This window comes from Mugil cephalus, chromosome 19 (assembly GCF_022458985.1).
Source record: "Mugil cephalus isolate CIBA_MC_2020 chromosome 19, CIBA_Mcephalus_1.1, whole genome shotgun sequence".
Taxonomy (NCBI): Eukaryota; Metazoa; Chordata; class Actinopteri; order Mugiliformes; family Mugilidae; genus Mugil; species Mugil cephalus.
In genome coordinates this window covers 6,514,574-6,620,301 of record NC_061788.1, presented here as the reverse complement: position 1 = coordinate 6,620,301, position 105,728 = coordinate 6,514,574, and the positions used below count along the sequence as shown (strand labels likewise).

The following is a 105,728-nucleotide window of genomic DNA, read 5'->3' as shown; positions in this document are numbered from 1 at the left end:
AGTTTTTTAATTATACTATATTACCCTAAGTGCTTAGCACCATTACACACTGGGTAAAAATGATCAATTAATATAAACTCAGCAAAACAGAAGAATCAGTCAAAAGGATGATGCTAGCTGAACTTCTACATCTTGGTACCAGCCTTTGCACGGGAAACTGGGTGCGCATATTTTTGCATTCTCATCGCCGACGCATCTGGAGCGTATTTTTGGCAATGATGTGCCAAACTCACAGGTGCATGCAGGGTGCATCCGTCCGCAAGTCGGACCGCTTTTAATCATACGAAGGAACTTTAGCCGTTAGGGCCACCGGGGACCTGACCGTCATCCCTCACAGTCGCAGACAAACAGCAGAGTGCACATACCTCCAGATGGCTTTGTCGAAAAACAAATCTGAGCGCGAGGAAGTAACTGTCACAAACAGACGCAGAACGGAAACAGTGAAGAGGAAGACGGAAAGCTTTAATGTGCGGTAAATATTCTGTTGAAAACTGAGCTAACCTTACCCGGGGGCACTACCTACAGGTGAACACAGCGGGAGGATAATTCACAAACCCCGCTTCTCTGATTTCGACCGAGATGATTAAGAACGAGATCTGAGAGCAACGCAGCACACAGCGATACGAAGGTCAAGATAAATCTGAGCAAGGAATATTCTATTTTTAAAAAAAAGAGAGAGAGACAGGGAGAAAGAGAGAAGAACACTTGGCATCTAAGTGACAGTAGGGAAAAGAGTTTTGGTTCACCAACAAAGAAGTACTGACATTTGAAAAATGCATGACTCTGTAGAGTAAACACAGTCTCTGGCAGTGACATACTTGTAGTCTAAGTCACCTGAAGACTGAAAGTTTCGCTCGGAAAAGGTGGCACCGCTCAGTCTCGAGATCCTCCACAGAAGAAAGTGACAGCATAAACTGATAAGCAGGCTCCTTCCTGGGAAAGCGATGCACAAACTCTGCATCCATTTAGACTCCCATATATTGAAACTGCAACAACACTAGACTGTCTCTAGTGCTGTTGCAGTTTCAGTGTGATTTTAAGTTTGGGTATACAGTATTATATTTAGCAGCTGTGCCGTGCACTGTGTGACCCCAGATTTCTTGCGAAAGGGATTCAAATTTTCCTTCTTTGCGGCATCTTGCAAATCTAGTGACTTTGTTTATTTCTCAGTTTTTACAGTTTTGAAGAGTACCCCCGCACCCCTCAGCTGCTCTGTTTTTGAACACTCTCTTAGTAAGTGTATTTCCATCCCTTCTGCGGTCCCTGCTCTCTCAAACGCTCCTCTCATAGTCATCGCATTCCCCGCTTTTCGCTTCATGGATGGCGGAGCGGCGTGTCAGCTACTGTCACACGTCTAAACGTTCAAATGAAAGCTTCGGCTCTGTAGTTACTGTACACTGATGGGGAAGGAAAGAAGAGCAACGGATTTCAGAAATAACGGAAACAATAGCCGAGACGTGACCTCAATTTAAATTACACTAATATCAGTGAAATAACTGCTCTTCGTGCTAATGTGACATGAATTTCCGCACCAGATTTTCATTGCCGTCGTTCCAACAGCAGCGTAAACATTTTACTCAAATGTCAAAGCTTTTTGACATTATCTTCTGGGGGATCCCAAATCCCAAATAAATTAATAAATAAATAAACGAAGCAATCCACATTTCTTTCACAGCTTTATATTTGGCTTTCCGTATCGTTAAACTACTCCCCAAAAATATCAAGACTGGAGACATCTTAAGACTGTCAGGACAGGGAACATCAGGGCCTTTGAAACGTCTGATTGATTTGAGAACTTTTTTTTTTTTCCGATGTTGCTAAAGAGATGCAAGGCCTTGGGGAGATCCGCTATAAGCCTCTTTGAGATGTAATGTCTAGCTTTAATGAGATCTGCCAAAAGCACTTTATCGCAAGAAAGAGGCAGAAACGGAGTCAATAAGGTCAATTTGGAAAGTGCAAGAAAGTGAGCCTGTTTAGCATCTCCCTGCAGATCCAGTAACAGGAACTCAGAAGTAGAGTGCAATTATAAGTCCCGCGAAAGGTTATCGACATGTTTTAGGTTTTAGAGAAAAGACAATCTACTACAACGTTTGTACACCTTTTAGGATATGAAGGAACACATTCCACCGATAGCTGCAGTTTAAGTCGTACGCTGCGAATGTTTTGTTTCATCTCGGACACTTTGGCTTCATGGTATGTGCGAAGCTTTGCAGACCTTTTTGCAATTTCTGCACGCTTTCATCTCTGATTCATTTATTCAGTGTAAAAAAAAGGTATATTGTTGCCAGACACCCAAAGAGCATATCAGTGATTTTTCTAGAGGCGAGGACCTGACGGAGGTGTTTTGGTCAGCGTGTCTGAAGCGGAAGCAGAGGATAACAGTGTTTCTTGTGTAACGCGTGTGTCCTGCCAGCAGGCAGCCTCTGGGGCGCCTAAGCGTACCATCTGTGACCAGGTCTGCCATGCCATCATACCCTGTACCACTGCCACCGATGATGAGGACGCGTTGGAGCACATGACTTATGCTTTCGCAGCTAGGGAGCGGCAGAACGGAGCCAACAGGAAGCAGCGTCATTTGTTTTTCCACCTCAACCAAATTCAGTTCATGGTAAACAGAGATGACGAGAAGTAGGGCAGAGCTGGGACATGAGATCCTGTTCGCCGCAGACAACTGAATATCGACATTAAATTACTATCTTTGTGCAAAACGCGAAGGAGAGTTGATTAAACAATCGCGCCGACGAGCTGAAGATCATTTCTGGTTTCTGTCTTTCTCTTCATGGCTCTGTTTCATAAATGTGTGTCCATTTCTTGACACTGTAAACCCACAGCCCAGCGTGTGCAGGTACACACGGTATACCTTGCACACCTGCCAAGTGTTTCATATCCTTCTTCTTAACGCCCCGCTGGGACAATGTTAACAAAACAACTCGATGAAGCAGTCGTCTGAAACTCTGCGAGGCATGCAGCAAAATTAGAAATAAAAATTGCAGCGTTTGACTAAAGATACATGCATGCAACTGACAGTTTCTCATCCACAACTATTGCATTCCTACAGTATTTCCCAGCAGAATGATAGAATTTTATATTATGATGTTGTGCGCATCATCAACCTTCCTACCCTGCTATGAAAAAAACATTTTCCTTCCTTTAAGAGGTAAAAGAAGATGCAGAATTAGAATTAAACCACTTTGCAAAATAGGCTTCAGTCAGGCATAACATTACAACCACCTTCCTAATAGGCTGCATCCTGCTGATGGCTGCTGCCATCAAGGAGTATCGTTGCTTTGGGGTGGGGGTGCCTGGTCTAGTCTAGGTGTCTAGTAACATCCACACAAATGAATGCCAGGTCCAAATGTTTCCCAGCAGAACGCTTCTCCTGTCAGTGGTTTTAATGTTGTGGCTGATCGGTGTGTATAGTGACGTATAGGTAATAGAAAGCTGCCTGGCCCATAACTTTACTGTTCTGATGCAAACTCCCTGCGCTTACAGCACTGTGTTTGGCAACAGTTTTATCCTGTACCTCCAATCACTGCCCGGAAATTATTAATTACCACTCCTACTATAAAAGGAGTATCTCACTTAAGAGCGACACGACCTCCAGGCTTTTGAATTTTAATAAGAGCCGGAAAACATTCAAAAAAAGGGGGGGGGGGGACAAGTCAGTAGTGAAGGGTGTCGGTGCGGGCACATATTCATGATGCTGCCAGAAAGCTCAGGAAATCAGGAAAGCATGTGGACTAAGCTCCCCGCAGCTCTCAGATGGATTGCTGCTGTCCATCACCGCACACTTTGTGACACGTTCCATCAGCTAAACACAAACCATGACAAGGATCTCCTCAGGAATAAGTCGCTGTTTAACTCGGCGCAGTATTCTGAAGCGCCGCACGAAATGGCAGAAAACTCCACTCGCGTTCTCCCTGGTACAGCAGAGGACAATGCTGAATTGAAAAGTTAGCACCTGGGGAACTGTGGGAAAATGTGAAACGTGGAGCTCAGCTTCTCCCTCATAACTGGACGTCCAACCGCAAATCAAGCAACGGGAGGTGGTGGACCCCGGTTGCGTGGGTGACAGAAATCCAAGGACCTGTCTAGCTTGAACTACACCATCCTTTTGGGTGCCGTGAGAGATTTTTTTATTTATTTTTTTTTTCTGGAAAGCCAACAGTCAGTGCAGCTACTTCACAAATCTGGACTGTGTGGGAGAGTGGCCAGATGGCAGAAGACAGCAGCCTGGAGTTTGGAGAAAGGCAGTGAGAGATTCTAAGATTCTAAGTGCGTGACGCAAAAGACTGTGGTCTGATTAAATGAGCACTTAAGACTTGCAAAAGGAAAGTGATATTTTTGGTGGATTTCAGTGCATCTGCTGATCCATTCGTGAAATGACGGGACCGTTCTTTTCAGATGTTACTTTGCGCCATAGCAATGACACTCCTTGATGGATTCTTGTTTATCTGTTCGTCTCAGTTCTCAAACCCCACCCTCCCCATCAATCTCTTTTCTTGTCTTGCTCTTCAACCTTTCAGTACAGGAACCGGAGGACCAGGAAGGATCCGAAGCTTCCTGAGATGTGCCCCCATCCTGAGTCTCAGTTCCTGGGTTCCTCTAGCATCTGTCCACACATCTGTCCACACCCTATTATGTCTTCCCCTCAACCCCATTTTCATCCCAACCCCCTTGACTCCTTATTCCATCTATTTCTCTCACTACCTGTTTACCAAAAAAAACTTATTTACATTAATTAAGGCCTATAGTTTGTTTGTGAAATGAAGGGAAAAGCAGAAAACATAAAAAAAATAATTTCTAAACTTTAATTAGATAGCAAAAAAAACCCAAAAAAAACAAACAACAACTTTGAATTCAGGAGTTGAAGAAGAATTACTCCACAAAGAGTCGAGGTTATGCAATTGCTTTTGCATGTGCGTTGTATTTTTCAGCCCCTCCCCTCATGCGTCAGGGCTTAACAACAACAGTACCTCATTCATTAGTATCCTGAAATAGGGAGGAAACTAGTGGGAAGCATCAATATCCCTATTAAGACTCAACAGAAGTATGAACAGGTGATAACACACGAAAACATTAAGGCGGCTCACGGGCTATTCATTCAGACTGAGGATTATGAAGATGAGGGAGGCCCAGGAACACAAACAGATCCTGGATGTAATCCTAAGCCTGATGTCCTCCTGATTCAGGAGTCCCAGTCAGCAACACAACATGCAGGGAAGGGGGAGTTGAGTTTAGTCGGTAACACAAAAAACAAAATCTCCAAAACAGGAAAAGTATGAATATACTGTATTTCACAAAGCAAATAATCTGTGTGAAGGTCATCTGACCTAACTGCTAACTGCTAATGTCACTATGCAATGCTCACAATGCCTAAAATCTTGATAATATAGTATAATGAGTCACATTTCCTTACGTTCTCACTTACACAGTGCATTCAACAGTGCTTTGAGCTAAACGCTAACGTTAGCATGTCAATATACTTATCGGTGACCTTCCTTTTTTTATGTTCAGCCCCTTAGTTTAGCTTGTTGGCATACTCACAGTTGTAAATCAGCACTGAACAAGAACTAAGGAAGTGATTTTTATATCTGATCATAAATCAAATGAATAATTAAATGTTTTGATTTGCATGGATTAAAAGTCTGTGTTCATCACAGCTGTAAAAGTTTAAAAAGTGTCTGTGGTGCTAAAGGAAAATGAGATGCGCCCTCTGGTTAACTGTAAATGCATTCAAGAAGTGCTGTGCCAATGAGTGGACTAGATGGAGATATTTCATTTTATTCGTTATTACGCAGTCCAACAGAAACCCGACCAGCAGGCTAGCAGTCAGCTACAAGCTAGCAACCAACAAGGAGACACCAACTAACGGCCTAGCCTACCCCGAGAGGTTAGCTTAGCCCTTTTTTACTGCTATTCACCACAAATTTATGCAGCTGGTGCTAAATGAATAGTTAAATGATCACTAAAGTCATTAGGAGCAATCTTCTGGGCACTGTGAATGTCCGTGTGGAACCCTAATGAAAAATATTAGGGATATTTAAGTCTCAGCAAAAGCGACGGACAGAGAGCGAGCCACCGACAAAAAAAAAAAACAAAACAAAACACAAGCTTGGCCTCCATTTGAGCCACACGGAACCAGCACGGACCGTTTTATGAAAATGAGGCAGTCTCCTTTTTATACAGGCTTCCTAATGGGCTACACGCCACCGTTTGAAGTTAATTCAGGTCATTGTTCTACCACAGTGTATTTAATAATGTATAGGTCGTATGGCATTTACAGTCTTTATCGAGCAAATTGCTGTCCTAGTCTCCTTTAAAGGGCTGAAAGACGGCATTTTTGTTGTCTGGCTCTTTTCAGCGCCTTATTTCTGCAGCTGTAGCTGAACGTAAGGGGTTCTTTGCAAGAAACCGGCCGTCACCTGAAATAGTTACTGGCTGCTGAGGTAATCAAGAGAGAGTGCAGGGCAGGACAGAAGGCACCAGACAAAAGGGTCTGGTTGTGAAATGGAAAGGCATCAATGGGGAGAGGAGATAGAAAAGCTGAAAAACTGCGGAGAAATAAAAGGCGAGGTGGTGAGGCAAAGTGACGGCCTGGGGCTGCGAAAGGAGGAGAGCGTGTGTGGTAACCAGAGAGACGGGGGGGAGGGGATGGGCAGATGGGTAAAAAGAGGACAACTAGAGGGGCAAAACTTGCTGGGGAATTTTGAAATTCTCGGTTTGGTTGCTTTTAAGTCCAGCTTTTAAAAGTGACACGTCAAAATAAATTCCTATTAAAAGCAGTTTCAGCAGCTAGCAGGTAGATTTCACAAATACATATTCCGTCACATATTCATGGGCTCTCACCACTTCACTGAGATAAAAGTGGAGGCCAAAGTATGGATTTCCTTCTCATCTGCAACTCTCTGGTAAGACTGAGACGTGAAAGTGACTCATAAATCACAGCGCAACTCGCGGCAACTGGATCCACTCTGAAAACTGTACGGCAGGGATTTCACAAAAGCAGGTGTAGGGGCGCATGTGTTGTACTACTCGCAACACAATATTTGGTATTAATAGTAACAGGCCACAGCTTGAGAGCTGTATCGGTGCTCTTTTTTCGGTCTGCGCGCTGCAATATTAAAATTAGTGCATCCTGAGCTCAATAATGTGTAAAAATAGAACCACATGTTCACCAGCTGGTCCTGGATCGGGACCTGGCAGAGAGCGACGTCTTTTTTCCCCCTCTTTGTTCTTCTCTGCGTCTAAATAAGGGCTAAAAAATTGCTCAGCAAACAAAGCTCTTAAATTGCTACCAGCCATTTTCCTGATATGGAACATAACTACTCATTTAATGGGAGTATCATTATCTTTACTTTGGGATAAGACATAATGCCTGTTTTGGAAATGTCAGTGATAAAGAGAGGAAAAGCATTAAAATAAAAAATGATGTGAAAAAATAAATGTTCCCAGTTTGACTCTGGGTGAAGTTTGTCCTTTAAATGGCAGTTTTGTCCTTGAACCAGCCCATCTTATCTACTGTAACGTGTCAGTGTGTGCTGCCCCCAAGTGGAGCGACTGTGGAACGACAACGAGGGAGTGTCACAGTGATGAAGAGGAACTGAGCACGTTTGCTAAAGTGCTTAACATTTTTTTCTTTTTTCTTTTTAGGTGTTTGCACTTATGCTACTTCATATTGCTACTGCGCTACATCCGAGAACCATGTTTACTGTTCTCCTCTGCGGCCGCTGCAAGATTTTGCCGCTAGTTAATTCACAGACAAAATAATGTGTCAGGTAACCTTTGCCAAGTTCTAAAATCAAACTCTCTTAATGCGCGTTACATTACAAAAACATTAAAGCTTGTTTCAAATCAATATTTTTCCAAGATCAAGTACCAGCTCTACAGCTGCAATCTTTCAAGTTGATTTGATTCCTTTAACCAACGTTTTTTTTGCACTTCAGTAACAGGTAAAGGTTTTTCTTTAATAACTGTAGGTGTATTTGCACAGTGAGACATCGGCTCCACCTTGATGATGATGCTCAGTGGTAAATTATTACTTGAACAATGCATCGGCAGCAATAATATATTAATATAACCAATGTTAAAGTCCTTGAAATGGGGCGGTCGACATGTTTTAGTCCAATATCTCAAACAAATGGAATAATACGTGTGTAATTTAGCTGATTCTGAACGCAACTGTAAAGTTTTGTGAAGTTTGGTTGAATTAAGTGACATGAAGTTATGGACTACAAACTTAAATTAATCAATATATTCATCTGTCATAGACAGAAGCCTTTTACCAGACTGATAATGCATTTATTGCAATATTATAGTGGAAATAAGGGTGAAAGCTACTATGTATTTTTTCCACCGTGCTTTCTATTCATGTTCCAGCACATTCAGTATTTTTCCTAAAAGTAAGACGAACTCCCCCCATATCTTGTATGTAAATGAGTTTGACGGCATTGAAATATGAGAAGAAATGATTATGACATTTTCACTGAACCGTGATAATGAAAGTGGAATACAGATGACGTCTGGAAGCTTTGCATCTTACAGGAAACACAATATAAATAAAAGCCACTAGAGTGAGTTTCAAAACTAAATTGTGTCCAATTAACGGGTCTGTTTACTTCATTTAACTGTCTTCGATCAATCAGACTAAATTAAACGTATACATTTTGTTATATTTTTCTCTGGCATGTACGTCCACAGATGTAGTTACGGCCTGTTTCTGAAAGAAGCCAGTTTAGCGGAGCAGGTAGTTTTGTTTTTGTTTTTGTTTTTTTTTATCAAAAACTACAGATGAAGGCATCAACAAACTAAAATCAAAGGTCAAAGAAAGACATATATTGCGTTTTTTTTTTTGTATTTTTTCGTGTTGTCATCAACTTCAGTGAAGCAAATAATCGGTGTTCTGGGATTTTAGATCAGATAAAGACAATTATTTGGCTCGTGAACAGTACTACGTTCCATTTATAAATGAATAAGTGTGGAGAAGTGAATTTTTTTTTAAATTATTTTTTTATTTGATTAAAACACAGTCGCAGTTAAATTTAAGACGAAGCAGGTTGTAATCTGTGTTTTTTCATGTTCTATCCAAGAGACAAAAACAGAAATGTGAGGGCGGCACTTTGAAGACATCTCATGCCACTGCTCATAACGTTGTAGTACAATCTGTACAAACACTCTGTGTACATGTTTCTGCAGCGGAGACGCCGGCTTTCAGCCACTAATTAAACTCTTTAGCGTTCTGAGATGTGTTGGCAGAGAGTACATGGATCCCTTCAGTCAACCTACTTGTTGTTTGTTTTTTTTTGTTTTTTTGAAGGATAAATTGTGAAAGTAGGTTTAATTAACAGATTAGCAGATGGCATTTGACACTACAAGACAAGCAGGATTTTGAGTCTTCGCAGCCTGTTTGGAAGCAAAGACTGGTTAAATATGACACTTAGCTGTAAACAGTTGATCAGTTTTATTTTTAAATCATTACAAACAATTATTCTCTTAGCATGTAGCTGTTCAAACAATAATTTAAAGGTTTAATTACTATTGTTTTTGCTGCTCAGTTACAGTAAACCACAAATCTGTGTCCATCTCTGTGCAGGCCTCACTGCAGATGTGAGCTGGGTGCCATCTAGTGGTGCTGCGTGTAAATGCAACGTGTAAGTCATACAAACAAATACAGGGACGCCATTGCCGGACACCACAGGACACCCTCAGAAGGTCCGTGTCCATTCTTAGATGAGTCACAACTGTTTTGGAGGCACAAGGGAAACCTACACAATATTAGGAAGGGGGTCATAATGTTATGCCTGGTCGATGTAACCCCACCAAAATGTAGACACTCAAGCCACTTAAAAATCTTTTAATTTCACTTGATAAGATGACAATGTGTCAAAGGAAATTGCATCTATTTTAAGGAAAGACAGAAATAGTGCATACCAAGAAATAATATTGCACAAAATGACATTTGACTGAGGTTTTAAATGTAAAATTTATAATAACTTACTTGTAACAATTATCCAACAGATTACTGTAATTATGTTTTGCAGTAACATGTGCTACATGAGGCTGAGTCATCAGCGTTTATCTAATTTAATTGAACACAATTTTTTTCAAATAATAAAATGGATTTTTAAAATATGGATTGATTTATTCCATATTAGTGTAATGTTTTGATATTTATATGTCCTTCCTTCCTTCCTTCCTTCCTTCCTTCCTCCTTTACTTCCTGCGTTACTGCCTGCGTTACTGCCTGCTTTACTTCCTTACTTCCTCTTTTACTTCCTTCTTTATTTGCGTACTTCCTCCTTTAATTCCTTACTTCCTCTTTTACTTCCTCCTTTACTGCCTTCTTTACTTCATTATTTCCTCTTTACTTCCTGCTTAATTTCATTACTTCCTCCTTAACTTGCTTATTTCCTTATTTACTTCCTTATTTACTTGCTTACTTCCTCCTTTAATTCATTACTTCCTCTTTTACTTCCTCTTTTACTCTTTTACTGCCTTCTTTATTTCCTACCACCCCCCCCCCTTAGTTCATGCTTTATTTCATTACTTCCTCCTTTACTTCCTCCTGTACTTGCGTACTTCCTCCTTTACTGCCTTCTTTACTTCCTCCTTTACTTCCTGCTTTAATTTATTACTCCCTCTTTTATTTCCTTACTTCCTCCTTTACTTCCTGCTTTAATTCATTACTCCCTCTTTTATTTCCTTACTTCCTCCTTTACTTCCTCCTTTACTTGCAGCAATTTGTTACAGTGCAGCTGATGAGCGCTCTATAGCCCACGCTCATGGATCCTGTTTCAGTCAGTGAATTGATTTGTAGCCACCGTCCGTAGACCTCAGAGGGAAATTCCACTGCTGTTTTCTTACCTCTTTCCTTGATTTTACCCACAATTATGTGGTCTAATCGGCAGCCGGTCTTTTCGGGTTTGCCTGTTATCAATCACAAGTCCTCCATAGTTGAACTTTTTGACAAAATACCAAACTGCAGAGGAGGAAGGTCGAGCTTTTTCCCTGAGCCGATGCATAAAGTCGAATTATTTGCTTGAACAATGGCCAACCTTTAATCTGAGCTCACTATAATTGACTCTGCCACGTTTGCAGCTGCTTTCAACAAATCTTTTCCAAAGTCACTGGTGTATAAAGTGAACAGTGGAATAATCAAAACTTATTCTGGCAGTCTGAACTTTCTCTAATACTTCTTTTTTGCTATGTAGGTAAAAACCTGATTTAATTGAGTTGTGCTAAATGTGTTTTTCTATTGATCTCAGGAAGAGTTTGAGTCTAACCTGAGATTTTCTGTTAATGTTAAAGCCCTATTAAAGTGACTGTAGTATCTGTGTGGCACATCCATGTAAATACAGCCAACAACAAAAAAAAAAAGGAGATGATCAAGCTTCATGCAACGAGTTCCACAGATTTGAGAATTAAAAATGTTCAACAGATTCCATTTCTAAGACTGAACATGCTCACATTTACTGCCAATCTCCTATGAGGCTACACTCTGGAAATCTTGCCAGTGTCTGCTGGCGGAGATGTGGGATGTCTGACTGAAAGCTCTTACAAAAAAAAAAGAAAGAAAAATCCAAATTACAAAGATGTACCTCAGTGTTTGTTGTCCAAATGCAGTCTTCAGAAACACATTTTGAGGACTTATGTCCCAGATATGAAGAGTTATTTACCTCATTATATAAATCAAATTAAAAACTTCTTCTCATAATATGTGCATTATTAGCCATTTTACCCAAGCACTCGTCTGTCAAATGAAAAGCTAACATGATAAAATGATAAAAAGTCTGTCTGAAAGCTCGGTTCGTAACATTTATACATCTCGGCCGGGCATTAAGTGATTAACGCAGACTCGCAGGACTCTCCAACAAATGTGTCCACGGTGGAGGAGTTGAATTACACAGCTGTTTGTTCATCAGACTGGGGCTGCTGTTTGATTAATGGTTTTAATTCGTTCTCCGGGGATCTAATTAAAGCGAGCATCGGCAGGTGAACGGCGTAGGTATCAAATAAAAAATGGAAAAAAAAAAAAAAATAGTTTTTGAAGCTGGCTGCTGACATTGAGTTAATGTGAAGCCATTTGCTGGAGAATAGTCAGCGCTGGGTGTTGTAGTTTTTAGTGGACGCGCTGGGGACTATTTTCAGCTACGGGGTAGATCAAAAATTAGCTTAGCTTAATTTCAATTGCTAACCTGAAAATGAAAAAGTTAAAGAATTTCCCACAACACACCTTGTTTCACAATAAGAGCATTATTAAGACATGAATGGTGAATGCCCACTGAAACAGTAGGGACCTCATAATTTGAAATGGATGCAGATCATGTTAAGTATGTATTAACAGCATCTAGCTTTAACTTTGAATAATGCAACCGGGAGCGAGAAATGAAATACAGTAACTTACAGTTGTGAAACATGTAATTAGAGAAAAAAAAAATCTTAAAAAAAAAATCTACTTTAGGTAGATAAAGGTCTTAATTTCATTTGAGTAGAATAATCTTATTTCTATAAATATCAGGATCTTTTTTTAAACGATATTTTATTTTCGCGGACCCGTTGCAATTACACCATGGACCACTAGGTGTCCGCGCACCCCTCGTTGAGAATCACTGCTCTATAACGCTCTTTTAAGATGTTGTACGTGAAGTTTACCAGCCTATTAAATTACTCCATTAACACAGTGTTACCTTAAATCGTAGATATCGTTATACACCGATCGGGGGTAACATTATGACCACCTTCCTAATATTGTGGCTTGCGGCTCCAAAACAGTTGTGACTGTTTACATTTTTTTATTTTTATTTTTTCCATACCATATTGCAATAACACACTTCCCCCAGTTGATGTCAGCCCTCCTTTGTTTTACATTTCTGTGAGTTCTGTATAGTCTTGTGCCTTCTACCGAGTTCAAGCTGATGCTCTTAACCTTTTTTTTACATCCTAAACACTTTGAGATGACAACCTGCTCTGAGCCATCCCTCTGACTGTCAGAGAGGTTCATCCAGGAGTGATCGCTGCTCATCCAAACGGCACAGGTCAGAGCAGACAGCTCGAGGAAACAGAAATAGGTTGAGGTTTTTCATGTTTCTATCTAGGCTATGCCCGTTCCCGACGGGTGTTTGGGGATTGCCTGAGGTAAGACCTGAAAAAGTGAATCAAAAATGGAATAGGTCGTTTAAATAGGGCAGACGTCTATTCTGCGACTCAGGGGGAGAGGCCTGGAGTATTTTCTCAAGCAGCGCTCGGCAGCCACAGTGAGCACGGGTGATGCTCTGTTCACAAGACGTTACAAGATAGAGATGTTCATGGCTGGAACTCAACAGAACACTGTGTTTCACTTCCTATATGGTTTACATACAATGTACAAATGTTCCTCTGTCTCTGCGATTGTTGGCACCGAAAGTAGCTTCACCGAATTTGTAAAACATCCGTTTATGACTCGGGTCTAAACGGAAATAGCTCTCTTGGATGATGGTGATCCCCTAAACTTTCCTGTAGTGGTACCACTAGGGGATTTGGAGGTCAGGTCAACACCTTGTGCTGTTCTTCATGGTTTTGTTTGTTCGTTCTTTTGGTTGTGTCTGATCTGTTTTTAGCTGCATCCTGCTGGGGATGGCTGCTGCCATCAAGGAGTGTCATTCCTGCACATGAATGAGTGACAGGTCCTAAGGTTTCCCAGCATGACACTGAATTGTCACAAGATGGTTTAAATGTTATTTACTTCTCCTCACAGTGGTCATAATGTTATGCCTGATCAGTGCATGTCTGTATTTCTCATTGAAAAACGTTTTCTCACAGTTCAAACACAGTAAACTAATGCCACTGTTAGGGCTGGGAGAAGTTACCGGTTCATGCCAAATACGGGTATTTTTTTCCCGTTATGATATAAAATTTTCAATACACCGACACGTATTTTATTACACAACGTTCGTAACGATGCGCCACGAGACACTGTTCAAGACCGGACCATTTTCAATGTAGCGCTTCTAAACACGCATGGTGTGACACTGAGGCGGGGTGAAGATGGAAAGGTCAGAAAAATTAAGCGGCAGAATGAGAGTTTTCTTTGGGGTGAACAGATGTCCCTGAATTCTGGGGACAGTCTCCGTTTTTGGATGATCTGTCCCCCGGCTAAATTTGTCCCCAATTTTAGATTTTTATGAAGGAGGAAAAAAATGTTGCGCGTAGACTACAATTATTACGGTAGCCGGTTGCAATGTTATTGACATTACAGACATAGTTTAAATGTCAAAATATATATATATATATAAATAAAAAAAAAAAAAAATGGAAAATTTAATTTCCCCATTTCATCTTATTAACTTTTATTTACTACTAGCGTGGGATTATTCTACAATATTTGCTCATCATCACAGTAAAATAGTCCATCCTTAGTCCATCTAGTTCATCTCTCAACCCGTAGAAAATGTTGTGAACATGTGATTAAATGCATGAATATTTTTTATACATTTTTGGTCATGCTGCCCAGCTCTGGACACTAGATTTAAAAGTACGACTCTTGAAGCATCTTTTGTACATAAACACATTTTATTCAGCCTGATATAGGTTACACATGGAAAAAAAAAAAAAAAAAAAAAAAAAAATCAAATTCTAAGAGAACTACTTCCCTTTGTGGAGCTAATGATATGACAGTTTTAAATCAGCTTCTGATCCCCCACTGGACAGCTCTCACCATCAGCTACCGTACGCCACGGGGAAATAAGCGTAATCACATGCTACGACTGACCTGAGGCTTTTAATTATTTATTTTATTTTTATATTTTTTTTTTCTTCCTTTCTTCAAGAATAATACAAAAAGAAAACACGTCCCCTCAGCAGTCATGATGTTTTCTCACTAAATGATATGGAATGTCATCTCGGAAACAGGTAAAAAGAAAAAAAACAAAAAACTCATCTCTGCAACAGCAGAAAACGAGATAAGAAACTCGAGTAAAAAAAAAAAAATTAATAATAATAATAATTACAACTGATTCCCAGAATTCTGTTCCCAGGCTGCTACTGTGTGTGTGTATGTGTATGTGTGTGTGTGTGTGTGTGTGTGAGGCATTAAGAACCAAAAAGTCCGAAGTGTGTTGAACAACAAATGTAGGTCAACCCCCCCCCCCCTCGCTGTGGTTCAGTCTCATAACCATCAAAAAGGCGGATATGAACAGAAACAACCTTGATGCTCAGTAGCACTGAAGGTACATTAAATTTACACCGCTCGCAGATCAGCTTTGGAGTCTTAATATATCAGGACTGACAGTCATAGACACAAAGCAGGGGACTGGTGAGGGGGAGGATCTTAACATTTATCTAGTGTTAGTTGTATTTTTTTGTTTTTTTTAAACTTGTAAATTTCACAAAGTGCAAATTTATTTATATTACATCATAACCAATTTTAAAAATTGCTCATTTTCTATTATATAACAATGAAAAATGGTTAATTTCACTTAACCCACCCCTCCGACAAACCCATAACCGACCCCACTCCCCACCCAGCTATCCATGTCAATATTAAAAGAACAAAAAAAAGAACAGAAAAAAAAAAAAGGAATCACTAAGTACATGCTGTAATGACGCCCACCGAATTGGTTTGAAACTTGACCAAAGCCTCTTGTTTTGGCTCCTCGATCCTCTTACAGTACACTGTTACTGTCAGCGTGCGTTTATAGTTAAAATATATATATTAATCTATCATTAAATAGTATGCCTCTTGCACAGTCTTGCATGCATTGAAGAGCATTTTTGGGGCAAGCTGTACAACAAGGAGAGGCGTGTGGACGGACTTGCTCAGGCTGTGGGCTCCGGGCCGGGTCCAGGCACTCTGTCGCCACCTGTAAACGTTTATTTTTTTATTTTATTTTTTTTAGTGCCCTTTGCTCCTTGCAACCGCGTCAGTCCAAAAAAAAAAAGATGGTTCTCCAGTGTGTTTTTGTCGAGTGAGCGTTTTGTGTGTACGTGAAAACGTATGCGTGTGTGTGTGCGTGTGTTTATGTGTGTGTGTGTGTGTGGTCCTAAACTCAGTTTCCAAAAAAAAAAAAAAGAAATGTGCACATCACTGAAGTTTTGTTCCAAGCTTTCGTTGTCTGTTCCTAGAAAAAAAAAAGAGCAAGAAAAAAAAAAGAGGATTTGTGGCATTGTAAATATACTGAAGGCCTAGTCACATTTAAAGCTGACATAATAACAAGTGGATCGGCTAGTGTGGGTAATCCCTGTGAACGTCTTATTAGGAAATAGGCTTACGAGCTCGCTAATGCTAATGAGCAGTAAGCTAGTTAGCAAACATTGAACAATAACTTTGATTAATTAAATTATAAACAATCAGGGGAAAAAACTGTTTGGGGGACAGTACATTAGCTCTCCAAAAAGCCATGCGTGTGGTACACGGATCAGCCATAACATTATGACCACCTCCCTCACTTCCCATATAAACATTAATAAAACTGCAGAATATTTCCTCTAGCGGAGTCTGCATGCGTATGTTCGTACGTTTACCAGATGTGGCGCAGTGAGTGATGTGTCACACATCTTACCTTGCCTCTGATCTGGTCACTGTATACTCAAACCATAATATGTTGGGGATCAGGCTCGTGTCTCGCACCAGGAAGTACTCTGATATTGGCCTGTTGATGAGAAAAGGGCAGAATATTTAGAAAAACATACCAGACCGGTATTATCCACTTATTCAGGCTAAGGTGTGACACAAGGGGGGGGAGGGGAGCAGAGGAACGAGAGATCTACTTACCACGCTGCTATTTTGGGGAATAATGGTGTCAGCACCTCTTGTGTGAATATGAACCAGACTATGCCAATTATACTACCGGCCACTGCGCCGTAGAAAACCTGGCTCCAGGTGTGATACAACAGGTAGACCCTAGGAAAGAGACAATATTAGGCTTTCTTTACTACAGTCAACTTATTCTGTGTATTCACCTTGTGTTCACGGCTGAAATATATCTATTGTTTTTTTTTAACAGTAAATAGAATAAAGTGATTCATTTTCACCAATTTCTGACATTTTATATACGAAAAAAATTAACATAATGCGGCATAATGTTTAATAACTAGTGTTCACTTTCTTGTCATATACTTGTATATATGTCTTTATACATTACATATATATATATATTTTACATTGATACGTGTTTTCTTATTCTAATTCCTACTTATTCTACGTATTCTTATTGCTTACATTGCTCTTTCTTCTGAACGCTGCTACACTGTTTTCCCTTGGGATCAATAAAGTCATTCTGATTTTAATTCATACCGATGCACCAGTTCCACTTTTTATATATATATTCCACTTGTTAGATTGTAAATTAAACCCCGTTTACTACATTTAAAACTTATGAGTTTTCTCAAAGATGTGAGTCGGACTAACAGAACCATCTCCTCTGATAACTAGAAGGGAAACCACTTTTGTAAAGTGGTAATTGTACATTTTACAATGACAAGTAAGACAAAACTATGTTTTTTAATAATATAATACTGAGGAAAACATAAAAATGGTGCAAGAAGGCAGCTGGATCTATGAATACTCGAGTGCTGTTTCTGCTAAACATAATCTGGAGCAAATAGCTACGTTTTACCACTGAATTTAAAATTTACAAATTATAAAAGCGGGTGGTGGCAGATCATGTCAACTGACACCAATTTGAGGGGCTGAAAATGTAACTTATGTATTTCCTCTCACTAGCAGGTGTTTGTACAGTCCAGAACACAGCCCTGATCCTAATCTCAGATTGCATTATTGTGTTTCGCTGAGCACAGTGAAAAATAGTGGGAAACCACTTAAGAAGAACACGGTGGAGGACGTGGAATACAGCGCATACATCACAACATGCATTTGGTGCCTGTGCAAACCAGCGCCTCATTTCATTCTCCAGTGCAGTTGTTGTGCAGGTCCTTACCTGCTGTATGAGACTGATAAGGCTATGCCCAGCAGGATAATGGACAGTATGTGTCTCCACAGCAGGTCCACACATCGAGCATTGTTCGTTTGATGCATTCTGGGAGAGAAACGAGTCCAAACGGTGACGTCAACATCATGGAAAGGTTAAATACGTGCCAACAAGTCTTATTCGGCTTTAGCTAGCTGCCGTTAATTCACAGCTGTATGTTCCTATAAGCAAACATTGGCCGAATATCAAGAAAACAAGCTCACCTTAAATAAAGGAAAAGAAAGAAGTAAACAACAAAGAACCAGATAAGCTGGGAATGACTTGAGGGCATCCCATAGTCTGTGTGCAGGTTTGTGTGAGCCCCTGCAGAAACACAACAGAGACAGACATGAGCATGTATTCAACATAAAGAGGAACAACTTTTCATTACATTAGAAGCATTTAGTGCAGGGCAGTCACCAGCGTAATGGGTAACACAGATCTCATTACTTAGCTTTACACAAATACTAGTCCGGGGCTCATTTGTAAGTCACTTAGCATTCTTTCCATTAGCAAACAACTTATTTCTGTTTTAACTGTTTGAGTTGTGATCATCTACAATTTAATTTGCTCTTTTTATCAAAAGGAATTGAAAAAGTCAAAGAGAACTGCAATTTGAAACGCAGATATTCAGATTATATGAAATCTATTCTGGAGCTGAAACGTATTTAAGTTATTTTTAAAGTGAAAAAGACTAAAATGTCGTCTTGTTTCCGTTTCTTAAATTAGTACATTTTCTGCTTTTACTGATACCACGTTAATTGTAAGGGGAATGTATTTGTTTTTTGGAGAGCTGGTTGAACAAACCAGACACCACCTAACGCTATTATGACCAGTATCGTCTTCTACTGTTTAGTATAAAAAAAATAAATAAATACAGACATTTAACATTAAGTGTCATAATCAAACATAGGCTAAAGTCTGATATTCAGCGAGGAAAATATTTTGGTTTTTATTTCTGCAAAGCACATGTGACGAGGACAGCATTTTCACCAGGCAAATGTGTACATAATTGATTTATTGTGTTTGTTTTAAGTCCTGAGATACTGTCGCTATTCAAACAACTTTTTTTAAAAAACATTCTATTTTTTACCTGGTTTGCAGCGTTTAAGAATACCAGCGTCTCATCTCAAACACCATCTGACGCGACGCATTCGTATCAGGACGCGTTCTTGAACGCATACTGTTGTCGTGTTTGTGTTTCGGCGTTGCCCAGCCCCGCCAGCTACGCATTAAGACTTCCTTCCTCCACTCACCTGCACATGGGCGCGGCTCTCTGAGAATGTGCTTCAGCAGCCAGTTCACTCCTTCGTTCAGGATGAGCCCACCAAAGAAGGAAATCTGAACATAAATTAAAAAAAAAAAGATTAACACATGAGCTCTTACACGCTTCTGTTCAAGCGCCTGCAAGACAAACCGACCGACTTTAAACCTGCTGCTTTTAACGAAAACACGAGTGCACGCGCAGGACTCACCGTGTGTAGTTCGCGTTTAAACACTATGAGTGTGACAAAACCCACGAGGATTGCTATGGGTAGGAGGCTGATGTAGGCCAGCACTTGTCCCGTCAGATCACCTGAGACACAGAGACACAGTACTGCTGTTAAGACACACAAACACTGTTAAAGTCACTTAGTCCAGAGCAGAGGAGGGAAATAACAATACTTTGTTATTGTACCTAGGTAGATTTTCAGGTATCTGTACTTAACTTGAGTATACACAAATATCTGCACATTCTACTCCTTGCGTTGGTTTTTTTAACCTCCACAGATGACATGACATAAAAGATGTGACACGAGGGACAGGGCTAGAGCACCGGACTAGAGAGGGAAAGTCAAAAGATGAAGAAGACGGGCTGTTAACTGCGTAAAGGTGACGAATGAATCCAGAGTTAGAGAGAGAATTCCCAGCAGCACGGAGGAAGGAAGTGAACCGGGGGGTGTGTTGCCGGTGGCGACGGTTCAGAAGATTTGGAAAAGCGAGACGCCCTCCGCCCCCCCATCCATCCACGGTCCTATCTAAGACACCTGTTCTCAGCTCTGAGAATGATTCACGGCAAAATGTGTTGTGTCTTGTGCCAACGTAAAAATCCACAAGCTTCTGGCGTTCAAGAAAAAAAAAAACAAAAAACAAAGCTGTTAAAAATGATCCAGATGCTCATGCAGGCCCTCTGGTCAGTTCAGTCTACATGATCATGTCATCGCTTTTTTTTTTCTTTTTTTTTTCCATTTTGCAAAATTATCAATGGATGTGTTGTTTCCTTTATGGCCAAAAATTAATCATTTTTACTTTAGTACATTTCAGAGCACGTACTTTCTTACTTTTACTTGAGTAAAAGACTCGAATAAGTACTTTTACTTCTAACAGAGTATTTTTCCTTGTACTTTTACTCAAGTACAGAATGTGAACACTTTTGCCACCTCTGGCCCTGGTGGGAGTGACACTTTCTGGTTTACCTAGCACGGGTGGGTAAGTTACTTTGACTACAAGCAGGGATCTAGTGTAATGAAGCAGCTAAACCGCTGTCAAACTAACAGGACACAACATTTGATCTTGTTAACACAGTCATCCCGGTGCAGCGTGCTTAATGCTAGTTACACTCATCATAATGAGGCCATAGAGCTAGCTACTACGTTAGCCATAGCTACAATGCTACACGGGGAAATACCACAATGCAATACCACGTAAATTCTGTTTTACTCCTCGGAAAGCTTGAATGTTATCAAATAATTCTTACGGAAGACGGCGTTAACCCCCGAGAGGAAACACCAAAACCATTGTTAAGGCAGCTAACAAGCTAGCTAGCCTTCATTGTGGACACTATTACAAACTGCGCATGCGCCATGCGTCTCACAATTTTGCAGTCCGGGTTACATTCCCCGCTGCGCTCGTGTCTTTCGGAGCGGCTCACAATTTGGCAGTATCACCGACGGCCGTGTCCATTCAGTAGCAACAAATACACAAAATGCCCCCGAAACGACAAAGCCGCCGGCGGTCGCGCAAAGCTTCAGCAGCAAAACAAAGTCGTTGACTTCACGTACCTTCGGCGAACTCTACGTGTGTGAGAGATATGGACCGCCATCGAGGTGGTGCCGAGCACTGCTCTTCCAACGCCATCTTACCCGGACACAACCGGGCAGTCCCGGAGAACCGCCCCAGACACGTGTCCGACCAATGGCGGACGGAGCTCCGCGTTCAAACGGGCCCCGGCGGCCGAGGAGCGGTCCAATCCCAGCCGGCCCCCGCAGACTAGATATGCTGCCCATAGAGGAGAATTATTGAATGAAAAAAAATAATATATATATATTTAAAAGTCCAGTCCTCTCCATATTTTAAAGAAGCCAAATGCACTCATTCAAAAAAATATACCTATTTTGTTTTTTATTATGTCGTGTGTTGTAAAATTGTGTAAATATAATGAATAATACAAAATTAAATTAAATTAAATTCGGTCTGCTCTACAAATAACTTACCACATTGGTAATCAATTACTATTTTTTTTTATGTTTTATTTCTTTTTTTCCTTAACAAATTGTACCTTAAATGTACATTTTTTTGCTCACACCATTTTCTATTTTATTTTACTAGATAATCTTCTTCTCGCCTTAAACCACTGCTTATTCTTAGATAATATTTTATTTTATTTTAATCTTATTTCATTTTATCTTTTTTTTTTTTACTGGTGTTTTTTTTATGAGTGTTTCTTTTATGTGCAACCAAGCTAATGTGAAAAAGCAAAAGTCTAAATGATGACTTAGAAATCACAACTAATGCTTTAGAGATCTATTCATTTCTAACAGTAGGTTACTTTATTTTATTTTTATTTATTTTTGTTTTATCAATTAATCTTAGTTTTAAGAACAACCCCACGCTTTACAAGTCTTTCCATTTAAACACACAATAATACAGCGAGGGCATTTATATAACATCTCATGTGAAAAACACTTTTTATAATGAAACAACTGAGTTTTGGAGGAAGAATTATAGATATTGACAGATATTATCAAAACTAGTTGTTGTACACTGTTTCTAAATGCTAAATAGTTGAATCTGTTACCATTTTACAGTGTTGTCTTAAAAAACAAGTATATTTCATTGTTATATCATGATTAAATACTATGGAGGAGCTGCTGTATGTTAATGTGGGGGCACGTTATTGCCTGAAAAATGACTGAAATGACTGAGCAACTATCAAAATAGTTAGTGGTTTCATTTCAACACCTGCTCAAGAGCAATATCTCTACTTATCAAGGAGTTACACGAGTAAAGTCTGATTTTGAAAAATGAAAGTAGGGTAATAATATTAGTAATACATTGACTTTGTACAAATGGTGACACACAGATACCACAAACACAGAGATACAGTAGACACACACAGCAAACACACTCACTGACGCGTTGCAGCTCACACAGGTCAGTCACGTATAACAGGTGCACACAGTAAACAAGAACGAGAACAAGTACAAACTTTCCTGATGTGTTTTTCTCTGCGTGAAGTCACTGCACATTCAGGTTAGTTAAATGTTAAAGACAAGAGAACAAGGGAAGCAGGGAGAAGAGAGATTAATTATTTGTGTGGAGGGAAACATGAAGATGATCTGATGCAGCAATCTTAAAATGACACTATAAGGAACAGTTCAGACCTGCGGTATTCAATTTATGTTGATACTATGAGAAATCTAATATATTTTCGTTTATAAAGAAAGTAATTAATTTAATGAACCGTAAAAGGCTTAAAACAGGCTGATCAATAAGGTGCATAGAGTACGTCCCTTGTTTTACCTTGTAACTTACTGACAATACAGAGTTTAAAGTGAATTTCCACAAGCTAGAATAACTGGGATAAGAGGTAATAAGGTGTTTGAACTAGAATTATAAAGAGTCGTGCGCCCTCCACTGGCCCAACACAGAATCACTACAGAGCTTTTCATTCTGTCTTTATTTCTACCAAATAACCACCTAATTAGCTTTAAACTAAAATCACAAGTAATTAATGATGAAGCAAATCTGACACTTTATGAATCACTGAACTGTTATAAGACGTGATTTTTTTTTTAGCTTTAAGCTAATTGCTAATGTCTGCTTGCTAAGTAAACATTCTAATGAATAGAATATTTACCATGTTCATCATTTTAGTTTAGCTCGTTAGCATGCTGGCTAATTGACACGGATTTTTTTTTTCCTTAAATTTTGTATTGTATTGTGTATTAGACAAATGAAACTTTATTTAAGCTTTATTTGGATTTGACATATTTACAGGAGTCATTGTAATAATTTTGGATTTTGAATTCAACATTTTTTATAGATATTAAATATAATTCTTGTTATATAATATGCTTGAAGAGTGGAATACACTCCTTTGCTGTTTCTGGCAACACTCTCTCTCTACATATATACTTTTTATAGGCTAAATAATAGCACTAATAACACTAATAATAACACTCAGGCGCTGATGCCATGCAAGGTGCACTCCTGCCTTCTGCAGTTGTGCTTTGCGTTACACTTTGGCGTGTGAAAAGGTGAGGGATTAAAACATCTGAGCCACAGATATACGCTCTGTCAGGAACCAACGCTATTGCTTTAAATGAAGTGTCTTTTAGTCTCTATATCAACTGAGATAAAAAAAAGCCCTTGCGTTAGAAATGTTGCTCCCTGGTTGAAAATGAAAAACACAACAGGCCGTCATCAGTTGGGAAAAGGCAAAATAAACGTTTTTTGATTTAATAACAAAAAATACCATTTAATATGGAGAATTAAAGTCGATTTACAGTTTGTGCTGGCATCGTAAATTTAACAGTAGAAAAGACAAAAAGGCATGGAGAGGACACTTAATGTAATGAACAACGGTGACTGTCAGAAAAGAAAACCTTTCCACATTTTGGCCATATGAAATCAATGTAAACCTCTACAATATATCTATCCTAACCTCTTTCAAATCATTCGAAACTTGCTAAATACTTTTTTTCTTCAGCCTAACTTTTAAATGCCTGAACCCCGGGTCTACATGTCGCATGAGGATGCATATCGGAGAATCTACACTGTTAACATGCAAAGAGTCATCTACCGTCACAGAGAAAGCCGACCAATCTGTGAACACAAGACTCGACACGAGCATTTTCCATTACTGCATTTGCCTGCATGATACATACTCTACAATACCAGGACTAAAACAAAGTGAGAACGCATTTCTTTAAAGAAGTTCATTACGGATCAGACCACAAGCAGAGAATATTTTTTTAGAATATTTTAAAGGCGCACACTTAAACAAAACCTAGGATAACGTCTACAATAAACCATTTCCATAATATTGTTTTCTGGGAGAGATAATTTGTCTTTATGCTCTATAGTATCAATAATATGTCATTTCTGTACATGTGAATTCTCAAGCTGATTTATTATCATCAGTGGACATTCCTGCATCTTTTTTTTTTTTTTTGCTAAAGTGCAAAATGCTCGAGAACACAAAGCTGCACGTCGGTCGGAAACGGGGAACGGGATCTTTTTTACGGAAAAGCTCAGTTTGTCGTCCTCGTTCACGTTTGACAGAAACACAAACACAAAAGTGATCCAACAATACTGACCCTTCATACAGCCAGTACAGTTTTTAAAAAAAAAAAAAAACTTTTAAGAGGCATTAGATTATCAGTGCCACACAAAAAAAAAACACACAAGTAACACAACGCTGATCTCTGCTATTCTGTATGATAAATTATTTAAATTAAAACATCCTTTGAGCTGCGAAACACAAGTGATCATTTGGTATAGACACTATACGGTTAATAATAAATAATGTTTTCGCTATATTTCATTTAGATAATTCAGTTTTTGTCAGTCGCCTAGACGTAAACTACAATCTGCATAACACAAATCTGCCTGTACAGAAGTGTGGAGTTACTACGCATGTTAGGATTGCAAAGGAAACCTCGGTTTAACTCTGAGGAAACCAAAGAGAACTCACAATCAGTGCACGCACACAGATTTAACTACAATGACGTGTCCTTAGACGACTACAGTAGATGGCACGGATTCATTTAGAGGCCATGTCAGTTTTTAAACGCGTGTTGGAAAAATAGAAACTAATTTTAGAGACGCACAACAGGTTGTTTTTTATATTTATATATATATATATATATATATGTCTATATATACACCGAGACCGGAGTCGCACACCTTTCGTGCGGTCGCAAAAAGACGTCTTGACTCGTCACAGAAGGAAAAGCACAGATATAAACAAAATAAACGGGTGGCTTAGTAAACCAGGTTAGCGAGTGCATGCGACCCAGGCCCTGGAGCTGGGTGGCTGACCTAAATGGAATGCAACCGGTAAAAAAAAAAAAAAAAAAAAACTACTGAACGGGTCTATTTCTGAGTTTGAATCTAACGGAGCCTCCAGTAACGATATTAGCAACAAACGGGTTTGCTACGTCGAGTCAAGACAAAGGCTTATTAGGTGAAAACTATTCATCTACAGCCAGCTTTACTTTAACGCTACACCAATGAACAATAAACGAGGAAGTTTGATTGTTCCACACCGTTTTGGTGATACTTTTGGTTAAAACTACTCATATACTTTTCTAATCTGTACTATAGCAGGTTTTAGAATTTAGGTGCAAGTATTCGGATTCAAGTAGCTGAACCAGATGAAACATTTGGGAAAAAAAAAAAGGTCCGCAAGTAGCCAATATTGATTTCAAGCTTCTCGTTCCTCCCTGAGACCGCTCAAGTGTACTGAAGATATTTGTTTTCTGTCTTTTATTCCGAGCTGGGAATGATGCCCTGGGTGTTTTCACACTTTGTATTTTTTTTGTTGTGTGTAGTGGGAGTTCTTTTTGTGCCATTTAAGACTGATAATAGTCAACCGGAGGATCAAATCCGAGGTTTAGAGGAAGTAGAATTTTTTTTTGGGTGTGGAGCATCTTAGTCTGCTCAATAAAACCAAACAAACAAAAAAAGAAATAAAAATAGAAAACAAGTGGAGGGACGAAGCCATTTATCTTCAGCCGGCCCAGGTTCTCAGGAATTGTCGTGGTGTTAACAAATCTCTTTCCCTTTTTAGTTTTTTTTTTTTAAATATAAAACATAGAAACACACAATATCACCTCTCACAGCATTTTCTTTTCACGTAATAATGACTAGTGGCGATGACATCCCGCTCTGTTCCCCACAGCTGATGCTGTCTGAAGAGACTGGTGTGCTGATAGTGTAGAAGGTCCAGTCGGGGACGAGTCCCCACAGGTGTGTGATTGCGTTACAGTCCGTTTTTCTCCAACGCAGCAGCAACACGACAGAGGGGAGGAGTCACAGAAGGTCTCCCCTCGTCAGCAGGAGACACCGGTGAAGATACATCCGATTACAATGGTGGTGTCTAATGAACACGGGTGGATAAATGAATAATGCTGGTTCGCAGTGTGTCTCTGGAGCGTGACTGAGTCCAGGTCCGGGTGTGAATCGAGTGTCGAGCTGCGGCTCCTCGCCGTTCCCACATGTGTCGAGCACAGTGAAGCCCTCAGTGAGCGAGCCTAGTTGTCGGAGCTGGTCCCCGAACACCCCTCCGTGTCTCTGGGCAGGGCGCCGTTGAGCTCCTGCACGCTCTCGATGCCCAGGTAACCCAGTAAAATGTCACTCCTGCGGTGCGAGAGTTTCAGGATGTCCTCGGCCAAGCACTGAGCGGAGGTGAAGCGCACCTTGTCGTGATCAAACATATCCTTAAGGTACTGCACGATTTGTTGCTGCGGATGAAATAAACGAGAGGAAGGGTTATGTGGTGACGTTCAGACTTTAACGGGGCACCCCGCTGCTTTCATGGATAAAGGTCATGGTTATGAGCACAATTTCAGGTGCATTTTATAGGTAAAAAGTCAGACAACGCGTCTGCCAACGGTTGGAGACTATAAATTTATAATAACGGCTAAACGAGGCTCCTCATCATCAATAATATGGGACTGGTTCAGAATCATAAGGTGGATGTGGAACAAGCTTGTCCCATATGCAAGGTTTACAGAAAAAAAGATAAAAGCTAAGGACAACAACGCAAGAAATTTATTCCACCACCTGAAGTACAACCACAATCCGGAGTACGACGAGAGACAGCAAATGCGTCATGAGAAAGCAGCCATATCCTCCGGTACATTAGAGCGAAGAGACGTCCCTGATTTCTGGGGACAGCCCAGGTTAATGTCCTTGATTTTAGCGTTTTATGAATGAGGAAAAAAAAATGTTGCGCTTAGACTACAACTATTACGGTAATCGGCTGTGCTGCTATTGACATTACAGACATAACAGTTAAATATGGATAAATATGAATAAATATGTCAGAATAAATGAAACTGTAACTGTCTGTGTTTCTTCGTTTCATCTTGATAACATTTAATTATTTATTTATTTTTTTAATCTCTGAGCTGTAAATGTCCCCGGATTTCATTTATGAAATCTGGTCACCTTACGGTAAATAATAATAATAATTATAAAAAACAACAAAGCCGAAAATTGTCCAACACATTCAGTCAGTTCGTTCCGTATGAGAAGCAAAGCAAGCGATGGAAAGACGGAACTGAAGGGATTTTGTATTTCCACAACTTACTACTTAAACCTGTAGTTCAGCAGTTTATTTGATTATAATAAGTATAAGTATCATCTTAGTCAAAAACAATTGATGATAATTATAATTTTTTTTCACAACAATGGCAAAATTTATTGTGGTAAATCTTTTAGCTCATATTGCCCATCCCCAAGTTGCACTATGGGAAATGTAGTTTTCCTTTTGAAATTTTTTCTTTGTAAACAGAAAATTTAAATTTAATCTTGCATTTTGTAAACTAGTGACAGACCAAGTCATTATGTGGTAAACTACAAAGTTCAAAAGACGTGCGAACGAGGGCTCCTCTTGTTTTACATCTTCATTTAATCATCTTCATTAACAGCAACCATCATCTAATTAGAATTTCCTTTAGCTCAGGAAGGTTTGCAGCTTCTTCGCTTCACAGCTAATAAATAACAGCTTCTTCTGGTTTCCCCCTTTTGAATGATGAACATTTCGCCCTCTAATATGAATCACACACCGAACGGTGGATTCTACGACACAGATCTCATTACACAACCTGATATCTTTTATAAATCTGAAGCCTCAAACTCTGACTTTGACCTCATCAGGATTATTTTCTCTAGAGCACATTATTAAACCGTTTCTTCTGGGCGTAAAAGCACCTTTATGAGATTATTATTATTATATAAGCCTATTAAATGTCTATATTACTCCTGATGAGTGCACTAAATTTCACACAATAAAAATCACATCTCCTCGGTTCTGGGTGCTTCTCACCTTGAAGATTGTGCAAACTTCACTCAGGTGCTGCCTCGGTCCCAAGAAGCCAAAAGCTAAAACTGGGCTCACGTGTTCTGATATGGCGTAGAAGTGGGAGATAAACCCGTCAGGAACCTAGAGAGAGCACCAAGAGAACAATCAGAATCTATTTCATTTACAAGATGAAAACAATAAACGAGCCACTACTCACCATGAGGAGGCGCCGTTTTGCCTTCAGGACAGACCAGCAGGCGGTCGCCAGAGCCTACCAGAAAAAAAAACAGAGCTCTGTTATTAGAGGAATTGTTGGGTGTGTATCGATGGCGTTTGTGTGCTTATTATTGTATCTAACCGTCTCTTTGAAGCTGTCAGAGAGCCAGCGGTTCCTCAACACAGCTACCACAGAGGAGGGGGGGCTCTCCAGGTCCTCAAACGCGTCCATCAAGATGAAGTCCAACACTATGTCGAAAAAGTTCATGCACACAACCTGCACAGATCAAGACATGAGGACAATGATTATATTTTCTATAAAAAAAATATTAACCATTTAAGAGCTGTGGCACTACTTTTTTAAAAAAACAAAAAAACAATATATTTATAATATGCTTTATATTTATATTTATCTGGTGAATGGACATTCGACGAGCCTTGCTATACCACTGATCAACACTTGGGGGCGACAATGAGCAAAGAAAAAAGTCGACCAGCTGGATTCACTTCACATTCGCGTCTTAATATATTCAACTCAAATCCATAAAATCCAAAACACTGACATATCTATGTAGGGTCATGTGTGATTAAGAAAAGCACATAGACAATGTATTTTATTCTTTTTTTTCTCCTCTTTTATTAACTGCACCCAAAAGAAAACATTAACAGAGACTCTGTGACACATCCTGAGCATTTTGTTTAGAAATAAAGACAAAATCAACCTTGTTTACTATATTCCCAGTAGGACATAAGAACATTGAAAACTGTGGACATTTAATAGCACGATCTGAATAACAGCCTTACTCACCCCTCGGCCCTCCAGCTCCATCTTACTGACGGGCCACGTCTCCTCTCTCTGGGTGTAAAGCAGCATGTCCTGGTAGCTCTCTAGGAAGGCTTTAGGACTCTGCATTAAAAGACGAAATAAATAAATAACACACATTGCTACCAGAGGCAGCAGACCTTTGCCATGTTTATCCAATACGGGACGTGTTAATAATTGAACATCCGGGTGAGTGTGGTGTTTTTTTTTACCTTGTTTGCCTTCACCATTAACCCAGCAATCATTTGCTTTCCGGTCTCCATGAAAAACGTGCGGTGAGCTTCATCCAACAACAGGACCTGGGAGGTAAAAAGAAAAGAATGATTGGTTTGTCTGAATTTGACTCACTGTCTCTGGGTGCCAAGGTTGCATATTACAAACAGTACTGTGGATACTACAGGCAGATTTTACAAAGTTTCTACGAGAGTCCCATTACATGTACTGTATGTGATGATTCCAGCAAAAAAAGCTACTCCCAGTAGAAGTGTTTTAAAGTCCAGTGTGAAGGAATTTAGTAGAGAAAACTCAACAATTTGAAATTACAGGCGATAATGCATGAAAACATAAGCTCAGAAATGACATCCTCAGAATAAATAAAGTATATCTGAACAGCTACAGGGTGTAACAGAAGCCAGAACATGAAGCAGATTAATTTTAGAGATGTTTTATTAGAGGCATGTTCAAGGAAGTTCTCCAAAATGTCTGTTTTGGCACATTTGGAGACCATCTGTGTGCACAGCTGTCCCCAGTAACGGGGGGGTTTCTAGGGGTTAATGAGAGGCTTCCGCTCACACAGCACACAACGGTCTACATGTTGGCCGACTATAGATGGTGATAACAGCTGGTGGTGCAGGAGGAAGACAACAGCATCACTGTAAAACTGCTCCAAAACATGTAAAAGGGGTTTCAAACAGGACGGGCGAGCGCCGTGATTGACCTGCGGTTCAGCGGCTGAGCCGCGCGGACTGACCTGGAATGCTTGTCTGACACAGTGGAGCTTGGCGAGGAAGTCTTGGTCGCCGTAACATTCAAGTAATTCAGTCCTGGTGAAAAGAAAAAGATGCATCACATGGTGAAAATTAAATCCCCACACATATTTTTACTTAAGAAAATTTTGAAGTGCTAGCAAACAGTGGCGTCTTGTGTGTGGCCACACGGTAAATATTAGCTCAACGTTCACAGACTCAGCTCTGTTTTTGGGCTCCTGAAGGAAATATGAAGCTTTTTAACTGCTAAATAGTCCACTGTGTTCTCTGGTTCGTCACCAGCGGCCTCCTGTTTAGTGGTGAGACTTTGTCAGAAGCAGACGCCTGCTGGGCAGAGCTGGGTTTCTCTGTAGGTTTGTCCCATAAATGTTTTTTTAAAACACTACTATGAATATTTAAAAGCTTAGCTTGAAGTATTAATTTAGGTAAAGACACTTCACAGTTACCTCAGGGACCTATAGGATACTTTGCCTTCCCGGACCAGAGACAGGGCTTCCTCATAAAGAGCTGCTGGCTTAAGCGACTGATAGACCTCCCCCAGAGACAAGGAATCAAACAGCTGCAAATACAAAACGCACACAACTCAATGCACAGTCCAACAATCTGCAGCCACGGATGCATTTTTAGGTTTTCGATACGTGCATTTAGTTTGTTTACTCGATACGACCGACGGCTATCATGTTTCTGAGCCGCCTCGGCAAACTGAGGAAAGACGCTCACCTCTGCAGCCGAGAAGAAGGAGTCATCGGAGGTAACAGTAGTCGCGTCGTCATCTTGCAGTCTGTGGAAACTCTCCACTTGAGGCAGGATAAGAGTTCCTTCACTTTCTGGAAAGGGGAGAAGCACAACGCTCAGGGCAAAAACAGGTGGATGTCTGTAAACCGCCTTCAGCTCTTCATTTTCTTATGGTGCGTTGCATTTGCACTCAGGAGTCAGAATTTCCAAGTAGGAATTTTCAACCCGAAATCAGATTTTCTACTCAGAAAGTCACAGAATCCTCACTGAGTTACCAAGATGGCCGCCCCGTGTGTAAACAGTAACTAGAAGCTCCTAATATTCTGTTTATTGATACTTCTGATTAGTTTTTATTGCATTAAATCAGTCGTACAGACAGTGTTCTTTGACATGCGTACGTTGAAATGCTGTTACAGAGTAATTTAAGTTTTGCATGTGTTATATAGGAACATGCATGTGTTATATAGGAACATGCATGTGTTATATAGGAACATGCATGTGTTATGTAGGCGACAAACCCATGTCGCGCTAACAACGGCTAAAAACAACAGCCTGGCAAAACCAACACAGTGTGAAACACCAATGTGACAAACTGTCATGAATAGTGTATTTTTTTCTACATTTAAATTAAACAAGTAAAACTTTTGAATATTTTTAAAAGTTTCTGCCTCATGTGGTCTCATAGATTTCATTAATAATTCCAGCAAAGCATTCATCAGTTGGTTCAAGTTATCTTTTCGATTTGTGTAACTTAAATAGCTTAAATTTAATTTAACATTATAGCAATAGTATTAGTTGATATCAAAAAAACTCTAATTTCACTCTGCACTCAAAAAATGTAAATACTGAACACACCAAGTTATACTCAGACAAGGAAAACGCTTTCATGGATGCAGCTATCTAAGTTTTCCGACTTCCGTAACTGGAACGCTGATAACTCGGGTGTGATGCAATTCTCAGCTCCGACTTCCTGCCTCCGAGGTAAATGGAACGCACCATTTAATAGTGACACATCTTTTTACTTTTCAAAAAGGTAACAGACGGTATAAGCTCTTACCGAAGTCTGCCAGCACACTGTCTGATGGGATAGTGCTGCCGAAATCCTCTTGGAGGTGATACGCCCTGTGCAGCAACGTCTCTAACTTCTCAGCAAACACTTTATTACGAGTTTCAACCTGAAACCAAACGGGAAAAAGCATTGAAGTGGCTTTCTTTCAGCGGTACTGAGCCAAGGAAAGCTATGACGAAAGGTGGAATTTCAACATTAAACAACGGTGTAAAATGATTTGGTTTATGATTTGGTTACCATGGGGACGTCTGCACACGCCGCCCCCTGCAGAGCCAGGCTGTTGTTGCTGGAGGTTGAGTGGGTGTGGTGCCGAATATTCAGGGCCTGCTCCCACTTTTGTAGAGCTTCCTCAAACAGCTCCATTCCTATGAAGAAGAAAAAAATACAATGACTTAAAAAAGTGACTAATGGTGCGTAACAGAAACTGGTGTGATGTTTTACTGACTTTTTTAAGTCAAGATTAAGGAAAAGATAGTTGTAGTTGTGAATAACTTCCTTGTTGTTCTGCTAATGCAACCAAAAGAAGAGCTTGAACCACTTAAAGTTAAATAAAGAAATAAACGCTGACCCATTAAATAGAGATTCTCTGCATTAGCATCCTCTACGACCGCTGACTCTTCCGCCACGGGCTCTGTCTCCCAGGGGGTGGAAGCGTTGGCGGACTGATTGGGGGAGCTCGGGACTCGCATCTATACACCAGAAAAACCCATATTAAGGACACACCGGGCGAAAGAATAGTAGTGCAAAACGCAAACGTGAAACAGAAGGAGTATGAAACTAACCGACGCTAGGCTGTGTGACGAACTCGAGTGTTTACTGGGAGCCAGGGAGGAAATTCCACTCATGGTGTCATTGCTCCGAGTGCTGGGACTCATCATCTGTCGGCCATTAAACTGACCTGTCGAAGATTAAACAGAGAAAAAATCTTAGCAAATGCTTCTGAGAGACACGCAACATTTCCAGCGTGAGCTCGCACACGCACCTTTCTTTAACGTTGAGGGTCTTCCTGTCCTTATGAGAGCCTCGGGTATTCCCACCGTCTTCTGGCCATCCTTCCCTTGCGCTGCCTGCTTCCTTTTCCTCCCCCGCCGTTTCAGCTGATGAGCGGTGAGTGCCAGGGCCACGCTGCCCAGCGCCGTGGCGAACAGCACTTTCTTCAGGTTAGGGGTCAGCTTGAGCTGGGAGAATATGGACTGAAAGCAGGAAACACGGCGCGAATATGACTAAACAAGGCTGCGCGAGAGAGTGGCCTACTGTTCAGCGAATCCATGTTTATGCAAAGCGAATTACCTGCCCGAATGTGGAATAGAGAAAGACCGGTATCTCGGCGACGGTCATGGCCAAAGCCTGGGCGATGGACATCCCATCGGCTCGTTTGACTGACATCTCAGGAATCGAAACGCCTCCAAGGCCGCAGTCCTGCGAAAACTCCCTCGCATTCACCCGGAATAAGGTTCCCTCTTCGCTCTGAGATCAGCCAGCTCAGAGCTCGCCGACGGGCCGTCCGCAGTCATCCACTCCTGAACCTCACACTGGTCCGGTGCACCTTTATCACCCTGCAGCAGATAGGAGCTTTGCAAATTAGTCTATGGGCTGCCTCATTTATAGCTGCCTGACAATGATAAGCCTACGATCACCACTACAGTGCCGTTGTTGTTCTTCGCAGGGCTGCATCCTCTCAGACTCAGAGCTAACCTCGCAAAAGTTTCATATTCCGACCTGAGGAAATCAAGCTCGCATTAGCTGTTAAGCACCACAGCAATGTGACATTTTGCCAGCTACTTATGCCTCTGGTATGCAGGCAGGTCACCTGCCTCATCATTACACGTCAGACAGTAGGTGTGGATAGATTGTGAGACAAGAGTCCAACTTATTAGAAGATAAGAACAGAATGCTTTATTGTCATTACAGTGTGAAATGAAACTACGTTACTGTCTCAAACAAAGACATAAATGCAGCGCTCACAGTTGCAAGTGCAGTTAAATATTAACATTTTAGTATAGAATACATTTAAGGATGTGGATTATTGCACTGGGTTTGACAAATTATTGCATGTATTTGTATTTACTTGTGTTATTGCACATAATTATTGCAGTACATAGTTATTTCACATCCAAATATGTATGCTATTTTCATTTTTTTCACTTAGCATGGAGATGGCTCTATTGTAAAATTTATTTCCGAGTGTTTCTTTATGGAAAATAAAACTTTTAAATGTATGTGAACATCATTGGGTGAACTTAAAGCACAATTATGTCCCAGTCAGATGGGACTGAAGAAGCTGCTAGCTGAAAGAGACTCAACAATAAGGTGAACTGAAAGCTAAACAGTTAGCATATCCAGGAAGCTAAGGCCAAATTCAATTCCACCACCATTTATATACATACATATATATTATATACCTTCACTAAACAGCAACTCTTGGCTTTTTTTTATTTCAAACTCTTCGTGTGTAGAGGACAAAATCAGTACTAATAAGAAGGTTACATCCCTCACACACGAGCATGCTAACGCTACCTAGCTGGTTTAGCTCAGCCTGATCTCTAACATTTCACATCCCGGCTTCACCCCGGTTTAAACGGCGCCGGCTCTGACACCTCGCCGCCTTCAGTGGGAGCCCTGTGTCCAGCTCACAAGAGACACAACTAATAAGATAATCCCTACGTAGGTACATACCGTGAGCATCCAAGACGTCAGGGAAGGACATTCCCGTGTCACAGTCAGTGAAAGCTAGTGATGTGTCATGCGCAAAAGACCCGATGCTTGGTAGTGAATCAGAGGAGCCGATTCCCCGCCGTTTTTTTTTAATCGTTCATCTTCGCCTGCGTGAGAACAGGGGGGCAGGGCTTTGCTTTGATGGGCACGTCGTGAGGCCAAGTCACACGTGAGGACACTTTTGGGGTAAAATATTAAGCTATAAACGATACTCAATGAAGAGCCGTTAGGGGAGCGGAGAGAGTCGGCTCTTCGTTTGGAGAACTGGCAAAGAGCCGACTCTCAGAAAAGAGCCGAAACTCCCACCACCAGGAGAAAGCCGCACTTCGCGAGAAGATTGACGTGGCCATCAGCCAATCGAAAGCGGAGTAAAAAAGTTACGTTTTCTCTTAGCTAATCAAATGAAGAAGGCGGGGAGTTAATTTCATTATCCAATCAAATCACAGATGTTCGATTATGGCCCCGCCCCTATTAAAACGGACTAAAATTCTAGAAAGTTAGAAAGTTGGGCTGAACATACGTTTGTATAAAACTTATTAATGTGGTAAAACACATAAACGATAAATAAAGAATAAATAATGAAGAACGAAGCGAACAATATAAGGGCAACTGTTATGCGTTCTTGTTCCTGGACACACAATGACATATTTACAATAATTTAGCAGTCAAACACATATCTGTCAGGCTACCTGTCTCCATTGTAGCATCTTAAGCTCTGCAAGAAAATACTCTCGACATCGGTCTACGTTGACCTTTGGAAATAATACTGTGAAACACGAAAGAGTTACAGGCTTAATTTCCACGGCTTTTGTGTTCGTTGAATTTACGAGCAACACCTGAATGCAGCATCATAGGTCACACGTGCGTCAAGGTAACCATAATAATTACAACAGTGTTTCCGGTAAATGCGCCTATATCTTTCACAATAAATGTCAATGCCTACGCATTTGTGGGCCACCCATTTACTAAGTTAAAATGTGATCGTGGAAAACGTCTAGCATTAAAACTATATTATAACTGTGGATGTAACAAATGAAATTTATCTACAATGTGATCACATTACATTTTGCATTGAGTATGTTGGCTAATAGTACTTTTATTGTGAAATAGTCTGCCCGGAATCCGTGTTCTGTGTAGAAGGACACGGTCCAGCTACATGAAGCAGGTCGTAGAAATCGTTTATGGGCTACTGTGTCAACACAGGGTGTGAAATTACGATTCAACAGATCGTAGAAAGTGCAGTTTTGAGTCGCCCCAGTGCAGCCATGAACTGAACTGGACCTGCAGTGTGTCAGGCGATGAAAACAAAAGTCACACCGAAAAGAAGCGGATCCTGGATTTGAGGGCTCGACCGCGGAGACATATAAACATAAAAGACATGAAACATCTCTGATCATGACTCGACGATGCTCGGGCACGTCTCTCTCGCCGCTTCCGTTCTCTGGATGGGAAAACATGAGAGAGTTCATCTGGAGTAGGGTTTTCCCCAGGGCCTTGATATGAACGATCTGGTAAGTTATTTTAATGCATTGTTATAAGCCAGCACTTTTCCGGATGTGTTCACTGCCCACGCACCTCGTCTATTCCGCTATTTCTGGATCATGCAGATTCTCCGTTGGCTTTGCCTGCTCATCCTGAGCCTTCTTCTGTTGTTTTGGTTTGGACACGTGATCACCCGGGACGGTCCGTCACCTGCTGTGAGGATGACGGGGATCGGGGGTTATGTGAGGATCAACCCCAGCAGGATGGGCCAGGTGAGAGGACCCGGGCTGAGGTCACACCAATAAATCTGGATCCAATCCAAAGACACAGTGTAATATAATGTGACAGCTATTCAGTTTCCTAATCCCCATCCAGCATTTATTTATTTGTTTATTACCTTATGTCAGAGTCACCTTTAGTCTTTAGTTGGTCACGTATGTACGCACAAACACACACACACACACACACACACACACACACACACACACACACACACACACAAACACAAAGACTATGACTCTGGTACGCACATCTAGCAGTATTTTCAGTGAGAAGTATTCGTATGTATATTACTTAAAAATCAAATCGTATCATCCCCTATTGAAGCTAGAAATATTTCATAAAAGTGTCAATGACAAAATTTACGAAAAAGACATTAAAAAAAACATTATATCCAACCTTTCAATGCATCTTTGTGCAAAAACAAATGGGAAATAATGCACTTTTATACGTATCATATCACCATATGGTATTTGCATTTGCAACAGGTTAAAAACAAAACCCAAATTAGGTATTGTAATTAAAAAAATATATATATATAAGCACTGCAAATCTGGCTTCATTGCCATATATTTATAACAGCATACAAGTGCGTACAAATGCATAACAATGCAACATATATAAAAATGTATGTATTCATGTCCATGTCTTCTATCGTGACTTGTCACCAGTTACTGGACACGCACTGCAGCCAGTGTGCCTTGGTCTCCAGCTCCGGTCAGATGCTCGGAGCCGACGCCGGAGAGGAGATCGACAAAGTCGGATGCGTGATCCGGATGAACAACGCTCCCACTCTCGGCTATGAGCGAGACGTCGGGAGCCGCACCACCGTTCGTGTTGTGTCCCACACCAGCGTCCCCCTGCTGGTCAAAAACGAGCGGTATTACTTCCAGCAGTCGTCCGGGACCACGTACGTGTTCTGGGGTCCCGAACGCAACATGAGGCAGGACGGGAAAGGACACATCTTTAATGTCCTAGTGAAAATGGCGAAGAAGTACCCCAGCGTCAAAATATACGTTGTGACCAGAGACAAAGTTCTGCACTGTGACAAAGTGTTTCAGAACGAAACTGGGAAAAACAGGTACAGTACGGGTTTAATGTCCGAAACCCGGTTAATAAAAAGTATTAATTTATTTTTTACATGTAGTTAGGCGAGGAACAAAAGAGAAAACAATAAATTACAACCGTCCATTAACGCACCATAGCTAAATCAATAGGTGAACAGCAAAGCAAAGTTAGCTAACTTCATACTTTAATTAAGCTCACAAACTTAACTTTTAACAAAGTTATTTTTGAAAAATAAATATCATGTATTCAATATTTGGTTCAGTTTTTTTGTGTTTTCTGAAAAAAATGGAGAAAAAAAAACGACTTGGGCCATTATTTTAAGAGGGGGTCAATATGTGAATGTTAAAAGCTATTTTTAATATCGTATATTAAAAAAAGTAATATTTAAGCATTTTCTAAAACCAAGAAAGAAAACATATAATTTTTAGTAAGCACATTGGTATTTTTATTGATTTTAGACTTGATGTAGCCAATTATGCTAACAATACGATGGATGAATAAATTAATGTTTTGTCCATCTCCCTCAGGATGAAAACGGGGGCGTTTCTCAGCACCGGATTCTTCACCATGATCCTGGCAATGGAAATGTGCGACACCATCCATGTTTATGGAATGATCGACGACAACTACTGCAGGTGAGCCATTTCCACTCAAGCTCCATGTCATTTTGTTCTGTTAAAGCCGAAGCCCTAACCCTGTCACCCCTGCTCTTTGCAGTCGAGCCAATCACAGCGTTGCTCCTTACCATTACTACGAGCAAAACCGAATGGACGAGTGCAAGATGTATAGGGTGCACGAGCACACGAAACGCGGCGGCCACCGCTTCATCACGGAGAAGGCCATCTACGCTAAATGGTCGACACATCACAAGATAGAGTTTAAACACCCTTCTTGGAGCCTCTGAACAAATGTACTTTGCATAAGTGTTGCAGAATATTCTGTATTACCGGTCCACAATTTTCATAAGGTTTTAATTAGAAACAAGGTGCATTTACCAGTATTAAACTGCTAATGACTTACAAGTGTCACCCTAAGTATTACTCAATATTTCTGTTACTTTTAGTCATATATCTGACTTATAGAGCAGACAAAAGCACTGAACTAGAAGACACTAAAGCCAGTTGCTACCAAAGCTTTTAATTTCTTTATACCCGTGCCTTTGACCTTAGCTCTTATTCTGCACAACGTTTCGCTTTATGCTGCAATCTGGGCTTTTTAATATAAAGCTACAAAATGCACCTTTATTCCCCGAGACGGGGTTAATTCTTTTCCTTACTGCTCCATCTATCTAATCTAATTGGATTCCTGGAGAACCAGTGCAAACCACACACTGTGGTGAAAGCGAGGTATCCTGAGCAACGAAAGGAGGATTTCGTTGTTACTTTTAATGGATTTGGCTCAATACCAGAAGCACAGAAATGATTTGTTGTTGTGTTTTTTTGTGTTCATAAAGATTTACCCATTACACATTTCTGCCTGTTTACATTTAAAAACATAGGGCTGCCTTTTTATTTCTTTTAGTGGCATAATGCTTCTTTTTGCGACCAATTTCCAAAGACTGCAACAGTATTTGCACTACTGAACGAGTATTTTGCTAAAAAAAAAAAAAAAAAAAGAGTAGTTTGAACTAAAGTGTATTCCTAATGAGGTTTTTAGGAAACGTAACGAGGAAAAACTTGAATGTAAACCTGAGCACTGGTCACTGCTAGAGTGGCAACATGAATAAACCTGCTGTCAGATAAATATTCTGCCTGTGTGTGCGTTTCTGTTTGTACCTTCTTAGACGGTATGACCTATATATGTACAAGATATGTCCTTCTACCATTGTGCATGTTCTTATTTAGTTTTATGTTTTAGTTTGAGTTTATATAGTAATAGTTAATATTACTGTATTTATTTAACTGTATTTATTACTGCATAAACATTTTAATTGAGTTGCGTGTTTCCATAGACGCGGCATTCAGGCGCCACAAATCCACCAGTATCCACCGCTCAGCTGTCACAAGTTTCCAGTGGAACATTGCTGACTACGTAGAAATGTGACAGCAGAGCTAAATTAAAAATATAGAAGTCAAGGAGTTATTCTAAGCTGAGAGGGGCTTTACCAGTGCCAAAGCATTGTGTGAAGATTGTCAAGAGGGCAGTGGATGGCAGCCTGGGGTCACCATCAGAAGATCAATACATCAAGCTAACAGGTACGTAGGGAGGGCACATGGATGTCAAAATCATTTCAGTTCAATTTGATCTCAGGTGGGTCAGACCAGCAGCATAACAGAATAATAATCTATGAGCGTCAATGGCAAGATTGTTTTCCATTTGTTTAAGCAGAAAGAAGAACAAGTTAGGAGAATTTTTACATTTAATAAATTATCATTAAAAAAATCTCAAGAAAAGAAAGTGAATTTTGGGCTGTCCAACTTATAGAGAGCAGTTATTTTCACTGAAAATTTTGCAATCTTCTATGAAATCTTCTCACTTTGCAAGTTCACGCTGAGGACCACGTTTGACCATGTGGCGGGGCGCTTTTTCCATTTCCACCCCGCGGGCCTCATGTTTGACAACTGCGGTTTGCAAAGGTCGTGATCACGCTTTAGAAATTTAAAAAAAAAAAAAAAAAAAAAAAAAGGCTGATTTTGTACGTGGGGAATGATAATCTGATAACCGAGGACGTGCAGTTGACCGGCAGCGGAGCAAGTGAGAGGAGGGAAGTTTGTTTGCGGCTTATCTCGGTGCTGCAGTCGAGGAGGCGAAGGAGGAGGAGGAGGAGGAGGAGGGAGGGTGATGACGTCAGGGAGTGCTGCAGGAAGATGGGGGACGACAGAAATGAGGGAGACATCGTGGGGAGACCGCGGAGAACATGACAAGGTAAACCCGCGGCACCGCGCGTCGACACGGACCCTTGTCAGGTACCGACGACGCCCTCCCTCCCTCCTTCCCTCCCTCCACCGTGAGCGATGGATTGTTTTTAAGAATAAAAGAAGCGTCAGTGGTGGACGCAGGAGGGCGGCTGCGCAATGACGATGCTGGGGGCTCAAAATATTTACAATCCAACTGCCTTTGATCTAACACTGCGCCTGGGAGGGATGATGACGTGCATGCGTTTGAGGGTTTAATTAACATAATAAGGCTTTAAGTAACGGTTGATACTGTGATTAAATGAAGAGGACATGGTTTTATTTGGTGTGTGTGTGTGTGTGTGTGTGTGTGTGTCTACCTCCTGACAGTTATGAGGATGTGCTGGTACTGATCAGAAAGCATGGGGTTCAGGCTCAGTGGCAAGGTAAGACCCTAGAACCTGGAGAAGGGCTTTCTTCTCCTTCATCATCATCATCAGTATTAAACAGTAAACAGTGTCACATCCACATAGGAAGTAGTCACTTCCACTATTTAGCACCAGTTTTGGTGTAACATCACCTTCCTAATATTGTGTGTATTGTGTGTCCGAGCAGAACATTGTATTGTCGCGTGTTATTTGCCTGTCAGTGGTCATAATGTTACGCTTGATCGGTGTGTAAGCACCGTGAAGATCTTAAGCAAATGGGAACACTTGCAGAGCACTCGTGTACACACGTCGCCTTCCTTGGTTGATTGTGCAAACTTCCTGTGCTATTTCAATGCTGTGATGTGTATAGTAACACGTCGCAGAGCAGTTCCTGTCGCCCTATTTATTATATTTATCCAGTTTAAGACAAGACAGTAATATTAACCATAAAATATATTATATAAGTGATACAAATAAGTAGGTTTGAGAAGTGTTGGGTTTCTTTTAGGGGAAAAGAAAACACAAGGTTTATTTCATCTTAACTGGAGCTATAAGGGCTTTTATCTGTCATTCAGGGAGATGGTTAATATGACGACAAAGTGTCCTGAGTACTGGTATTATTCTTACCAGTATTCTTACTTGCTGTAGTGCTGCATATGTCCCCACTGTGGGATCCATTGAGCATCATCTGAATTCATATTGTAAGGAATGATTGTTGTCATTAGTGATTTATTACATGTTTAGCATTTAAAACCTCGCTCGGGGCCTAAGGTGACGTTTTTTGGATCGCTATTAATCAGTTTAAAAGTCACATGTTTTCAAAGATCAGTAGTGAACATTAAAACTATTTTAGACAAATATTTTGAATAATACTTATCAGCTGTAGTTTAATATACTGTTTGATGTGTAGAATCTAAATTGTACTAAAGGATTTTAATTAATGTAAGAAAAAAATAGATACATTCCTGATGAAATGTGAAGTCAAAATCTAAAGTTGCACAAAACTCAACTTCTTTTTTAAGCACAGTACAAATTATGAAAGCATCTCAAATTAGTGTTGAACTACATGCACTTAGCTACTTTCTGTTGTTTCCACTGCAGCATGTTCAGCAGAGCCACAGGATGGTGATATTCGCCGCCATCTTAGTCCTGATGACGCTCCTCATCCTGTACGGCTCCAACAACACCAGCGAGGCCGTCTACGCTCCCTTCCACATGGCTACGAATCACGCCCTCAAGACCACGGACCTGAAGAAGTGGTCCGGGAATGACGGTTATGTCCCGATTCATGGGAACAAGGCAGGTCAAACACACATCCACCTACACACATGTCACAACTGTAACTTTAGCAGAAATACATTTCAGATTTAAATATCATCGACTTAAATATTAGTTTGCATGTGAAATGATTATATTATTAGATTTTTCTGAGGATGAGGATGTTCTGTGAACATTGTGAACTGGACGATATCAAATGGAAGTTGTACACCATAAGAAACTGATATAACACCAAGAGTCAGTAGAACAGCTTATGCAACACTGTCAAATCAGATCAGTAACTTAAAAAATGCAGACACTGTGGAAACACTGGAAAAACTGTTAGATTAATTCAGTATCCATCCGAGCTTGGATCCTTACCACCAAGCGTTGCTTAAAAACCACCCGGACAAACTCATCGTGTTGCTCAACGACACTAATAGTAGACAGCTCTGTGGTGCTTTGGGCTCGCATTCTAACATTCCAATTTACTTTGAATGTTTGGCACTTAGTCAATGACGAAATGTTAGACTTTCGACTTTGTTGTCCTCTTGTTGAAATTCTTCTTCTTCACAGCATCGTCTCTATTCCACAAATAACCAGCACAGTCTGTCATGTACACTGGACACTCTGTGTCCAGTGTACATGACAGACACATATTTGAAGGCCGACTAAACAGCATTAAACATTTAGCCCAGTCCACTCCGACCCATCTAGCGAGGCCTTATGTTAAGGGAAGCAATGGCAGCAGGTATCAGACTTTTCCCAAAGCACCTCAGTGCTCTTTATCTTCACCCTGAGGGGAGTGGGGTGAAGTGTGTGATGTCCTGCTTTGTCACGGTTGCGATGTGCGTGATTTGGTGAGACTGATTATGGTGAAGCTGTGGTGGTTATGCGTGTTAATTTGGCCTTGTTTTTAACAGGCAGCATATTGAAAAAAACAGGTGGAACAGTAGAGGTCTATGGATTGGATGATACGTTTATATAGAAGCAGATAGGGGGCAACTCAGAGTTCTTCCAGTTTGTGGATGGCTGACAGTGTTTTGTGGCTCCTTTTCTGAATGTTCCTATTGGTGGTGATAGATGCAAAGGGATCATCAGAGTTATTATAATTCATACTGAGGGGAACACGAATGGGTTTGCCAGTTTCTTCAGGAATCCAATCATCAGTGTTGGAACACTGTGAACGCGCATGCACAGCGCACACTTCAGTTTGGGTGGTGGGGCCTGAAGTAGCTCGACTAACGTAGTAAAGTAACATACCGGTGGCTAATTCACGTTTCATTCATTCACTGCGTGATAAATCGAGTTGACTACCTGACTAGTGTGAGATTCAGGACTTTACCACTTGAGCAGAAGTTGGAAATAAAAGGTTTGGGACCGGAAAACTTAGTGAACTGCAGCTCGTTAAAAAGACGCTTGATGGGTCTAATTTATTTTTAATCTAAATGGAATTGATAATGTAGTTTAGATATTGTTTGAATTATAGTGGAATTTGTGTAATGTGTAACTAGTGACACGTTTAAGGGTGTGTGTGAGATACACAACTTCACAGAGGTGTTACCTGTGGAGGTGAAATGTCTGTTGTGTGTGGTATACTGTGTTTGGTGACTTTGTATATTGATTGCTGTGTATTGGGTGTATATGGGTGTGCCGCATTCACACCATGAACCATATTATGTTTTTTATGTCTGTCACGTTACAGTTTTGATCTTGAGTATTTGGTATAGTGAGATCTTGAACATCACAGCTATCGATACAACAATATATGTCGTCAGATTGGTATTTTTTAGTTTGTGTGATGGCATTATTCAGCTGCAATTTTGTGTCACCTGCTTGTTGTCGGATGCTGTGGTCCCTTCTCTCACTTGCTACTGTTTTGTTGTTGTGAGGGTATTGTGATATATTATATTATGATATTTCTGCATGAATGCAACAACTGAATGGTTACATTAGAGGAATCTGAACAGACTGAAAAGTAAGGAAAGAGATCATTAGAGACCATCTCTTTTGAAGCTGACATTGGTGTGTATGTTGGTGTGGAGCTCCTTTTAGAATGTATCGTTATAATACGTTCTCTTAAAAAGGCCTCACGTTCCTTTCTCAGAATATGACCCTGCGCTGCCATAACTGTGCCCTGGTGACGAGCTCCAGCCACGTCCTGGGCAGCGGAGCGGGAGAAGAGATTGACGCTGCGGAGTGCGTCATTCGCATGAACGACGCGCCCACGATCGGGTTCGACTCGGATGTCGGGAACCGGACCACTCTGAGAGTGGTGGCCCACTCCAGCGTGTTCAGGGTCGTGCGGAGGCCCAACGAGTTCCTGCAGCGCTCCGACAGCAACCCCGTGATCATCTTCTGGGGACCCCCCAATAAGATTGGGAAAGACGCCAAAGGGACCTTGTACAGACTGATCCAGAGAGTCAGCATGACCTACAGCAACCTGTCTTGTTTCAGCATCACGCCGATCAAGATGCGAAGATTTGATAGTCTGTTTCATAGAGAGACGGGAAGAGATCGGTGAGTGTTTAAGTATCTTTTGTAATGTTGATGAAATCTTAGTGAGTATCAGACCTACACAGATCAGCCACAACATTAAAACCACTGACAGGAGAAGTCAACATTAATAATCTCAATTCAGCGACCTGGCATTCATTAGCCTGGATGTTACTTAGACATGTAGCACCAGTCTAGACCAGACCAGGCACCACCACATAGTAGTGACACTCCATGATGGCAGCAGCCATCCCCAGCACGAAGCAGCCTGGAACAACTTTAGGACCAATAAAAAAAAACTAAAAAACAGTCCAAGGTGTTGAAGTACCCCTGCCCATTCTCTGATGAGACCCAACTGTCTTAGGAGGCACAATAGAGACCTACACAATTAGGAAGGTGGTCATAACGTTATGTCTGATAGGTGTGTATTTAGTAAATGGTGCATTCACAAATTGTGGTTGCCCCCATTTTCATTTGTGTTTTTCTCTTGCACAGGCAAAAATCTCACTCGTGGTTGAGCACAGGCTGGTTCACAATGGTCACAGCCATTGAGATATGTGATAACATCAAAGTGTATGGGATGGTTCCACCCAATTACTGCGGGTGAGTATAATTAAAGGGTCGACTATTTTGTATTTATTTTTTACTTTATAATCGAGAAACTAATGTTTTTTTTAAAAAAAAAAAAAAACATTTTTCCAGAAAGAAAAACGCATCCAAGAAGATGCCGTACCACTACTACAAACCCAGGGGCCCAGATGAATGTCTAACCTACATACAGAACGAGAGCAGCCGCAGAGGAAACCACCATCGCTTTATCACGGAGAAACAGGTGTTTGCGCGCTGGGCGAAGCAGTACAACATCACCTTCACTCATCCCAAATGGTGAACGGACAACCCTCTGCGATCCCAGGCGCCTAAGTGAGGACAGTGGACTGGATTTCCCTTTAATCTCCTCGACAACGCCAGTGAAAAAGCTTGAGGGAAAATAATAATAATATTGGACCAAATGACACAAGGAGAAGCACGGGAACGTTTTCAGGAGCTCCATTGTGAGACGCTTCTAAAATACCGTCCGTCCTCCACATCGACTCGTGGGAGTCGTCCAACTAAGTGTTTTTGTAAATGGAAGATAATTAATTTTCTACATGTTTATAATATTTTTGTTATTATGTATTGACGATGGGTATGCTTCCCGTTGTTGAGGGGTGGATTCCATCCGCAGGCACCTCTAATCTGATCAAAATTAGTGCCCTACAAAATATTATAAATCTTCTCTGTCCATTATACTGAGATCAGATTCCAAACATGTTCCAGCATGAACCAGCAGTTCACTAATACGGTCGATACATTGGGGCCTTATAGGAGCACTGTTGTTGGGTATGGTGTCATTTCATTAAGAGTTCCTTAATGATATCAAAGCAGTATTATTTCCAGCATCTTAGCTCCAAGAATATAAGTACTTTTAGATTAGGAGTTCATCCGTCCATCTCAAATCATTTGATTTCGGTGCTAGAAGTTTATGCAGCTCGAGATCGAATCGCCCACAGAATGCATCGAATTACCAGCAAAACTCCGGTTGAAACGGAGAAAGGTGCGATCCCCTCCATCGTCTCTTTAACGTTATTGTCCTTAGGAGAGGCTCTTATCACTTTGCACAGAAAGTTAGTTTTTAAAGTCAAATAAAATGCACTGTTATTACTTTGAAATACTGTAGGTCTTAAGAAGACAACACATGAATTATACCGAATGTTAGGTTAAATTTCCTGTGACACTAATGGGATACGAGTGTCGAATATTAACATTTTATACGATTTAGATTTTTATAGCACATTCGAGGTCTTTTACACAGTTGGTTGCAGCTTAAATTTATAATTTAATGGCTTTGTTTGAGGATATCGCTGCGCAACCCAACCCCTTCGATGACCATAGAGCAATTTCAATACAACCTTCACATTATAATCATCACATAATTTACTGCAGTAATTAATAATATCATAATAAAAACTCCACTGAAAACTAGAAGCATAGTTGCCCCGCGGAAGCGAAGATGGTTTAAGCGGCAGACTCGAATGTGATTGTATCCCAAAGACAATCTGAACACTGTGAGGTCCTGCAGTCTCCTTCCAGACAAGCAGACGAGGCCCCGTTTTACCGCAGACCCGGTTTGACCTACTTGCTCAGACGTCCAGTGCGATTTATTTGTTCATGCTGTGCTGCTTTCAACAGTGTTTTTCATGAATACTCGTGTACCGTTCATTTAAAAAAAAAATATTTAAACAACATTATATGCTTTGAAAAAAAAAAAAAACAACCTATAGAAGTCAGCATGTGAATAGTATTTGTATTTAAATATGTACAATATGAGTCATTTAGAACAAAGATAATCAAGATAAAAATATGAACACAAATCTGAGACAGTTGGCGTCCATCACTCTCAAACTGATATCACAGCTGTTTTTATAGGATTCAATGGTAAAAAAAAAAAAAAATCCAATTACGGACAATGCATGTCTTCTTGGTAAATACCAGTTGGATGATATGTCTACCAACATCTTTGTGTACTTTACTCCATCACTTATTCTTTCACGAACCATTGGAGACATCTGAGAAGGCGGTTGTGATCTTCTGTCTCAGCCCTGACATGGAGATTAAGATGGCCTCCTGTTGGCAAGAAGGAAACCGTTAAATGGACATTTAACAGCACAGATGGGTTCATTAATCTGTCACAAAATTTGTCTCTCTCTGTCCTCACCTCTGTACGAATGGTCCTGCTGCCCTGTCCAGGGCACGTGTTGAGGTAAAGGTCAAACAAAACACTCGGGTCGCTCACTTCCAGGTTTTGGTCAGCGTCTACGCTGGCTTCCAATCCCTGGAGACCTCCGAAAACTATCAAGAGATGCCTATGAAGAGAAAAATGGTATTTTTATCTCTATGATTTGGTGCCAGCATCATACGAATGTGAGCATGCCAACATCCGATGACAATTCTAGGAAATGACCTTTTTCCCCCTTTTCTAAATTCAGCATGTAAGCATGCTATAAATTCAAGTACGTGAGAAAATAATACATTCACCTAACGACCTCTTCTGAACCTACTTGAATGGTGACAGTGTCGCTTGGTCCATGTCGCCGCCTCTCTCGGACGTGCCAATAGTCAGATCATACCCGTCTTTGTAAGGACTTTCTGTGAAAACTGAACCTGCATTAAACAACAACAAAAGCAGTAGGTATAAAAGTCACACACTGGATTCTTGCACAAAAAAAAACAGCTATCTTGTGTGGATTAAAAAAATTAATAAAAGTGGTATTCAACTCTTTACAGTCGTAGACACTGCTGATTATTTTGAGGTATATTTTTGGGAAGCAGAAACCTACTCAGACAAGATGCCAGGCGGACCGTGTAACCCCAGTAAAGACCTCCTTCCGTCCGGGGCACGTGAGGAGCCACAACAACACCTTTATATAGTTTGCTATCTGCAGATGTTCAAACAGACAAATGGACACAGAGACTGTGAACTGATGTGGTGCATAAGATGAAATAAAGCATTAAAAACAACGGAGTCTGATGGTGAAAACTACCTGGTTTCTGAGTGCTGCTGAGGTGAACTGTGACTCGTAGTCCAGACTGCAGCTGTTTGTCAATGCGAACTTCCTGCGAGACAACACAAGCACGGTTAAGTCTCTCACAAACATGAAAAAATACAGTGATGATAGTGGCACCCCCCAGTGGAGTCATGCTCACCTTTCTCATTCCACAGTTGACTAATGAACCTTTTTCTTGTTTCGTCGGCCTGTCGAGGACGATTCCTTCCCGGTACTCGGATTCTTCATCCATCCTCATGTGATGAGGACTGTCTAAAGGGTTTAGCAAACCTGGCAGGGAATACAATATGTCTGCCTTGTTTTTCTTGTTTGTTTTTGTTTGTTTTTACATCTACATATATATGGTATTGAGATAAAATCAAAAAAAATTGCAAAAAAAAAAGTCTGTGTTTATTTTCACTTATGGTGCAGAAACAACCATTTTTATGACATGTTAGTGTCTGCAGCTTCCATTTCTGCTATGAAATTATTTCAAAGGTGTGCCTTTATAACAAATACAAAATATAAGGAAGATATGCCAAGAGCATGGAAAAAGAGCCCTATCGGTCAGGAAACTGTATCAAACTACATACCAGTTTTTAGAAAATACGAATAAACATAAGTTTAGCACAGTTGTCAATAGCTGGACATGTACCATTTGAGGCAATTATGGTTATTTTAATATAAAATGCTTAATTCTTCTTCAAAATGTATAATTAGTATTCTGACTCATAACTCAGATGTCATGTATCTGCTCAGAAAGAACAGAGAAGGAAGAAACTTTTTATTTTTAAATCTGTTAATCTGTAGCTACAGTGCGATCAAAATATACAAGCAAATGACAGGTTAATTTTAATAATTTGCCACTCATGGGCTAAATGGTTGCCTAAGTTTTGTTCGACTCAGATTCTGAATTGTTTGCTGTAGAAAAATAAATGTCAGAGGAATCTGGATTATTTACCTGCGTACTGTAAATCTTGATGCATTGGGAAGAACCACTTGCGGAGATACCTGAGGAAGAAGATATGAAAATGAGCTCAGTCTGATAAAATGAGGAGGTGATACTAATAATGTTGATCTGATTATTCCTCTACTTACTGTGGACATTCCAGGTATTGAAGTATTCTGGCAAGCTGAATACAAGCGTTTCCCTTCTTTCCAACACCTTTAAAGTCTCCTTCAACGCTCCTGTGGAACAAAGTCAAATATTTTTTTTTTTATTATTGGCTTTCTGATGAATTTGAGTTCAATAATGAGCTGAATCTTAATGATAACTTACTTGACATCTTCCCCTTGTTCGTCAAACACAATAATCTCATCGACGCAGAACACGACACAGGCTCGAGCGATCTGTCCGGCCAGGTATGTGCGAAGTTCAGCGGACTGAGCGTTATCCAGGACAGAGCCTGGCAGGGCCACGCTCACCGTGTATGGTCGACCTAATAGAAACAGATAACCTCATTACAGCACTCTCGTCACACTTATTTACTCTTTCTACACAGCAGATGCTGAGGAAGTTACCCTTTTTGTTCCGGCTTTGCTCAGTTTTTGCTCTCTCTTCAGCCTCTTGCTGTTTCTGCTTCTCCAACTGTTTCAGCAGCTTGGCTTCTTTCCTTTTCTTCTGAGCCTCCTTTACTGTTATTCAGGAAGAATCAAGGACATTGGTAAAACAGACACACACACACACACACACACACACACACACACACACACACACACACAGTATATATAGAAAGACACTATAGGTCTGTTTGGACAAATAATTGTTCTCAAATGGACAAGACTCACAGGAAGCGTCCCAAACTCTTCCCTGATCTTCTCTAATACTATAATTAATTCTCTATGTGGTAGCATTGTAGTATTAATATAAGGAATAACACTACACATGTATATATGACCCAAAATGAAAGTTTCACTATTTGTGAGGATTTTCTGCTTTTCTTTGTCTTATGTGAGAGTAAAACGAATATTTTTGCAATTTGAATTCTGGACGGATATTTATGACACTTTAAAAATATATTTATGGGGTTGTATTTTTAACCACGAGGACCATATAAACAAACAAACACGTGTGCTAAACTGTCATATGTTGTACATAACCTTAAGTACATTTCATAAATTGACAGAAATTCAGACTTAACCCTGTTGACGTTTACTCGCACAAACACACGTTTAAAGAGCTGAACCTTCAGAGAACATAAGTGTAACTAAACAAGCAGCTAAAAGCTGTATGCTAAATGTGGCTAGCGTTAGCCGTCCACTCACGTTCTGCTTTCTTTTTCTTCCAGTCCACGCTGCCTTCGGGCTGCAAAAATAAAAAAAATAAAAATAGTTCATTACGGGTGTCATGAGGAAACATACAATGTTGTTGTAATGTACACAATACAAAAAATAATACCTGTGAGGACATAGTTTTGGGTCTTTTAACTGAAACCCCGGTAGACATTTTTACACGCACCAGCACGTGAAGTTTATTTACTTCCGGGTTGACTTCCGCCTTTTAAAATAAAACGACCAAATGAACCAACACTAGCATTTAACTGAACTGTATGATTATTTACTTATTATTTATTTGACTTATTTTAACTTTAACTTGTTACTATTATTAAGGACACTATTATAAACTATATTTCTGTCAGACTCTTGTTAAACACTTGTATGAAATAAATAAAAAAAAAGAATGTAAACTGATCACTTACATAAATAAATACATATTCTTCCACAGGGGCACTTAACTAATAAAATGGCAAGTTAGTCACGTTTAAATTAAGAATACAATTAAGCATAAAAATGCAAGGACCTTCAGTTTCCAATAAAGCGAAATATATTTAAACCAAATTGGTTCTACATTGTTTTGAATTCTCCAGGGATTAATATACAATTTGAATGTTTCTTTTTGTATTTTTATTTTACGATGCCTGTATTCTTATTTCCACATACAGAGGTTACAGAATACCCTTGGAGGCCATGTAGTTTGCATTGGTGACAGATAAAGTGGCTCATAATCTTAGTTCAGGTTTGCCATGAGCTCATTGATAGAGCATGAGAAAGAGGTAATCAGGGATTAAACGCCAGTGAAGACACAGAACACAGAAGGATAATTTATAGCTATTTATTTAAAGGTTTATTAAACATCTTGCTTACATTGATTCAATATCTCTGCAGTTAAAATGTGACATAAAGCAGAAGTGCACAATTTAATTTAAAAAATCAATAAGAAATTGTCTTTTATTGAGAAAATGTTCCTCAGTAGAGACGGACGCTGTGTTTGTTTGTGCCTTTAAGTACACATCTATAGGGACGTAGCCTGGAGGTATCTGGATGGACGGACAACGTCACACATCTTGGGTAATTTTACTTTCCTTGACTCCACTTTTTCAAAATTTCCTCCGCTGCATCCAGAGTAGAGTCCTCCTGTTAGACAAAGATTACAATGGGTGAGAACATTGAAAAAGAGCAACAGAGTGAATGGTTCATTCCAGTCATTGGGGCTGCATTTACCTTGACAAAGCAGAATCGGATGTATTTGTCAAACTCCCTGCTGTGCTCTGGACTGTAAAATGCAGAGACGGGGATTGTTGCTAAACCCTGTAAAGAAGATATGAAAAGTTGGGAAGGAAAATTGAACACATTCCTCATTTATCCTACATTTATTCCTATATTAATCTTTACCTTCTCTTTAACAAGCCATTTAACAAATTTGAAGTCATGAGGTTCATCCTTGGAGCTCTGGTCACTGAGGTCCACCTCTGTTAAAAAAAAAAAAAAAACTGGATTTAGCCAAATAAAAGAAGACATGAACACAGCTCAGATGATTGTCCGTCACTCACTGATGGAGGAGATGTCTGTGACCATAAAATAGCCTCCTTGTGGCATGATGGGCTGCAAACCGACGCTCTGCAGACATGAAGCCAGCTTCTTCCTCTTGTGGTGTAGCATGGCAGGCAGCTGTTGGAAGTAGCTCTCTGAAGAACCAAACAGCTCGTACTCCCTCTCAAATCCATGAGCTACTGCCTCCTGTTGACAAATATTAAATCTACCGTTGTGATATGCAAAGGTAAAGCAACAAAGAAATGCATCAAATTAAACATGACAGTTCATTTTTATTCCCTTAAATTCTGATTGGCTCATTATATTGTACTTATCTTGTTATACAAGTACAAGGAATTACCTGAGCAGCTGTTGGACAGTCGAAAACAGAATTCTGATGAATGATTTTCATGTGTTTCATAATGTGCCCAGAACTGATCGCCCAGCCAACCTGAAATAAATCAATCAAATAATAAATAACTGAAACTGAAATGAGTTTTTGGTATCAGTTTCTAGTAAAGACACCACAGCCTGTCACCTTCCAGCCAGTAGCACTAAAGGTCTTTCCAGCGCTGCCGATAGTGATGGTTCTTTCCCACATGCCAGGAAGGCTGGCTGTCAATGACACAAACACATTACAATATACTGATGATGCTGCTTTCCGTGTTTTGTGTGTATGTTCTGATGAGCTCTGGCTGTATCTCACCTATCTTCACATGCTTGGCTCCATCGTACGTGAGCCACTCGTACACCTCGTCACTGATGCACAGCAAATCATGCTTGATGCACAGATCAGCTATCATTTGGAGCTCCTCTGTCTTGTAAACCTGTAATGGACAGGGATACGTACTTGGGAGAATGGACTAAAACAGAAAAACAAAATATTACTCCTGACTCTTACCTTGCCTAGTGGGTTGTTGGGAGTGTTGATAACTATGGCTTTTGTGCGTGGAGTGATTTTACTGGCCAGCTCCTCTGCAGAAAGAACCCAGTCTGCACTTGACAGGATGTCGCTGCCCTCCCTCTGACATTAAGAAAAGACAAGACCTAATTACTTCAAACCAAACCAAACTTTATTTATACAGCACTGAGGGACCGAGTGAGGAAACACCGTTCATTAGGAGCCGTCCAGACCGAGAGGTGTCACAGCCCACAGCTACAGAGGACGAGAAACAACACAGTAAAATATGAATAATACTAAAAGGAATGAACAAACAATAAAAACAACATATGACATTTAAAAAAAACTGTAAAATCAGCACACATAAAAGCATAAATAAGTTATAATAAAAAGAGTAAAAGGCGGCTCAGTTAAAAGCTAAATAAAAAGGTTAAAAACAACATTCTGAGGTCTGGCTGTTACGTAATAATAAAATGAGGCCATGAGTTTTTGTTCTAACCTTGGGAACAGTTAAAAGGCCAGTGCTGCAGGACCTCAGGGTTCACGAGGGCTGATAGGGTAGAAGCACCTCAGTGAGATAAGAAAGCCCAAGGCCGTCAAGACACTTGCTAAACTAATAAAAACTGGTGTGAATATGAAAAACACTTTCTGGTTCTCGTCAGCATGTGTGCAGCTGAGTTCTGGAGCAGTTGAAGTTGTGAAATCTTCTTTTTGGGGAGACCAGAAACCAGGGCATTACAACAATCTATACGACTAGACATAAAAGCATACCAGAGAGAGAGACTGTGGACATAAATCTGCATAAACAATAGTAAACTTAATCTCTGGAGACTTTTTTTTATATATAACTGAACAACTCACCGGTCTCAGAGGTACATACACTGCCTTCCCTCCAGTCATTATCACCATGGGCTGGTAGCAGTCAAAGAATGGTTCAACTATTATCACCTGAAAGACGAATCTCTGCTTTATTAAATACCAACAGATGCAATAAGGAACATTCAGAGCTTATATAATTTGAGGTTCTTTGCTCTATTTCAGTTTTTTATGCCCTAAATTACTGATGCACAATTCTTGAATATCTTTAGTACCTCATCGCCTTCGTCAATCATAGACTGAAATGCACAGAAAAGCGCCTGATATGCTCCAACTGTCACAAGGATGTCTTCAAAAGGATCGATTTCATGTCCCACGATCCTGCTGAAGAATTTAGCCAGACTTTTTACAAGAGGAGGATGGCCCTGTGGAAGGAAAACCATAAAACAGAAGATAGTTTAACATTAATACTTGACAAAAACGAGATCTGAATTAAGCATAAGCAACTTTTCTGACATTCACAGAAATATGTGTGTTTCCACTTACGAAAGCTCGGGTGTACTGGTGCATTTGGTGTCCACCACTCACAGCTTTACAGAAAGCATCCTGGATAAACTGAGGAGGAGAGAAGTCAGGAAATCCTTGTCCCAGGTTCACTGCCTTGTAGTCTGCTGCGAGCTGAGTGAACTCAACCCTGTTGATGTGAGACATGTCAGACAATGTAATGATACATATTTTTACCAAAATAGTATATGAGCAAAAATCATGTGACAGTTTATGTTAGTGTTGCACAAGTAAGCCAAAGAGCCATTTAGAAGTACAGTTATGGAAAAAGCATTTAGATCCTTCGATTAAATAAAAGTACAAATAAAACGTTCTGATATCGCAAAAGAAATTTGCAATTTGACGTGTTCAACGTTAAACACATTTGTGATGCGCAGTCTATGGCATTTATTCATTAAAGTATACATTTTCATTATATGTGATAATTTAAATCTAAATATATTTATTAATATTCATATTCATTTATTTGTTTCTGTATAATTTATTATTATATTTATACCCATAACAGCTCTCAAATCCTTAACATTGTCTCTTACCAAACGTTTTTATCGACACCGTCTGTTCTGCGCGCATGAAGTCTTCTGGACATGATTATCTGAAACAAAAAAACACATTTTTAATTACGCCACGCCGCTGTAGATAAGTGATATGTCTTATGTAACTGCACTTACCTTGTGATTGTTGATAACTGAACTCGAATTAAAATAAGCTTAGCAGTCAGATTCCTGATTATTCTCATTAATTCACGATCATGGCCTCAGACTGAATCACGCAGTAGATTTTACGCTTTCACCTCCTCTGGAAAAGTGCCCTATTAACAATTCTCTTGACCTGAAACTACCGAGGCTGCAAATGCTAGAGCACTGGTGAGTTTATGAGTGGACTTCTCGCACCTCCCCTTTAACCCCTGACTGTATATAGGCTACTATGAACAAAGACAACCTTATCTTACCTCTGAAGTGGCTGCAAATTTTATTGCGATTTTACACAATACTCCTGCTGTAACTTTACCTGCAACCTGTGATTTTTATCATTGACAATTTTAACAGTAAACTGAAGTCAGCCCTCGACTCAGTGGCTCCACCTGTAATAAAAACGTAAAAAACCCAAACCTACACCCCCTTGGAGGAATGCAGAGATCAAAAATGTAAAAGTTATTGCACGAGTGCGGAGAGGAATTGGAGGAAATCTAAATTGACAGTCCATCATGAAATACTACGGGAAACACTTAAAACCTACAATAATGTCATCAAATGGCAAGAACCTCCCATTTCACTAAACTCATTTCAGATAGAATGACCATAAATTCCTCTTCCCTACAATCAATCTTCTCACTAACCAATTTTAAAAAGTCCTCTGTGATTCCAACAAATGCTCTATGTGATGACTTTGCAGACAACTTCAGTAAGATAAGATTGATGCCATTAGAACCATTGTTTTATTGCAAAACAACATGGCTTTTAAGAGACCAGAACTGTTACTTTTACCTGGGGAAACACTGGAGCATCTTGTCCTGGTTGATGCTGAAATGCTTGGTGGAGTTTTTTTTCCCCGAGTTAACCCAATAACCTGCATTTTAGATCCTATTCTCACACCGCTTTTAAAAACTTTTTATGGATTCTTTGAGTTTGAACGTTTAAATATTGTAAATTGCTCTCTCCAGAACAATTTGGATCCTGATATTTTCAATAACTACAGACCGGTATCCAACTTAGGCCTACCACTTTTAAGTAAGACTTTAGAAAAAAATGTTTTTTATCTAATTAGTTATTATTATTATTATTTTTACACAGAAAGAACATTTTAGAACGATATTTTATCATTTAGAACTTAAACTACTAACATATAACCTTGTTTCAATACATAGACTAACGCTGTGTCTGTGTCCATACTGTAATATAACACTAATATTTTAATATAACTGAACACAGCTCAACAATATCAAGTCTGTCATTGTTAGCATAACATTGACCTTATGGAAAAAAGTAACGAAAACGACACTTTAATGTCTCCTTCGTGGTGGATTAATATTTCCCAAACTGACACACTTTATTTAAACGTATTAATAATTATTATTTACGTTCTCACGGTAGAGTTTTGGTTGTTAGCCTGGCTAACAAACCGGGGCCTCGGGCTAATTCATTAGCTGGCTAATTTTTAAAACCAGGCTGTAAACATGTTTATTAAGGCTGTAAAGTTGGGCTTTTTAACATGGGATTCTATGGGAATTCATATATATATATCTATGGCATCTCCCCTTTACATTTTGTGTAAGCGGCTTAATAGTTGTATCTCACGGAAACGTCGCCACATTTTGGGAAGCGGTGGTCGGTTGCCTAGCAACCGCAATACAAAACTTAAATCACTGCACCTAGCAAAAATTTTACACACATATACTCTTTGCACAGTAAAAATATAATAATGATGTTAAGTGTTGGCAGACTTGTGTTAGCCTTAGATAGACAGGCTAGCTTAGCATTTTTATGCTATGCTAACTCAGCAAACGAGCTGCTAATAAGGTTCATTTATATTACTGCTACTACTACGACTAATAAAAGTACATTAATAGCAAATTAGAAGATTTCTTTTTGTGTATTTATTCTTATTTGCTCATACAGTGGTTACAGAATACCATTGCAAACCGCAAACCGTGTTGTTAAATTGCCAATGAAGACAAAGACACTGAGGGGTAATTTAGAGCTGTTTATTTAAAGGTTTATCAAAACTATATCTGTAGATAATTGTGACATACAGTAGAGGGGCACAATTTCATTTAAACAATCACTACTAAATTTCCTTCATAAATACTGATAAAATGTTGCTCGATAAAAGCGGACGCTGTGTATCTGGAATAATGTTTCACATCTTGGGTAATTTTACTTTCCTTGACTCCACTTTTTCAAAATTTCCTCCGCTGCATCCAGAGTAGAGTCCTCCTGTTAGACAAAGATTACAATGGGTGAGAACACTGAAAAAGCAGAGTGAATGGTTCATTCCAGTCATTGGGGCTGCATTTACCTTGACAAAGCAGAATCGGATGTATTTGTCAAACTCCCTGCTGTGCTCTGGACTGTAGAAGGCAGAAACGGGGATTGTTGCTAAACCCTGTAAAGAAGATATGAAAAATTAGTAAGGAAAATTGAGCACATTCCTCATTTATCCTACATTTATTCCTATGTTAATCTTTACCTTCTCTTTAACAAGCCATTTAACAAATTTGAAGTCATGAGGTTCATCCTTGGTGCTCTGATCACTGAGGTCCACCTCTGTTAAAAAAAATAAAAAAATAAAAAGGACTTAGCAAAATAAAAGAAGACATGAACACAGCTCAGATGATTGTCCGTCACTCACTGATGGAGGAGATGTCTGTGACCATAAAATAGCCTCCTTGTGGCATGATGGGCTGCAAACCGACGCTCTGCAGACATGAAGCCAGCTTCTTCCTCTTGTGGTGTAGCATGGCAGGCAGCTGTTGGAAGTAGCTCTCTGAAGAACCAAACAGCTCGTACTCCCTCTCAAATCCATGAGCTACTGCCTCCTGTTGACAAATATTGAATCTACCGTTGTGATATGCAAAGGTAAAGCAACAAAGAAATGCATCAAATTAAACAGAGGAGTTCCTTTTTGTTCGCTTAAATTCTGATTTACTCCTTATATTGTACTTAGCTTGTTATACAAGTACAAGGAATTACCTGAGCAGCTGTTGGACAGTGGTAAACAGAATTCTGATGAATAGTTTTCATGTGTTTCACAATATGTCCAGAACTGATCGCCCAGCCAACCTGAAATAAATAAATCAAATAATAAATAAATAAATGAAATGAGTTGTTGGTATCAGTTTATAGTAAAGACATCACAGCCTGTCACCTTCCAGCCAGTAGCACTAAATGTCTTTCCAGCGCTGCCAATAGTGATGGTTCTCTCCCACATGCCAGGAAGGCTGGCTGTCAATGACACAAACATATTACAACATACTGATAATGCTGCTTTCTGTGTTTTGTGTGTATGTTCTGATGAGCTCTGGCTGTATCTCACCTATCTTCACATGCTTGGCTCCATCGTACGTGAGCCACTCGTACACCTCGTCACTGATGCACAGCAAATCATGCTTGATGCACAGATCAGCTATCATTTGGAGCTCCTCTGTCTTGTAAACCTGTAATGGACAGGAATGTATATATGGGACTGAGAATGGACTTAAACAGACAAACAAAATATTAATTCTGACTCTTACCTTGCCTAGTGGGTTGTTGGGAGTGTTGATAACTATGGCTTTTGTGCGTGGAGTGATTTTACCGGCCAGCTCCTCTGCAGAAAGAACCCAGTCTGCACTTGACAGGATGTCGCTGCCCTCCCTCTGACATTAAGAAAAGACAAGACCTAATTACTTCAAACCAAACCAAACTTTATTTATACAGCACTGAGGAACCGTTCCTGACAGATAAGCTCAGATAGATAAGAAAGGCACTTAAAAACTAATAAAAGGACCTTAAAATCAATCCTGAAATGCAGAGTATTATAAGCACCCTTTCTGGTTCTCGTCGGCATGTGTGCAGCTGAGTTCTAGAGCAGCTGAAGTTGTGAAATATTCGTTTTGGGGAGACCAGAAAGCAGGGCATTACAATAATCTATACGACTAGACATTAAAAAATGTTTTAGCACCTCTTTGTGGCCAAAGACAGAAACAGGTGAACTCTGGCTGTGTTCTATACTTCTATGATCTATAAAAAAAAGTCTATAAAGTCTACATAAACAATAGTAAACTTAATCTCTGAAGACTTTTTTTTTAATGTAACTGAACAACTCACCGGTCTCAGAGGTACATACACTGCCTTCCCTCCAGTCATTATCACCATGGGCTGGTAGCAGTCAAAGAATGGTTCAACTATTATCACCTGAAAGACAAATCTCCGCTTTATTAAATACTAACAGATGCAATAAGGAACATTAAGAGCATATATAATTTGAGATTCTTTGCTCTATTCCAGTTTTTTATGCCCTAAATTACTGATGCACAATTCTTGAATATCTTAACGTGGCTGGATGTTGATTTTGGTACCTCATCGCCTTCGTCAATCAGAGCCTGAAATGCACAGAAAAGAGCCTGATATGCTCCAACTGTCACAAGGATGTCTTCAAAAGGGTCGATTTCATGTCCCACGATCCTGCTGAAGAATTTAGCCAGACTTTTTACAAGAGGAGGATGGCCCTGTGGAAGGAAAAAACACAAAACAGAAGATAGCTTAACATTAATACTTGACAAAAATGAGTGAAAAATCTTTACAACAAGATCTGAAATAAGCATAAGAAACTTTCTGACATTCACAGAAACATGTGTGTGTTTCCACTTACGAAAGCTCGGGTGTACTGGTGCATTTGGGGTCCACCACTCACAGCTTTACAGAAAGCATCCTGGATAAACTGAGGAGGAGAGAAGTCAGGAAATCCCTGTCCCAGGTTCACTGCCTTGTAGTCTGCTGCAAGCTGAGTGAACTCAACCCTGTTGATGTGAGACATGTCAGACAATATAATGATACACGTTTTTACCAAAATAGTATATGAGCAAAAACCATGCGATAGTTTATGTTAGTGTTGCACAAGTAGGTACACATAAAGGTCCAGTGATGGAAAAACTATTTAGATCTTTCAATGAAGTAAAAATACAACAACGTATTGAAGTGAAACTGTGAGAGAAGTTTAGTGTGAAAAGAAACTCTACTTGGTGGACCAGTTAGCAACTTATAAAACATCTGAAACGTGACCCACAGTAGATAGAGCTTATAAGAATTGAGAGGTCACAAACCACTGGTTTAATCTTTTAACAATATGTTGTTTCATTTATCCATTTTTAAAACTGTCATCTTAAAATTAACTAAATCTCTGACGTGAATGTAGTGGAGCAAAAAGTAAAATGTTTCTGTCCAAACTGTATTGACGTGGAGGTATAAGGTTGCATAAAATGGACTAAATACCAAGTAAATACAGTACAACTCAGAAATTGTACTTGACTAAATGCATGTAGTTATATTCCACCAGTGCAGACACATAGATTAGGCTGTGTATCATTCTTTTTTTTCCATTTATAACTCCTTATAACGATCCAATGAAGAGATTATTTATCATTTATTTGTGAAGCCAAGACCCTTAAAAAATGACACTGCCAATGGCCAGTCATCAGCAGATTTTGTGTAGACTACTTTCGATTTAATACTCAAATCTAAAATAGGAACTGAAAACAATGGGTCATATGTTTACCCAGATTATGAAACATCCATCTGAGTTTTCTGGCATGACAAAGAAATCACAGTATTTTTAAGGTGAAACATTTATTGTGACATTGCAGAAGAAAGGTCTCTAGCAATTTGATGTGTTCAACGTGAAACGTAAAAATACACATCTGATGCACAGTCTAGGGCATCTATTCAATGTTAAAGTATACATTTTAAGCATATGTGACAATTTAAAAATTAAAACGACTTTTCATCGGGCCTGTGACGCCCCCCTGCTGCACCAATCAGATCAGATTATATTAACAAAACAAACAGAAAACAGGAAGACGGTGTCTGTCCAGTCCCGGCGCAGGCTCTTCAATGCAACATTTCATGACAATGTCAACAGATAAGCACCAAATGTTATTCTGAAATATGATTGCGTTTATGCATTGTATTTATTAATAATTGTTTCAGTATAGTATCATTATATTCATACCCATAACAGTTCTCAAATACTTAATATTGTTTCTTACCAAACGTTTTTATCGACACCGTCTGTTCTGCGCGCATGAAGTCTTCTGGACATGATTATCTAAAATAAAACACACACATTTTAATTACACCGCGGTGCTGCACATATGTGACATTTCTTTTTATGTAACTGCACTTACCTTTTGATTTTTTATAACTTTACTCTGACGAATTAAAATCAGTTTAGCAGTCAGATTCCTGATTATTCCCATTAATTCGCGGACATGGCCTCAGACTGAAGTGCGCAGTAGGTTTTACGCTTTCGCCTCCTCTGGAAAAGTGCCCTATTAACAATTCTCTTGACCTGAAACTACTGAGGCTGCAAATGCTAGAGCAGTGGTTAGTTTATAAGTGGACTTCTCGGACCTCTCCTTTAACCTCCTTGTGTTTTTATTTCTACTTCCTGTGTGGGCGGAGCGAGACATGGCCACGAGAAACAGCGACACTGACGGTTTAACCTCTAAAAACGAAAAAAAAAAAAAAAAAACGAATTAATGACAGACACTACCAGCTTAGAAACTAAATGCAGCACGCCAGGATTATAAAATCATACAATAAATTACTACAATTGTCGTTTGACATTTTGTGTAAGCGGCTTAATAGTGGTTTCTCATGGCAACGGTGACATATTTTGGGAGGCAGTGGTCGGTTGCTTAGCAACCTAAGTACAAAGCTTAGATCACTGCACCTAGCAAAAATAATAATAATAAATAATAATAAAAAAATAAATAAATATTCCGGCACAAACCCCACAAATAAATCAACATGGCATTTTACACACGTATACTCTTTGCTACGGTTGCCTAAAAATATAATAATAATGTTAAGTGTTGGCTTGTGTTAGCCTTAGATAGCTTAGCAAGCTTGGCATTTTTATGCTATGCTAACTCAGCAAACAAGCCGGTAAGAAGCTTCAGCAGCAGTAATAGTAATACTACTACTATGACTAATAAAAGTGCATTAATAGCAAATTAGAAAGTTTCTTTCCGTGCATTTATTCTTATTTGCTCATACAGTGGTTACAGAATACCCTGGTAAACTGTGTTGTTAAATTGCCAACATACTCCTAGTTCAGGTTTTCCAACAGCTGAAGTGATAAAAAGGACATGAGAAAAATTAATGTGTGAATGTTACTGTGAATGTTATGTTACTCCTATTACTTAGTTTTGACTTGCTGTGTATCAGTCCTTCTTTTTGCACAAACAGTTGTTTTTATATTGCAAAAGAAAAGTCTGGAGCAAGAAACACGTCTATGACATTAACTCAACGGTAAAGTGTGCATTTTAATTGCATGTGATCATTTAAATATTAAAACGACATTGCTTTTCAACAAATAAACAAAAATATTAGTTTGAAATATGAATTACATTACGAATTGGCCAGTGGCTCTCATATCCTTAATATCGTCTCTATCAAACGTTTTTGGTGCGCATGAAGTCTTCTGGACATGATTATCTGAAATAATCAGAAAGCACATTTTATTTTCCATTAAAAACTTTAAAATACACACAAACTACTTACTTACTGGGAACAACTGGAGCAGTGCTGCGTTCATAAGAGGCCGAGATGGACAACCCCTCCGTGACGTCACCCATTGGATTCAGGTGGTTGTGAACACGTCGGACAAAGAAGTTCAGTTTAAAATTATACACAACATTTACCCCACTAACATATATCTGTCAAGATTTGTCAATATTGGTGTCAAACGTGTATTTTGTATGACTGAAGAAGAAACAATTAAGCACCTTTTTTAATGTCAATTTTCCAAATTCTTTTTAAGAAACAAAAAAGAAAATTATGTCACCCTACAATTCAATTATCCAATTAATTTGGAAGCCAGGGATGTACTATTATACTATAATAATAATAATAAGCGAAAAATTCAACACTATTATTCTAATAGCGAACTTTCTAAATTCTCTAAAGGGTCGACCTTTCTTTCCTGGGTTTGAAACTGAATTTAGGAACTCCACCAAATGTATAAAAAATAATTGATGAGAAGAAACGTCTGCATACTGTAAACATAATTCAAGAGCTATTTAGAGAAATGTAATCTACATCGCCTGTTTTTCTTTTTTCTTTTCCCTTTTTTTCCCTTTATTAATTCTTAGATGTTATGCTTGTACTGACATACAGTGGGGGAAATAAGTATTTGATCCCCTGCTGAATTTGTAAGTTTGCCCACTTCCATAGAAATGATCAGACTCTGGTTTTTATGGTTGTTTACTGGTTATGGGTATAGACAGAATATCAGTTGAAAATGCATAAAAAACACACAATCTAAAAGTTATAAATTGTTATGTATTTTATTAAGGGAAATAAGTATTTGATCCCCAAGCACAACACAAGTCAGTACTTTGTAGAGAAACCTTTGTTGGCAAGCACAGCGATGAGACGTTTCTTGTAGTTGGTCACCAGGTTTGCACACAGCGCAGGAGGGATTTTGGCCCATTCATCTTTACAGACAGTCTCTAAATCCTTCAAGTTTCTTGGCTGCCTCTTGGAAACTCGGAGCTTCAGCTCCCTCCACAGGTTTTCGATCGGGTTAAGGTCTGGAGACTGACTAGGCCACTCCATGACCTTAATATGCTTCTTCTTGAGCCACTCCTTTGTTGTCCTGGCAGTATGTTTTGGGTCATTGTCATGTTGGAAAACCCACCCACGAGGCATCTTCAGTGTTCTTGCTGAGGAAAGAAGGTTTTTGTCCAAGATGTTACAGTACATGGCTGCATTCATTGGCCCCATAATGCGGTGAAGTTGCCCTGTACCCTTTGCTGAAAAACAGCCCCAAAACATGATGTTTCCACCTCCATGCTTAACCGTGGGTATGGTGTTCTTTGGGTCATACTCACGTTTTTTCATCCTCCAAACACGGCGGGTCGAGTTAATGCCAAATAGCTCAACTATGGTTTCGTCAGACCACAGCACTTTCTCCCAAGCCTTCTCTGAGTCATTTAAATGTTCACTGGCAAACTTAAGGCGGGCCTGTACATGTGCCTTCTTGAGCGGGGGGACCTTGCGGGCACTGCAAGAGTTCAATCCATAACGGCGCAGTGTGTTGCCAACTGTTTTCTTGGTGACGGAGGTCCCAACTGCTTCCAGATCATTAACAAGCTCCTGCCGTGTTGTTTTAGGCTGCTCCCTCACCTTTCTCATCATCATCCTCACTCCATGAGGCGAGATTTTGCGGGGAGCTCCAGACCGAGGACAGTTGATGGTCCTTTTATGGGTCTTCCACTTGCGAATAATGGCACCAATAGTTGTCACCTTCTCACCAAGCCTTTTGCTGATGGTTTTGTAACCTATACCAGCCTTGTGCAGGTCTACAATCTTGTCCCTGACATCTTTTGACAGCTCTTTGGTCTTGCCCGTGCTGTAGAAGTTGGAATGTAAGAAACTGATTCTTAGAGCAGGTGTGCTTTATATACATGACGAGTTAAGATCAGGAGTATTGGTAATTAGTTGACTGAGCACAGCTGTGTGCCACATGCGCACCAGCCAATCTGTAGGAGCCTGAATTCTAAGTGAATTGTTGGGGATCAAATACTTATTTCCCTTAATAAAATACATAACAATTTATGACTTTTAGATTGTGTGTTTTTTATGCATTTTCGACTGATATTCTGTCTATACCCATAACCAGTAAACAACCATAAAAACCAGAGTCTGATCATTTCTATGGAAGTGGGCAAACTTACAAATTCAGCAGGGGATCAAATACTTATTTCCCCCACTGTATGTACTTATTTCTTTTACTTTATATGTCCCATATATATGTAATCAATTATTTTAATTGAGGTGGCAGACTTTGTATCAAGGTTAAATCTGATTGTAATTGAAACTTTTTCAATAAAGTTTATCAAAAAAAAAGAATAGCTCGAATGTGTAGACCTCTGGACAGACGGACGGATAAAATAACTTTGAAACCAGAATACGACGACATTTTATTGACATGAAGACAAAAAAAACATGAACCGACATGTGCACAAGCAGTACACCTTCATATTAATTCTATATGACGTTGCCAGGTAAAAAGATGTGACTTATGTCTCATTATCTCTAAACTGCAGCCTTTTTCAAGTCCTCAGGCAGCACTCTGCCCTTCTTCCGCGCCCTGTCCTTCTTCTTCTCTATCTTGACTTTATTTCGTTTCTGGATGTTCCTTCGCCTCTTGTCTTGCCGTTGCTGCATCTTCCCGACGACGTTCTCGTTGCGTGCGTCCCATCTCTTCTTCTTCTGAGCGTGGCTCTTCTCCTTCTTCTTCAACGAGGTGCGCAGCATGTTCTCATCGTCTTTGATTTTGAGGCCCTCTGCCTTATAAAGCATGTTTGTCCATTTAATCTTGGTTTCCATCTCCTTTGCCTTCGTCTCGTCTTTCTGTCTCAGCTCTTCCAGCTTCTCTTTGCGAGCCTCCACACGTTTGAGCAGCTGCTTATAGTTCTTCCCCGTCAGTGGCGTTAACTGGCCTTTCGTACTCTGTTTCTTCATCTTCTTTCTCTGCATTTTGTCAATGTATCCCTCTTCCACCGTCTCCACCTTGTTGTACACAATAGCGGTTGCAATTCTTTTGCTGGGAACAGGGGCGGGCTGTTGTTCTTCCTGTTTTATCTCTGGTTCTTCGCCACTTTGTTCGGCCTTTTTCTTCATCAGAAATTCTTTTCTCTTCCTTTTCTTGCGCTCCCGCTCGAGCTTTCGCTTTGCTCGCTTCGCTTGGACTGCCTCTGAAAATGAATTCTTTGGAGCCCCCTGGAAAAAAAAACAAAACAAACAAGGTTAATCAAGTGCTGTATTAAGTGGATACAATTTCTTGTTAACAATTTCCTAACAGCAATAAAAGTCAGTCATTCACTTGATAAAATACAACAAATGGAAACAGGAAAGTGAAAATGCACATATTTTGCTATGGGCTCAGGCCAAGAAGTAAAAATTTGGGGGCAAGCAGCAAAAGACAAGTAGAAATGGAGTGAGAGATCAGGGATCAAACACAACATTGGAATCGAAACTTTCGCCAGTGAACTGACAAACTACAACCTGAGTTCATGTGGTGCCCACTCCAACAGACGAGGGCCCTCTGAACAAAGTTTAATGTATTCATGGTGTCATATCAAGTCAAACAATCAAACTGCATACCTGTCCTCTGGATGCTTCGATCTTTTCATGTAGCCTCTTGCGTAATACATCCACTGTTGAGAAGCTGGCATCTACAGTTCCTCCTTTAAGAGATAAAAAAAAAGTAAATAAAATGATCCCCAGTGACACAAATATAATTCTGCAACAGCATGTTGGTATTAGAGGATTACTGAACACTAAAAAAATGCACTTTACCTTTAGGCTTCTGTGTTGTAGAGCCATTTACATTCTCAGTTTTGGACTTGTCTGGTTTTACAGTTGCTGGGTTTTTCTGAGTCGCTGGAGAGGGTGAAGGCTTCTGTTTGGAATTAGGAGCTTTGCTGTCGCTGCCTTCATCTTTAACGTGCTTCTTTTTAGATTTTTTCTTTTTCTTTGGAGGACCAGCGTCGCTTTTGCCCTTGAAGGGAACTACGGACAGGAAAATAACACATTTATTGGATCGCATACATTTAACATTAAGACAAATACTCGCATTTGGACTGTTTTGGTGCGATCTTGTGGGTGGCTCTTCCCTTCAGAAAGTGGTGCAGTTAGCTGTAGACTCATTTTATTATTTTGGAGATGCATATTACTTCAAAAACATCTCTGTTTCAAATAATCTAATTACCTGTCTGAAGGGATAAAAGTACAGTATTTAGAGCAACTAAATCAATCAATAACTGATTTTTGAATTAAATATGAAGCAGTACAGAAATATGTCTTTTATTTCCCATTTATCTTCATAAATATATAATTTACAAAAATAAAAATGGATGACATATTCATATTTTAATGCAGAAAGTGTCAAATGTTTAGTATTAATAATGAGTTAATTATTTTATTGCATTCAACCCGAGAAAACGCTTAAACTATGCAGCGCCACCTTTTGGTGAACTGCGGCAATTATCAGGAAGTTTAATGACACATACTGACTTTTAAATGTTTTTTCTGCAACGTCTAAAACATAAAATGGTGAAATAAATAATACAGCTTCCAAATAGAGTCTACAAAAATTGTGCGGAAACACGTAAATTAGCTAACATTACCAAATGGTCTCTTCTTTGGCTCCTGGTCTCGATGAGAAATGACTCTACTTGCAAGTTTTTGAATGTACGAGTCCTTTGAGGCGAGATCCATGACGACGAGAGGACAAATAGTCCACCTTTAATTCTGTTAAAACTGACACGGAAAGGCAAGAGTTTAAAATATCAACACCCTCCCGTGCACACGTGGGGTACAAGCATTGACCGTATGTAAAAACATGAATGGGCGGAGCATCGCCTAACCGGAAGTAGTAACACATAAACCGGTCCCCTTCCGACCAGAAACATGTAAGTTATGTATCTGTTACGAAGTCATTCTACTAATACTCTTCAACCCGACTTCTATTAGGTCTTTGCTCCAGAATGGCTTCCCTGAAATCGCTGATATCCTACGCCAGCAGAGTGTTTCCGACCCTGCAAAAACAGGTGAGTTTTTTCTGTTACTTACAAAAAGAAAAAGTGATCTGAATGTCATTTTCACCGGCGGTGGTTACACAACTTACAGACATTTGAGTTCGGTTTGTTTCTCTGTAATTGCAGCCTCATGTCATTTGCATCAAGAGGACTTTAATCCTGTCCAGACTACCGATCTTCAAACGTGCAGACGGTACTAAAATGTTTGTCATGATGACACTGCTCTCCGGCTTTTGTTTTCACTTATCAGATCATAAATAAAAAGGTCAACACGCGGAATAACACAGGAAAGCTCAGGAAAATATACATACACCGTTGATTTAGAATTATTAAGGCGTTTTAACACTATTTCCGTAACAGGAGATAAGAATCAAGATATGATATAATATCAAATGACTTTTAAAATTTGTAACACTTTAGGCACTTTAGTAACTTACTGTAGTGAGATAACATATTGTACATGTATGAATACAATTTTAATTATTTATGTTTCAGTTTACATAATTATCAAGCATAAAATGTATGATGTCTGACTACTGTTTGTGAATAATCTTCACACTTGTCATATCTGAGTAAAAACGTATTGGCACACATCAACACAATATTCTTCCATTATTTGTTTTACATGGATATTCCAGCGTGCATTACATCTCTATGTCCGCTGTCCATGTCCAGGCAAGTCCATCAATGCTGGGCGACAGTTTATCTCCACAGCAGCGAAAGAAGAAAAAGGAGAGGACTCCTTCCTCAAGTGGTTCCTGCTGCTCATCCCTGCCACCACCTTTGGCCTGGGCACATGGCAGGTAGAGCTGTTTTAAAATCGCTCTCACGTGTCTTCGGTTTTGTTTTTCTGGCTGTTGGATGGATTTTTAACTGCTTTGATTTCTGTCAAGGTCAAAAGGCGCCAGTGGAAAATGGCTCTGATCAACGACCTGGCGCAACTCACCAACGCAGAACCCATTCCTCTTCCTCTTGAGTGAGTAAATGGTGGATCAAGTAACAGGTCATGTACACACAGACTGTAGGTAACAGTACACTAAAAGCAGGTCACGTATGTGGTACAATTTGTGAGAAACATCCATATCACTTTATCCAAGATATGGATGTTTGTGAGAAACATCCATATCACTTTATACAAGTTTAAAACACACAGAATTTTGAATGAATATGTACAAACACCCAAACATGATCTATGTTAAGTCTAAAAATGAATTGTCTCCTTGGATCATTAGTCCTCTTGAGGTGAATCAGCTGGAGTACAGAAGGGTGAAGGTGCGTGGACGGTACGACCACTCCCAGGAGCTCTACATCTTGCCCCGGTCCCCAGTCGACCCAGAGAAAGAGGCCAGAGAGGCCGGGAGGCTGAGCTCGAGCGGGGAGACCGGCGCTAACGTCATCACCCCGTTCCACTGCACCGACCTCGGGTGGGACGCCGCGTCAAACGCCCCCATCAGCCCCATTGCGCCGTGATCTTAGACTTTATCTAACCAACGTTAATCTGTGTTGTCTCTGAAGCATCACGATCCTGGTGAACAGAGGGTACGTGCCGAAGCAGAAGATACGACCAGAGAGCAGGATGAAGGGGCAGGTTAGTGTTTCAGGCGAGGCGACACACTTTATCAAGGATGTTTTAGTCTAAATGTTGCTTTTAGATCAGTCCAGTGGACATTAAAGAGATGCCACCTTGCCATCGAGCTAAGTCTGAACTAAGAAAATGTCTCAGAGAAGTTTTACTGTGGTATCATAACATTTGAGACATTTAACTGTGTCATATTTTTATGATTACATTTCCACCAATTATCTAGTTGGAGATACCTTAGAGCACATTTTGCTATTAGTCCGAGTTATATCCAGCCTAAAAACTTAACATCACCTTATATTATTGTGAGCACCTGTGCCACATGCATCACTCAATCACACCAATTAACAACTCTTTCCTCTGCAGCCTACCCGGATTTATTTACCCGAGTAAAATACTGCCTTTCTGCAGGTGGAGCATGAGGTGGACTTGGTTGGAGTGGTCAGGCTGACAGAGACTCGTAAACCCTTCGTACCAAACAATGACGTGGAGAGAAACCGCTGGCATTACCGCGACCTGGAGGCCATGTCCCAAGTCACCGGAGCAGAACCCATCTTCATCGATGCCGACTTCAGTAAAGTCTCATTAATTATAGATTACTCAGAAACAAAAATCACTGCAGGTGTTGACTGAAGCGTCTCTTGTCGTGCAGAGAGCACCATTCCAGGTGGACCAATAGGTGGACAGACCAGAGTCACGCTGAGGAATGAGCACATGCAGTACATCATAACCTGGTAGGCGGAGGCTTCGCTTCTGAATTCTTCATCTGTAGAAAATCTTCCATTTGAATGAATTAACTGTTGTTTTTTCCTTAGGTATGGTTTGTGTGCAGCTACATCCTACATGTGGTACGCCAAGTTCATCAAGAAGATGTTGTGATCATTGAAAGGAGTGAACTTGTTACATGTGGATCCTTTGGCATATTGAAAACCTAATATATACTTCATATGTACTGTATCATGCCCAGACTGATTCATATAATCAATGTAAATAGCTTAATACATATGAAAATAAAATTAATTGGCTCCGATTCTTCTGTGCCATAAATTTTGTACTATATGGAGGTTCACATATTCCCTCTTTTCCTCACGTATCAGCTTAAAACCAGTTGAAAGAACATTTGTTTGTGGTAATATTATGTGAAATGGGACTCATTGAAGCTCCAGAGCTTTTTGGAGGAGCCCAGGCACAAAAATGTGTGCATGTCCTGCAACTTGAGTCTAAAAGGATTTACTACACTACAGGTATAACAGTATTTTATTTTACTTCAGTAAAACTCATTTAGATCCAGCTGTCAGTTTTAGACAGAGTCCTCATCAATTAGATGCCTTCCTTCCCTTATCATTAAAAATTCATACAGTACCAATCCCACATAAGGGAAATTTTCTGTATTAGACACATCCTTTCCCTTATACAACAGTGTGTACACTTGGGCTGGTGAACAGCTTGTGGGTCCTTAAGTCCCACGCCGCTTCCTCAACTAACCCCAAAACGACATAACTATTTTATGCTGATCAGTTTGTTCCAATGTGGCGAAATAAAAGTATCTACCTGCTGCGTTTCAGCTGCTTCCCTTTCACCAGCATGCAGGACAAATAAAATGTGATGCATTATTCCAAAATACCATATATTTAGTTTAAAAATAACAACAAAGTGTCTCCTTTTAGGACATACATTTTTTATTCCAAACAAATTAACCAAGCTTGGTTGCCAGTTCCTTGGCCTTTGCCTTCTCCAGCTTAGTGATGCGGGCTGTGGATTTGGGGCCCATGATACCACCTCCCCAGTGACGACGAATCTGGAAAACAAGTTCACACAAAGGGTTAAAAATGAATAAAAATGTAGCGGTTCATTATAAATAAGACACATTTCAATGAGGGCGTAACGGTTCATTCTTACCTCTTCATATCTGTCATTGTAGTTGGTCTTGATGGCTTCCACGAGCTTGGCAAGTGCACCTTTATCCTCACTAGGAGAGCAAACAGACAGGCAACACATTACAAATCAGCATCTAAATGGGTAGCAAAGATTAAAAACAGAAAAGTCTTGGAAGTAAAAAGGCTTGTATGATCTTAAACTGGGCACAACAAAGCTCAGTTCATACTTACGGGTTAATCTGTGTGAAGGCAACTGAAGTGCACGTCTTCCTGTGCACCAGTCTGCCCAGCCTTGCCTTGCCCTTGACAATGCAGTATGGGACACCCATCTTACGGCACAGAGCAGGGAGGAAGACGACGAGCTGCAACATAAGCGGTGGCAAATATTAGTATTCGAGGGATTCATTTCAACTATAGGAAAAACAAATGTTTAAGTTGACAAAGATATGTAATGCGTTAGTGGTCTCTGCTCAGGGTTAAAAAGCTCGTGTGTTTTGATCCACATAGAGGATTCAGGTGAAGAAATTCAGACATCATTGCTAGTGACCACTGTCCACACTGAACTGAACTCAATAAGTCAAAACATCCGACCCATCTTACCTCAATTGGATCCACATCGTGGGCGATGACCACCAGCTGGGCCTTCTTGCTCTCCACCAGAGAGGTGACAGTGTTCACACCTGCACAGAAAGAGAAACAGAACTTTACTTCTGATCTGCTGACACACTGTCCAGAATATGAGTTCATATTTTGGCCAGTGCTCAGGGTTAAAAAGCTCAAAAACATCAGGGTTCAGGTGAAGAAATTCAAGTCATCACTGCATCCAGGCCAAGTAGTAAATGGTTTTGTAAGAGTGCTATCCATCTAGACTTAATAAATTTACTTAATTACATAGCTACTCTCATAATATTTAGTTTGTTCCTTCTCTCTCACCTGCACGGAGGACGGGAGGCCTCTTTGTAGGGGCATCTCCCATCTTAGCAGCCTTCTGCTCAGCGCGAGCCAGCAGCCTCTGCTTCTTCTCCTGCTTGGTCTCTGGCCTGTACTTGTGGGCCAGCTTGAACAGCTGTGTGGCTGTGGAGCAAAGGGACAAGAAAATGATGTTTAGAAATGTGACAACAGAACGGTGCCCACACGACAATGAAAGCAAATGCATCAGTGATCTTGGTGGAAGGGTCAGCATAACTGATCAGATAGCAAATACTCGTTTACATCACTTGCAAAGTAGAAATGGTAGCAAATCCATAAATGCGCAAAACTGAAGCTTATGGGCAAACTTGTAAATCTTACCGGTCTGGCGGTCCAGAGCCTGGGTGAACTGGTTGATTGCAGGGGGAACCTTCAGACGCTTGTACAGGATGGAGCGCTGCCTTTGCAGGCGGATGTAACGGGGCCATTTCACAAAGCGTGTCAAATCACGCTTAGGCTGAATATCCTGGCCTGTGGCAGAAAACAAGTTTTAAGCATCATGACAACAAGAGCACGTTTGTTTTTTTAAAACCCAAAGTGCATCAGCGATCTTGGTGGGAAAATTGTCTTCAGTGATGTTAAGATAGCAAATATTCCTTTACATCATCTGCACCAACATTACGTTCACCCAGAACGTCCCCCCCGAAAGTTACTCACCGATGCCAAAGTTCTTTGGCCTCTTCTCGAACAGGGGGTTCACGACTTTCTTGGCCTCATGTTTCTTGGCCACAGAAGGGGCAGGTGCCACCTTCTTCCCCTTAGCCTTCTTTCCCTTAGGCTGTCAAGAAAAAAAAACAAGGGACAAATTAAGTTATCTTCCATTATATTAAAGCATGCCTCAAAGTGTGAATCTAAAACATCTTAAGCAATTCTTTAAAGCATTACCCAGGTAAAGGATGTACACGGTTAACTTCAAGACTATATTCCAGTTCACAAGCATGCATTGGGATTTAGCATCCATTGCTTAGCATGTAACTTACTCTTGCCCATTATCACGTTATATTTCCTAAAACAGTTTCCAAAGCACATCAGCAGAGAAGTTTGCAACAGTTGCCAAAACTGTAAAAGGCAAAAAATTGATTGAAGCTAATCACAGTGAATGGAGCCAATACCCACGTTGCTAATACTATTTTGAGCTATGCCGCACAGAATATACACAGCTAAAGACATTCAATTAAACGTATACACAAAATATTATAAACGAACTCGCACACCACAAAAAACGCAACGTGGCCTATATTTACACCACTGCTGCCAAACGTGACGTTTCTACCAACCGTGGCAATGCTTGGGCCCATTCACTCAACACAACCGGCTAACTTAGCTAACGCAGATCAAACACCAACGTCCCACTAGAGCCCCTCTACACATTACCATACCATCACATTAAGTATTTCAAGCTTAAATGTAAAACTCAAACAGAAAAAACACAAAAAAAGCGAAGGAGCTCCTGTAATCAAGCGTGTTCACCACAGTTAGCTTTAGCTTCTGCTAGCCACAGCGCTGTTCGTACCGGCTACACTTCTGCCGACTTCATCCAAGTTTTAGCCCAAAATAATGCAACATCAAACCATAATATCGACATTATATCCACACAAAGACGTTAAACAATTGATAGACACATTCTACAAGAAAAGGATAGTGATGTAGACAAGGATGCAAACAGATACAACAGCTTCAATAATTCCCCAGGAGGAGCAGCTATGCACCCACCATGTCGGTTCAGGCAGAAAGGAAGACCGAGGCATTCTGGGTAGCGTAAATACCGCGAGGCTTCCGAGGCGGTGAACGGGGCTTCACTTAAACTGATCCAGAGTCAGATTTCACGGCTCCTCGCGCCCTTCGGCTTCGTAGTTTTAAAAATGCGGACACTGACTCTGGATCTGTGTATAAGTACATTTACGTACCGTCTTAATACGCCTCGTACGTCATTCTCAGTGGTACAGAGGCGATTTGTTTTAACTTCCCATCGGAAAATTGCAACGTAACAAGATAAATTATTATTATCCTCTGGACCATTTAAATATATTAAAACAAGTATATTTATTGTAAATATCTTGTATATATTTATGTTTGTGAAATATCTAGTGTATTATAAAGTGAAAATGTGCTAAAATAGTGTATTTTACTGTAATAACATAATTCTGACATATATTTTTATTTGTCAAGTTTGATTTGTCAGTAGTATTTTATTTAACGATGTTTAAGTTTGGCACCTGTGCCTTTTAATCAAAATTGTGACTTTAATTATTTAATTAAAGATCGTTCGTTCTGCACACGCGCACTTTAAACAACCTGTTGCACAGTACTATGTAACGAATATTGCATTAGTTTAGTAAGATCAAGTAGCTACTGCTTATTATTTATGCACTGCTTAATGCTCACTTTCTGTGTTTTATGTCACCTGATTTATCATCTGCCCATTTCTTGTAGTGTAAATTATGCTATAGTTCCTGTTTATAGTCTTTACTTTTAAAGCATAAACCTATCTGTATAATACGCATTAAATAATATTTAATACTTAATTCAATCATTGTGTATATCTTGCTCAATCACCTGTATATATGGTCTCATCTGTAAATATTGTCCATATGTTATAAAAACAACCTGTACCATACCACTTATATACCACACTATTTATGCTACATGTACTTACTGCTTATTGCACTTTTGGTTAGATGCTAAATTGCATTCCGTTGTTCTTTGCCTGTACATGTGTAATGACAATAAAGTTGAATTTAATCTAATCTTATTTAAAATTGTTTTGGTATAACTGTTTTCTCTTGATGTTTCTGACAAGTGATTGTCATGTTAGTTCAGGGGCTACATACAGTCCAAATTACAGACCGGACCAGTAACATAATAGTATAATAACATAGCATAATAGTAACCTTCAAATAACAACAACTTCATATTTTTCATTTTGTTTAAGTGCAAATAAGTACGAATATATTATGAAAATGTTTACATGTAATGAAGTATCCTGTTACAGAACAATGACTTGGAATTTCTTGAGAAAACAAGTGCAATTACGACGTATCCGTTGTTAAGTTTTGAGTCAGTGTTTATTGACTATACTGGATGTCTTTTGTCCGCAACTATCACTGAAGTACGGCGACACTAAGTGGACAAATTAGGACAGTTTTATCGAAAATGCAGTTAATATAATCCGTGACACTCTCACGAAGCGGGTTTTACGCGGGAGGTATATTAATAATAAGAATAATAAGAAATATTTACTTGTTCAGATATGAGTCGTTACTATTCCTCTGACTCGAGGGACCTATTTCACCGACGCACACTATTACGTCACATCCGTAAACAAGGATGCTATAAGCGTTGAATAAAACATCTAACTAGCTAGCTAGCTTGCTAAACAACAATAAATTCGATAAAGATATATTTTTTAGCACACAAAAAAATCTTTCATATACTGCTGTTATTACATTGGACCGGCTTTTTGAGACGGTGGGCTGGGTTTAGAGGCTGACGTGCCTCCTCCAGTTTGCGTCGTGCCGTGCTGCGCTGCGGGTTGGGGTGAAGGGGGGGATTGTTTGGGGATGGTACACCGGGGGTATTGCGTCGGCTCGTCTCCTCTCTCCTCGGTTTCTCCTGCCGATAGCACACCGTCACCTCACCGCATTCAACATGGATCGCTTACAAGAAGATGAGTAATAACCCCTTGCCATCGCGGGAGCCGCTTCTGTTGGTAAATACATTAAAAACCGCTGCTGCCATCTCTGCAGAAGATTTCTGAGCGTTCGTTGGTAAACATTAGGCCTTTTTACTTTGCAGAGGTGTCAGGTTATTTGCATACATTTGCTGGGTTGTGTGTTAAAGGCAGCCTAAACAGCAGCGCAGACGGCTATTATGCGTGTTAGCTGTTAACCACAGAGTGCGCTTTTAATAACTGTGTGTGCAGATCGTGTTTGATGTTAAGACGACTAGCGAACTAGCTTTAGCTACCACATCCTAGTCTTAAATTACTACAGCTTTGCTTTTGTTTTTCTGTCAAATTAGCAAACGTCCCCCTGAAGAGAGCGAGTAGATATGGCTGAGCAAGACATCTGTCCTCACCTGGACTCAATAGGCGAGGTGACCACCGAGGATCTCCTCCAGAAATCTAAGGTGAGCTTTTATTCCTTTACAGTAAAAGCCTCATGTCAAAGATGCCCTGCATAGGTTATTTGCTGTATGCACCGTGTCCAGCTCCCCACTTAAGGCTGTTATCGGAGCAATGATCAATCCACTTTGTACCACAGGGACGTAGGATGCTCATACCTTGTTTTGCACCTTGATGTGTCTATATATAACTTCTTATTCCATTCTTTTAAACTTTATTCTGTTAATATTATCTGCCTCTGTCTGCAGGGAACATGCCAGTCTTGTGGAGCTGGGGGCCCAAACCTGTGGGCCTGTCTGCAGGTTAGCAGCTTTTAAGTGATCAGAATTATTTTAATATAATTGTAATCATACCTCTGCACTTGTACATCATTTGAGATAAGAGAGCCAGCTGAATCCTTAATAATTAATAATAATTGTGTAATTATGACATTTAGGGACTGATTTTTAGATTTTGAACTACAGCGGCAGAAAAATATGTATTTACAATACAAATGAGAAGATTTAAAAGCTGTATGATCCCATCTCACTTAATATTCTGCTTTGTTAGAGCGACTGTCCTTATGTGGGTTGCGGAGAGTCCTACTCTGATCACAGCACCCTCCATGCACAGGTAAAACACTCTCTCACGCTAAATTCACCCGCAAGACATTTTTTTTTTCTTCTCCTAATTGATGCAACGTTTAATAAACTTGAGAAATAAGTGATTGTGTTGTGTGTCTTCCCGCAGGCTAAGAAGCACAACTTGACAGTGAACCTGACGACGTTCAGGATCTGGTGTTACGTGTGCGAGCGCGAGGTGTTTCTGGAGAGCAGGCCTGCCCTGGTGCCCGTACCAGCCACTCCCCACCACTGCAAAGCCACAGAGCAGGTACGACCTCAGCCCGGCTAACTGAGTCATTTCTCTATATTTTTTTTCCTTGCTTGATCGATTGGAATAAACACACAAACACCGTGCTTAAAAATATCTATGGATCATTTTCATAGGAGGCAGCTCCCCAGCCATTGGGCCACCCACTAAAAGCAGTACCAATTGCTGTGGCGGAAGAAGAGGGTTCAGAATCAGATGAGGATGAACTTAAACCAAGAGGTACACTGCTAACATTTCTCCTGCTAAACAACCGTATGTGGCACCATTAGGTCAAAATGTCTCATCATTAGAAAAATATTTATGAATGAAGCAGCAGTGGTCGTGGTTCACAATTGTCTTGCCTCTTATTGTGCTCTATGTTTGAGTTTATACCTCTGTTTTGTGGTTTTATCACTTCTTCACGGGAACACAAAATGCTTTAAAGGTCTTTTTATTATTATTATTATTTTTTTTTTTTTAGGCTTAACTGGAATGAAAAATATTGGAAACTCCTGCTACATGAATGCCGCTCTCCAGGCCCTGTCCAACTGGTGAGTTCACATCCTGTCGCTGCTTTGAATAGATCTCCAGGGATGTGTTTTTCTTCTCTAACTGTTGTTCTAATGCAACGTTTTTTCCTCTTTCTCTCTCGCCACCAGCCCCCCTCTCACTCAGTTCTTCCTGGACTGCAGCGGACTGGTGCGGACTGACAAGAAGCCTGCCCTGTGTAAGAGCTACCAGAAACTCATCTCAGAGCTCTGGCATAAAAAACGGTAATGAACGCATTAAAAAAGTGACGGAAAACTGCTGAATGGCAGAGCTGCAGCTTTACAGTTCGCTCACAGTGAAATGTCTTTACATGTGCCGTCTCAGGCCCAGCTATGTCGTCCCTACCAGCCTGTCCCACGGCATCAAACTAGTAAACCCCATGTTTCGTGGTTACGCTCAGCAGGTAGGGGCAAGCACCCAGCAGGTAACTACATCTAGCACCACTCAACAGCAGCCTGACATTGTCTTTTTTCCTATTCATTTTGATGCTGTGATTCCCCTCCCATATTCTTTAAAAGTGACTATATGTTTTATGGATAATGAATGGCTTTGTCTAAGCTGCCTACCCCCTTTGTGTGTCTTAAAGAATATGGTCACAATTTTTCAAATCCGTCTTAAAACAACTTGCTAAAGGAAGGGATTGTTATAGCGATTGTGAACAGGGGAGATGAATCCGGCCGGCACAAATGTTTACAGGGTTCTTCTGAGCGCCTCATTGTTTTAAGAGAAACCTGCAAAACTGTGAACCTGTCCTTTAAGACGAATGTTTGAAAACTGTTTCAGAAATACTGGCAACCTCTGTGCACACTGTACCTTAAAAAAAAAACTGCAACTCACAGCGCCCAGTGTAAGGCTGATAACGCTACTGGACACGTGAACTGTTGCAAAACAGTCAAACAAAACCAAAATCAAACCGTACCTCCTGTGTGTTAAGATGCAGAACTTAACAGCAATATGCTACTTGCTAGTGTAGAAAAATGCCTTTAATTTGTTAGTGGCGGTTAATTGCACATGTTGACTGATTACACAAAGTTAGGAGGGGAATGTGGGCGTCTATTTCTGCCTGCCGGAGTTTTCAAAATAAAATAGGTCAGTGATGTTTGGAAAAGTCCTCATTTTCTGAGTGGTGTTGACGCTAGGTTAAATAAAAGAGTGCGCGTTCTAAAACAAAAATCTGGTGTTGACGTATCCCGGAGGATAAATAGAATATTTATTTTTAGGAATTAGAAATCCGGTGTTTACTCGACCCTCTCAGATGTTTAGCAGTTGTATTTATTCAAGGTTTTAAATCAAGCATTCAAGTGTTCATTTTCCCCCCAAAAAATAATGAGTTAGCTTAGCTTGACATGAAGGCAGCTTGGCAGATATACACTTCAGATTTTGTGCAAACTAAGAAAAATGTCTCTAACCCATGGACAGAGCCAAGCTAGCCAGTTCTTACAAAGCTAAGCTGATTAGCTTTCTATTTAGCATGCTGAAATGAGAGTAGGAAAATGAGTGCATTTGTGAAGCTACTTGATTCGACACATCATACCTTTGCTTCAAAATGTACACAGAAACACTGAATAGAAAAATTCCATTCCTCCGTCACCTTGGAGATTCTCCAGTCACTCAACTATTGTTTGGAACCCAGTTGGCAAATGTTTTCAAATCCTGCATGTTTGATTTGTGATTGATATGGACGTGAGTTTTTCTTGGCTCTGAATAATGCACAGGACCATTTCACCTGTATCTCGTTTTGAAACGGTTTGCAGACACCTTTTTGCACGACAGGTCGTTCAATTCGACGAGGAAGTGTGTCCAAGCTTCTGACTGTTCTGTCTGTGTGAGTGCAGCCGTATTCCTGCATCCTCTTGTTGGGGTAACGTGATGCGATTTCTCGCCTGCAGGACACTCAGGAATTCCTGCGCTGCCTGATGGATCAGTTACACGAGGAGCTGAAAGAGCCCCTGACAGAGTGCAGCATGAGCGGGGAGGGAAGCGACGGGGACGAGAGACGAGACGGAGACCGGTCCCCGTCCGAGGACGAGTTCCTGTCCTGTGACTCCGGCTCCAGCAGTGACCGGGGGGAGGGAGGGGGCGTGGGTGACAACGAGCTGCTCCTGCAGGACGAGTGTGACGGGGTCAGGTCGGCGGCGGCGGGAATGGTGGGCGTCGGCGGTGGCGCGGTGATCTCGGAGAAGGAGAGGCTGAAGGAAAGGAGGGTGTCGGGCTCACCGCTCCACGGCGGCTCCCAGGAGATGGACGAGGACGCCGATGTGGACACAGCGGCTGAGGGGGGTGTCCCCGAGAGGGGGGAGGAAGAGGAGTCGGCGCCAGCGCCAAACGCAGAGGTCCAAAGTCAAGAGAACAACCAGATATCTAATGCAGGGCAGGGTCAGGTCCAGAGCAACAACGCTTCAGGTACATAAAGTTTTTTTTTTTTTTCATTTGTCTCTAAACTTTCAATCGTTTGACTCCAACGTGCTGTTTTCTAGAGCCAGACAACGAAGCATCAATGGCTCAACCTCAGTCCACTCCCTGTAGTCCTGTGCGAACTCTTCAGGAGCTGCACCCCAAACTGTCGTCCAGTCCGCCGCGCTCCAGCCCCCTCCGCTCGGCAGGGGGGCCTGTGTACTCCTTCAAAAAAGGTGAGCGAGCATCTGAGGTCCAGTTTGTTAAAAGGCTCCTTCGTTCCCATAGACTCACTGAGAATCAAGACACTGTGGCGGTTTGTAAAGTTACTAATCCAGCAGGTCACTTTTTACCTTTATAGCTCCACGTTGCAGCGTTTTAAGAACTTAAAGGATCGCTAGCTACGTATAGATGCGTTTTATTCTGCTTTGTATTACTGTTCTTGTGTGAGGTTCAAGTGACTCCTACATGTTGTTGAAGTGGACGGCTGGAGTCTTAAGGGTAGATACTAGGAATGAGGAGTTTGTTCCGAAGCATCTTCTGTTTGTTGGCTAGGCTAGCACGGTGGCTCGAGGTGTGACATTATCCTTCTGTCAGGATGAAATACTCTCATCAGCCACATTGTTAGAACCCAAAGCCTCGTATTGTTTGGTTCTCCCTTATTTTCTCCCTTTGACAAAGTTCAGGCGCATCGGGCTTAGAGATCGAACGGTTTGGATTTCAGCATTGGCTGGTAGATACGGAGCCCCGAAAGGGACATGAGGCAAAAATAATTAAGAAGAACTATCTTGCACTGCCTCTAGGGGGTGCACAAGATGAAAGATGTATTTGCACAGGACTTGTTTCATCTTGGACGTCCTGTGATTCAGATATCCCCCCTACGACGTCCGTGCACGGCATGATCTCTGCTGCTTTCCGCCTCAGAGGGCAATTTATACTTTTGACAGCTTCAGTTACTTTATTAAATTATAATGGATTATACAAAATATATTTTTGATACTATTTATCGCGGGGAATAAATCACCAATGACCCGTCAGTATTTAATCCAGCTCCACATTTGCAGACGAACACTCAAAAGCTCGATTTAGTGATTTCATCCGTCTAGACGGTTGAATGAGTCAGAGACGTCTCCACTGCGCTCCCGAACATCAGACCACACTTTGATTTACATCGTGACTTAGTGACAAGAGACAAGAGACAGAAAACAAAAAGGCAAATCAAAATAAAGCCCTCCCATTACCGAGATGCTGATTTTATCACGTTCGTGTTTAATCATGCTCAAATGACCGGAACACACATGCAGTATAACAATCATATAGGGACACAGGCTTCCTGTCCAATAGAGGATGTTGGTAAAGGAGGTTTTGGGTCCTATAGTTTGAGGGAAGCGTCCTCAGTACGTCCCACAGATACTTGATCAGTTTGAGAATGAGTCAATTTGAAGGCTGAGTCAACAGCTTGGACAGTTTTTCGTGTGGAAGGCCGCACATTGTCCTCCTGAGGATGGCTGCTGCCATTAGGGAGTGTCGTTGCTACGGGGTGGAGGGTTCCTGGTCGACAACAATGTTTAGTTGGGTGGTACAAGTCTAAATAACATCTACATGAATCCCAGGACCAGACTCCTCTGCAGAACACTGCATTGCAACACTGCATTAATGTTATTCAGTTTGCCTGTCTGTTGTTTTAATGCTGTGGCTGATCGGTCCATATCATCAACTATGAAGTAGAGTAGTCAATTAATCCGTTAACTTTTCATCTTGTGTACACTTACAGTTTTAAATAAACTGTCAATACTTCAGATTGGATGGATCGTTATCAAATTTGTTTGGGTAATTATTGGATTATGCCTTGGTCCATCTGCTGGTGCAACTAAAGACCCTTCACATTAAAGTAATCATCCTTTGGGTTTATAGGTTTTGTGAATGCTCACTCACAAGACTCATCAACACATCTGAACCAGTTCCCGTGTACATTCATGGAAAATGGGAAAAATTTGAAAAAAAAGCGTGATCTTTTGCTGCAGTGCCTGTTTTTTTCTTTGTTGACCTTCCACAGACTTTTGACAGTGATGTAGATTGTATTCTAATTTTATTCTAATCTTCCATCACACTTCATTCAACATTCATTTGCTTTCTACAACAAGTAAGGGGCCTGTGTTTGACGTTCTTAGTCAGCCGGTCTCTGCCCTCCTCCTTTAAATCGTCCTTGCCGTCTTCCAGCTCAGCTGCTGCTCGGCGCCAGGAAGAAGAAGCAGTCTCACTATCGCAGCGTGATCTCCGACATCTTCGACGGCTCCATCCTCAGCCTGGTCCAGTGTCTGACCTGCGACAGGGTGAGATGCGCTTCACGCGTTCAGACAGCAGGGGAGGCTGCTCGCATATTCATATCATGTTTGGTGTACGCACGTAACACTTCACACAACATTGGGCGCGCTGGTGAAAACGGAACGCAGCGGTCCTGCACTAAATCCACATTCACGATTATTCTAATGTTTGGTTTATTTTGAAACAGCCAACAGAAAAGAGGTATCGGACTGTATCATTAGAGGATGCGTTTTGTGTTTGGATTGGATTAGACACAAAGCAGCTTCTGTTTTTCAGCTGAGTCCACTGACTAAAATGTGATAATAGAAGCATGTGTGCGACACAATGCGATTCAGTAGCGCTACAAACCACAGCCGCCAAAATGAAAACACAGTTGAATCAACAGCTTTTATTACTTTCAACTAGCGCTGAACACCGCAACTGTCGTGAAGCTCTGATTTAGTGCGGGACTGTTGCATTAGAACGCATTTGTTTTCATTGGCGTACCTAATGAACTGGCAAGTGACTTGTGTAATTGTGGAGATTCGGTGTGCCACGTAAAGCAGATCTCTGAATGTCTGACAGGTCTCGACAACAGTGGAAACCTTTCAAGATTTATCGCTGCCTATTCCTGGCAAAGAGGACTTGGCGAAGCTCCACTCGTCGATCCACCAGACTCTACCGGTCAAAACGGGCGTGTGCCCCGACACTTACGGCTCGCAGGGCTGGATCTCCTTCATCATGGACTCCATACGCCGGTCGGTGGACCTCACGCGCGTATTCAGTAGAATGTTTTGGCATCTCATGACGCGTTTCGTGACTGGCATTCACAAATGATAAATGTCAGGTTTTTACGAAGAAAGTAGACGCGTAAAATCTTGAGTCATCGTATCATCATATGTTTTCTGACACTGGCACGTTCTGAGGAAAAGGGAGTTCTTGAGAATAGCATATAATATAATAGCATCGTCATGCCATGTCATGCCAGAGCAAGTCGGCCCACATGTTTAGTTTTACGGGAATTCACAGATTTGATAACTTGATGAACATTATGGAACGGGATCTTTTCCTACTACGAAATTAATGATCTGTTCTCGTATTTAATTCTATCCTCCTGCTGTCGTCGGGAGTTTCCCTCCATTTCCATATCCAAGTAATAGCTGTCTCGTCTCAGGGTGATAAAAACCTGCACCCGTAGGTGCATGGGGCGAGAGTCTCTGAACTGTCAGGGCCATGCCTGATGGGTTGGAGAGATGTGGGGAAACGGGGGCAGGCCCTGATGTGCTTGGCGAAGTGCTTGTAGACATGTTTTTTTTGTGCTCAGCCACCTGATGAGCAAACGGGACCGACGCTGCATTTTTCCAGCGCATCTTCCTTCCGCAGAAGGAACAAATGTGATCTGAGATGACTGCTTTGTTGTGACGGATATTCATTAGAAGTAAAAGCAGCTTTGCTTTAGTCATACTCACTGCATACGTAGTAGACGTTCGCTGGTATTCAACTCAGTCCCGTGATGCAATCTTTCATGATGCAAACCTTTAGTCATATCCATGAAGCCGGTGTAGTGTAGTTTTCAAGTATATGCAAAGACCTGCCCTTAAATGCCGTTCTGGTCAAGGTTCTCCTGTAAACAATGGAGCAAATGATTATGAAGACTATAAAAGGAGCCTTAAGTTGTGTTTTCCTCTCGGTTCCACGGACCTGTAGCATCTTTGAGATTATTGCTTTGGTTTTATGCCTTACACAGTCAAAAATTCACTGCTACGCCCGCTTCACACCTATCTACCATCACCAAACAGCACAGCAAGATAAAGGTTCCTGCAGGAACTGGTGCAGACCAAACTTAATTAATGTTGCTCTGTGAGTGCTGGGCTTTGGAAATAGGCTTCTACTTGCTAACATGCTAACAAGTTCACCATATGAACTTAAAAGCGTTTGATTTGACGTCGATATCCTTTCTGTTTTGTTTGTGAGTGAGACAGCGACACGTAAAACATTTACCATTCCTGCCCCACTGGTCTTATTCTGGTGCAATTATTACGTTATTATTGTTGCCATTCAGACTAATAAAGATTGCATGTGTTTGTATTGTGCCTTTAAACAGGTTTGTAGTCTCTTGTATCCCCAGCTGGTTTTGGGGGCCCATGGTAACACTAGAGGACTGCCTCGCGGCCTTTTTCGCTGCAGATGAACTCAAAGGTAAACATATTTAATGTTTTTTTTGTTTTGTCTTTTTTTACTCTAATGCTGATTTTTATGCGTCACAATTTACATCTACTCTTTCCCCAGGAGACAACATGTACAGCTGTGAGAGATGTAAAAAGTGAGTATGTAGCCTTGAGAAGCAGTTGAGAAATAAACTGAGCGCTGGATATTTCTCAGACGCTGCATTTTCTTTTCCGCAGATTGAGAAATGGAGTCAAGTACTGCAAAGTGCTCAAACTTCCTGAGGTACATTCTTTCACATCTAATCTCACGTTCTGCTGCAGATAAGTTTGGTTTCGCTTGTGTTTGGCTGCTTTAGGTCTCCATAATGTTTCTTTGGTCCTATGTTGCTTAGATCCTTTGCATTCACCTGAAACGTTTCCGGCACGAGGTCATGTATTCATTCAAGATAAGCAGCCACGTGTCCTTCCCGCTGGAGGGCCTCGACATGCGACCCTTCCTGGCTAAAGAGAGTCCATCCCAAGTCACAACTTATGACCTGCTGTCAGTCATTTGTCACCATGGCACGGCAGGAAGTATGATATATATTTAGCTGCATTTCCTCCATCGTTCAGATTCAGATGCTGTTTCCTTTCTGGTTATCATATTGCAGAGATATTAAGCAACATTTAGAGGTTTTATCTGAACTCCTCTTTCCTTTTTAAACTCTTTATCTGTCATTTCACTTTTTGTTATTGCAGGCGGACACTACATAGCCTACTGTCAGAATGTGATCAATGGCCAGTGGTATGAGTTTGACGACCAGTACGTTACCGAGGTCCATGAGACGGTGGTGCAGAATGCGGAGGCCTACGTGTTGTTCTACAGGTGAGCGTACGGTGGAAAGAAACCCTCAATCTAAACCAGCTCCTCGCCGTCGTTACTGACTTGAGTGTTTTCCCGAAATGCTGCAGGAAAAGTAGCGAGGAGTCGGTGAGAGAGAGGCAGAAGGTGGTGGCTCTGGCCAACATGAAGGAGCCCAGCCTGCTGCAGTTTTACATCTCCAGAGAATGGCTGAACAAGTTCAACACCTTCGCAGAACCAGGGCCCATCAGCAATCACACATTTCTTTGTCAGCACGGAGGTGTGTGGTGATTCCGACTTTAAAATTCAAAATCATACCTTAAATCACTGAGAAAAAAAAACAAAACATACGTATGCCTCTTTAAAGTGAGTTTACACGGATCAGCCACAACATTGAAACCACTGACGGGAAACGACAATTCAGCGTTCTTCTGGGTTCTTCCTGTGGATGTTACTTAGACGTGTACCACCCACCTAGATCAGGCCAGGCGCACCCCCACCCCATAGCAATGACACTCCTTACAGCCTCCCCCAGCAGGATGCAGCCTGACACCGACACATACACACAAAATGGTTTAGGAACAACTCAAAAAACATCAAAAACAGCACAAAGCGTTGACACCCACACAAGATGAAGTCTGATGAGTCACGACTGTTTTGGAGCCACAAGGGAAAATATGTTATGCCTGATCGGTGTATATGTAAAGGTTAAGTTACTTGCTACCCCGCTAACTTTTAGGCCATTTGCGTCAAACATATCTTTAAATAACTTCAAAAGTTGCACAACATATTCTATATTTAAAACAAAACACACACAAAAAAAAAACAAGAATGTGCTTTTAAGGAGGAATCAGTTTTTCCAAATGCAAGCAAGTCTCCATAGAGTCATTCAAATGTCAAAAAAAAAGGGTTTGGCCTTTATATTCAGCATTCTTGACGAGTTTATGAAGCTTTCTAAAACTAACCATTAAAGTTATTTATCAGTTTCTGGAGTGCAGCATCACATGATTTAGAGAAGTGGTTCAGCATTTTTGTTTTGTTTTGTTTTTGGCTTGATGCATCCAGCAATCTTCCAAAATACAGGGCATTGCTTAAGGGTGGAAACTGAACTCTGTAGGTTTTTAGCTGCCAAGACACACAATTCTTGTGCTCAACTTCCCTGTAAAACAAAGCACAAGTTATTGTCAGTGTTCCACACTGCTACATAACCTGTGCATTTTTTGAATTTGCATGGTTGTTGCGAGTTTGGCTGCACTTTATGGTAAGCTAATAACTTCATTGTTTAGGAGTACACAAGGAGTGATGGTGTCGATTTTTGTGGGTTGGAGGAGAAATAAAATCTACCACACCCTTCTCCAGTACAGGCCAGCAAATATGTTTTCAATGACATGTTGACATGTTATATTATGTCTCTGCACAGGGATTCCTCCTAATAAATACCACTACATAGATGATCTGGTCGTGATTGTTCCGCAGAACGTGTGGGAGTACCTTTACAACAGGTAAACCTGCAACATGGCTTCTCTTTCTTTCTACAATTCCATCTAGTACACATAAGTTTAAATGGCTCATACTAGTGTGAGTAAATTATGGCGTCTATGTCCTGTAGTACCATAAATGAGCCTTAAAGCTGCAGCAGGACTTCACTGCTGCAGTGCTCCAACATTTGTTTACCAGACTTCCAGTTGCGTGTTATTCGCCACAGATTTATGAGGTGATAAAAAAAACATTTCATTGCTCAACACGCAGTTTTAAATTCACAAATACTTTCACTCTCAAACGATTAAAGCTGGAGTAAACAGGCTTGAGATAAAACTAAACAGCTATAACTGAATTTGCCCTTAAGATCGCACTGAACAAACCTCTAAACTGCACATGTGTATCTCTCTAAAGTTGTATTAACAAAGGAAAGGTTCAGATTGAAAAATCCCCAGACTTAACCTTTTATTTGTGAGCTGACTGACCGACCCTTTCCCTTTAGTTTCGGCGGCGGCCCGGCCGTCAACCACCTGTACATGTGCGCCATCTGTCAGGTGGAGATTGAAGCTCTAGCTAAACGCAGAAAAGTGGAAATAGACACCTTCATCAAGGTAAACCTGTGTTCCGCAAGGGTTCGCCTTTGTGTCTCTATACTTTGTGCTGACATTTTTTCTTTTATTTCTCCTGCAGCTGAACAAAGAGTTCCAGGCTGAGGAGGCTCCGACGGTGATCCTGTGCATCAGCATGCAGTGGTTCAGAGAGTGGGAGAGCTTCGTGAAGGGCAAAGACAACGGTATGTTTGAGGACCAGCAAGGCCTTCTCTGCTGTATCTGAATAACACACTTGATTATATTTTCCATGAATACCTATTAAACATAAGATCTGCGCACTTCCTTTCATAGCTTTTCCTCTGGTTGTGCTGCTTCCAAACGTGTGTTTTCATATAAAAGCTCTTATCCAATCACATTTGAGCAATGGTTTGTTGCTAGGGTCAAAGAAATCTGCCTGGAGGCCTTCAGAATCAGTTCTGCAGGCCCTGCAGCATAAAATAAGTGTTGATCAGACTGTTGCTTTAACCAATCAGATTCTGAGTTGAGGACACTGAGTCTTGCTAGCAGGCGTACGGTGACGTCAGCGTATTCACAGCATTTGATTGGATAGTCAGAGAGTGGCTAGCCAGAGCTAGCAAACTGCATCTGTTGTGAGCTGGACAAGCAAAAATATAGTTATGTTGATTTGATAGCTGTTTTGTCACCACACAAAAAGGCCCGAAGGAGGCAAAGAAATTGATTTGGTTGAGGATTTGCTGTCAAAGCCATTTTAAAGACATCGTTAAGAAAGGTCGGGCAACTCGGAAGCTACAGGAAAGGATTTGTCACCCACTTTCAGGCCACTAACTAGGAGCAGTATCTCTGGCTCACAGGCTCAGAGGAATAAAGCTGGAGAGCACTGTAGGCCTAGGTAGAAAATGTACAGCCTGCCACTGATATAATTTATTGGGTAAATTGGCCTGGAACAGCCTTCAAAAAGAGTCTTATCCCTCTGAATCATTTTAAAGTTATTACACTTACACATGATGATCAATGCATTGGATGGTGCTTGTCATTGTCTGTAGGCGTTTTTGGGTATGTTATCGCTGGTACTGGATTCATGTTACTTTAATCTGTTGTGTTGTGTTGTGTCTTGTCTGTAACTTTTTATGCTGCTGCTGCTGCTGGTGTTTTGGCCAGGTCTCCCTTGAAAATGAGATCATTGATCTCAACTGGACTAACCTGGTAAAATACAATAAACAAATTACTTTTTATTTGTCTTCTCAGAGCCACCTGGGCCCATCGACAACAGTAAAATTGGTGTTATGAAAGGAGGACACATACAGCTCAAGCAAGGTAAACCTAGGCGCTGGTAGAGAACGACGGAAAATAAGAAAATATTACGATATTCATTGTTTTTTTTTTTGTGTGTTTTTTTTTTTTTTTGCCTAAAGGCGCAGACTATGGCCAGATTTCAGAGGAGACGTGGCAGTACTTGTTGGGTATTTATGGCGGAGGCCCCGAGATTGCAGTGAGACAGACCGTAGCCCCGGCCGATCCGGAGAGCCTTCACGGAGAGAGGAAGATCGAGGCAGAGACGAGAGCACTTTGAGATGGAGAGAGGTCTTTTTTTTTTTTTTTTTTACTCAGTGGAACACAATTCCCACTCATTTTATACTGTTCAAACACAATAATCCCTTATAAGAACTCAGATTCCGCTGCTGCTAGCATGACGTTTGGATAATGTGTAAACGTTTCCTGTAAGCTGTGGTCTTTGAACGTGCAACATTCCCAGACAGTTTGCTTACGTCACCCACATGAGCTCATGAACGCGCTCTGGCCAGATGTGACCTAGAGTAGTGGAGGCTAATAAAAGAGCTGTAAAAATGATATGAAGTTTAGGGCCCATTAAACAGTCCCTTGGGTCTCATGTTTTGTTTCTCCAACTTTTACAATCCCCCAGGTCTACTGGTTCCCCTTTCCACTCCTGCCCTCACAGGAAGCTGAGGAATTTGCACCTTGGTGAAGAAGACCCGCCGTGAGCACTTTGTAAATGTAGCAGCGTATTATTCCGAAAGCCATGTCGCGAGAGGAGGAAAGCGGCTCTTTAAGATAACACATAGTTTATTTATTGGATTAACAGTGTAAAAATAAGGCGTCACATCCCTGGAGCTGTGTTTTGGTAGCTGTGGTGTCTCAGTGGCCGCTGTGGTGACTAGGTGTCATGTACTGTAGAAAGTGGCTGCGGCAGGCGGATGCTGAGGTCTAGCGTGAGGATTTTTATTCTACATTGTGGAAGCAGCAACCAAGAGACATTCGCAAACATTCTGTCGTATGCCTTTTTTTTTTTTTTTTTTTACTAGCTGTTACAAAGCAACGAGTTCAGACAAGACGTCAGAGATATGAAATAAATCAAAGTCTTGAAACCTCCAACCTTAAATCCTACAGAGTGAGCCCTCAGGAATGGAAGATTTTGATGGTGCAATGATCAGATTATTGACGTATAAAAACCCTACGGTTCGTTTTGAAACTACAGAACATGCATGCGCCCAATTTCAGGTTCAAAGTGCATGCAGCTGCAAGTATTTTTTTTTTTTTTTGAGATTCCGCTGACAAGAAGATCGCTCAGACAAGAAGTTTATCTGTTTATGTGCTTAAAATGACTGACTTGTCGACTCAGTCCTGTTTTAGTTTGTGCAGGCACTATGAATAAATAGGCGTAAGGGTATGTAGATATATGAATATACAGAAATATACAGAGGAAGAGTTAAGCGGGAGACACAAAAGGAGAATGTTGTTTAAAGAAATATCATAACTGGCTTTTCTGATAGGAGCTTCCATAGTAACTTTGTAATTCTTCTGCAGTGTGACAGTGTAAATGACCTCATATCAGTTTCTGGTAGAGACGCACACAGTTCCAAATAGACCGACAATGCAGTTTTGCTTTGACCATATTTAACTTAGAAGGTTATTTGTCAGCATCGCAAATAAGGTCACTCTCCCACGCTGTTTGAATTAAATGATATATATTTATATACCTTTTTATTTCTGCATCATTTCTTAGCTGTGCATGTTTGGTTTTCAGGACGTCCGAGAAAAAGTCCAAACGTCACCCTCTCTGCGGTGTTTGCTTGATAAAGAAATATGTGTGCAGCTGCAGATTGCATTATTGCTGAAGAGACGTTGTCTAGTTTACGTACAATACGCTCTCTTCGCCAATTAAGACACAGCGTCTTGATTACATTCTGGAGTAAAGTTTGGTTTGCTCTGCCAACAAAGGAAGTGATGAGTCGGAACTTTGCTTCTTAACCACATTTAATCACCATAACATCAGGCTGGTAAACAAGCATGCGAAGGCGTTCACGCAGCTCTTTGAAGCAGCCGGTGGAGCTGCTCGCAGAGTTTTTATTCAGAACATCGATTGCCGTGGCTTTGTTTATCAGTAGAAACGACTTCATATTTTCCTAAATTGTACAGTAAATATTAACTGTTCAGTTTAATAGTACAGGGTAACATTATATCTGGGAGAAATGGCAGTTTTTTTCTTTCTATTTTTTCGTTAACCGTGCACATGGTGGCGAAATTCACATCATCTGATGCAGAGTTGCAAAGTGGCAAAACGTGCCGGTTCCTCAATTCGCATTCCAGTTTAGTTTTTATTTATTTATTTCATTTTTCCTACGCCATACCCGGGAGGCTTTTAATATTTCAACCGTGTTTTGTCCAACGGTGCAGCATGGTCAGATTGTTTCTTCCCAATCCAAGAGGCAGAAGTGATTTTATCTTTTTTTAAATTAATGAAACTTTCACATCCGGTACTGGGGAGGGGCGCTCAGAACAGCGCTTCCTATTTCGCAACCCTCAACGCCAAAGAATGAAGGGGTTCTTACTTCTGCAGTTTGTCCCTTAATTTTTTTTTACAACAGCAATTAGAGATCTGAAAGACAGTCAAGCAAATTTCAAGCTGAAATGTAAAGACTATTGTGATCTAATCTAATCTCAATCTGCAAACCAGTCACAACTGGAGTGCAGTTCCTTCAGCCCCCTACTCCATGTTGTCATTTAAATTCCCAGCGCTCTACACAATAGAAAGGTCTTTTTTTGTTTGTTTTTATTAGCCGTGTACCATTAAATCACCCAGCTGTCGTCTCACGACCCAGTAGAAGTGGTGACATTGAAGACACATAAGGTTGTGCACAGATCAGCCACAACATTAAAACCACCGAGGCCCCTTCCCCTCAACCAAGTAGAAGTTTCCGACTGTGGCTTCATATTTAGACGTGAAAGTATTGAAATTATTCCATTCCAAGCATTTTTTTAAATATACATTGAATGAAATTTACATATGACTGAAATGACTGAAACTTTTAAGAAATATGCCTCTTGAAAACTTCAAATTTTTTTGTGCATGTGTCAAGTCATTTCAGAACGACTGACTTTTAAAAACAGGTCCGTAGAGATTTTTGGGTGTAATTATGAAAATTGCAGTTGGCTCAGCCTTTTTTTTTTTTTTTTGTGATACTGATAGACCGCGTTAAGATGTGCTGAAAATAGGCCTGAGCAAAGGTCCTGGAACACAAACACCTAAAAGGAAAGCAAGAAGACCAAATGGACGGTCAGCTGCAAGTCGGAGTCGTCATAAAATGTTCTTTTTTTCGGGTCGAAAGCCAGAAGACAACTGTGGTTGTTTTTAATTTTCTTCCTTTTCCTCTCAGACACTGAATAGATAATTGCCACTGAACTGGACGATGCCACTCCACTGCAACTGCACCTGAACCAAAACAAATGACAACTAAATTGAATTCACATAATTTTTTTCTTTAAAATGATTAATCCAATTTAATTTGATTTGCCTGTACATGTCAAAATGCCTCGTGAGCTGTTCATCAGCATTAACGAGAAATTTAATATACAGGAGATAATATCAATACTTCGGAGATGCTTTTTCTGGGGGGAGTGAGGGCGGGGCGCAAGTGCAATCTACAGATCTTTGTGCAATGTTTTGCTCTATCATCTTAGAGATACCGAACATTTCGACGAGCCCACAGTAACGACGGGGCGCAGTATTAAGAAATCCCGAGGGGTAATTATTTAATTATCTCTGCCTGTGGGGTTGTTTTGCCCGTGTTATAGCGCGTAACTATGCGTGTGAGGTTTCCATTTCACTGGCAAGCCACGAGGCGTTGCTGTGGTCGGACACTTGAAAGAAAATATGACACCTGACTTCACTGACTCACGTGTTTTCCCTGTATTCTTCAGTGTGTGCGACTCTTGTGGTCATGACAGTGGTGAAGCTTTGGGACTTAATGTAAGTGGTTGATCTCAATTCAGTGGGATGTCTTAATGTGTGTGTAACTGGTGTTAATTATTCATGACTGGTACGATTAAAATTGCCTGGTCCTGGATTTGAACTGGTTGTTTTTGTCTGTTATTTTTTTTTTTTTTTAATATTTGATTTGAACAGTTCTCGGTTCCTTTTGGAGATATATTTTAATCCTTATGGGAACTGTTAAAGGGGAACTCCAATGACCTATTTTCTTGCCACTGGGTAAACTAGTCTGTTGAAGAAACCGATATAGCATTAGGTTATTACCACATCATAAACTATTATAACTTCCTTTATGGCCCGTAATGAGCATGGTCAAATCTGAGAAAATAATCAGAAGTACCTGGAAATCTTTGATTCCAAAAAATAAATGTGACTGTCTCTGCTCGCAACCAAAACAGGCTATAGAACGGAAGTGAAAACACACAGAGTACCTCCTAAGGTCATCTGTCCTTGAAGAAAGTTTCTTGGGTGGGAACCATTGACTGTATATACTATGGGAACACACACCTATTTCTTTCTGCCACTTCAGCCACAGTGCAGTTACTAACTTACCATAAACACTTGGTCCTGTCCATAGGTGCAAAAACATCCTCTAAAGCCCACTACCAAACATATAAACCTTGTATTTACTTCTTGAAAAAGTAAGACCAGTCCATTAACCTGCTGTCAGTCCCTATGCTAAACTAAGCTAAGCTGCACGTGACGTCACAGCTAGCGAAGTCTCCATGGTTACGGCCACCGAGTGGCAAAAAGTGACAGTTGAGCATTGAGATTAGCAGCATTAGTTTGAATCACAGGCTTTAATAGCGTCTAAATTGTTAAAATTAATTAGAAAAAGGTGAAGGTGAGGTGTGATCGATTGTACCCGCAGATTTATAAAAGCAGTCAGAGATATATTTTTACAGATATCTACCAACTGTCAAAGAAAAGGGAAGTAAATGGATCGCTGCATTACGAAGAAACGGCACCGAAATCTGGTGTTGTGGTTCACATTTTGTGTCAGGTAATTTTAATTTATGCTGTGTATATATATATATATATATATATATATATATTTAAGTCATACCTTAAATTACTTCTTAAATTACGTTCTGGAGGGCTGTCAGAAAAGTTTGTCCATGTTGTTGTTTTAGCGTAGTTACGGCCGACAGTAACTATTTATGAGTAGCTAACAATATAAGACAATAAGCGATAAGCAATAAGCTAACGTTACTTCTCAGTAAAGCTCTTAGCATTAGCATCTTTCATTTAGCTACATTTATCACAACTGAAACGAGCTAAAACGAACCGGAACCGAGGCTAATCCGCTTTTTTCCAAATCCATACCAGTTCAAATGGATCATTGTCGAGTCCAATTGTTCTTGATCTGATAATCACATTTTTCCTGGTCTCGCTGTATTTACTGCTACACTTCACCATATGTTAGTCAGTCAGTGGGCGTGGCCCCCAGGCCCCGGGCCACGGTGACGTCATGCATACTCTCTATTCAACATGTTGGCACAAGAGTGGCATCAACCTTCTTTTCCCGCTCTTGGAAAGCCTGTAAGCGAAATTCCCAAAACTATTACCTGTCAATTAATTTGCATTTGATGCATGTTGGGAAATGTAATATCTGGGTCTTTGTGGTGCTCATCCCATATTAGACTGCTGTGCAAAGAAGGCCATATCTCTAAGGGGCCCACGTGTTTGTCATATTTGTCATGTAGTTATTTGATTAGCTTCAATTTAGTTTGTGAAATTGGGATATCTCTGCATCTGGTGCGTTGATTTCGAACTTCTGTGAGCTCCCCAAATCGATGCAGTGCACCACTGAATCCATAGAGTTAAGCAAAAATAATAGATGTGTAAATCAAAGTCCAGATAAATCAGCACAGTACCATTTCATTGAATCATTTCTCGACAGTTTCAGCATCACCACGGTTCATCTGAACTACAAAAATGAATCCGAACAGAATAAGATACGCCGTCTCCATCGCATCGATTTTGTAACTTCTGTCGCCTCCTGAAATAAATTGTTGGAGTTGGAAAGAGAGCAACTCTTAAGAGAGGAGCTGTGATGTCATCTCAAGTCCCATACGTATGCTGAGCTGTACTGAGACCAGACGGGAGGCAGACCGAGAGGGATATACACACCGGGGCTGCTCAGAGGACGCGGTGCACCTCCTCAGCATTTATACAGACAGGAGGAACAGACAGAGGACACTGCATGCAGGTAAGAGCCAAAAACAGCACTGTTTTTAGTTTTTTTTGTTTTTTTAGGATAGGGGCTCACATGTATACACAGGTATAACAAATAGACATGCAGCTGCAGGATATGGCTTCATCACATTAGCACAACACTGACACGTTTCCTGCACTGAGTGTGTGGGAGAGCATAATAAAAACACACACACAACTGCAGCTCTGACAATGTTATTGATTGCTAACACGAAGGTTACATCGATACGAGGTACGCCTTGCAGGATCGCATTTCATGGGACACCAGATACACGTCGATGATGAATAATTAAACATCCCGTAGGAGTAGTTATCCACGCCACTGAATATCAAATCAGCAAATAATAACACTGGAAAACTGCAGACGGGAGAGGAGTGTGAGGCTCAGAGGTTTCCTCTGCTGTGTCACTGGTGTGGGATGGGTGTGGCACGTAGCAGCAGACCCCTCGTCCTCTCCGTCACGATCACATGACGTTGTCACTTGTGGCTTCTCGTGCACCGCCCTCAGCTTTGAAGCGCCGGCGGTGGATCTGACGGGGCAGGTTGAGATCTGCGTTAATCAACTGGGAAAATGACCAATTACGCAAAGAAACGTATGCAGCAATACGAAAGAAAACCGCAGCCTTTTCCCGTTGTTCTGCAGGTGTTTTGAATATGACAAACGATAGCACAGGTCATGCACAGATTCACAACACACACACAGCAGATGCATCAGTGTCTGTGCTTAAATAACTGTTGTGGATATGGTTCATTTATTTTTTCCTGAACTTGATTCCTGCCTGCTTCATCCATTTTTAATACTCCAGATTACAAACACTTGAGCGGTTCCCCCATTTTGCCTCCCCGGTTTCCACTTTTCCTGCTCACGGCGAAGGTACGTATTTATATAGGTTTTACAACCTTTATTTTTTTTTTAACTTGCATCGTCACGGCCCCCTGTCATGGTCTTGTACCAGCCTGCTTCACATGTTTGCGGTGTTAAATCCGCGACGCCCACTCAGACGGCATGGATCTCGCTGCTCCACTGTGTTTAAAGGCTGTGGTTTACTTTACTTAGCAAATAACTTTATCGCAGTTGTGTTTGACAATCTCCTTCATTGGCTTTATCAGTGCTCATTCGCATTAGTCAGACACAGTTTCATTGGTCAGTGTTTTGTCCTGAGCCCAAAAAGTGAACATGGAATCAGTATCTATATATGGTCAACTCTTTACTAATCTCTTTTCTGTCTTTTTCCCCAGGCATACATCAGACAGCCGACAGCTGAATAGGAGGCAGCTCGACAAAGGAAGTTATTCATCTACAAAAAACCGCTGTACGAAGAGGCGCCTGTGGTCATTCTTAAAGTCACGTCAAAGAGTGCTGCAGTTTCTTCTGAGAAAGAAAGAACTCAGATTCTAACCCACTGATTCATCTCCGCTCTTTCTGTGGTGTTTGCAAGTTACCTCTGTAAATATTTACGCGCCGTGTCTGGCCGCCGTCAGAGATGGAGAACACTCTGACATAGGCTGGCCGTGACTCTGCGAGGCTTTTACCTCATGGTTACCAGGACCTATGTGAAGGACTGGGTTTGAGACGACCGCGGCTTTTGTTAAATACATATTTCCAGTCTTCTCTGATTTGGGGCACTTCCCTTTCCACTGCTTGAAAAAAAAAGAAATCAGTTGGGTGAGAGTCAGAGGGATTCATGTTTACTCAGGCAGAGTGACGTTCCTCGGATTTTCCGTAAAAATAGAACAGATAGGCTGAAATAGTCTGTATATTGATATCAGTTCTAAAAAGAAGTTCTCAGACATAAAAAAGAAGGAAATAATAAATAAAGGGCGTATTATAATGTACAAAGCTGAAATAACTGCAGCCATTTGCAAATAATTAAATTATACTTCGATTTTTTTCTCTCTCGGCGTATATTTATATTTATATAGATGTTACTACAACAATCCGATCTGCTCGGGGGAACCGGTGAGTGAGTGACGATGAGCATTTACATCAGCGTCTGAGCCGGTGCGTAGACCTGCATAACCTCGCCCGTTTGCGCACACACCATGGGCTGCGCCATGTGCTCGCAGCTTGTTGACATGTGGACGGTGAGGGCGGGCAGGACCGGCCGCAGGGCCATGGAGCTCGCCACGTACCCGCAGATGCTCCAGGGCGGCTACCACAGAGTGACGGGCCTCCACTACATGTCGTCCTTCTCCGACGCAGAGGACTGCTGCGACGAAACCAGCTCGGGCAGCTCCCTCACGCTGGACTGGCAGACGCAAGGGCCCGATGGCTGACACCCGACCTTATACGATGTGAACGTGTAAATAAACCTCGTGGAACGCAGTAGATGTTTCCTGTTTTGCTTATGTGATAACCTCTTTATCAGAAGTATTCAGATGTTGCACTTAAAGGGGCTGTAAAAATACATTGGTCCTGGGTTCATAGCAGGGCTCAAGCAGAAGATGAATGAAGTAAATCACGAAAGTACACATATATTCCAGGGGGGAAGACTTTTTATTTGTTTAAGACCAAGTGATACAGCAATTGAAGATTTTATATACAGGAAGTGTAAGGAACCAACACAGTATTTTGTAGATAGCGGCTAATGTTAACTTCATTCTGCCAAAGTGAAATTAAATAGAATAGAATCTAAATTAAATATAAGTATATAAATAGTATATACAGCATATAACAAGATTGGAGAGCTTCTCCTTTTCAGCACAGACACAAAATATATAAAATAGTGCAAAAGGTACCGTTTACAAGAGAGATAAAATACTAAAAGTATTGAAAGTATGTGAAGAAATATAAAAGGACGTGTTAATAATATAGTGACAACATTATAAATTAGACATTAGAAGATTCTACACCTGGAGTACTTTTCATTTGATTTCAGGCATTAGTGAGACAGTCCCTTCAGTGTTACGCCTCCACCAACTAGACAAGTTGTTATTTAAATCTATATCTGATCAGACTTATGATAAAACGTATGTGGTGAAGAGTTTAAAAACATTTCGTTAGATCTTTAGATCACCGTGACCTTGATTCTAGACCAGATACTAACTGGTCCGTCTTTAAAACACTCAAGTAGACGTACGTTTTAAACTTGAAGCATTCCTTAGATATTCACGGCCAAAAAAAAAACAAAACAAACAAAAAAAAAAAAACACGTTTTATGAGGCCACGGTGACCTCGACCTCTGATCTTTGACTTCGAGTCACTTTATCAATAGGTTCAAGGGAGCGTTCGCACCAAACCAACGCATTTGTGAGACACTGTTCTGAAAGTCACAGTGACATGTGAGTCCAAGTGAGTGAAAAATATCCCTCACTGCGTTCTTAAGGTATTTAATTGACCAGAATGGTATGAATGGAAGCAGACAGTGACCTTGATCTTAGAAAAACTAATTCTAACCAGTTCATACTAAGTCTAACTGGATGGGTTTGTCAAATCTGAGTACTTGAATACATAGTCAGCAGCATGAATAAAATAAATAAATAAATAAATAAAGGAAGAGTGTTCATGACACTGTAGTGGGGAAAATGGTGACTAATGATAGTGTTGAGCAACAGCAGGTCATGGCATCGCTAGAACTCTGGCTGCTACAACTGAAAATTTTCCTTGTTTTGCAACCCATATTGTACCATCAGTCACACATGAAATAGTTTTCTCGGTAGGATCACCACAATAAACAGGAGGTATGCTGGCTCCAGAAGAAGTGTGTGACTCGGTGTGTGTGTATGTGCGATCAGGCAGGGGCAGCACTTTTTTTTTTTTTTTTTTTTTGTCATCTGCATTACACAGACCTTCCGGACACCGGTGGTAGAATGAGTCGACCCCACTCTGTGCACGTTCGGGTGTGAGGGTCTCGTACAATTAATTATGTCTTTAACTGGACTGTAGGTGAAGTCCAACTTAAATATGGGACTGCTGTTAATAAATAGCCGACTTTTGAGTCTCACATCGAGGTCGTGAGAAAGTCAGGGCCCCTGGACAAACGTACATAAAGACCCCACCACAAAAACACCACGGTTCCGTCGTGTGTCGTCTTTTAGTGTCGTTTTTCTTTTGTATTCCCCTGCAGTTGTTTTGCATCTCTTTTCTTTTGGTTCTGTTATTGCTTGGCTGCCTTAGGAGTGTTTGTGCTCTTTGTGCACGTCTCTGGTCTTTGTTCAGTCATTTAATGACTCTTTGTGGTCTGCCTGCGTCTTTTTGCAGGTGTTTTGCATCTCTTTTTAGACGTTCTGTCTGTTTCATCTGTGCTTCCTGACTGACAGCTTAGTCAAACATGAGAAACTTTTCCCACGTACTCACCAATTCACCAGTCAGACTAAACAGCGCCCAGCCTAATTTGAATGAATTATAGCCATAAAAACACAGAAAAAAAATAATAATAATAATATGATACTGATGCTGACAATGTTGCTGCCTGCTGAGTACTTTGGCTACTTTCAGTACAGTTTGTTCTTCAAAGTACAACATGGCTTTTATTAGGGAGGACATTTCCGCAGTGTGGATACTTTTACTTTTAAGAAAAAAACTAAAAAAACAAAGAAAGTGTAGCCTGGGGGAAACTTTTCTTTGCTTCAGTCTGAAGAGCCCCTTATGATACATTTCCGGTGACACTCCAATCTGTCATAATTTTGTCGGTGAGTGGGTGGAGGCATCACCAACCAAGTATAAAAGAGGTTTCCCCTGCGGACTCACTCTCACTTTTTAGAAGCTTTGCGCACGCACAAAGGCTTGAGCTCCGATTCCTCCCCGACGCACTGTGCACGGTTCTACCAAAAAACAAAACAAACAACAACAAAAAAAAAATATGGCAGCCATAAGAAACGACGTTTTCTCCTGTTTTGTCTTCTACGCCGTGCTCCTGGTGATAAAAATGTACGTGATTGCGGTCATAACCGGACAAGTGAGGCTGCGTAAAAAGGTGAGTGGATCGGGTGCAGTGGGTCCCAAGGAGGGCAAGGCATCTCCGATTTGATAACAGCGTTTGGTAAATTCATTTTTCACTGACGCAAAGTTTTTTTTTCTCCTTCTTTTTTTTTTTCCTCTGCAAGGCTTTTGCCAACCCCGAGGACGCGCTGAGACACGGTGGTTTGCAGTTCAACCGAGAAGATCCATATGTGGAGAGATGCCTGAGGTGAGCGTGCAGAGATTCCTTACTGTCACGTCATGCCGTGATTTTGTAAAAACATTTACTGTACTTTTAAAGCCGAGTGCATTGATCTGTTTTCTTAAGCATTTTAACAGATTGCAGTAGTTTTAGTAATATGTCAAAATCTGAGTAAAAAGTACTTTAAGGTTGAAGCGGTTTTAGTGGAATACAGCGTGAAAATGTTAAAACCTCAATAGTGAAAACAAGCTTTAAAATGATAATATATGGCTTTTATAATTAAGTAATCTTATTAATAACCGGCCATGCCAAAAGATTAAGCGTGTCAGGTGTCACTTTTGGTGTTTGTTTTGCAGACTTTTGCAAAAAAAAAAAAAAAACAACAACATATACACATTGCTGAATCTTATCTTGTATCTATCTTTTCATTATCATAAGATAATGTGTTTTCCTCCCCTTTGGAGGAGTTCGGGCAAGAGTTGGCAGTCCTTCCGGAGATGCTGTTTTAACTTGTCAGAAAATTATCCCTGACTGAAGGGCAGAGCAGATGTTTTTCTTCTAGTAAAAATTTCCCTTCTGTCTCTCTCACCTGGCAGCCTTTTATCAAACTATTTTTTCTTTTACCAAAATAAAAAAGAGAAAAACATATTATGCACTCAGCCTGCAAGAGCCGCGCTTAACTTTTCTTTTTTTTTCTGTGCGCTGTTTCTAAGAAGAAAGGTGGCAGATTTCCTACAATAACATAATTTTCGAAGCTGTTCCGAGTGGGTGGAGAGGAAGCTGGAAGACTGATTAGCGGTGGTGGCGGGCTGGTGAAGTCAGAAAGTTACAGTGTTTTGCTGCTGTTGATGCATAAGAGATGACTGGAATGGGATTAAACAAACACAGCAGAAAACAGGGTGAATCCACAGCGTTACACGAGGACCATTTCTATATTAAAAAAAACAAACAAATTACTCATAAAATCATAATCCAGAATATAAACGAGACACAGACTCGTTAACGAGTCACAGACTCTTCCTGCTGAGTCACAGCTGTCCACACTATTGAAAACAGATGTGTGTGTGATTCACATCCTGAATTTTCCCTCCCTCTCTCATAGAGCTCATCGCAACGACTTGGAGAACATCCTCCCCTTCCTCTTCCTGGGCGCCATCTACTCCCTGACCGGACCTTCGCTGACCGTGGCCCGCCTTCACTTCCTGGTCTTCTTCCTGTGCCGCCTGCTTCACACCGTGGCCTACCTGCTGGCCCTGAAGGCGCCGACCCGCTCTGTGGCCTACACTGTCGGCCAGATCCCTTGTGTTTCCATGGCTCTGCAGATTCTAATGGCGGTCGCGAGGTACGCCTGAACGCTGAGGGGGCGAGAGACTGAACCTTAGGAGGCGTCCTGGGTCGTAAAAAGATGGCTATGATTTGCGGCCTGTTGCAGAGGAGGACGAGGAGGAGGACGAGGCGTCCTGGATAGACAAGAATGTTAGAGGGGGTGCAATATGAGGTGTTTGTTGGGTTTTCGTGAGATCCTGTCAGTATTTTCCTCTACAAAATGTGACAAACGATATTTGAAGTTGTACGATGAACTGTAGGTGTGTATTTAAAATGCATAATGAAGGTTGTTGCTCGTTCTGACCAGGATTCGTCGGGAAGTCAGCTGTAGACATTTAGCTTAAGCCACTCTGGAGTATTTTCCAGCGCTGCACTGTACGTCGAACCCTGACCTCTCTTGTGTGTACGCACAACACTGACTGCCAATCACGCGGTTTCGCATCCTCGCCGCGGCGTGGTCTGTTTCCTCTGTTGATAGTCCATCTGTTGTGTTAACATTTCGCCCGGGTTCTACCATGTTCAACAAAAACATCATGTATCCCGGAGCGTGACAGCCGGTGAGGTGTTGAAAGGTTTAATACCAGTCACCTGAGGCTCCCTCTGTGAGTTAAGCTGTTTTTAAAAAAAAAAAAAAAAAAAAAAAATGACAGCAACCTCATATGTAAAAATGAAATTGTATCTGTGAAAACACTTTAAGGGCTATTTTTTACAGTTTTGTAATGATAATTTATTATTCAGTTTAATGTATGCAGTTATGTTTTTGTCTCCACGTGTTAAATTTTTGTAGGCAATAAAACAATTCACAACCGAGCCGGCCCCAAGTCTTCACTCGGCTTTAGTTCGTAGGTAGGTCTGATTGACTACTTTGTCTACAGCATTGTCTGCCTGGTGCTGCAGAGGCAGAGCGAAAAGGGGACGGGGCCCCATTTTGTGCGAGTGAGATGATCCAGAAGTCCGCGGCAAAGATCCAGCATTCCTGCACCTATTATGTAAGGCCTTTGGCTGCGTTCGCTGCCTTCCACTGAGGGGCCCCGAGAGTAACGGGAAACCATATAGACGTATTTAACGTCGACGCTCCAGCCAGTCAGTCAATCAGTCACTCACTCAGTACTCAGCCATGCGTTCACGTCAAACGTAATTACGATACGTGTGCAAACTTGAAACGCTGCTTTTCGTTTCCTGGTGTTTCCCTTCTCTCTCAAGCGGCAGTTTTTCAATTCTGAAAATGATGTAATCCCCCCGTTAATCCCACTTCCAGTGTTTTTCCGACCGGTGACGATGACTAAGTTTGAATTTACAGAGCTGGAATGATTTGTGATTGTTAGTGGCTTTTTACATACAAAAGAAATATAATAAACCCGGAGAAGGTGGGAGGATTGGCAAAATCCTTTGCTTTGACTGACTGAGCATCAACAATGCATACAATCTGGGTGAAACATAAAGCCGGTATTCAAGGGGGCAGGGGTGTGTCTACATCCTGTGCATGCGTCAACTTTCTCGACAACTATCCCTTCAGGGTAAAGGGTTAATAAAACTTGTGACCCCATTTTTTTTTTTTTTTTTTTCATTCTCACTTGTGTGTTTTAGGTTTATGCACCAGATCGGGTATAAAATCTTTGCTTTTGTTGCACCTGGCTGTTCCCCGTCAGGAGATCAGTTCATGTTGAACTCCGTGGTCTATTGTTCAGTTCTCGCCCACTGGAGAGAAGATGAGAGGCAACTTGGTAGAGTTATTTGTTTGGGCGGCTTAGTTACAGTGCAGATGTAGCAGCAGCCCATTTACCACCACCTCGTGGCCATGCACATGCAGCACTACCAGTATTAACCCTTGGAGGGAACAAATTGTGCGTCAGCCTGAATAATCACTCTCTCCATTAGCTAAATTGCAGCAGATGTGGTTATTATTTAGACGAGGGGTTTTTCATTATGATTACTATTATTGCTACTACCCACACTTAATCTTTAAACTTTGGTGCTTAGTTTCAATATGACGGTGGGATTTACAAGATCGCAGACTGTCGTTAACTAGCGCCTCTTTGCAAATAACAGTCAGTTTGTTTACGTGCATGTAAAAAAAAAAAAAATACTGCCTTAATCCGGCTCTAACTGGACAACTTAAGTGCACGTAAACACATTACTCGTTACTAATATCGGAGTTCAGATAATGCAATTGGAAATTTATTTTCTCCAGCATGTATACGCCTTAATCAGAGTTTAACTAGACAAACTAGCAACTATGACCTCAGAACGAAAACATTCAAAAAAGTTGGTTGCAGAAGAAGAAAGTAAACAGAGCCGGTAGAACAGAGGTCGGCAACCCGCGGCTCTTTCGTTCATCTGTTGCGGCTCTCTGTGGCGAGCGGTGCAGGGCAAGGACGCTGATCGAAGCCGTTCACTTTTTTACGCTAAATAACTGCCTCAGGATAACGGCAACTAGTCACTCATCAGTGAACGAACGAGAGCTACACAACAACTGAATGACACTGAATGCCACGCCACACTCACGGTTTTAATGTCAAACAACCAAAAAACACTGAACTCCCACAGTGCATTGCAGCACATTTACTCGTTGCTATCGAGTATTTAATTCAAATGTATTTTTATTTTAGTGCATTAGTTTTTTAAATATACTTCTAAATTTGAATTGATGGTGATCTTTTAACATTAAAATAAAATGTACTTAATTTTTTGTCGCTCAAAATATACGTCACAAGTGCCAACGTGCTACACCCGCCGGCAGGTCCAGCCCACTATTTATTGAACTTTTCGACCCCAGGTAAGCTAACCACGGATAAATCCCTATATACACATAAATGCAATTTCGTTTTCTCTGTAGCAGTTATTTCATTTCATAAATGCAACACACTATAGGCCTAGCATAGAGGTGAAAACGATATATGCAGCGTTATCTTCATTTTAGATGTCAAAGGGGTTTTGTGGCTCCCAGTGTTTTCTTGTCTGTGGGAAACGGATCCAAATGGCTCTTTGAGTGTTGAAGGTTGCCGATCCCTGCGGTAGAAGAAACACCTGAGGGATAGAGTGCATCTTATCTGCACCCTGAGTAGCGTGCACATTACGTGAGATTAAAAAGCTACACTATTATCCATCTGGTTGTTGTTTCAAATGAACGACTCCAGTTTTTTATTATATGACATAATAGGTCAACCAAAAATGGGGTCGTATTAACCCGCTGAAAAGACACATATCGCCACCTAGTGTGGAGGAGGAGGAGGACATGTTCCCGTCAGGTATTCGATTTTCTCGATGCATGTAAACTGGGACAAGGGCCGCATTCAGAAAGTCGAATTTTGAGCATAGTTCAATAAAGCTTTACGTGCATCGTCCAGGCCAATAAATGAAAAGCCAAACTTTAAATACGCAGGTCAAACTTCCTCTGTTTTCTGCTCGCCCCCGGACTCTGTGTCCTGTCTCACTTTCACTCAAGGTAACGACAAAAAGTTTAGAAATTGTAATTTATTTGTAGAGTTTTTTTCTTAACTTGTTAGCTTGGTCATTTGTTAGCCTCCGTAGCATCTTGATGCCGACTCTGTTTTTCAAGTTCTTATATTGAGCGATACCCCCTCAAATTAATTCATGTTACGACGGGGCTCAACATAAAGCAGAGACACATAACAGAGATACAAAAATAAGGGTTTAATTCATTAAAAATAAAACCTCACCCTTTATTCACATCTACTCAGCCATTTTGAGTACAAGACTATTTTATTAGTTTTTCATTTTAAACAGCACATTAAGTTGTAATTTTATTGCTTTAGAGAAAAATATTGAGTTCCTATTTTGCCTATTGCTAGCTTGCTAATTTGTTAGCGTAATTATACGTTTTCTTCGTAGATTTTTAATATGCCTGAAGAAAAACTGTTGATATTCTCTACTGCCTCGCACCTTTGCATCTCTTAGAATAATTACCAGGCAGCTAGTTTATTAAACTCTCAGCCTTGGTTGCTTCTAGACGCCAGCCCCTTGCTCTTACCTAAAGCGGCATTGTCACAACTTAGAAATTGAGCGACGATACGAGAACAGGACTTCCCATTTTATGAACAAGAACTCTGAAAAGAAGGGCCGGACACTTTTGCTAAGCACATTGTATCAGAGACGTCAAGTTTACCTGACATGTTAGAATTTGCGTTTTGAGAATGTAAACAGGCTAATGTTAGCATTTAGCATCTAAAAAAAAAAAATCTTTCACATAGATATTATTGTAGACCCTGCAGTCAGCGTTTTGAAAAGTGGTTTAACGGAGGAATGTTATCTAAAAAAGAAAAGAAAAAAAGCATAGCTGTGAAACGATGAATGCACGCCTGCATCATATTCATGTTGTATGTTGGATTTACAAAGCTAACGGAACAAAACTTGATTCATTGCAAGCAACTGCGCAGATTTAATCCCGCTGCAGGCAATGAACATTTTTAAAAATAATAAAATTGTAGATAATATATGCGTTAATGGAAATAATATGTGTACAT

General features: G+C 40.7%; 12 protein-coding genes and 4 non-coding genes across 19 annotated transcripts; 5 read left to right on the top strand and 11 right to left on the bottom strand.

Annotated features, from left to right (window-relative positions):
* Positions 1-14,576: 14,576 nt before the first annotated feature.
* On the bottom strand, positions 14,577-21,122 carry dolpp1 (dolichyldiphosphatase 1). Its single transcript, XM_047568968.1, has 8 exons — positions 20,984-21,122; positions 19,418-19,518; positions 19,199-19,283; positions 18,167-18,266; positions 17,913-18,011; positions 16,748-16,876; positions 16,536-16,625; positions 14,577-16,094 (listed from the first exon to the last, which is right to left on the bottom strand). The coding sequence occupies exons 1-8, from the start codon at positions 21,057-21,059 to the stop codon at positions 16,058-16,060; spliced, it is 717 nt and encodes a 238-aa protein (XP_047424924.1). The 5' UTR covers positions 21,060-21,122; the 3' UTR covers positions 14,577-16,057.
* A 2,505-nt stretch (positions 21,123-23,627) lies between these two features.
* Positions 23,628-34,870, bottom strand: miga2 (mitoguardin 2). 3 transcript variants are annotated; one of them, XM_047570433.1, is made up of 17 exons: positions 34,742-34,870; positions 33,356-33,621; positions 33,048-33,258; positions 32,848-32,963; positions 32,634-32,754; positions 32,303-32,430; positions 32,054-32,171; positions 30,982-31,088; positions 30,708-30,820; positions 30,246-30,318; positions 29,488-29,574; positions 29,261-29,359; positions 28,595-28,729; positions 28,454-28,507; positions 28,261-28,377; positions 26,457-26,671; positions 23,628-26,398 (listed from the first exon to the last, which is right to left on the bottom strand). In XM_047570433.1, the coding sequence occupies exons 2-16, from the start codon at positions 33,449-33,451 to the stop codon at positions 26,462-26,464; spliced, it is 1,785 nt and encodes a 594-aa protein (XP_047426389.1). In that variant the 5' UTR covers positions 33,452-33,621; positions 34,742-34,870; the 3' UTR covers positions 23,628-26,398; positions 26,457-26,461. The 3 variants fall into 3 exon arrangements, with proteins under 3 accessions (XP_047426389.1, XP_047426390.1, XP_047426388.1); XM_047570434.1 differs by having other exon boundaries at positions 23,628-26,403; positions 26,462-26,671; XM_047570432.1 differs by having other exon boundaries at positions 23,628-26,671.
* Positions 34,871-35,933: 1,063 nt separating this feature from the next.
* st6galnac4 (ST6 (alpha-N-acetyl-neuraminyl-2,3-beta-galactosyl-1,3)-N-acetylgalactosaminide alpha-2,6-sialyltransferase 4) lies at positions 35,934-39,352 on the top strand. The gene is made up of 5 exons (XM_047569547.1): positions 35,934-36,291; positions 36,388-36,534; positions 37,213-37,622; positions 38,137-38,244; positions 38,327-39,352. The coding sequence occupies exons 1-5, from the start codon at positions 36,280-36,282 to the stop codon at positions 38,511-38,513; spliced, it is 864 nt and encodes a 287-aa protein (XP_047425503.1). The 5' UTR covers positions 35,934-36,279; the 3' UTR covers positions 38,514-39,352.
* A 971-nt stretch (positions 39,353-40,323) lies between these two features.
* Positions 40,324-47,056, top strand: st6galnac6 (ST6 (alpha-N-acetyl-neuraminyl-2,3-beta-galactosyl-1,3)-N-acetylgalactosaminide alpha-2,6-sialyltransferase 6). Its single transcript, XM_047569546.1, has 5 exons — positions 40,324-40,474; positions 41,973-42,170; positions 44,236-44,648; positions 45,120-45,227; positions 45,327-47,056. The coding sequence occupies exons 1-5, from the start codon at positions 40,391-40,393 to the stop codon at positions 45,511-45,513; spliced, it is 990 nt and encodes a 329-aa protein (XP_047425502.1). The 5' UTR covers positions 40,324-40,390; the 3' UTR covers positions 45,514-47,056.
* Positions 46,922-50,697, bottom strand: spout1 (SPOUT domain containing methyltransferase 1). Of its 2 annotated transcripts, XM_047569545.1 has the most exons (12): positions 50,607-50,687; positions 50,474-50,513; positions 49,730-49,843; positions 49,488-49,647; positions 49,307-49,396; positions 49,170-49,219; positions 48,369-48,499; positions 48,206-48,278; positions 48,002-48,100; positions 47,723-47,825; positions 47,380-47,527; positions 46,922-47,288 (listed from the first exon to the last, which is right to left on the bottom strand). In XM_047569545.1, exons 1-12 carry the CDS (start codon positions 50,652-50,654, stop codon positions 47,211-47,213), a joined length of 1,134 nt encoding a protein of 377 aa, XP_047425501.1. In that variant the 5' UTR covers positions 50,655-50,687; the 3' UTR covers positions 46,922-47,210. The 2 variants fall into 2 exon arrangements, with proteins under 2 accessions (XP_047425501.1, XP_047425499.1); XM_047569543.1 differs by having other exon boundaries at positions 46,922-47,527; positions 50,607-50,697.
* Positions 50,698-51,304: 607 nt separating this feature from the next.
* Positions 51,305-55,278, bottom strand: LOC124997096 (kynurenine--oxoglutarate transaminase 1-like). The gene is given in 14 exon segments (XM_047570665.1): positions 51,305-51,622; positions 51,710-51,796; positions 51,881-51,957; positions 52,039-52,225; positions 52,380-52,469; positions 52,557-52,633; positions 52,725-52,845; positions 52,920-53,042; positions 53,781-53,867; positions 54,011-54,160; positions 54,282-54,429; positions 54,836-54,894; positions 54,971-54,993; positions 54,996-55,278. Coding segments are annotated over 14 exon segments (1,332 nt in total). The 5' UTR covers positions 55,039-55,278; the 3' UTR covers positions 51,305-51,562.
* Positions 55,279-56,989: 1,711 nt separating this feature from the next.
* Positions 56,990-61,454, bottom strand: kyat1 (kynurenine aminotransferase 1). The gene is made up of 13 exons (XM_047570664.1): positions 61,183-61,454; positions 61,045-61,103; positions 59,652-59,799; positions 59,359-59,508; positions 59,108-59,194; positions 58,534-58,656; positions 58,335-58,455; positions 58,167-58,243; positions 57,992-58,081; positions 57,651-57,837; positions 57,489-57,565; positions 57,318-57,404; positions 56,990-57,235 (listed from the first exon to the last, which is right to left on the bottom strand). The coding sequence occupies exons 1-13, from the start codon at positions 61,252-61,254 to the stop codon at positions 57,176-57,178; spliced, it is 1,338 nt and encodes a 445-aa protein (XP_047426620.1). The 5' UTR covers positions 61,255-61,454; the 3' UTR covers positions 56,990-57,175.
* Positions 61,455-64,973: 3,519 nt separating this feature from the next.
* On the bottom strand, positions 64,974-67,442 carry surf6 (surfeit 6). The gene is made up of 4 exons (XM_047569862.1): positions 67,198-67,442; positions 66,368-66,580; positions 66,173-66,255; positions 64,974-65,788 (listed from the first exon to the last, which is right to left on the bottom strand). Exons 1-4 carry the CDS (start codon positions 67,286-67,288, stop codon positions 65,102-65,104), a joined length of 1,074 nt encoding a protein of 357 aa, XP_047425818.1. The 5' UTR covers positions 67,289-67,442; the 3' UTR covers positions 64,974-65,101.
* On the top strand, positions 67,434-70,217 carry LOC124996642 (surfeit locus protein 1). Its single transcript, XM_047569863.1, has 9 exons — positions 67,434-67,620; positions 67,735-67,801; positions 68,284-68,411; positions 68,502-68,584; positions 68,841-69,032; positions 69,124-69,196; positions 69,599-69,761; positions 69,840-69,921; positions 70,003-70,217. The coding sequence occupies exons 1-9, from the start codon at positions 67,558-67,560 to the stop codon at positions 70,064-70,066; spliced, it is 915 nt and encodes a 304-aa protein (XP_047425819.1). The 5' UTR covers positions 67,434-67,557; the 3' UTR covers positions 70,067-70,217.
* Positions 70,218-70,845: 628 nt separating this feature from the next.
* rpl7a (ribosomal protein L7a) lies at positions 70,846-73,023 on the bottom strand. The gene is made up of 8 exons (XM_047570456.1): positions 73,014-73,023; positions 72,691-72,816; positions 72,355-72,504; positions 71,998-72,138; positions 71,665-71,744; positions 71,296-71,426; positions 71,087-71,156; positions 70,846-70,985 (listed from the first exon to the last, which is right to left on the bottom strand). Exons 1-8 carry the CDS (start codon positions 73,021-73,023, stop codon positions 70,881-70,883), a joined length of 813 nt encoding a protein of 270 aa, XP_047426412.1. The 3' UTR covers positions 70,846-70,880.
* LOC124997180 lies at positions 71,530-71,606 on the bottom strand. Its single transcript, XR_007110938.1, has one exon. It is a non-coding gene; the product is annotated as a small nucleolar RNA SNORD36 (small nucleolar RNA).
* On the bottom strand, positions 71,821-71,887 carry LOC124997181. The gene has a single exon (XR_007110939.1). It is a non-coding gene; the product is annotated as a small nucleolar RNA SNORD36 (small nucleolar RNA).
* LOC124997164 lies at positions 72,216-72,286 on the bottom strand. The gene has a single exon (XR_007110924.1). It is a non-coding gene; the product is annotated as a small nucleolar RNA SNORD24 (small nucleolar RNA).
* LOC124997182 lies at positions 72,572-72,645 on the bottom strand. Its single transcript, XR_007110940.1, has one exon. It is a non-coding gene; the product is annotated as a small nucleolar RNA SNORD24 (small nucleolar RNA).
* A 2,562-nt stretch (positions 73,024-75,585) lies between the features above and the next one.
* usp20 (ubiquitin specific peptidase 20) lies at positions 75,586-92,681 on the top strand. The gene is made up of 25 exons (XM_047570234.1): positions 75,586-75,742; positions 76,054-76,161; positions 76,405-76,458; positions 76,706-76,768; positions 76,886-77,026; positions 77,143-77,245; positions 77,487-77,556; positions 77,665-77,778; positions 77,879-77,978; positions 79,444-79,957; positions 80,032-80,184; positions 82,169-82,281; positions 82,838-83,010; positions 84,357-84,451; positions 84,542-84,575; positions 84,658-84,703; positions 84,813-84,993; positions 85,159-85,285; positions 85,372-85,541; positions 86,682-86,763; positions 87,243-87,351; positions 87,431-87,533; positions 88,558-88,626; positions 88,725-88,893; positions 89,234-92,681. Exons 2-24 carry the CDS (start codon positions 76,084-76,086, stop codon positions 88,880-88,882), a joined length of 2,850 nt encoding a protein of 949 aa, XP_047426190.1. The 5' UTR covers positions 75,586-75,742; positions 76,054-76,083; the 3' UTR covers positions 88,883-88,893; positions 89,234-92,681.
* A 6,824-nt stretch (positions 92,682-99,505) lies between these two features.
* On the top strand, positions 99,506-102,054 carry ptges (prostaglandin E synthase). Its single transcript, XM_047570735.1, has 3 exons — positions 99,506-99,732; positions 99,863-99,945; positions 101,021-102,054. Exons 1-3 carry the CDS (start codon positions 99,619-99,621, stop codon positions 101,268-101,270), a joined length of 447 nt encoding a protein of 148 aa, XP_047426691.1. The 5' UTR covers positions 99,506-99,618; the 3' UTR covers positions 101,271-102,054.
* The last annotated feature ends 3,674 nt before the right edge of the window (positions 102,055-105,728 follow it).

What these genes read in the sequence shown, in the direction of transcription:
- dolpp1 (XM_047568968.1), bottom strand. Translation starts at nt 21,059, where the DNA reads ATGGCGTTGGAAGAGCAGTGCTCGGCACCACCTCGATGGCGGTCCATA. An exon ending in TTATCAGTCTCATACAGCAG is followed by an intron (nt 16,877 to 17,912) that starts GTAAGGACCTGC and finishes TCTCTTTCCTAG; the next exon opens with GGTCTACCTGTTGTATCACA. An exon ending in TTCCCCAAAATAGCAGCGTG is followed by an intron (nt 16,626 to 16,747) that starts GTAAGTAGATCT and finishes TCTCATCAACAG; the next exon opens with GCCAATATCAGAGTACTTCC.
- rpl7a (XM_047570456.1), bottom strand. An exon ending in GCCAAAGAACTTTGGCATCG is followed by an intron (nt 72,505 to 72,690) that starts GTGAGTAACTTT and finishes TTTCTGCCACAG; the next exon opens with GCCAGGATATTCAGCCTAAG. An exon ending in ACAATGACAGATATGAAGAG is followed by an intron (nt 70,986 to 71,086) that starts GTAAGAATGAAC and finishes CTTGTTTTCCAG; the next exon opens with ATTCGTCGTCACTGGGGAGG.
- spout1 (XM_047569543.1), bottom strand. Translation starts at nt 50,654, where the DNA reads ATGTCTACCGGGGTTTCAGTTAAAAGACCCAAAACTATGTCCTCACAG. An exon ending in GAAGAAAAAGAAAGCAGAAC is followed by an intron (nt 49,844 to 50,473) that starts GTGAGTGGACGG and finishes CCTGAATAACAG; the next exon opens with TAAAGGAGGCTCAGAAGAAA. An exon ending in CAGCAGCACTCAGAAACCAG is followed by an intron (nt 48,101 to 48,205) that starts GTAGTTTTCACC and finishes GAACATCTGCAG; the next exon opens with ATAGCAAACTATATAAAGGT.
- surf6 (XM_047569862.1), bottom strand. Translation starts at nt 67,288, where the DNA reads ATGGATCTCGCCTCAAAGGACTCGTACATTCAAAAACTTGCAAGTAGA. An exon ending in GCCAAAGAAGAGACCATTTG is followed by an intron (nt 66,581 to 67,197) that starts GTAATGTTAGCT and finishes TCCTGTCCGTAG; the next exon opens with TTCCCTTCAAGGGCAAAAGC. An exon ending in TCGAAGCATCCAGAGGACAG is followed by an intron (nt 65,789 to 66,172) that starts GTATGCAGTTTG and finishes TTTTTTTTCCAG; the next exon opens with GGGGCTCCAAAGAATTCATT.
- miga2 (XM_047570432.1), bottom strand. Translation starts at nt 33,451, where the DNA reads ATGTCAGTCAAACGAGCCGATGGGATGTCCATCGCCCAGGCTTTGGCC. An exon ending in CGTCACACAGCCTAGCGTCG is followed by an intron (nt 32,755 to 32,847) that starts GTTAGTTTCATA and finishes TCTGGTGTATAG; the next exon opens with ATGCGAGTCCCGAGCTCCCC. An exon ending in CTGACAGCTTCAAAGAGACG is followed by an intron (nt 28,508 to 28,594) that starts GTTAGATACAAT and finishes TTTTTCTGGTAG; the next exon opens with GCTCTGGCGACCGCCTGCTG.
- ptges (XM_047570735.1), top strand. Translation starts at nt 99,619, where the DNA reads ATGGCAGCCATAAGAAACGACGTTTTCTCCTGTTTTGTCTTCTACGCC. An exon ending in AAGTGAGGCTGCGTAAAAAG is followed by an intron (nt 99,733 to 99,862) that starts GTGAGTGGATCG and finishes TTCCTCTGCAAG; the next exon opens with GCTTTTGCCAACCCCGAGGA. An exon ending in TATGTGGAGAGATGCCTGAG is followed by an intron (nt 99,946 to 101,020) that starts GTGAGCGTGCAG and finishes CCTCTCTCATAG; the next exon opens with AGCTCATCGCAACGACTTGG.
- st6galnac6 (XM_047569546.1), top strand. Translation starts at nt 40,391, where the DNA reads ATGACGTCAGGGAGTGCTGCAGGAAGATGGGGGACGACAGAAATGAGG. An exon ending in ACCGCGGAGAACATGACAAG is followed by an intron (nt 40,475 to 41,972) that starts GTAAACCCGCGG and finishes TTTCCACTGCAG; the next exon opens with CATGTTCAGCAGAGCCACAG. An exon ending in TCCCGATTCATGGGAACAAG is followed by an intron (nt 42,171 to 44,235) that starts GCAGGTCAAACA and finishes TTCCTTTCTCAG; the next exon opens with AATATGACCCTGCGCTGCCA.
- kyat1 (XM_047570664.1), bottom strand. Translation starts at nt 61,254, where the DNA reads ATGGGAATAATCAGGAATCTGACTGCTAAACTGATTTTAATTCGTCAG. An exon ending in TTAGTGCTACTGGCTGGAAG is followed by an intron (nt 58,082 to 58,166) that starts GTGACAGGCTGT and finishes TATTTATTTCAG; the next exon opens with GTTGGCTGGGCGATCAGTTC. An exon ending in AATGGCTTGTTAAAGAGAAG is followed by an intron (nt 57,405 to 57,488) that starts GTAAAGATTAAC and finishes TCTTCTTTACAG; the next exon opens with GGTTTAGCAACAATCCCCGT.
- usp20 (XM_047570234.1), top strand. Translation starts at nt 76,084, where the DNA reads ATGGCTGAGCAAGACATCTGTCCTCACCTGGACTCAATAGGCGAGGTG. An exon ending in AGTGTCTGACCTGCGACAGG is followed by an intron (nt 82,282 to 82,837) that starts GTGAGATGCGCT and finishes AATGTCTGACAG; the next exon opens with GTCTCGACAACAGTGGAAAC. An exon ending in CGCTGCAGATGAACTCAAAG is followed by an intron (nt 84,452 to 84,541) that starts GTAAACATATTT and finishes CTCTTTCCCCAG; the next exon opens with GAGACAACATGTACAGCTGT.
- st6galnac4 (XM_047569547.1), top strand. An exon ending in AACGAAACTGGGAAAAACAG is followed by an intron (nt 37,623 to 38,136) that starts GTACAGTACGGG and finishes CATCTCCCTCAG; the next exon opens with GATGAAAACGGGGGCGTTTC. An exon ending in ATCGACGACAACTACTGCAG is followed by an intron (nt 38,245 to 38,326) that starts GTGAGCCATTTC and finishes TGCTCTTTGCAG; the next exon opens with TCGAGCCAATCACAGCGTTG.
- LOC124996642 (XM_047569863.1), top strand. Translation starts at nt 67,558, where the DNA reads ATGGCTTCCCTGAAATCGCTGATATCCTACGCCAGCAGAGTGTTTCCG. An exon ending in TTCCACTGCACCGACCTCGG is followed by an intron (nt 69,033 to 69,123) that starts GTGGGACGCCGC and finishes TTGTCTCTGAAG; the next exon opens with CATCACGATCCTGGTGAACA. An exon ending in CTTCATCGATGCCGACTTCA is followed by an intron (nt 69,762 to 69,839) that starts GTAAAGTCTCAT and finishes CTTGTCGTGCAG; the next exon opens with AGAGCACCATTCCAGGTGGA.